The 144,179-nt window shown below is 41.4% G+C and overlaps 1 protein-coding gene across 3 annotated transcripts; it reads left to right on the top strand.

Moving 5' to 3' along the window:
- Positions 1-62,911: 62,911 nt before the first annotated feature.
- On the top strand, positions 62,912-142,598 carry NCOA7 (nuclear receptor coactivator 7). Of its 3 annotated transcripts, none has more exons than XM_068984847.1 (14): positions 62,912-62,967; positions 85,742-85,821; positions 89,901-90,008; positions 94,286-94,399; positions 94,941-95,066; positions 97,010-97,194; positions 101,262-102,268; positions 103,567-103,735; positions 125,846-125,993; positions 133,404-133,529; positions 135,006-135,158; positions 139,549-139,644; positions 140,058-140,131; positions 140,492-142,598. In XM_068984847.1, exons 2-14 carry the CDS (start codon positions 85,783-85,785, stop codon positions 140,625-140,627), a joined length of 2,481 nt encoding a protein of 826 aa, XP_068840948.1. In that variant the 5' UTR covers positions 62,912-62,967; positions 85,742-85,782; the 3' UTR covers positions 140,628-142,598. The 3 variants fall into 3 exon arrangements, with proteins under 3 accessions (XP_068840948.1, XP_068840947.1, XP_068840949.1); XM_068984846.1 differs by having other exon boundaries at positions 101,229-102,268; XM_068984848.1 differs by lacking the exons at positions 62,912-62,967; positions 85,742-85,821; positions 89,901-90,008; ... (4 more) ...; positions 103,567-103,735; positions 125,846-125,993 and adding an exon at positions 132,046-132,120.
- The last annotated feature ends 1,581 nt before the right edge of the window (positions 142,599-144,179 follow it).

Raw genomic sequence — 144,179 nt, 5'->3', positions numbered from 1 at the left:
GAAGAAAAAAGGGACTTTTGCCATTTAAAATCCATAAGGAAATTTTTAAAAAAAATCAAAATTCTGATGCTGTGTGTTTACTAATTTTTAAATTCTGGTGCTGTGTGTTTACTAATTTTAGTGGAGAAATAATTGGCAGACAATTACTTTTCATAACAACAGAAACAAAAAATATGCCAACTGCTGAGGGATATATTTCTGGCGCAGTCAGTTATATCATTACTTCAGTCCTTAATATTTAAGAGGTATTTCACTTAATTTAATGAAGTAAGGGAACATGCATTCCAGTTAGCTTTTTAAAAGCAGTAAATGTTTATTAAATGGGTGAACATGTTTAGTGCAGTGCATTTATTAATGAATAGCAATGACTTACTTGAATGTGGTTCAGAATCAATGTCCTAAAGGACGAATGACAAGAACGCTGGTGTTCACCCTCTTCTTCTTTTTAATGGTGGGTAGAACCAACTGCCAGGAAGAACCAGCCAACTGATGTGAAAATTCTGTGTAGTGTTACTGCCTCGCATTAGAGATCCATTATGAATGGTTCTGAGTTTAGTGTCAGACAAAACTGATCCTTCTGGCTCCAACTCTTATGGCTGTTTGACCTTGAATAACTATTTTAACCTTTCTGAACTTCAGATTCTTTATCTAAAAAGGATTGAGAAAATGAACTCGCATAGAGTCATAAAGATTAAACTGTGTGTATGATAGCACTGAACAAAAAAACCTGGTGCATATGGTTAATGTTCGGTAAATGTTTTGACTGTTGCCGCTTCTCCTAGGCTGCCTGGCTTGAGTTAATTCATGATCTAACATGTCTGTTTAGGGGCAAATTTGAATCTAACTCTGCAGGCGCTGATGAAGATACGTGTAATTTTCATGAACACAGGAACATTTGGGCTTGTTGAAATCTCAGTGGAGGGAATTTTCTGTTCCATGAGATGCTAGACTCGATAAACATCTCTTGGACATGTTTCATTTCTAGACCAACCCTTTCACAGATAAGGAAACTGGAAGCTAGAGAAATCGAGTAGCTTGCTCAAGGCTCTATACCTTGGAAGTGCTGGAGTCTGGATTCCAATGGGGTCTGTCCAGCTTCAAAGGTGCCTGCCTACTAAGTTGCTTTATCGTGTCTGACTCTTCGCTGACCGTAACCTGTCACACTCCTCTTTCATGAGATTTTCTAAGCAAGAATACTAGAGTGGGTTGCCATGCCCTCCTCCAGGGGATCTTCCTGACCTGGAGATCCAACCTGCATCTCTTAGGTCCCCTGCATCAACAGAGGGTTCTTTACCACTCGCGCCGCCTGGGAAGCCCCTTTAAAGGCGCTGTGCTGCCTTAACATGAGTCGGAGGACTTAGTCAGGTAAAGCACAGAGAATCTTGAAAACAGAACTACTCAGATGTGTGAAGTTTGTAAAATTTCAGCTTTGAAGTTATTTTTGACATGAAAAATTTTGGATAAAAAAGTAATTAGAAATATTAGTCTATCTATGTGTTGGCTTCTGCCATACATCAGCATGAATCAGCCATAGATATACATATGCCCCTCCCTCTATTAAATTATTTCTGATCTCATTTCACCTATAGCTAAACTTGTGGTGGTGTAAGCATCTGAGCATTTGTTGTGTCTTCTAATGAACTTCTGCCTGAGAATTTACTTTATGATTATAAATTATTCACTTATGACTTACCTGTTATAAGTTACTTGTCTTTTGGCATTATATTGATTTTTGAAACCTGGGAATTTAGATATTGAACTACCTGTGATCAGTTGCTTTCCTTTAAGGCATTATGTCACCTTCATAAAATTGTGTTAAATGGGTTATATTGTTTATCAGCTTCGTCTCAGCATTATAAAAAGGGCATGTTATAAAATACTTATATACAATTGACCATTGGAAACTGTGAGGGTAGGGGTGCTGACCCTCCGGAGTGGGCCCTTTGTACATGCAGTTCTTTCGTATTTTCAGATCATGTGATACTGTAGTATATTTACTGAAAAAATCTGAATGTAGCTGGATTCATGAAGTTTAAACCCTGTCGTTCAAAGGTCAGCTGTATTTATTAGGTGAGGGGTGTTGATGTTTGGTAGAATTGAAATCTACCAGTCCACAGCCACCCCCCCAAAGTGATCCAGCTTGTGCTGTCTTCTCTGGAGATTAGGAAGCTGCTGTCTCTGGAGACAGCTCTTTGCATCAGGCCCTTATGTTGAGCCAAGACACCTCTCTCTCAATACCCAGTGCCTGGTTCTAGGTTGGTACAAGCCTAAATCCTCTACTAGATAAGATCCTTGAGCTATTTGAAAATAACTGTCCTTTCCTCTGGGGCTTCCCAGGTGGCTCAGTGGTAAAGAACCCACCTGCCAATGCAGGAGATGCAGGAGAATTCTCAGTCTCTGGGTTGGGAAGACCCCCGGAAGAGGAAATGGCAACCTGCTCCAGTATTCTTGCCTGGAAAATTCCTTTCCTGACAACTCCTCTTTCACATCCTTTCCTCTCTACTCTTTCCATGCTAAACCTGACCAGCTCCTTTGACTAATATTCCTAAAATTTGGTGGCTCAGATGGTCAAGAATCTGCCTGCAATGAGGGAGACCTGGGTTCGATCCCTGGGTTGGGAAAATCCCCTGGAGAAGGGCATGGCAAACCACTCCAGTATTCTTGCCTAGAGAATCCCCATGGACAGAGGAGCCTGGCGGGCTACAGTCCATGGGGTCGCAAAGAGTCGGACATAACTGAGCGACTAAGCCCACAGCACAGCTTAAAGTTTAGTTTTAGGTTATTTAATCATTCTATTTGTTCCAGTTTCCTTCTATTTCTCCTGTGTGAGGAGATCCAGAGCTAAACGCAATAGTCATGATATACTATAACCCTCCAAAAGGGTAGGACAGACCATCATAGCCTTTTTTATTCTGGGTTGACTGCATTAGTTTTTTATTTTTTGGCCTAAGTGGGTGGGGGGAGGTGTTGTGAAGCAGCGGAATCACACTGCTGGGTATGTAAATCTTACTGTCACCCCACACATGATATGCTGCTGCTGCTGCTGCTGCTGCTGCTAGGTCACTTCAGTCGTGTCCGACTCTGTGTGACCCCATAGATGGCAGCCCACTAGGCTCTGCCGTCCCCGGGATTCTCCAGGCAAGAACACTGGAGTGGGTTGATATATGCCTGTCCTATTCATTTGTGCTAATGCTAGGTTCTACCTCTCCCAGATGTAGAGCCCTCAGTTGATCTACAGACAGCTGACATCTGTCTGAATTGAAATGCTGTTATCCAAGATGTTATTTATCTATTCAAAAGTCTATTAAGCACATATTTTCATTCAAGTCATTGGTAAATGTATTAATGAGGACAAGGCTTAAGAAAGAACACTGCATTAAGCTGTGAACACCCTCCCTTTAGGTTGAAGTTGGAAGTCTGCTCCCAGCTCCAGATAGAGGCCGGTCAGTTGGTGAGCACATACCGCTTGCTGTAGTGACTCAGTGCTTTCTGTAATCAGTCCAATCCTGGGGGCATTCATTCACGTCTAGGCCACATTCTCAATCTTATTCATAAGCAGATCAAGAGAAACTTACCAAGTGCCTTATAAGTACAGTTACACCACATTTGCCTCATTTCCTTGTTGAACCAGCATAGTAACTGTGTACAAGAGGGAGATTAGGTCAGTACAGTTTGGCTGAGCCCCATTCTTGAACTTCCTTCTCTCTACCAGCCCTACATGCCCACCGTACCAGACCACCAGGCCTCCTTGAGTACCACGCATTCCCTGCTAATGGCTTGCACATCCTCATTCTGCCTAATGAGAGCAATCGCTTCTGCATTCCGCATCAAACTCTTTGTTCCTCCCTCACAGTCTGGCTCTGGCATCATCTATGGAATTTCCCAGACTCCCCTTCCCTTCCTGGCAGAGTAGTTGCTTCCCCTCTGTGCTGTGTGGTTCCTTGTACCACCAATATCACACTGCTTGCCACTTGCCTTACCACCTGATGGACGTCAGTTGCCTGTTTCACCTGAGCTGGCTGGCCTGTGAATGCTGTCCTCTTTGTATCTCCAGGGGAGTACTTGGTCCCTGGGAGATGCTTCAGCAAGGGATCTGCTTGTTTGTTGTTGTTGTCCTGCTGAGTGGTTGATTTTCTGTGAACATCGTGGATTTCAGGGTTCACTGCCTCCTCTTCTAAGTCCTTCCCAAGCTGCCTTTAATTATCGTATCTAATGTTTTGCTGGGGATTTGTATGATGTTCTCCAGTGTGTAATTTGCATACTCCCTTTTCTAACTTTTGTTGAAAATTAATATCTATTTGCATCTTGTTAAGCTTTTGGCCTTTTCCGCATATTCAGCAATTCCTCACCTTGCTAGTGATGCTTTAGAAATCTTATTTGCACATTCTCTTCCTAGAGGGAACTTAAAAAGTGCCTGTCAAGCCCAGAGGTGGATCTTTCTTTAGAGTATCCAGGAGATTTGATGAAATCTCTTTACTCATTTTGGGTAAGACAGCACTGATAACCACACCTGTTTAGTTCTTTTCAGGTCTAATTTCAGTTCCCTTGGCAAAAAACAATGGAATAGGAGTTGATGAGGTCTCCATTTTGCCATCCATTGGCTCTGTCCCATTCAAGTGGTAGCCTTGACCATCACCTTGATTCGAGTATCACTTTGTAGTTCTTTGTTGCTATTAAGTTCTGTTTTGTTTCTATGACACACACTTGTTTATCTGGGAACGTCATCTCCTAGATGTTTCCCTAAAATGTTTGCAGCATGCTTTTGTTCTATTTCTATGTCTTTCTTCCCAGATTTCTTGTTAGAGTATTCAAGTTTCTGACCTTTGTTTAACACCTATATTTCTGAATACCCTTTCTGTGTTTAGATGACAGTAGAGCTTTGAGAAAGACTGAATTCCTGTCATATTTCAGCATAAGTGTAAGTATTTCCTAGGAGGAAATGTTTGCATAGAAAGGTACATTTTAGCCTGTTCCTTATGTGGCCAAGGCTTACAGCGTGTTGTTATTATTTCATTTGTATACTAGGAAACATGTTGTTGGGAAAACAGCTGACGGACATTATGTGTGCTCTGGTGTTTTCCTAGTTTCCACTGGTCATACCTGAATGAGCAAGGAGCTGCACTGTGTTCTATGGGAAGCCAAAAAGCCACCCTGGGCTGTGTGGGTCCACACTGGTTTGGTGGAGTTAGTGAGGGTGTCTGATAGCTCTGTCCTTAAATTCCTTCTAAGTGGCATCACGGGATGCATCAAACATTTGTTGGTGATACAGAAAATGCTTTGTTTTTAACACAGCTCTTACGGGGTAAGGGTTTTGTATATGCCATTAAAAAAAGATAATGAACTAAATTTAAATTGACTATACTGATTTAAGATCACAAAAAGAAAGATTTAGGTAGAAGATACATCTTGTACTCCCTCATAGCATTCTTCCTGGTCTGTAATGCACCCTGAATGCAAGAGACTCTTGTAATTCAGTGTTTGGATGAGTCCAGGGTTTATTGATGCGAGGAGAAAGTCAACATTAAATGGAAGAAGGGCTTTTAAGAAGCCCATTATAGCCACTTATAATGGAGAATGTCGTTCGCATTAAAGATTGATTTACGGAGCTCTGGTTCTTCAGTGAAGCATGAAGGCTGCCAGGTGGTGCTCTGTGCAAATCATTTTTATAGCATCCTTTGCTGATCTCTTCCTGGTTAATCTGTTGGTGTGTCCAGACCTGAAAGGGCTGCATCCATCTGGTTTAAGAAATATATCAGTTCCAAGAAATTTAAAAGAAACCAAAGATTTGGATATTTTTTTAATCTGTTGAATAAAAAATGGAAAAAGAACTCCACTAGTTCTAAACAGACACAGCAGCACCAGATGTCAGTTCTTGGATCATTTAATCTGTTTTTTTTTTTTTCTTGTGTTTATTTTTGTCAATATTTTTCCACTAGAACCAAATATTAGTTTCTGGCTCAGCTTGCAATATAAAAATTTTCCAATTAGGTGGCTATGACTTCATTTTTATTCATGAGGGGAAATCTAATGAATAGAGATCATCACATATGATGGCATGCAGAAGCGAAACTTTAAAATAAACCACCTGGCCCAGGGCAGGGCAGAGAGCCAGGGTTCTAATTCTTTCTGGAGTGTCCCCATTTCCAAATAATAATTACATATATATATTTGGTGTATATATATATCTATATTTGCCAAACCAAGCAGGGATTGAACCCGTGCCCCGTGTAGTGGAGGCGCAGAATCTTAACCACTGGACCACTAGGGAAGTCCCCAAATAACTGTTACTTTGGGAGGAATCCTTGGATTGATATCTGTCTACCATGTCATTAATCTTATCCCCAGGACTGGATTAATTCCTTGCTTAGCTTTTATGTGGTTTTTCTGCCTAGTTCTGTGTTCTGCATTTAGGGAAGTGTAAGCAGAGTATGAAACATGATGGTTTTCAACTTGAGGGAACCTCGGTTGTTTGGGGCTGAGGAGGCTAAGTGAAGCGGCATTGTCACGGGGTGTATGATCGAGTGCCTCACAGTAAGTGGTGAGTGACACGTGAAGTACACTTAACAAGGCAGAGAGAGAAGGGCACGCAAGTGGTCAGGGAAGCACGACTGAATCTTCTGTTGGATCCGGTCAGAGGAGGAAGAAGTTTAGCAAGATTAACTCAAGGTTGGAGAACAGTAAGGATGAAGGCACAGAGCTGGCAAGGAGCCCCGCGGGTTCAGGCCACAGTGAAATGGAGGTGATGCGAGTTGGACACTCGGCTCCTGTCTTTTTCCTCCTCCTTTTGCGCCCCCAGTTTTCTAATGAGGACTGTCCTAGCTCATGAAGGGTGGCTTCCGCCCCCACCACGCCACTTTGCTGTTGCTCACTCTCTTCAGTCGTGTCTGACTCTGCGACCCCATGGCCTGCAGCGCGCCAGGCCTCCCTGTCCACCACCGTCTCCCGGAGTTTGCTCAAACTATGCCCATTGAGTCGGTGGTGCCATCCAACCATCTCATCCTCTGTCACCCCCTTTTCCTCCTGCCATCAATCTCTCCCAGCATCAGGGTCCTTTCCACTGAGGCCGTCCTTCTGGAGGTCTCACTGACCCGCTGCCCCTCCGCTGTGTCGGGTACATTGGTCTTAACCTGAAGGAGCCTACTCCGAGGCATTAGATGCTGCTGATTCCAGACCACTTTCCTTGACTCATCTCCAAAGCTTTCTGGCCTCACAGGTTATCAAGAGGCAGGAAAGGCACACCAATCTGGGTCTAAATCTCTGCTGCACCAAGGCTGGGAGGGTTGAACTAGGGAAATTAGCATCTCTCAGCCTCAGTTTAATGGAAGTAAGGATGCCTAACTCATAATGTGGTCTCGGGATGAAAAGAGAGAGCATGTGGAAAATGTTGAAGTGATGACTTATGAAAAGGAAAGGTGCTTTTCTTTCCCTGCCCAGGCCACTGTGCCCTTTCGTGTCCAGACTTCACGCTCAGCCATTCCCTCTTCCTGAAATCCTTTCTCTTTTCCCTCTTTACCTGTTGAAATCCTCTCCCTCCTAAAAGGGGTACTTTGTTACCCCAGAGTTGAACTTTGTGTCGTCTGGATTCTTGGTGTTATTTTGGACAGCTCTAAGTTACTAGCTGTCCATTTTAGTTATGGGCACACATTTATTTCCTACTGGTTGGCAAATCCCTTAAGGGCAGCCCTGCGTCAGGGATTCAGAGATAAACTAGTCAGAGTGGAGCCCGTGTCCTTCATTAGTTGTCGTATGTGCAGGGTTTATCATCGTGTTGTTTTTTCTTTTCCTCAAGTACAACCATATGCTGTTAATTTCTCAATCTTTTTCTCTAGCCCTCTCTGCACTCTTGTGCTTTATGAAATCTAACATCTGGTGAGTGTCTCCAGCTAACAGTCCCATGGGTACTCAAAGGCAGCATGCCCAAAACTGATCTTTCATCTGTTTCTGCTCCCGCATCCCGCCAAGTGCCTGCCCTTTTCCTGTAGATCGTATCTTATCTGTGGTATCACAGTCTATCCAGCCCCTGAGGCAGAAACTTGGAAGGCATTCATCATTCCTTCCTGTCCCATGTTGTCTTCATGGAGTGCGTCACCAAATTTGGACTCATTGGCCTCCTTAATATGTCTTGAACTCATGCCTCCTCTTTCTGTGTAAATACTATTGGCCTAAGTGTGAGCCCTTTCTCAATGAGTTAGACTGTGATATCTTCTTTTAAAAAATCATGTATTATTATCATCTTTAAAATTTATTTATGGCTGTGCTGGGTCTTCTTTGCTGTGTGTGGGCTTTCTCTAGTTGCAGCGAGCAGGGCCTACTCTTCATGGCTGTGTGTGGGCTTTCTCTAGTTGCAGGGAGCAGGGGCTACTCTTCATGGCTGTGTGTGGGCTTTCTCTAGTTGCAGCGAGCAGGGGCTACTCTTCATGGCTGTGTGTGGGCTTTCTCTAGTTGCAGCAAGCAGGGGCTGCTCTTCATGGCTGTGTGCGGGCTTCTTTCTGCGGTGGCTACTCTTGTTGCAAAGCATAGGTTCTAGGGTGCTCGGGCTTCAGTAGTCATGATGCACGGGCTTAGTTGCCCTATAGCAAGTGGAATCTTCCCAGACCAGGGATCAAACCTGTGTCCCCTGCATTGGCAGGCAGGTTCTTAACCACTGGACCTCTAGGGAAGTCCACCGTGATATCTTCGAGCAGAGTCTGTTCACCCTCTTGTCAGCCCTCTGAGGCCCATTCTCTGTAACCTGTGGGTGTTACACGCCCTCCCTCCCTGCAGCAATGTCTGTCAGGAGGGCAGCTGTGGGGTCAGCCTGAGCCCTTGTTGACAAGGTGCTGGCAGAGGTGCCGGGAAGGGGAGGCAGCGCATAGTGGGCAGCGAGGATAAAGTTCCAGCTCTTCACGTGACATGAAAGGTCTTCATGACCCTAATCCTGTCCATGTCTTCATCCTCAGCTCCCACCCCTCTCCTGCTTCACATTTGGTCCTGGAGCAGCAGAGAGAGACTGTGTCTCCACGTTGCTTTTGTTCAGCCAGACCTGCTTGCCGTGCCCTTTAACTAGGAACCCATGCTCATCCTTCAGATCTTGGTGTGTGTGGACCTGCCGTAGGGTGGGCCTGCGGAAGACTCAGAGTTCTTCCTCTAGGCTCTGTGCTTTCTCCACAGCTGTGTGTATCCCACAGAGCTGAAATCCTAAGTGTCTCCCTTGCAAGACAGTGAACACCGTTAGGGCAAGTCTCATGTCTTATGGGGCTTCCCTGGAGGCTCAGAATCTGCCTGCAGTGCAGGAGACCTGGGTTCGGTTCCTGGGTCAAGAAGACTCCCCTGGAGAAGGAAATGGCAACCCACTCTAGTATTCTTATCTGAAGAATCCCATGGATGGAGGAACCTGGTGGGTTACAGTCCACGGAGTCGCAAAGAACTGGACACAACTGAGCGAGTTTCACTCATTCATTTCACTCATTTATCACAGTACCTTCCCTGTAATAGGGATTGTGAAGTAAATTCTTTATGGAGTTGATATAAATTAGTAAATAATTTTGACTGATGAAATTTTTTTTTTTTTTTTTACTTTGAGACTCATTCAGGGTGAAAAGGCAAGATTTTAGGAAAGGCAAATGCTGTGCAGAAAATTTAGATTAGTGCACCAGGCAGTAAGTAGACTTTGGGAATGTTTGAGCAGGGGCATGGCATGATGAGAGTGGTATTTAAGGAAGACTGATCTGGAGACAACCTCTTATTATAGATTTGAACCAGGTTGCTCCTGGGAAGCAGAGGTGAGAGTTGCACGGGTGAGACAGTGAGGTAGAGGCAAGCATATAAAACCCTTCTGAGGGATAGCTTCCTGAGGCTTTGTGCTTTCATTTGCACATTCACTCTAGTGAGATGTATTGATACTTGCTGGCATGTTTCCAAAATAGAACACTGATGTTATTTTTATTTTTAAAGGAAGAACATTCTTGTAAAACACCCAAGTGATCCATTTTTTTTTTCATCATTGTAGATGAGACATATTCATCATTAATGGCTTGAAAATAGTGATTATGAATCCAAAGATTTTTTAAAAATTAGCTTCTGCATAGCCAGCCTAAAATCTTCCTAAGTCAGCAGTTTTTGCTTTAGCACACTTTGAAATAATTGTTAATTATGAGGAAAATACTTCAACTTATTTTTCCAGCTACTTTTCATTTTGTTAGTTTTAACACCTCCATTCTAATTATAGTTTTCTGCCCCCCACTTCCTGCAGGAGCACTTGTATTTCATATATGACTCATGTGACTGTACTCACTGGTTAAAGTTTAGCTTCCATTTGTTGGGGCCATGTAGCTCTATTTTGCTTCTTTCTTCATATTGGCCATTAATGAACTTCTTAATTTACAGTCACTCTGTTTTTTTTTTTTTAACCAGGGTTATGACTCATTGATTAAAAAGGAATTTTCCAAATATTTTGCACTTTTGATCGCATATTATGGATACCAAGGAAGAGAAGAAGGAACGGAAACAAAGTTATTTTGCTCGGTAAGCATTTGTTTGGCAAATTTATACCAGTATTGAAAAATGTTTGAGGGGACTTTGTCCTTAAGTATTAAGGACATTTGGCTTTTTGTGTGTGTGTGTGACTTTCTGAAGAGAGCACATAACTAGGAGCAATTAGATGGACTTTGTTTCATCTTTTTCTTATTTTTACTGGAGAAATAACATTTGGTTCTTCTCTTTCTATCTTTGACAGTTCTCTCAGGCCAGTGCTGCTCAGAGAGTCTAGCCGTCTGTATGCATCGATCGCACTGCAGACTGCTCAGAATCCTGTGTTTAGCAAGTTACATTGAATTTTAAATCCTGAGTACTCAGTTCCTACTGTTCTTTAGCTTCCTTAGTTGATCTATAACTAAAAACCTATGCCATATTTAAGTTTATTACCTTGTGGGGTGTCTATTACTAAAAAGTATTTCTGTAGGTAAATGGAATGGATGAGATTATGTCGTTGTAGTCCCTGTCATTTTTAAAGCTTGAACTCATCCAACATATACACATATGTTGGTATCTGAATGGAAACAATCTACTGTATGATTGGTTACTATTGATAGGTTGAGACATCTGTATGGCAGCCAGTCACTATTTATAATAACATGAAAGGTACACTAGAACATTCATAAACCATTTTGATGTTTGGACTGTTTTCAAGCTCAGAGTGAGAACATGGGTTTAAAATGATGATTATAATCTCCTAAACTGAAATATTTCTTAAGAAGCAATTCAGCCTCACCACATCCCCAACTCCTAGCATGCTTGTTGAAGATGCATTTCCTGTTTTCCAAACGTCTTGGAAACTGAAAACCAAACTTTTTGTTGATATTTTTATGTCTGGATAGATTGTTAGTGGGAAAAAGAAGAGAATGAGCATTTAAGGAACTGCTCTGTGCCAAGTACTTTATTTACTGTTTTATGTAGCTTCGCAATAGGCTTATGAAATAGGTTTTACCCCCATTTATTAATGAGGTAACTCAGAAAATAAGTATTTTGTCCATTTGATGTAGTGTTAGAGTCAGTCTTCAAATATAGGTTTATATCCAAGGAACATGTTTCAATTAGTAATACTAAACCATGAATAAGAATTTTTGGAAAGCAAGAATTAAACTACCAATTTTAGTGAATTGTTTTCCGCTGTTAGGACCCCAGAGAGTAGCAAGGTTGTTTAGGGAAGGAAGAAATCAGGTATCTAATGGGTGAACCATAGAAAGACAGGACACTTAGAATAAACACAACAATATAGTGATTTTTTAAAATGCTTGAGATAATTTTAGATTTACATGTAGCTCTAAAAAATAACAGAATGATGTCTTACACCCTTCATTCAGTTTCCCACCTTACATGACTATTGTATGATAAGTGTCACAACTAGGAAATTGACCGAAGAAGGCAATGGCAACCCACTCCAATACTCTTGCCTGGAAAATCCCATGGAGGGAGGAGCCTGGTGGGCTGCAGTCCATGGGGTCGCTAAGAGTCAGACACCGACACGACTGAAGCGACTTAGCAGCAGCAGGAAATTGACATTGATACAATCTTCTAACCCTTATTCAGGTTTCACAAAGGTTTACAAGCATTCATTTGTGTATGGGTGCGTGTGCATGTTTTAGTCCTGTTCAGTTTTATTACGTGTAGATTTGTGCGGCCACCATCACAATCAAGAGACAGAACACTTCCATCAAAAAGACTTCGTGTGCTACCCTTTGGAAGCCATATTCACCTTCTTCCTTCTGCCCATTACTCCTGACAACCACTGCTGTTCTCCATCTCTATAATTTGTCATTTCAAAAATATTACATGAATGGAATCGTACAGTATCTAACCTTCTGAGATTGTTTTCTTTTCACGCAGTTCAATCCCCTTGATATCTTAGTCCATCTGTACTGTGTAACAAAACACCACAGACTGAACGGCTTATAAACAACAAAAATTGTTTCTCACAGTTCGGGAGGCTGGAAGTCCAAGATCAGGGAGCCATCATGTCTGTCTTCTCACTGTGATTTCCATGTGATAAAAGGGGCAAGGAGCTTTCTCCGGCTTCTTGTATAAGGGCACCAGTTCATGAGAGTTGTGCCCTCATGACCTGGTCACATCCAGAAGGCCTCTATCTCCTAATAAATACCATCACATTGGGCACTAGGTTTCAACATATGAATTTTGGGGATACACAAACATTCAGATGATAGCACTTGAGATCTGCCCAAGATGTTGCTTGTACTATATAATAATTGTATTATGTAAAAATTATGTAATAATGCTTCCTTTTTATTGCTGAGTAGTATTCCATGATGTATTACAATTTTTTAACCATTCACCCATTGAAGGACATTTGCGTTGTTTCTAGTTTGGAACTATTACAAATAAAGCTAGGATCATTTGTGTAAAAAAAAATTCTTTTTGTGAGTATCAGTTTTAATTTATTTGAAATGAATGCTCAGTGGAGTGGCTGAGTCAAATGATAAGTACATTTAATTTTATAAGAAATTACCATACTCCTTTTTCAGAGTGGCTATACCATTTTCCATTCCTTCCTATCTGCAGTGTGTAAATGATCCAGTTTCTTGGCATCCTCATCAGCATTTGGTATTCTCACTCTTTTTTCATTTGAACCATTCTGAGAGGTATGTAGTGATAGCTCATTGTGATTTTAATTTGCATTTCTTTAATGACTAATGAGATACAATGTCTTTTCATGTGTCTTTTAGCCGTCTGTCCATCTTCTTCAGCACAATGTCTTCTCCTGTCTTTTGTCTATATTCTAACTGGATTGTTTTCTTATTGTTTAATGCTGCGAGTTCTTTATACTTTCCAGATACTAGTCCTTTGATAAATAGTTTGCCAGTATTTTCTTTCAGTGTGTGGCTTTTCCTTTCAGCTTCTTAACAGAGTCTTTTGCAAAGCAAAGTTGTCAGTTTTAACTTTAATGATTCAATTTACTAGGTTTTCCTTTTATGGATTGTGTTTTTGGCATTAAGTCTAACAACTCTTTGCTCAGCCCTGGGTCCTGAAGATTTTCTTTCATTTTTTCCCCAAACATTTTATAGTATTATGTTTCATACTTGAGTTGGCTATCCATCTTGAGTTAATTTTTATGTAAGATGTGACTTTAGGTCAAGATTCTTTTTTTCCTTTTGCCTAGGGATGCTGTAAATAGTGATTCCACAAGCTGTAGCACCTTCTCAGGCTGGATCCAAACTGATATCAACAGTAAAGGTGACTGTGGCTCATGAACAACCTGCTCAGGGTTAACAGTGTTGTGTTCCTAAGATACAGGGGCAGGAGAGCCCCTTAAACTGAGAATTTCTGGAAGAACAGCCTAGTATTTTTCAGCTCAGAAATGCAAAAGTTAATTGTCACACTTGCCTTGACCTCTTGTGAAGAGTATTCTAACAGTGGAAAAGAAAAACCTTTAAAAATGGGGTGTGATCCTAGAGGCATAGAAATAACAGAACAAGGCCAACAGTCAGCGGTACTATTAAATAGTAAATCACTGTGATGAGTTATTAGGAAATGAAAGAGGGAACAGTTTAAACTGTTTCAACCTTCATTTTAGCTATTATGATGCTTTTGTAGCCCCAAATGGTCAAGCTTTAAAGGCAAACAGCAAATAAACAAGCAGAAACCTGAAAACTTTATTATCAGAAAAGAGGAAGCCAGAATCAGAAATCTTTTCAACTGCCTCTGACAAACCGTAGAATTCCGTAAAGTGGAATTACCAACAGGATCTGCTCAAAAGCAAGTTTCTGACCACCTAGGGCAGTTTGCTCCAGCGTATGTATTTACAGGTGCTCCAAGCAAGATCTCTAGGGAAGGTCAGAAAGTCAGGCCAAGGGTATAGCCGCAGTGATGTGGCCACACCACGTTACACAAATGTCTACTAGTGAAAATGAAGTTGCTCAGTCATGTCCAACTCTTTGCGACCCCATGGACTGTAGCCTATCAGGTTCCTCCACCCATGGGATTTTCCAGGCAAGAGTACTAGAGTGGGTAGCCATTGCCTTCTCCACTGCGAGTGTGCTGCTACTGCTGCTGCTAAGTTGCTTCAGTCGCGTCTGACTCTGTGCGACCCCATAGACGGCAGCCCACCAGGCTCCCCCATCCCTGGGATTCTCCAGGCAAGAACACTGGAGTGGGTTGCCATTTCCTTCTCCAATGCATGAAAGTGAAAAGTGAAAGTGAAGTCGCTCAGTCATGACCCCATGGACTGCAGCCCACCAGGCCTCTGTCCATGGGATTTTCCAGGCAAGAGTACTGGAGTGGGGTGCCATTGCAGAGAAGAGCAAAAGCCAGATCTGCCCTGATTTCTGCCTGCTGCCGCAATATGTATCAGAAATCCTGAAACTTGCTTTTGAACTCTCGTCCCCTATCCCTTTACCCTTCTGAGTAGTTAAATAGCCTCTGTTTTTTTGTACACTATTTTACCTTGTGGTTTCATAAACATTATTTGATTGTATTTAGTCAATAATCCTTGACCCACCCCCTTTGTTTATGGTTCTCTTTCTTTCTGAAATTAACATCAAAGCAAAGTTAAATGTAAAAGACCCCATTTTAATAGTTTAGGGTTGAAACTAGTTACTTGATCACACAATCCTTCCTTTCCTTTATCTTGAAATATGCTGCATAGCTCTAAATGGAAGCATGAATCAGCATCAACACTCGATAAATCTGTTCTGGATGAGCCCTAAGGAGCTTTCATGATCTCCTGGCTCTGGCGCACTTGGTTTCTCAGCATCTTCAGTATTTTGTTCTAATTTTTTATTCCTGATCACATGATTCATGAAACATTTTCCCACACTTCTGCAAATAATTTGTATATACACAAGTCATATATTATATATGTGGATATTAATTCTGTGATGCTCCATAAGTCTTGAAATCAAACGAAAAACTGCATTATTAAAGGAAATTATACTTTCTGTACTATCTCCAGGGTGATCATTATTCCTTGTGGTCTCTGCTCCCTCTTTCTTCCTCTCATGGTTAGAAGGCAGGTATTTTGTATTTTTTTTTTTCCTTCCCAATCATGCCACACGGCTCCCTTCTTTCACACTTGTTTTAACATTATCTGGCCCTTGCAGAATTTAGTGACCTTTCAGTGATTTTTGTGTAGGCTCCTTTTGAGCTCTTTGTGTATGTGGTTCATCCCCAGATATGATTTGACTGCTGTGGAAATTTAGACTGAAAGGGTTTGAATAGCTTCAGTGAGATTACATAACAGGCAGGTGAGGCAGCGTTTGAGCCTGGTTTTGTCCTAATGGGGCTGCCCAGGGCTGTGTGGCAGCTTGGTGGCAGAATGGCACCTATAGAACACAAGTGCCTGACCTGCTGCCACTCACATTATGGGCTGCATGGATTTCTGAGGGCAGTCCTGGCAGCTTAACATTAATTTATGCCACTGTAAATTAATACGCAGAAATGCATCATGGATTCTAAAGATCTGTGTTATAAGTGACCTTTTCTAAAAACAACTTGTTTATAACTTGAAGACGTCCCATAATCCATGTCTTATTTACTTGGTGCTGTGTGCTCAGTCACTCAGTCAAGCCCAACTCTGGTGACCCCATGAACTGTAGCCCACTAGGCTCCTCTGTCCATGGGATTAAACCAGGGAAGAATACTGGAGTGGGTTGCCATGCCCTCCTCTAGGGGATCTTCCAAACCCAGGGATTGAACCTGTGTCTCTTTTGTCTCCTGCATTGGCAGGTGGGATCTAGCGCCACCTGGGATCTACTTTATCCATCCATATAATATAGTTAATGTCAGAGTATTAACCAAGCAAGGCAATATGAAACATACAGTCTGTATACCCAACCTGTGAAAGTCAGGTGTGTGCATTACAGTGATCCAGTTTATACCCCAGAATTGCACCTTGTCTAAAAAAAGTAGTTGCCCATAATAGGAATGAATGCAGAGCTACATTTGGACAGACGATCTCAGCTTGCCTTCTTGGTCAAGTTCAGAGTCTAAGATTCAGTGGAAAGCGTCACCTGGGTGGGTCTGGCTGGTTGATCTTCAGCACTGCTGAGGACCCAGGGAGTGCTCCCTGCTCCAGCCCCACGGAAGCACTCTTTGAACCTTAGGAAAGAGCCCTCTCTTTGTGGTACAGCTGGGCTAAGAATGCGTATACCACGTGGGTGGAGTGGTGTGATGTGAACTCTTGCCCTTCCTTTAATTAACAGTGTCTAGGTTGTTTTTTTCCTGCTGGCCAAGGGCCATTAGAGAAGAACCTTAGTATGTCCCAGATTTGAGGGAAAACATTATTATTACCAGGTGTTGGATTCAGATATTATCGTATTCCTGGCTTTACTTGAGCTAGTGTATGAAAAGCGAACAGACCCATTTTAAGTGCTTGGTATGTGTTAACTCTAAACCTTCTGAATATTTGGTTACTATCTTTTCAGTTTTACTGTGCCTACTGATTCTAATAAAAGTTAATCATAGCATTGTGGTGCTTTATAAAGTGCTTTCAGGTGCGTTCCCCCACTTCAGTCTTATCATGATTGTGTGAGTAGATTTAAATGCAGATGGTGAAGCAATAGTTTGAAGGTTAAGTAACTTGCCTTCAGTCACTGAGCCTTTAAATGGATGGTCTGGACCCTGTATCCCACTCTGCTTCATCTGTATCTCTGCTTGGATTTCTTCATTCTGTGTGGTTTCAGTTTAAATTGCATCAAGTGTTCATTTTTACATTGTCTGAGAGGGGATTAGAACATATTTGTAGCATCATACTGTGATAAGTAGGAAAGGTTGTATATAGATTTGGAAGTAGGATATCCTCTTTGACTTCACGGGAAACTGTATCTGATTTCAGCTTCTAAGAAGCATCCTAGAGGGCTGCTGGGGACACATGCCTGTAGTGATCCATAGCCCTACACAAGAACACTCCCGTGTGTGATGTTCTTAGCTCCTATTTGTGTTTATGTGTTTGCAGTCTTTCTCCCCCTAGATGGGCCATCTGGAGGGAAGTGACTCAGCAGTCGTCCATTCTTCCTTCCTTATGCCTTCTTAAATATTGGTTGACATATGTTGTTCAGTTTTGTCCAACTCTGCAACCCCATGGACTGCAGCACTCCAGGCTTCCCTGTCCTTTACCATCTCCCGGAGCTTGCTCAAACTCATGTCCATTGAGTCAGTGACGTGTTAAATATTTTTTGACCAATCAACAGACTGAGAATATTCATTTAAAATAGCTTCTTTAATGTAGGATATAAATGTTTTGTGAGTCTTAATTTTTTATCACCTTACGTTTTTCAGTATTCAGAATTTTACTAACCTTAAAAAATTAAGAATCCTTTCAAATCATTTCCTGTGAAAAAGCTGCATATGCCTTATTTGAAAATATTCCTAATTGCCAGTTAAATTCTTGTGTGAGCTGTAATGTTGTTTAAGGCTCATGTTTCCTACTTTCTTGGTTTGAATTCAGAGCAAGTGGCTCTTAAGGGAATATTTACATATTGCTTGTCATTCATTACTGGGAAAAACAGCCATGGTCAAGTTTGATCTGCTAATGCTTTCAGGAAATCATTAACTTTTTTTTTTTTTTTAAGATTTAAAAAAAGGCATATAAACATTTAGCCAGTAGCAGACTCGTGCTTTTTGCTTCATTTTTAAAGAACAGGCAAAATGACTTGATTTAATTGAAGAATACTGCTTTTCAAGCTGTAGGTTACCAACCTATTGGGCATCGTGAAATCAGGTTAGTGGATAGGAACCAGCATTGTTTTAATGGGATAGAATAGAAAAGATCAGTCAGGACTGAGCTAGACTGAATAGAAAATAATCAGTGTGTGTTGTATGTAGTCAGAATAAATATTATTTCATGAAAATCTTGTTTTAAATATTTATAAGGATGTTTATGTTGAATCTCAATTTAAACATTTTTTTTTTTATTGTGTACCATTTTGAACAATGACTCATTGATTTAGAAAATTCTTCAGCGGTTGGTATACTGGCAGTGAAGTTATTTTTCCTCCCCCCAAAACAAATTTCTTTGATTTAACACACATTAAGCAGTTGTTCAAAGACAGCTGTACATAAAATGCTTGTGATGATATAAATGTGCTTTCCCACAGTGCAGTGTAATGGGTCTAACCAATTTGGGCTTCCCTGGTGGCTCAGCTGGTAGAGAATCTGCCTGCAATGCGGGAGACCTGGGTTCAATCCCTGGGTTGGGAGGATCCCCTGGAGAGGGGAACGGCTGCCCACTCCAGTATTCTGGCCTGGAGAACTCCAGAGACTATTCCATGAGGTCTCGGAGAGTCGGACACGACTGAGCGACTTTCACTTTCACTGTCACTTTCAAAGAGAGCTGTACATAAAGTGCTTGTGATGATATAAACGTGCTTTCCCACAGTGCAGTGTAATGGGTCTAACCAATTTTAAGGATAAGTGACAAGCTTGTCCCTGTTTAACCTGGAATTCCCTTGCTGATCTGGACTGTCCCAGATTCTGGAGTGAGACCCAAGGAAACTGTAATTTAGCAAAACTACCTGATGAAACTAAGCTTATGCAGCTTTTGCTTTGGGGCCTCCTGTGGGTTATTTCTTCTCTGTAAGACTACTAGCTGTGGGGTTGTATAGTTTTCTTTTCTCTTAAATGAGAATAATAATAGTAGTTACCTATTTTTTAAGATTGTTGAGAGGATTGACTGAAGTAAAATACATGAAGTCTTTGGAATAAGCTCAATTGAAAAATAAGCACTAATTAATTTTAATATAAATTTATACTGCCTAAGTAAGGAATACATGAACAAATGAAAGATTGAGAAAGAGCAAGAATAAATATAATACATAGGCATGCATTTTGTGTACATTTCAGGGAGTTTATCCCTTGAAACTTGTCCAGGCTGTAGTCATGGCTCTCAGTGAAAGACCCAAGACAGGACTCAAAGATACAGAAAGACCAAAGCACATGAAAAGTAAATGATTTAAGCCACCCCCCTCCTTGCCTGTTGTTGCTGACAGTCAAGGAAAACTTCAGCGGAACTGACTCCTGAGTTTGGACTTAAACTTGTCACTACTGGCTCCAGAGACTTTTGTCGCATGCATTTGAAACTTTTCCTTGCTGTTGGTCCGGGAACTGGTGAAGGACAGGGAAGCCTGGTGTGCTGCAGTCCATGGGGTCGCAAAGAGTCGGACATGACTGAGTGACTGAACAACAACAAATTGCTGTTGGTACAACAACTCTTCCACAAGAGGAAATTGAGCCCTGAACTAGAAAATACTCTGTGCTCACAGCTCAGGAAGTTCACCACTTAGGCTTATAATCCAGCTGTCATTGATTTCGGTAGAAGTCTTCCTTCCTTTCCCCCTCAAATTCCTATCTGCAAATTTCTACAGGCTTCACCCCCTCTAGCTCCTAAGTCAGATGCTGATTGCATACCCTCCTACACACCCTCCCAGGTTAGTCTCTCCGAGGCCCACTTCAGGTATGTCACTTCCCAATCCTAGTCTTCTCTTGAATTTGAGGTTCTGAACAAAATGGCTCATTCCTGTGTTTTTGTCTGAATCTCTTATTTTGATTTTCTGTATATTTCTTACTCTTTGCCTCCTCAAGCCTCTGCTTTCAATGTGCAAAGAACTACTCTTTACGATCCACTTTTTATTTACAGTGACGTCAAACCCGTCACTCTGGCAACCCCATCTTTAATTATCTCCTTGAGGCCTTTCCTGTTTCATCTAATCCTTCACCACTACCCACACACATAACTAGATGTACCCTCCCTTGCCACTTGACCCAAGGCATTGCTAGGCTTCCTAACCCCTTCTCTTGGGGCCCTGAATACCATTCGTCTTTAGATACACTCTCATCTTCTCTGCCTTATTTGCTTGTGTTATTTATTGTCAGTTCTTTTTCTTTTTCTTTTTTTTTTTCACTTCCCTGGTGGCTCAGATGGTAAAAGTGTCTGTTTACAATGTGGGAGACCCGGGTTCGATCCCTGGGTTGGGAAGATCCCCTGGAGAAGGAAATGGCAGTCCACTCCAGTACTATTGCCTGGAAAATCCCATGGACAGAGGAGCTCGGTAGGCTACAGTCCATGGGGTTGCAAAGAGTCGGACATGACTGAGCGACTTCACTCACTCACTCAGTAGCACTCTCATCTTCTCTGCCTTATTTGCTTGTGTTATTTATTGTCAGTTCTTTTTCATTTTTATGTTCCTCACAGGGTGTAGGTTCATGTCCTACTCCTAACAGTCATTCACTGTGAATGATGACCAATAGGTACTACAGAACAGAGACTGATTCGTGTATTCATCTAGTCTCATAATTGCTCTGTTAGTATCCTGATTACAGGCAAAGATGCTAAACGCTATCACAGATGTTATGTAATTGACCCAGGGTCACGTAATGATGAGATAGTGGATCTGGGACGCAGCCCTGGTATGGCTGACCTCACAGATGATGTTCTTAATTATTATGTTGTATTCTTCATTAAACTATGTTGAATTGAATTTTATCGAACCTTATCAGTTACCCATATAAAGATAAGTAGGACTCACTGATCTAGGTGATACAGTAATTAATTAAAACTGATATTTTCTGCTTTCCACTGTAAAGGAAGTACTAGGAACTTTAGAACAAGCTAGGAAATCTCTGTGCTTTCAAGGAAACTTTGCAAGTCCCTACATACCAATGAAAAAGTCAGCAAGCCTCTGAAATTCCTCTATATTTGGGGTGTATATGAAGGATTCCCCTATGATTTCTTCTCTTGATTCAAAGTTGGCGGCCCTAATAGGTGAAAGTCTTGGTTACTTTTGTTGTAGAGACAGTGACTTGGTGCTTGTGCCACAGGACATGTACATGTTCATACATTTTTTTTTTTCCAAAAACTTTTAAAATTGATTACTTTATTTCTCTTTTGGCTGTGCTGGGACTTCGTTGCTGGGTAGGCTTTCTCTAGTTGTAGTGAGCAGAGGCTTCTCTCCAGTTGCAGTCGCTTCCCTACAGGCTCAGTAGTTGTGGCGCATGGGCCTAGTTGCTTTGCAGTATGTGGGATCTTCCCGGACCAGGGATCAAACCCTTGTCTCCTGCATTAGGTTAGCAGTCAGGTTCTTTACCACTGAGCCAGCAGGGAAGCCCCTGTTCATGCATTTTTACTTCCCTCTTCCTTCATGTACCATTTTAAATAAAGTTTGCATAAACAAAATGGTTAATGTCCCCCCCTTTTTTTTTTTCTGTACCCATTTTTGTGTTATACCAGCAAACATGCACTGGGCCTACCTACTTGTTTTAGCTTTTTGCTTCTCACATGTAGATGAAAACAGTATTGAAAAGAATAATGGGCCAGATTTAAAGAGACTGAGCAAGACGTAGGGTGGCCTATGGTTTGCAGATGTGACTCAGCACCAAATAAAGCAGACAGATGAGTCAACACCACAGAGCCTGAGTCAGAGTGTTCCAGGGATGAGAAAGGAAGATGCTAGTTGAATTGGGGAACCTCCTGGATCTCTTGCCCAAGCAAGACATGGTTTAGCATCTGCTGAGGGAGAAGGTGGTGGCAAGCTGAAGGAGGGCTTTTCTTAATGGTTCTGTTACTAGAACCATGCAGTTGATTTCACTTAAACCATGTAAAGGTGACTTTGAGGTGGGTATATCATGTACTGAAATGAGAAATGGAGCCTTCTAGTTTTGAGACAAGGTTTCTTTAGGTATGAACTGAGAGTGTGATGTGCATATAGAGGAACCAGAAAACAAGGCTATGGATTGCATCAAAATTTAAAAGTAGTATTTACCAATGTACTTATGGAAGACTGGACAAACTAGATAGCCAAAATATGAACCTGGGAACATAGGAAACAGTAATTAGAGGTCAGTTATTCATGCTTAAAATATTCTTTTCTATACTTAGGGAAAAAAACAACCATGAACCCGAATTCTATTTCTAAATCACTCTATGGCATTTAAATACAGTTTATACACACATGTCCAAGAGCACATCTGTTGTATAAAGAGGACTAGTTTCAAAATGGATTGATCCTGCTTTTGAATAGGTGGCATGATTTGAATATAACTCCTGTCGTGGATGCTTTACGTTGTTAATCTTTCCATTAATTTTTCCTGTGCATGTGAGAATGTTGTGGATTATGACAACCTTGGTTCGTGTTCTTTACCATTTGAAGAGGTTTTGGTTTAGAAGTTGTGTAATGTATAATTTAAAGCAGGTGAATTTTGATATTTCAGGTTAATTTTGTTAGCACAGCAGAAAGCTGAACAGTTATTTGGTTATTTGATTTTCAGAAGGTAATTGAAGCAGATGCTGGTGAGGTCATTGGGGAATGAGCCATCTCCATTTCAATGGCTCCATCATTTTTTTTTAAGTGGGAGGTATTTCCTTTTACTTTGCTAATTCAACTGCTTTTACTAGATAGCGAGAGAAATATAATTTCTTTTAACCATAACTCTGAGCTTCTATAATCAGGATTTCAAGATATTTTTCTTTCATAAGAGTAGATGTGGTTTAAATGGAAAAGTGTGCAATATGTACACATTAGGTATATGAAAACATAATTTTTCTAAGAATATATGGATTTTTAAAATTAAGAGAGTTACAAACACACATATTTACCTTTAAGTGCAATTTGCATTGTCTTAACAGGTCATTGAGAACTTAAAATTATAAAGCTGGTTGAGTTATAAACCTAATCTTTACCTTCTTCCTGTTTATTTTTAACACATAGGAAAATCTTTCTCTACTCTGAGTTTGGTTTCCATACTATCTGACTAGTTCTTTCGCCTAATCAAAAGTAGACTTTATTTGTTGTTGCTGTTGTTCGGTCACTCAGTCATGTTCAACTCTTTGCAACCCCATGGACTGCAGCACACCAGGCTTTCCTGTCCTTCACTGTCTCCCAGAGTTTGCTCAAGCTCATGTCCATTGAGTCAGTGATGCCATCCAACCATCTCCTCCTCTGTTGCTCCCTTTTCTTCCTTCCCTCAATCTTTCCCAGCATCAGGGTCTTTTCCAGTGAGTCAGCACTTTGCATCAGGTGGCCTAAGTATTGGAGCTGCAACTTTAGCATCAGTCCTTCCAATGAATATTCAGGGTTGATTTTGTGTAGGATTGACTGGTTTGATCTTACTGTCCAAGGGATTCTCAAGAGTCTTCTCCAGCATCACAGTTCAAAAACATCAGTTTCTTGGTGCTCAGCCTTCCTTACAATCCAACTCTTAACATTCATACATGACTACTGGAAAAACCATAGCTTTGACTAAACAGATCTTTGTTGGCAACGTAATGTCTCTGATTTTTAATACACTGTCTAGATTTGTCATAGTTTTTCTTCCAAGGAGCAAATGTCTTTTAAATTCGTGGCCATCCACAGAGATTTTGGAGTCCAAAAAATAAAATTTGTCACTGTTTCCATTTTGCCCCATCTATTTGTCTTGAAGTGATGGGAACAGATGCCATGATCTTAGTTTTTTGAATGTTAAGTTTAAGCCAGGTTTTTCACTCTCCTCTTTCACCCTCATCAAGAGGCCCGTCAGTTCCTCTTCACTTTCTGCCATAAGGGTGGTGTCATCTGCATATCTGAGGTTATTGATATTTCTCTCTGCAATCTGAATTCCAGCTTGTGCTTCATCCAGCCTGGCATTTCTCATGATGTGCTCTGCATATAAATTAGATAATCAGGGTAATAGTATACAGCCTTGACATACTCCTTTCCCAATTTTGAACCAATTCATTGTTCCATGTCCAGTTCTAACTGTTGCTTCTTATCCTGCATATAGGCTTCTCAGGAGGCAGGTAAGGTGGTCTGATATTCTCATCCCTTTAAGAATTTTCCATTGTTTGTTGTGATCCACACAGTCAAAGGCTTTAGCATAGTCCATGAAGCAGAAGTAGATTATTTTTGGAATCCCCTTGCTTTTTTCTGTGATCCCTCGGATGTTGGCAATTTAATCTCTGATTCCTCTGCCTTTTCTAAACCCAGCTTGTACATCTGGAAGTTCTTGGTTCACGTACTGCTGAGGCCTAACTTGAAGGATTTTGAACATAATCTTGCTAACATGTGAAATGAGTGCAATGAGTTCAACAGTAGTTTGACTATTATTTGGCATTGCCTTTCTTTGAGATTGGAATTAAAACTGACCTTTTCCAATCCTGTGGCCACTGCTGAGTTTTTCAAATTTGCTGGCATATTGAACGCAGCACTTTAACAGCATCATCTTTTAGGATTTGAAATAGGTCAGCTGGATTTCCGTCACGTCCACTAGCTTTGTTGTTAGAAATGTGTATTCTTGCCACTGCTTCTTAATCTCTTCTGCTTCTGTCAGATTCAGGGCATTAGTTCTGGTAGACAAGTACCTGAATAATTGTGGATGGAAGTTCATAACATGGTACACAAGGTGGTGACCAAAATTATCCCCAAGAAAAGGAAATGCAAGAAGGCAAAGTGGTTGTCTGAGACGGACTTACAAATAGGTAAAGAAAAGAAGAGAAGCAAAAGGCAAAAAGAAAGGGAAAGATATACCCAACTGAAGGCAGAGTTCCAGAGAATAGGAAGGAGAGATAAGAAAGGCTTCTTAAGTGAACAATGCAAAGAAATAGAGGAAAACAATAGAATGAGAAAGTAGAGATCTCTTCAAGAAAATTGGAGATACCAAGAGAACATCGCCTGCAAAGATGGGCACAACTTGGATAATAACTGGTAAATTTATTTTTCCTGCATTCAGAAATCTAATGAGTGTCTCCATGGCTTTCTGTTTTTAAAAAATAACTTTATTCATGTATTTAGTTAGTTAATCTCATTCTTCCTTGGTACACAGCTTTTCTCTAGTTTCCACGCACAGGCTTTTAATTGCAGTGGCTTCTCTTGCTGCAGAGCCTGGAGCTCTAGGCAAGCAGGCTTCCATAGTTGGGGTATGGTGGACTCAGTAGTTATGGCTCCCAGGGCCTAGAGCACAGGCTCAACAGTTTTGGCCCAGAGGCTTAGTTCCTCCAGGCATGTGGGATCCTCCTGGGCCAGGAACAGAACCCATGTCTCCTGCATCGCCAGGCAGATTCTTTACCACTGAACCACCAGGGAAGCCCCTCCATGACTTTCTTCTAGTGCAGTTTCATAACAACTGAATTTTATAGGCACATCATATAAGAATCTTCAGTCCCTCTCTGAATAGGTTTGAGATGTAGAAGCACCAGGTTATATAGTTACTTGGTAATGTTCTGGAGACTTGAAAGAAGTGATTGAGAGTTATCTTGATATTTCATTTTCTTCCTCCATTCCTCCTCTTAACACAGGCACCATAACGAACTTAAGAAACATAAAATCTTTTAGTTGAAATACAGAGGTCATCTGGGCTACCACACCATGGCTGGAAACTCCACTTCATCCAACAAATTGGCCTTTTCCAGCCTGGATTTGAGCTTTCCCAGTCAGAGGCATGTTCCAGGGACTCCTAAGGATGTTTCTTGTTTAAAAAGCTCTTGTTAGTCGACAGTTGCTTTTAAATTTTTAGTTAAAATGTATTTCCTTTCAGATCGTAGAGGGAATGCTTTCAGTTTTTCACCACTGAGATGAGTATTTGCTGTGGGTTTGTCATGTGTGTGCGTGTGCTCAGTTGTGTACGACTCTTCATGACCCCATGGATCATAGCCCGTGGGATTTCCTAGGCATGAATACTGGAGTGGCTTGCCATTTTCCTCCTCCAGGGCATCTTTCCGACCCAGGAATCAAACCCGTGTCTCCAGCACTGGTAGGTGGATTCTACCACTGAGCCACCTGGGAAGGCCAGGTACGACTGAGTGCTCACTCAGTTGCTCAGGCATGTCCTCTCTTTGCGACCCCATGGACTGTAGCCCACCAGGCTCCTCCGTCCATGGGATTTCCCAGGCAAGAGTACCGGAGGGGCTTACCATTTCCTTCTCCAGGGGGTCTTCCTGACCTGGGTTGTCATATATGGCCTTTATTATGTTGAGGTAGGTTCCTTCTATGCCTACTTTCTGGAGACTTTTTATCATAATTGGGTGTTGAATTTTGTTGAAATCTTCCTCTGCACCTGTTAGGGTGATCATATGGTTTTTGTCTTTCAGTTTGTTAATATGGTATATCACATTTATTGATTTGTATATATTGAAGAATCCTTGCTTCCCTGGGATAAAGCCCACTTGATCATGGTGTATAATCCTTTTAATGTGTTGCTGGATTATCTGTTTATCAGTGACACTGGCCTGTAATTTTCTTTTTTTGGTGGCATCTTTGTCTGGTTTTGATGCCAGGGTGATGGTGGCCTCATAGAATGAGTTCAAGGGTTTTCTTTTGTCTGCAATTTTCTGGAAGAGTTTGAGCAGGATAGGTGGTAACTCTTCTCTGAACTTTTGGTAGAATTCACCTGTGATGTCATCTAGCCCTGGGCTTTTGTTTGTTGAAATATTTTTTTTTTATCACAGCTTCAATTTCTGTGCCTGTGATCAGTCTGTTCATATCTTCTATCTTTTCCTGGTTCCATTTTGGAAGGATATAGTTTTCTAAGAATTTGTCCATTTCTTCGAGGTTGTCCATTTTATGGCCTATAGTTGCTCATAGGAGTTTCTTATGATCCTTTGTATTTCTGCACTGTCTGTTGTAACTTCTTTTTCATTTTCATTTTATTGATTTGAGTCCTCCTTCTCTCTCTCTCTCTCTTTTTTTTTTTTATGAGTATGGCTAAGGGCTTGTCAATTTTGTTTATCTTCTCAAAGAACCAGCTTTTATTTTATTGACCTTTAGCTATTGTCTCCTTCATTTTTTTTTTTTCATTTATTTCTGCTCTGATTTTTATAATTTCTTTCCTCCTGCTACCTTTAACTTATTTTACTTTTTGCCGGTTACTTAGGATCCACACAAAATAAATCAAATCCCTCTTTCATATATTATTGTATGTATTTGAAGATAACGTCATATTCTCTCTGAACCTTCTCTTTTTCAGGCTGACTATTTTGTTTCTAAGTATCCTCACTTAAAATAGTTTTCAGATTCTTCACTATCTTGGTATGGTTTTGATTAATGTATTTGGAGAAATATTACTTGTTTTACTTTTGTTAATACAGTCGTATACTTCATTAATTTATTGACAGTCATTCACACTAAGGGAAAAGAGTGTTTTCCTTGTGAATTAGAATTTTAATTTTATCTTGTTTTCCATCCATTATTCCAATTTTACTGAAAGTTTGAAACCTGATTTTTAACATCAAACCTATTTGCTGTCCATTCTGCTGCTGCTGCTGCTGCTAAGTCGCTTCAGTCGAGTCTGACTCTGTGCGACCCTGTAGATGGCAGCTCACCAGGCTCCCCTGTCCCTGGGATTCTCCAGGCAAGAACACTGGAGTGGGTTGCCATTTCTAGCTTGGGCCAAATTATACAGGCTGAACAACAGGCTTGCTATGTCCTTATCCACATAGTTGATAAAAATGCTGACTTGGAGAGCTGAATGCATTATGGCATATTTGTACTATTAGTAGTTAAATAATTATCTTTAAGTCTTTCAACTTGCTGTGACTCAATTTTCTCTCAGTTCACTTAACCAAAATCTCTAGCTCAGTTCTTTCCATCCTACTTTCATTAATAAGAAGCTAGCCACAGACATTTTCAAGAGCCTAAGTGAAAACTTGTTATATTGCCTCCTGTGACATGAGCATCAATATGCCGAATCTAGCAGCCTATTAAAGAGAGAATTATTTTAGTTCACATTCATTCATTTTAGCATACCCATGGTGTCTCCCAGTAGCCAATAATTCATCTTTAAGTAATCCCAAATGATTTGTCTAACATCTGTCAGTTTATTTTTCTGGGAGTGGGTATCAAGGTGCTTTTATTCTGTCATTTCTAGAATCTGTTTTGTTCCTTTTTTAAATCAGGATCTTTTTTTTCCCCTAATCTTTCTCCATGATTCTTTGGTGATTACTAGTAGTAGTTTTACTACTCAAGGAGTTACTGCTTATAGGGCTAGAGACTTCATCCTGGGTTTCGTTTTTTCATTAGCCATGGGTGCTCTATGCTTTTTAGTTTTATACATAGTCTGTTTGATAGAGCTGCAGATTAGGATTGAACGAGATCTACTTTCTCTGTCTTACGACTTCATTCAGGGTGCCATAGGCAGTGGGCTTATTACTTCTTGTCTCTTCATCCTCTCAACATCCCTGAAATTTTCGTGTTACTTTCTCCTGTGCATTGTTTACAAACTTCTGTTAACTCTGATCTTCGGCTCTCCATCGTTGGTCTCATGGGTTTCTGTCATTTGCTTCTTGCTTTTGTTTGAGTTTCATTATGTGCCTTTCTGCATCCTTTATTTATGTCCATTGAAAACATGGGTTCATCAGGAAGCATTTGTTTCTGGAGATGCTTTTTGCTTTGCTTCTTCAACAGGCTCATCCGTGGTAGAGTTGGCAGAATTTGTTTTGAAAGAGCATATGCCTCTTGAGCCATTTCCCTTTTAGACTCTGGCCTTGAAGTCACACTCATCTGTCCTTTCCCTCAGCAGACATTTGTAGGAATGCACAATCCAGTGTAATAACAGGATACTTGTAAAGTAGTAACAATGGAATAATACTGGAAGCAACGTGACTGTCAAGTGCTCTGAGTGTGAGGCAAAAGAAGTGACTGCTCAAAAGAGCCAGGGTATCATTATCAAAGAGGTGACATGGGGCTGTCTTCAGACACCAGAAGGAGAGAGTGAGGGTTGGAAACCCTTGCAGATGCATGGTCACGTGAATGTGCCTGGGATTGCGTGTGCCTGGGACACTGGGAGAGATCTGGCATCAGCATCTAACTGTATACTTCAATATCTTCCTTTTGAGTTACAGTCACAATCTTCAGCTGAAAGGTAAGGAGAAAACATTGCTGAAGATCCAAATTCACAAGATTCCTCCCCAGAACTTCCAAGTCACTTGAGAATTGTTTCAGGATTTTTCCCATTGTAGATGAGTCCCTTGACCATGTGTCTGGACAAGTTCCTCCTGACTGATGGTTTTAATAAGTGTTAGGAGGGTCTCTGCCACTTTGTCCTAACTAACCCAGCCTGGTCAGTTTTTGGTTGCTTCCAAGTGCCTTACTCTTTGTCTTTTAACTATTATAGCAATCAGTAAAGCAAGCACTGAATTAATTTATTACTTGCTAGATAAGAAATTGTTCACTAATTCATTAGTAATGCTAATGAAGGGTTGAAGTTTGCCTTCTGAAAAGGAAGAATAAGCCCACAAACCAAAACAAAGTGGTTTTAACAAGTCCCCTTTGTCATTGGTCAGTTAAGAGGTTTCATTTATGGTCTGTGAGGGTCTAGTGTACCAAACCTGCTCACAAGTTGAGTTTTTAATTTTTTTAATATTTAAAACTTTATTGGCGCATAGTTGGTTTACAGTGTGGTGCTAGTTTCTGCTGTACAGCCACGTGACTCAGCTGTACATATATATATTCTTTTTCATAAGTTTTTTCCCTTTGTGGTTTATTACACGATATTGAATATAGCTCTCTGTGCTATACAGTAGGACCTTGTTGCTTATCCATTCTGTATACACTAGCTTGCATCTGCTAATTCCAAACTCCCAATCCTTCCTCCTACCCCATACCCTCTGGGCAACCACAAGTCTGCTCTCTGTGTCCGTGAATCTGTTTCTGTTTCTTAGATATGTTCATCTGTGTTGCATTTTAGATTCCACATGTGGGTACTATCGTATGGTATTTGTTACTCTCTTTCTGACTAGAAGTTGAGTTTTTAAAATCAGCTGTGGCTGATGGACTGCTCAAAATTCACAACCAGTTATAGTGAAACAATGCACTAAGTTTATCTGCTGGGAAAGTGCTGATCCGAGTGGGGAGTTCTTTGGCAGGACTCCTGAAGGACAGCCAGGATCTCAGCAGCTTCTGTTGTTTTCCCGTAGTCAGGCCGGACCGGCTCTCGCACCAGTGTGACGTCATCACCCTGTGTCTCCCACGTGGCACAGCCTCTGAGCCTGCTTCCCCACGCCCCGCCCTGCCGCATGTTCTGCCCACCAAAATTCTCTTACTAGTTTTGCTTCTGTGTGGAGCCACTGAATAACTTTCTTTCTCACATCTCATATAACTGATTTTCCAACTTCTAGAAATTAATGAAGCAAATTAATTTTTTCAAGATAAAATTTTGCTCCCATCTTTGTTACTATAGAGTGAATTGGTTGGTCCTAGAAATTCAGTGACTTGTTAATAATTTGAGGTCGTAAATTTAAGTGAGTCTCATAGTTTGACCTCATTGTGGAGAAAGTGATAAATTAAGCAAAATGCAGAAACCAAGGAAAGACAAGTGTGATCACACGAAGACACATAGAAAATTTTGTTGTGTAGGCAGACAGCTAAAACGTTTGAAAGGAATAAGGGGGGCAGGTCTTTTGTGTGAGGCTGGAGGCAGGAGCTGCTCAGGGGGGGCTTCAGTACCCTCCCCCATGCCGCTGCCATCAGCACGCCCCCGTGCCACCCGAATAAACCTGCAGTCCTGATGGAAGGAGTCTGCCTCCTTAGCAGGTGCAGCTTTAAGGCAACTCCACTTTTGTGCAACTTTCCACAAAAGTGAAAAGTGGAAGTGTTAGTCACTCCATCCTGTCCAGCTCCTTCTGATCCCATGGGCTGTAGCCCACCAGGCTCCTCTGTCCATGAGATTCTCCAGGTAAGAATACTGGAGTGGGTTGCCATTCCCTTCTCCAGGGGATCTTCCCAACCCAGGGATTGAACCTGGGTCTCCTGCATTGCGGGCAGATTCTTTACCATCTGAGCCATCAGAGAAGTCCAAGACAACTCCCCAAGTCTTCCTTAACTCTTTCAAAATTCAGTTCTTCTCCTCAGTCCTTCTTGCAGAGAAATTATGAAGTTATTGCTAGCTTCAATAAGGCCTCTTTCCCTCTCTTCCTTCCTTTTTGGTGAGGTTGCTTCCTCTGAGAAATAATAATAGCTCTTAAAAAAAAAAAAACCTGGCAAGTTAAGCTGTGATGTTTTCATTGTTTTTCAAAAATCATAATCCATACAAATATATTTGGTAAGCAGATTATCGAGAAACCATAGAGAGTCTTTAAAAATAAGACATACTTTGATACGTAGTAAGATAGCATTAAAAGGAACATGTGGGTGGTTTATTTTTGTTTTTTAATAAGCAGAAACTATTTGGCTTTAATTGTGGAAAGCAAGCACTCAGAAAACACATAGCTCTGTGTCTGAAATCACTAGGTGCAACTAAAGTGACTTAAAAATACAAATAATACTTATTAAATATGTGTGGGCATAGGACAGTCCTCTGCAACTGTAAGAAAATTCTAAGAAACTTCAAAATATACATAACGAAGATTTTTTGGTTTTCTGAGTAATCAATCTCCATGTGATTTTTAAAAATTTTTATCCATTTATTTATTTAGACTGTACCAGGTCTTCATTGCTGTGCGTGGGCTTTTCTCTTGTTGCGGTGAGCAGGGGCTACTTGTGGTTTGCAGGCTTCTCGTTGAGGTGGCTTCTCTTGTTGTGGAGCACGGGCTGTAGGCACACAGGCTTCAGTAGTGTGGCACGCGGGCTTAGTTGCTTTGCAACATGTGGAGTCTTTTTGGACCAGGGATTGAACCCATGTCCCCTGCATTGGCAGGGAGATTCTTAACTACTGGACCACGAGGGAAGGCCCTCAATATGATTTAAATTTGTTATTTACCTTGTTCTTAAAAATTTTTATAGGCATTTAGGGCCAAAAAACACCTCAGAAACTACTTAAGCTAATTTCTTGGTAGAGATGAGTTCCTGAGTCTTGAGAGGCTGTTATTTAAACAGGGTCAGTTAGTGACTAGTTAGGAATTTCCATTCATTCATTCCACAAATGTATATTTTGATTCTGTTGTGTATCCTGTCTACTGTGCAAAGAAAGCACTGAATCTACAGTGGTCGTTAAGACAAACATTGTCACTCATCTCACATTCTGTTGGGGGAATCAGCTATTAAACAACTAATTGCAGTAATCATTACTCAGTTATGCTATTGCATTCAGAAAACGAAGATCATGGCATCCGGTCCCATCACTCCATGGGAAATAGATGGGGAAACAGTGGAAACAGTGCCAGACTTTATTTTTTGGGGCTCCAAAATCACTGAAGATGGTGATTGCAGCCATGAAATTAAAAGACGCTTACTCCTTGGAAGAAAAGTTATAACCAACCTAGATAGCATATTCAAAAGCAGAGACATTACTTTGCTGACTAAGGTCCATCTAGTCAAGGCTATGGTTTTTCCTGTGGTCATGTATGGATGTGAGAGTTGGACTGTGAAGAAGGCTGAGCACCGAAGAATTGATGCTTTTGAACTGTGGTGTTGGAGAAGACTCTTGAGAGTCCCTTGGACTGCAAGGAGATCCAACCAGTCCATTCTGAATGAGATCAGTCCTGGGATTTCTTTGGAAAGAATGATGCTAAAGCTGAAACTCCAGTACTTTGGCCACCTCATGCATAGAGTTGACTCATTGGAAAAGACTCTGATGCTGGGAGGGATTGGGGGCGGGAGGAGAAGGGGACGACTGAGCATGAGATGGCTGGATGGCATCACGGACTCGGTGGACGTGAGTCTGAGTGAACTCTGGGAGATGGCGATGAACAGGGAGGCCTGGCGTGCTGCGATTCATGGGGTCGCAAAGAGTCGGACACGACTGAGCGACTGAACTGAACTGAACTGAAGTGCTGCAAAGTAAAAGTAGATGGCAACACATGGTCTGTGGTAGGGAGACCTAACCAAATCTGAGCATTAGGGAAGGCTTTCTTGAGGAAGTGACATTTGGTCTCTTGAGGGGTGATAGAGATGAGGTAGCGAAAGAGTGATGGGATTCGTTCTTGATGGAGGGAGAGCTTGTATAAAGACGGAAGGTACAATGAGTAGGAAATAGCAATAGTGGAATGTGGAGATTGAAATGGAGCAGGATCCAGGGTCCAGTTTTCCATGTAAACAACTTAGTGAATAGTGGAACCTCCAGTAAGATAGGAAACACCTCCAGGAAACCAGGGTCTGGGGAGACAAACTGTCAAGTTCAGTTTTGCTCATTTTGAGTTTGCTGTACTATGAGAAGAGTGCATAGAATTACGGAGTAGGTGATGGGATCCACAGAGAAGAAGCTTGGAGCAGAATTCTGAGCTGGAGGTAGGAAGCTGAGAGTTAGCATTTGGGGGGTAAAAATGGAAGCCATGGGCAGTGGGTCTTTTGAGAAGAGTGTGAGGAGGCAAGTCCCTCAGCTGATTTATTCTTGATCTTCTCTATCACAGTTACTAAGCAAGACCACCCATTCGTTTAAGCCAAAAATCTGGGAGTCCATTTTAACCTTCTTTCTGTGCTCAGCTGGTAAAGAATCTGTCTGCAATGCAGGAGGCCTGGGTTCAACCCCTGGGTTGGGAAGATCCCCTGGAGAAGGGAATGGCTACCCACTCCAGTATTCTTGCCTGAAGAATCCCCATGGACAGAGGAGCCTGGTGGGCTACAGTCCATGGGGTTGCAAACAGTCAGACATGACTGATCAACTAACACTTTCACTGTCTTTCAGCAAAGCTGGTGGACTTCACCTCTAGAACATAATCTGAATCTGTCCACTTCATCTCCTAATTTCCACTACCTGTCTTCTGAGTTGCTGCTGTAGCCTTTGACTAGCCTCCTCACTTCTGCTCTTGCCCTTGACAACCCCTTATTTACATAGGAGCCAGAAAAAACCTGTTAAAACACACATCAGGTCATCTCATTCTCTGTGTTAAATCCTCTGGTAGCTTTTCATAGCCCTTGACATAAACTAAAACTCTAAAGTCCTTACTCTGGTACCAAGCCTGCATGTCTCAGCTTCTGACCTCTCTGATCTCATTTATCAGTGTTCATCTGTTACTGGTGGCCTTCCTCCTGAATACACACACACAGGGGGACAGAGATGAAGAGGCCCCTCCACACCAGGAGGGGAGGTGTCAAGAAGGCTGGAAAACATCTGGTTAGTAGTGTTGGTTACAGCTGAAGGGACAAACGAGACCAGAATTAGAAATTACCTACTGAGGCCTCAGAAACCCTGGCCCCTGCTGGTTGCATCATCAGTGCTGAGCCCTGTGCGGGGCATTTCCTGAAGCCAGCTGCTCTGCGACTCCACTGTCCCTCGGAGAAGTGTGTAATCCTGTGCCACTAAGAAGCTTGGTGTCCTAACTGGTCAAGGTCACTGCACACTGAAGCATTATTCTTGGTGGAACAAAAAATAGGGAATAGAGGAACAAATAAGTGAGAAAAACCTCTGTTTTTACCAATTGCGGAGACTTACCCTTTTTTGATGATTCGAAACAACAGTGATACCAATAAGAAATTCAAATGGTATAAAATAGTGTAGCACATATAATTTTTGAAGTCCTCTGACCTTCTTTTTTCCCCCTCTCCTCTGCAATTTATTCCCCAAAGGTAACTTGGAGAACAGAATTATACCTATCTTTTCAGAAATATCCATGCATATATAATCATGTTTTCTCTTACTTAATACTATGTATAGACATCTTTCCATGATGCTTCCTTTTTTTTTTTTTTTTGCTATTACAGTGTTGCATTGAATTGCATTGTATACATATCTCTGTGTTTTTGTGCAACTATTTCTGTAGAAGCAACTCCTAGCAGTGATCAAAGCCTACATACAGTTAAAATTTTGATAATGACTCCAAATTGCCCTCCAGAAAGTTTGTCTGAGTTTGCACTCCCACAAGCAGTATTTTTCATAGGATATTACCATTCTTCTGTGAAATGCATGCTTTTTAAAAGTGGTTACTTGGAAATGTCTTGGTCTATTACGTTTCTCCCTCTTCCTTCCTTTCCTTTTCCTGTCTTTTTGTTTTTCTTTCTTCTTTCTCTCCTTCCTTTCTCTTTCCCCTGCCTCCTTTTCCATCCATCCAGTCATCAGCATGTGCTAAGAGGCTCTTCCACAGCGGACAGTGTGCTGTGACAGCCCTAAATGGCCTAGTGTCTCCTTGAGGAGATGAAAACGGATTCCATGCCTGCCTGCCCAGGCCCCAGAGGAGATTCTGCAGGCACTCAGCTGTGTTCGAGAGTAATGAGCATAATAGAAACCCATGCATATCTTGTGTGAAGAGAAATGGAAGGGACTGGAGGTATTTAGCTGGAAGAAGAAAAAAAAACTTGGTGTGAGTTTGGGTGTCCTCTCTGTCTCATATTTTGAAAGGCCTGCCACAAGGAGCAGGAATCTCAGTTCTCTGTGGTACAAGGAGAAGTCAAACCAAGGTAGGGGAACTTCAGAGGCAGGTTCTGAAGCTCAGTTTCATGAAGAACTTTGTAAATGCCTTTGATTTACTTACAAGTCCTTGTTCAGTTAGTGTTATTTTTCATGCAAGCGGGAAAAAAAGTCTCCAAGAGTAGTCAGGACACAGAGAATGGGGGACTTCTGGGTTCAGGCACCACCTCTCTCAACTGTTCCCTCTTCACTGTCAGACCCCACAGGGAGCTGCCGGGGCGGCTGTAGACCCTCATTATGTGGTGATGAGCAGACTGCCTCTGCACTAGCCTCACGTCTTCCTGGGTGGGAAAGAGCTTATCTAGTGGTTCAACTCAAGAGTTGCCCTGACTGGACTGTGAAAACTCCCTTCTGAAACAAAATCAAAGTTAAAACCCAAACAACTCGAGTTTGGGAAAGGCGGCTGGGAAGGGGCGCACGGTGGCCAGTGGTCTGCTGTCCTTGGCCCGTCTTGCTGGACAGGAAGAGCAGGTTCTGCTGCTCTGGAAGCGGGTCAGTTCCCTGCACAGCCTGAGGGCAGCCCCAGTTCTGCCCATAGCCGCTTGTCCACTGTTTGGACAACAGGGGGAAAGTGTCTTCTGGGAATCGGACTTCTCAAGCATCCGTCTTCTGATGGCAGAGATTCAGGGACCAAGCACTTCCTTTGGGAGTTGAGCAATTACAAGTCCATTTTGTTTGACAAATCAAAGATTTTTTTTTTTTCCTGGCAATACAATTCCATTAAAACATTTAGCAGGCTTTCATTATGTTTTCATTGGCCAAGTACCAAGGCTGAAAACCAGAACCATAGACTTGGCGGAGCCATGGTCTTTGGATGAAGATAGAATTTGGCTTGGGAGTTTTGGGTTTCTCAGGGGCTTCCCTTGTGGCTCAGCTGATAAAGAATCCACCTGCAGTGCGGGAGACCTGGGTTCAATCCCTGGGTTGGGAAGATGCCCTGGAGAAGGGAAAGGTTACCCACTCCAGTATTCTGGCCTGGAGAATTCCATGGATCATATAGTCCATGGGGTCACAAAAAGTCGGACATGACTGAATGATTTTCACTTCACAGCTGTGAGCTGGTCCTCAGCCCATTTCCTTACCATTGAGGACGGCAGAGGATGAGATGGTTAGATGGCGTCGCTGACTCAATGGACATGAATGTGAGCAAACTCCAGGAGATAGTGGAGGACAAGGAGGCCTGATGTGCTGCAGTCCATGGGGTCGCAAAGAGTTGGACACGACTGAGCAACTGAGCAACAGCAGCAACACCTGAGTCTCTGCTTCAGGGCAGTGAAAGTCAGTGGCCTGAGTTGGAGAGGCACTGTTGATTTCCCTCTTAGGGGCCCTGGACTGTATTTCTGCTGTGTCTGTACAATGGGGCCATCATCATGTGTGTCTAGCAGAGGCAATAAGTTAGAGGTATTTGGGAAGGACTTCTCACAAATACTCATCTGAAAACAGCTGAGCCCCCTACTTTCCTTGTAGCAACTTTAGATTGGGGCAGATACTTTGGCTTTCCCGCCTTTGCAAGACACCAGCTCACCCTACTCTTAGTGGCTTTCCAGGTGGCACTAGTGGTAAAGAACCCACCTGCCAGTGCAGGAGACTAAGAGACACGAATTCGATCCCTGAGTCAGAAATATCCCTTGGAGAAGGGCATAACAACCCACTCCAATATTCTTGCCTGGAGAATCCCATGGACAGAGAACCCTGACAGGCTATGTTCCATAGGGTCACAAAGAGTCAGACACAACTGAAGTGACTGAGCACGCATATACTCTTAGTGACTGAAATCACAAACAAAGATTTTCTCTTAATGGAACGTTATTTTTATCTAGCTCTAATTTTAGCAGATCAGTTACAGCCTAAACTTGTTTCTTTTTGTAAGGCTAAATAAGTGGACAGTTCAGTCCAGAATCCTGAAAATTGTCTCAGGTCCCTTAATGATGCAGTCCTTATAGACACACAATCTAGTTTTAGGATACAGCGAACATCTGTTTTATTGTCACATGACATGGATGACCAACTTCCCAGCTGCTGTCCAACATCAGCTCAGCCAGTACACGTTTTGGGGTCATTCATGTGTATTCACATAATAGTCTGAACTCTCTTTTGGGGGTGGTGATGTCAAGTAAACATAAAACCAGCTTAGGGGAAAAAAAGTAAGGCTTCCTTGGTGGCTCAGATGGTAAAGAATCTGCCTGCAATGCAGGAGACCCGGGTTCCATCCCTGGGTCGGGAAGATCCCCTGGAGAAGGGAATGGCAACTCCATTACTCTTGCCTGGAGAATCCCATGGACACAGGAGACTGGTGGGCTACACAGCCCATGGGTTCTCAAAGAGTTGGACACCACTGAGCAACTAACACGTCCACTTTCATTTTTATAAGTTAAAAAGTCCTGGGATAGATTTTAGATTTGACTTAAGGAATACCTTGATTTGGGACCCAAATAATGTTATCCTGACTCAGTTTCTTTGTAGATAAGCTCTTCCATTGTTTTGACTTCCTTCCCAGCTTTTATGCTTGGTAAACCCTGAGAGTACAGGATCTCCTCTGTGTTAACAATAGGCAGGGTGAGTGTGTTACCAGTGAGTCCTGAGATTCACTCTGATTGGAGCAGCTTAGGTCATGTGCTCTTTCTTGGCTGCTGTGTAGATGGCGCCTCAGTAGTCTGATTGGCCTGGGTGGGATTCAGTTGACCTTTTACCAACATAAGAGTTATGGGCACCAGCCTTCCATGTAGTCAGAAACCCTGCATAACTTAGAGTTGGCTCTCCACATTTGCGGTTCCTCTCTATTCACGGTTCTGCATCCGTGGGTTCACCCCTTCTCACATCATGTAGGACATAGTACTGTCTGTTGAAGACACCCCCATATAAGTGGACCCATACAGTCCAAATTTAAATTCTTCAATTGTATTGAACTGTATTTTTTGTCCTTGGAGCTGGGGTGGAACCTTCCCCAGATATAGTATTAAATGTAAGGGGAGGGTATATTTATTGAAAATTGGTCCTTGATGGCAAAACAAGGAGGAAAAGATTATAGGGGAGGTCAACAGAAGTCTGCTATAAATATCTATAGTGTGTCAAATACTGAACTAGGTGCTGGAGTTGAAGTTTTAAATCAAAGAATAATACATGTTGAATCTTGGTGAATTTCTAAGCACTGGAGTGTATTGAAGGAGTCTGTAAATATAATGATTAATCCCATCATTGGATAATTCAATGAGCTTTCCTACCTGAAGTGTTATGATTTGTGCTTCTTGGAAAACAAAGTAGAAAAGATAATTTTTTTATTGGCTTAGATAATTATTTTATCATTTTAAATGATTACTCTTACCATTTTAGAATTTTTAATATTGTGACAGCTTTCCATAGAATTCTGCAACTCAGTTTAGTGCTTTCTTTAGTATCACAAGTCCCCTAAAACAATATCTGAATATAGAGGAATAATATATATTGATGAAAACACCTTACTTTTTATGTGTAAAATAGTTTCACTAAGGATATAACAATTGATAAATACTGAATTTTAGTTTTTGCCCTTGTTCTTGTAAAATTGTAATCTGTAGTACATGGGTTAAATATTGGGCCTTGCTTTTTGCTGGTTGGGGCTTCTTTGCTCTAATCCATGTAAATAGCAGTGAAACTTTGACTTTCATTTGAACTGTAGCTAGTATACCCCCTGCTGAGAGTCTCAATGAGAGTTAAAAAACATATTTGTCTTCCTTCATCTTATGAAATATTGTTATCATGATATTTTGATTTTGTTCAGAAGCCTTCTTTCAATCTCAGCCAAAATAAAGTCCAGTTGAGTTTTCTTATGGCTTTACACAGGAACGTGCAAATCCACAGGAAATTTGATTGATTATTATTCCAATATTATAAACTTGTAAAAGAGTTCTATAATATGTAAGAAAATTAAGAAGAATTTCTCAGATCAGAATATTTAAAACTACATTAAAAAAGGCAAATATATATGTGAAATTACTTTGCCTTTTATCAACTACTATTAAAAAATCAAAAAGAAAATGTAATAAAATCAAAGTGAAAGTTTCTTGGTAAAGACTGTCCTTGGAGAGAGGATGGTTTGATTACTCAGTTAGTGGCATATAATGAATTTTGTTTCTCCTCCCTGTACCAAGTGACATATTAGGTATGAAGAAGAGTTTATGTTGATAAAGTCCACTTGTCTTTCTCTGGGGAAATGGGCAAAGTGTTCAAGTGATGAGGGAGTTGTTAGGTCTCAGTGTAGTTGTCCCCCACTAAGCGCCTTACAGTCTTTTAAATTAGTACCTTGATGTTGAGTGGAGTTTAATTTCTGTCGTATGAATATCAAGCAACTTCACTTGTGGTATTAATCCCTTTTAGTGTATGTGACATGATGGGACTCAAGGATTTTAACAATTTGTGGGTTTGAGATAGGTAACTTATAATCAACCTGCTGTATTATTGCAGCCCTTAATTCTTATCTATTCATTCATTCATTCACACCCCACCTTGTTCCACGAAAATTTCAGATACCTTATAAAAACTACATTTATGAATCCCATCTATATGGGCAGACTTGTTTTGGCCCAGTCCGAGCATTAAGTCACATTCAAAGAAATAAGTATGACAGTGAAAATAATTAAAAATAATTCAAGTATTTACTTCACCTTTCAGAAAATATCCAAGAGGGGAGTAAATGCATTATATATAATAGAACTTTAAAAAATCCTTTCCCTGTCTCTCTGAACATAGCTATCAGTTATCCTCCGAAACTATCTCTGACTTCTTTAAACACAATGTTCAGTCATCCAGTGATACCTGACTCTTTGCAACCCCACGGACTGCAGCATGCCAGGCCTCCTTGTCTTTATCTTCCGGAGTTTGCCCAAGTTCATGTCCATTGCATAGATGATACCATCTAGCCATCTCGTCCTCTGATACCCTCTTTTCCTTCTGCCCTCAATCTTTCCTGGCAGCAGGGTCTTTTCCAATGAGTCAGTTCTTTGCATCAGGTGGCCAAAGGATTGGAGCTTCAGCTTCAGCATCTGTCCTTCCAAAGAGTATTCAAGGTTGATTTCCTTTAAGATGGACTGGTTTGATCTCCTTGCTGCCCAAGGGACTCTCAGGAGTCTTTTCCAGCACCACAGTTCAAAGGCATCAGTTCTCTGATGCTCAGCCTTCTTTACAATCTAACTCTCAAAACTGTACATAATCAGTGGGAAGACCATAGCCTTGAGTATACGAACCTTTGTTGGCACAGTGATGTCTCTGCTTTTGAACACTGTCTAGGTTTGTCATAGCTTTCCTGACAAGAAATAATCGTCTTCTGAATTCATGGCTGCAGTCACCACGGGCCTCTGCAAATCCAGGCAGTCCTCTCTTTCCCCTTCTTTGTTAGGTGTCTTTTCTTCTGTTTCTTCTCTCACTGTATGTTCTTCTCCATTTCTCTCCTTCTTCTAATTTATTTTCCACACTTCTGTCAATAAACCCAGAGCCAAAGAAAGGGGGAAAAACTGAGACTCAAACCCAGAGTTCCCTTTAGGAGGTACCACAGGCAGTGAGGTTGCAATTATCCACATATTAGTATATTTTTTTCTTTGTCGCCCTTATAAAAAAATTGTAAAATACTAATTAAAAACTGAAAGTTGTAGTTGACTGAGAACTACAGTTGACCTTTGAGCAAACATGCATTTTAATTGCTCTGTCCACTTATATGCAGATTAAAAAAAAATTAAAGGTACGATCAGCTCTCTGAACCTGCATATTCTACACCCCTGGATTCACTCAGCTGTGGATCTAAGAATTAATACAGGATCCAAGGTTGGTTGAATCCACGGATGCACAACTAGCCAATATGGAGGGCCAAATGTGGGATTTGCACATCCATGAATTTTGGTATCTGGCTGCAGATCCTAAACCAGTCCCCCAAGGATACTGATGGAGGAGTACTTGATGTTTGGTGGTATAAAGGGACTCCTTTCCATGTTGTTGTTCAATCGCTAAGTCTTGTCCGACTCTTTGTGACCTCATGGACTGTAGCATGCCTGGTCTCCCTGTCCCTCACTTATCTCCTGGAGTTTGCCAAGTTCATGTCCATTGACTCTGTGAGGCCATCCAACCATCTCATCCTCCCTTCCATACATCAGTGGAGCATATACCAGTTCCCCAGGTGCAAAGCCCTTATTTCTAAAATTATATACGATTTACAACCTAGATAGAAGAAACACTGAAAAACAAAACAAGTAGGGGTAGTGTCTTTAACGTCCATAATAGCAGTTTATTGCAGTGACTGTGAGTGAAAATAGAGGATTTGATGCCAGAGCATGACTCAAAGACATTCTGTAGTAGGCCGACACAACGTAGTCTGAGACTGCAGCTTCCTGATGATCTGAATTGACCTAAGAATAAAACCTTGTGCTTTCCGTAGCAAAACATGCAAACAGTGCCTTTAGGGACCAGAGTGGTGGTGTGAGTGAGTGGGTGCTGAGTGGTAGCTGCCAGCCTTCAGCCTGGGGTCACTGTACAGACGGACGGGACTGGTGGCCACACGGCTCAGCCGCCGTCACAGCGGGTAGCTGCTCGTTCTCTCTGCCACCCTGTTTTGTCATTTGGGGCTCTGGTCCAGTGCCACTGTGTCTTCTAATGCTTCAAAGTGAACCTGAAACCCAATTTACTTTTTGACCTCGGCTTGTGGGATCTTAGTTCCCCGGCCAGAAATTGAACCCACATCTTCTGCATTGGAGGCCCAGAGTGTTAAAACTGCTGGTCTGCCAGGGAAGTCCCCTGAATTCTGGATTTTAATGTGAAATATCCCCATTTTAAATGCTCAGTCATTAAGTCATTTGGGCTTTATTGGTGAGCCATTGGTGGCTCAGTTGGTAAAGAATCTGCCTGCAATGCAGGAGACCTAGGTTTGATCCCTGAGTAGGGAAGATCCCCCAGAGAAGGAAATGGCAATCCACTCCAGGATTCTTGCCTGGAAAATTCCGTGTACAGAGGAGCCTGAAGAACTACAGTCCATGGAGTCTCAGAGTCGGACATGACTTAACAAGTAAACCACCACCTGGGCTAAGCAGAACTTGCCAGCGTGCCTTCAGTCATCCAACTCTCATCATAGGAAAGTGTAGCCTGCCTGTTTTTCATGCAGATCTTTATCAGTCTCAGCACCATTGTCTCTGCTGTGCTCAAAACTGGCTCTCTGGCAAAGTCTAGAATCTGATATTCTCAGATTCTCCAATATCAGCTGGGTGTCCAGCCATTCAGTCCAGTTCTGGTCCTAGCACGTCTCTGAGTCAGTGTCAGACTCCACAAGCTTAAGGGCTCAGTTTCTCATGACTGCCCTCACCCCAGATGCTGCTTGTGAAGTTCCACATCCCTAGTCAACCCATATATAAAAACCAACTTGGCTACGCGTTTGGTTCCCATGATCCTCTGCTCAAGTCTGAATTCACCAGAATGACTCACAGGACTCAGGGAGACATTTTACGTATATTTGCCAGTTTATTATAAAGGATGCCACTTAGAAACAGCCCAGTGGAAGAGAAGTGTCAGGTGGAGTATGCAGGTGGGGGTAAATAGAGCATCCATATGCTCTCTGGGTTCTGTTCTCTCCCAGAACATTGATGTGTTCACCAAGCTCTCTGAACTCCGTCATCTAAGGGCTTTTTATGGAGATTTCACTGGGTAGGCTGCCCTGGTGGCTCAGATTGTAAAAATCTGCCTGCAATGCGGCAGACCTGGGTTCAGTCCCTGAGTTGGGAAGATCCCCGGGAGAAGGAAATGGCAACCCACTCGTGTATTCTTGCCTGGAGAAATCCACAGACAGAGGAGCCTGGTGGGCTACAGTCCATGGGGTCACAAAGAGTCAGACACGACTGAGGGACGAACATACACACACAGGCATGATTAATTGAATTATTGGCCATTGGTGATTGAACTTTCATCTCCTGCCCCTCTCCTCTTTCTCTCTTTTCTCAGGGTCTGGGGGTGGGGCTGAAAGTTCCAAGCTTATCGTTGTGGTGTTTCTGGTGACCAGACCCTATCTTGAAAGCATCTGGCCAGCTCCCCTCCCTATGCCTCCTCCACACGCGTACCAGGAGTCACCTCATTAGCGTACAAAGATACTCCCATCACTCCGGAGACTGCCAGATGTTCCGGGAATTCTGAGCCAGATAGGAAAAAAGATCAAATATTATGTTTTTATTAAACTGCAGGTGTTCTTTTTGGTAAGTTAAGAGCAGGCTAGTATACAGTAAGACCCCTGCACGTGAGCCTTCAGGTTGCAAACTCTCGAAGATGTGAGTCGAGTCTAGCGTAAGTGACACTGCAGCTCGCCCTCCGTGTCTCACTGTTGAAGAGCCTTCAGCTCTGCCGTCTCCCGCTGCCTTCCCCTCCTCCCAGCAGTAACTCTGCTTCCCTGTTCGCTGGATGCCAGCCCCCGAGTGCCAGCTGTTGTACTGTGCTACTGTACTGTTCAAGGTGCTGTACTGTAAGATTAAAAAAGTTTTCTTAGTTTTTTTGTGTTTGTTTTTTGGTGTTATTTGTGTGAAAAGTATTATAAGCCTGTTATAGTACAGTACTATCTAGCTGATTGTGTTTGTTCAGTACCTAGGCTAACTAACATGGTTGGACTTACAAATGCACTCTCGGAACATAACTCATTCATGTGTCGGGGACTTATTATACTTGAGAGATGACCGCTGGTGAGGTTTTTCTTTTTTTATTTTTTGAATACCCAGACGGAGACTGCCATGTGGTTGGAAGATCATCATCCTAGAGGTGGGCCCTCAGATAAATAAAAGGAAGGCCAGGATTTTTCTTCAAAAATCTGTGTTTGGTTTACCCTGACACTCAAATGAATTACCCCAGAGTTCTACACTAATTTTAGAAGGGAACTATTTCAAAGTAGATATTACTAGTCTCCTACTCCCGAAATCCTAGTTTTGAGCAATGTCACTTCCCAAGGACACAGACAGCATATATTCATTGGAAAAAATACACCTACATACTGGATGGTAAGACAACTAAATTGTGGGTATCTGTGAAACTAATTTTTTGTAAATGTATGCCTGATATAATCTTTCTGAAAGAATCCAATCCATAATGGTAGGAGGAGTTGTGATGCCATGTCTAATTTGTGACATTGAACTAACATTATCAGAAAAGGATATGTGTGTGTCTAAAGTTATTTAAAAGCAGTTAAAGGTTATTAGAATATATTTTAAAAGTTGGAAGGAAGAGAGAAGTTGAGTTAGAGCATATTATAATTTCATGCCACTCATAATTGTTTTTTGTCAGCAGACCATTTCTGCTGATCATAAATGTTGTGTTTCACTCACTAGGCCTTTAGGAGAACATTACTCTATATACTGAACTTGACTTTTTTCAGGATTGTATTTTTTCAGCCTTATTTTTCCTCCATTTTTCTCTAGAGACTTAGATCTGAGAATAAGATCCCTGGCATCTTTATATTTCTGCTTGAAAATGTTCAAAGTAGCTATGCTTTAGTTTCTTGTTTTGCTTAAATGGCTTTAATAAATCAAAATTTTCTATTTCTTCAGAAGACCTGTATCTCTGAAATATTTTGTTGTTATGCTGAAATATGTACATCTTTGAAATATATTATCCCAGTGCTTTTTTCTGCAAATGTCACTGGAAAGTCTGAGCATATGATTCATTTTGAGTGAAATATATTTAAAAAAAAATTTAACCGACTTAAAAATAAAAGATTTCTGGGTATGCTACAGGGCTCTCGTAAAAGAAAATATTTGGAGGATTATGTGGCTTTGGTCATAAACAGTGACTGATTTCCGTGACAATTAAAGAAATCAGATATGAAAATGAGATGAACTCTTTAGAAATCCCTCCTGTTAAATTTTTTCCTTACAATACCTACACCTCCGAGAAGCTATTTTGGAGTCATTGAACATAAAATGAGAGCTTATGTCTGTAGTGTTTTCATTGCTCCTGTAGATTTCAGGATAGTTCTGAGTAAAATTTTGAGGTGTTTTCTTGAGAAATACATGCTGTCGGTCACTGGCAGGAGTGAACTTTAACACAGACAATGCAGTGCGTGGACGCAGCAATGATTTAGATATGGGAAACTAAGACACTGCGATATGCTGTTCATTTTACAATTATTTATGACACAAAAGCGAATTTATCCAGTGTGGCAGACTAAATAATGACCCCCCCCAAAGACTGTTGTTCAGTTGCTGGGTCGTGTCCAACTCTTTGCAACCCCATGGACTGCAGCACACCAGGCCTCCATGTCCTTCACTATCTCCTGGAATTTGCTCACACTCATATCCATCAAGTCAGTGATGCCATCCTCCCATTGCTTCCTCTGTAACCCTCTTCTCCTCCTGCCTTCAGTCTTTCCCAGCATCAGGGTATTTTCCAATGAGTCGGCTCTTTGCGTCAGGTGGCCAAAGTATTGGCGCTTCAGCATCAGTCCTTCCAATTAATATTCAGGGTTGATTTCCTGGTGCTCAGACTGGTTTGACCTTCTTGCTGTTCAAAGATGTGTGTTAGTTGCTCAGTCGTGTCCAATTCTTTGCAATTCCATTGACTGTAGCCTTTCAGGCTCCTTTGTCCATAGGATTTTCCAGGCCATAATACCAGAGTGGGTTTCCTTCTCCAGGGGATCTTCCCAACCCAGGGATCAAACCCGTGTCTCCTGTGTTTCCTGCATTGCAGGCAGATTCTTTACCACTGAGCCACTGGGGAAGCCTGTTCATAGATACCCAGGTTCTAATCCATGGACCTGGGAATGTTAACCTTCTCAGGCTTAAAGACCTCGAAGATAAGATTAAGACTCTGGAGATGGGAAGATTATCCTGGATAATCTGGGTGGGCTTCTGAATGCAGTCTCAGTGTTCCCATAAGGAGGAGGAGAGTTAACTGCAGAGGGAGATTTGGCTGCAGAGAAGAATGTGGTGTGACAGTGAAACCATATACTGCTCTGTTGGCTTTGAAGATGGAAGAAAGCAGCTCTTGCCGCTGGAAAAGGCAAGGGAAGAGAGTCTGCAGGGAGTGTGTGACTGATTGTGGACTTCTGACCTCTAGAACTGTAAGAGAATATGTTTGTGTTGTTCTAAGCTACCAAGTTTGTAGTCATTTGTGACAGCAGCCATAGAAAGCTAATACAGCTAATTAGTTGATGGTATTAAGTTAAATAAACTATCAATACATACCAAAAGGGAGTCTACAAGCTACTAAGTACTTAGTCATTTCTTAGCATTTGTATTTGCAGATTTTGGTTAACTTCTGCATTGCTATGTTTATCAGCTTATTCTTAATTGACAAGCAGTAAAACTTCCTAATATGTAAATGTTATATTTATAGGATTTGGCTGATTACTCTTAGCAGAATGCAGTTCACTTATCTCCCAGAGCAAGTTCCTGTTTCTGCTTCCCTTCAGTTTATAGCTGAGGTGTATATTACTATTGTCAGTGCTGTTGATTCCCATGGAACTTTCTCAGGCTGTGACTCAGCATCCTGATTTTTCGAAAAGGGAACCAGACTCCCACATGGGCAATCTATAGATGCAACAAAAGCCTGTCTTGTTTTATAAATACAAGGCACACATTCTACACAGTAGGCATCCATTTTGTGGCAGTACCATTGTCATCCTGGTACTGGGGGGAAGCATGGGAGGTTCTCTGAAACATCCAGTGTGAACCCACCCCAAGGCTCCTCGGAAAGTGTGGCAGTTTTTTTACATCCACTCCTGGCACCTGCACTTTGATCACCAGAGTCCCCTCAGATCTGCTGATTCCACACTGTTATAGAACAAGGAGATCCTAGAAAAGGGAAAATTTTGTGATATGACCCTTATTGGCATTCTGTTTAGCAGTCTTTATTGGAATGCACTGGTTTCTTGAGGCCAAGGGAAATTCTGTTGTGGTGTTCACCTGTGTGGGCATATTGCTGGTTATTAAACCCAAAGCCAAAGGATTTCTTTTTCTAACTGTAGGTTCTTTGGGGCTAGAGTATTTCCATTTGAGCTTGATGAATTCTCTTGGGGGAGAGGGAGATTTCAAGATCAAAATTAAACTAAATGAATAAATGAACGCACATTTCAAAGGTGGCACTTCAATCAGGTACAGCTGTAGATTCCACCCCCCCCCCCAGCTCCCCCAGGGATTACTGGAACTTTTTGGTTTTATTTGATCATAATTCCAAGACAGGATTTTCATTAGGTATTTGTTTTGTTTTTCAGTGATTCCCACACACCCCCCTCCCCCTACACACACACTTGAAGTTTGATTTTATTTGGCATTTATCCCAGTTGGCAATTTGCAGTGGAAACAGGAAGCTGACCTTCCATTTGTGAAATCACAAAGTGAAATGGAATACCAGAAATGATGTTCTCCTAGAAATAATAAATAGTTTTCTAGCTTTGTGCTGTTGTCTAAATTCATAGCACAGTATTAACTAAAATTAATATTTATGTATAGTGAGAAAAATAATGTCTAGACTTAGGTACCTTCTTGGTTGTATTATATTACTTTGTATGTCACCTCATTTTCTGGGATTCTTAGAAATCCTCAAGTAGAGACAACAGCAGTGGCATAACCAAGTACAGGGTTGGCCGAAAAAGTTAATTCGGGTTTTTCCAAATTTGGTCAGTTTGGGTTTTGCATCTGGGAAAAACCCAGATGAACTTTTTGGCCAACCAAATAGTAACATCTGGTTATTGAGCTCTTACTGGGAACCAGACACAGGTTGTGTTTAATAATACAAGTAAGCTTTCCTTGAACTGCTTAGTTTAACCATCAAAAAAACCCTATCTGAGGCCATTATTTCCTTTGCACGAACAAGGAACCTGAGGTTGAGATTCAGTATCTTGCCTAAAAATCCCATGGACAGAGGAGCCTGGCAGACTGCAGTTCACAGGTTGCAAAGAGTTGGACATGACTGAGGGGCTAAACAATAATCACAGCTGAGGGTGTTGTCATTATCCTAATGAAGGATAATGCGTATTCAAACACAGATGTTTCTAACCCACAGACAGAGCTTATTCCATGGCAACGGCCCATTTCTTGAGTCTGGAGATGGCAAGAGTCACGTTTAGGCAGCCAGGGAAAATCAGCCAAGACTCTGAAGGTCAGAACAGTACAAGAACAAAGATCCAGTGGAACAGCCAAGAACAAGAACTAAGAGAAGGTTCCCTGAGGGCCACAGAGCAGCTCTGCCCGGATGAAGAAGGGGATTGGGACTGCAGTGCAGCAGTTCACTGTGATAGCTGGACTCAGGGGAAGGAATGAACCTCTGAATAAGATGTAGCGAAATTTTGTCAGAGTTGCAGATGTTTCATGTTTTTTAAAATTAAAAAAATGGCTCATAATTACAAAGTAATATGTCCTTCCTGTACAAAAAAAAAAAAACAAAAAAAAACCAGCACCAAATTATGTAAGTGTGAAGGGACATGAATTTGAGCAAACTCCGGGAGGTAGTGAAGGACAGGGAAGCCTGGCATGCTGCCATCCATGAGGTCGCAAAGAGTCGGACACAGCTGAGTGACTGAACATCCAAAGTCAGAGTCGCCCCTCTTCTTTCCTTCCTCACTGACCCACCATTTTCCCATATCTATATATCTGAATCTCACATATATATATAACTAAATGGAATAGTTGTTGGTCTTGGCGGGCTTTCTTCTATTTTTTTGGTTTTATTTCACAAAAATAAGGTCATACTATCACTTTGCCAACAAAGGTCCGTCTAGTCAAGGCTATGGTTTTTCCAGTAGCCATGTATGGATGTGAGAGTTGGACTCTAAAGAAAGCTGAGCGCCGAAGAATTGATGCTTTTGAACTGTGGTGTTGGAGAAGACTCTTGAGAGTCCCTTGGACTGCAAGGAGATCCAACCAGTCCATCCTAAAGGAGATCAGTCCTGGGTGTTATTGGAAGGACTGACGCTGAAGCTGAAACTCCAATACTTTGGCCACCTGATGCGAAGAACTGACTCATTGGAAAAGACCCTGATGCTGGGAAAGATTGAAGGTGGTAGGAGAAGGGGACGACAGAGGATGAGATGGTTGGATGGCATCACCGACTCAATGGACATGAGTCTGCGTGAACTCCAGGAGTTCATGATGGACAGACAGGGAGGCCTGGTGTACTGCAGTCCATGGGGTCGCAAACAGTCAGACACGACTGTGTGACTGAACTGAACTGAGCTGAACTGATCATACTGTTCTATGACTTTTTAAAGGAAATAATGACACATCTACGTCTTTTATGTTAGTACTCTTACTTCCCTATGGAAGCAATTTTGAGGAGAAATACTCGTATTAAAGAAGACTGTATCGGGGGATGGGCGAAATGGGTGAAGGTCGTCAAAAAGGTACAAACTTCCAGTTATAAAGTGAGTTATGTGGATATAATGTATAGCCTGGTAACTATAGTTAATAGTACTCTATTGTATATCTGCAAGTTACTAAGAGAGTAGATCTTAAAGTTCTTATCACACTAAAAAATTTGTAGCTATGCACGCTGATAGATGTTAACTAGACATGATAGTTGTCATTTCGCTATATATATATCTACTGAGTCGTTATGCTGTTCACCTGAAACTTATATAATATGTCAATTATATCCCAGTTAAAAACATACACAGGGTTATTCCTTGTGGTTTGGGAGGTCACAACTTGGACCTGTCCTGCTTGAATACTTCCAGTGACAGGGAGTTCCCTTCTTTATGACGCAGCTGGTTCCATTATTAGATTGCTCTGTTAGACAGTTACCTTGAGCGAATGTTTCTTTCTCTGTGACTTTCTATAGCTCATTAATATGTTCTCTGGAGTTCCACAGACCGAATCTTATCCCCTCTTCACCTGTAACTAGATGAAATGAGACACCAAAGGGTTTGCTTAAGAAAATTTAAAAAGCGAAAGAAGTAAAAAGAAGTAAAAGAAAAAAAATTAGATTGCTTCTGTGGCCGGTCGATTTTCTCATTTTCTACTTTTCTTCATGGAGCTATCAGCTCCAAACTGTAGAACAGAGCCTCTTTGCCTTTTAAAATTTTTTAGCTTTATTTTTGTTATTAAACATCCTTTATATACAAAGGTGTTCTTTCTTGACCTCTGGATTTTTCCAGGGCTGAAGGCGCAGTTGTGGAAGGAAGATGTCATCGGATATAAGGGAGCACAAGGAAGTGCAAACTCTTAAGGTGGTTTAGTTTGGATTTAAGAGAAGAATTTTTTTTAACCTCGAAAATAGTGTTAGCACATTTCCTAAATCTCAGCCAACTGTTAGAGCCAGACAGACCTTGAAAATCATGTCAACCTCTTGCTTTTGTTTACCTTAGAAGTCTCAGAGCGTTTATCTTATTTCCAAAGAGGGTCATGACTGATTATGAGACAGCCAAGCCCAGAACCGAACTCTTTCCTTCCCGTGAGCATGTTTTCTCCATTGTAACCTATTAGATCGCCAAACCATTCTTCCCCAAGTAGTTCCTAGAATTTCCAAAGTCCAGTGGATTTTAAAGTCGCAGGATATATACATTAGCCATAGAATACTTTCAGGAGAGATCTTGGAGTTTCCATGGCCTTTGTGAATTCCTGTTCCACAACTTAACGAAGCCCTGTGACCTTGCAGAATGGCCCTAATTTTTCTCAGCTGTCCTTATCTTATCTGTAACGTGGAGATAAGACTGCCTACCTCACTGGACTTTTATGAGGATAGGAAAATATTTGGAAAGTTTGTAGCATAGTGGCTGATTCATTAGTCAACTCAGTAGTAGTTGCTGTTAGGAAAAAAGTTCTTTCAAACTTTTCATGATAATCTTTTTTAAAAAGTAAACTCAGTTTTTAAAATCTGATAATATATATGAGTTAAATTATTATAGGAAGGAGACTTCAAAGACTAAATATTAAAAATTTTTTTGACTATTGTACATGGTTTGAAATATAAAAAAGAGAAATTATTTTTTTTTTACTCTTTCCCCACAACTTTTACCTTTCTTTCGCTAGAAAGTCACCAAATTTTTTGTTGTACCCTTAGACAACAGAGGATGAGATGGTTGGATGGCATCACCGACTCAGTGGACATGGGTTTGGGTGAAGTCTGGGAGTTGGTGATGGACAAGGGAGGCCTGGCATGCTGCAGTCCATGGTGTCGCAAAGAGTCGGACACGACTGAGGAACTGAACTGAACTGTAGATCTTGTATTCTATGTATACACTCAATAAGCTTTAAATATGAAAACATTTCTATCTTCACTCTCTGTCTCTTGCTAATAGGGTTTTTTTTTTTTTTTTTTTTTTTTTGCCGCACCTGTGGCTTGTAGGATCTTAGTTCCTTGACCAGGGATTAAACCTGCACTGAAAGGGCAGGGTCCTCACCACTGGATCGCCAGGGAATTCCTATGTTGACGTTTTAAAATATGGCTCTTATAACTGAAGAACTGAATTTAGATTTTTTAATTTAAAATTTTACTATGTTTTTTCTATGACACTTTTTATAGAAACACGTGGACCTCAAATTGTGGAATTAAGTAAGAGTCATAGAGAACCACTAATTTAAAATTAATGAAAGAAGTCTATTTAATATATTTTTAATTATATATGGCTAATATATTTTCTTTTTAAGTATCTAGGTAAAGAGAGGGGGCTTTCCTGGTAGCTCACAGTAAAGAATCTTCCTGCAATATGGGCAGTCTGGGTTCGATTCCTGGGTCGAGGCTATCCCCTGTAGAAGGGAGTGGCAACCGACTCCAGTATTCTTGCCTGGAGAATTCCATGGACAGAGGACAACTGGACACGATTGAAGCAACTTAGGATAACATAATATCAAATAAACATTTTTGTATTAGATTTAATAAAAAAAAGTTTTCAAATATCAGTGCTGTATGTACAGTAGCCCTCAATTTTTGGAAATAGTAATTTGGTGATAAAAGCCTCTTTCATGGTTTTTCACATTTATTTCTCATATTCCTCTAAGTTGGGCTATATTACAGAGGAAGAAACTGAAAAATTGAACAAGTTAGTAATTTACCAACAGATCAAGAGATGAGAGCTTATTTTTGAGAACACATTACTAATCAAAGCTGTGAAATGGGATATTTGTAGGAGAGCAAATCTCAAACAAATCAGAACATAACCTCATTTTTGACGAGCTAATGTTTAATGCATAGACCCTGGAAATATGGCATTTAATAAAACCTGGACAGAACCCTGCCCTCATGAAGCTTTCCCTCTATTGCAAATGAAAGCCTCCTCTCTCCGTTTGGTGCCTTTTTGTGTTGCATTCCACTGGAAGCCAGCAAACAACAGAGGAGACCTCTTGCAGAGACAAAGAAAGGAACTTGCTCTAGGTCCCTGACTCTGATGGCTGCCACACTGGTTCCAAATAGGAAAAGGAGTCCGTCAAGGCTCTATATTGTCACCCTGCTTATTTAACTTATATGCAGAGTACGTCATGAGAAACGCTGGGCTGGAAGAAGCACAAGCTGGAATCAAGATTGCCGGGAGAAATATCAACAACCTCAGATATGCAGATGGAAACAGTGTCAGACTTTATTTTTCTGGGCTCCAAAATCACTGCAGATGGTGACTGCAGCCATGAAATTAAAATAAAGTCTGACACTGTTTCCACTGTTTCCCCATCTATTTCCCATGAAGTGAAGGGACCAGATGCCATGATCTTCGTTTTCTGAATGTTGAGCTTTAAGCCAACTTTTTCACTCTCCTCTTTCACTTTCATCAAGAGGTTTTTTAGTTCCTCTTCACTTTCTGCCATAAGGGTGGTGTCATCTGCATATCTGAGGTTATTGATATTTCTCCTGGCAATCTTGATTCCAGCTTGTGCTTCTTCCAGTCCAGCGTTTCTTATGATGTACTCTGCATAGAAGTTAAATAAGCAGGGTAACAATATACAGCCTTGATGTATTCCTTTTTCTATTTGGAACCAGTGTGTTGTTCCATGTCCACTTCTAACTGTTGCTTCCTGACCTGCATATAGGTTTCTCAAGAGGCAAGTCAGATGGTCTGGTATTCCCATCTCTTTCAGAATTTTCCACAGTTTATTGTGATCCACACAGTCAAAGGCTTTGGCATAGTGAATAAAGAAGAAATAGATGTTTTTCTGGAATTCTCTTGCTTTTTCAATGATCCAGGGGATGTTGGCAATTTGATCTCTGGTTCCTCTGCCTTTTCTAAAACCAGCTTGAACATCCGGAAGTTCATGGTTCACGTATTGCTGAAGCCTGGCTTGGAGAATTTTGAGCATTACTTTACTAGCGTGTGAGATGAGTGCAATTGTGCGGTAGTTTAAGCATTCTTTGGCATTGCCTTTCTTTGGGATTGAAATGAAAACTGACCTTTTCCAGTCCTGTGGCCACTGCTGAGTTTTCCACATTTGCTGGCATATTGAGTGCAGCACTTTCACTGCATCATCTTTCAGGATTTGAAAGAGCTCAACTGGAATTCCATCACCTCCACTAGCTTTGTTTGTAGTGATGCTTTCTTTTTTTTTTTTTCCTTTTTTATGGTTTAAGTATCTTTTTTTTTTTAAATTTTTATTTTTACTTTATTTTACTTTACAATACTGTATTGGTTTTGCCATACATTAACATGAATCCACCATGGGTGTACATGCGTTCGCAAACATGAACCCCCCTCCCACCTCCCTCCCCATAACATCTCTCTGGGTCATCCCCGTGCACCAGCCCCAAGCATGCTGTATCCTGTGTCGGACATAGACTGGCGATTCAATTCTTACATGATAGTATACATGTTTCAATGCCATTCTCCCAAATCATCCTACCCTCTCCCTCTCCCTCTGAGTCCAAAAGTCCGCTATACACATCTGTGTCTTTTTTGCTGTCTTGCATACAGGGTCATCATTGCCATCTTTCTAAATTCCATATATATGTGTTAGTATACTGTATTGGTGTTTTTCTTTCTGGCTTACTTCACTCTGTATAATCGGCTCCAGTTTCATCCATCTCATCAGAACTGATTCAAATGTATTCTTTTTAATGGCTGAGTAATTCTCCATTGTGTATATGTACCACAGCTTTCTTACCCATTCATCTGCTGATGGACATCTAGGTTGTTTCCATGTCCTGGCTATTATAAACAGTGCTGCGATGAACATTGGGGTACATGTGTCTCTTTCAATTCTGGTTTCCTCGGTGTGTATGCCCAGCAGTGGGATTGCTGGGTCATAAGGCAGTTCTGTTTGCAATTTTTTAAGGAATCTCCACACTGTTCTCCATAGTGATTGTCCTAGTTTGCATTCCCACCAACAGTGTAAGAGGGTTCCCTTTTCTCCACACCCTCTCCAGCATTTATTGCTTGCAGATTTTTGGATTGCAAACATTCTGACTGGTATGAAGTGGTACCTCATTGTGGTTTTGATTTGCATTTCTCTGATAATGAGTGATGTTGAGCATCTTTTCATGTGTTTGTTAGCCATCCATATGTCTTCTTTGGAGAAATATCTATTTAGTTCTTTGGCCCATTTTTTGATTGGGTCGTTTATTTTTCTGGAATTGCGTTGCATAAGTTGCTTGTATATTTTTGAGATTAGTTGTTTGTCAGTTGCTTCATTTGCTATTATTTTCTCCCATTCAGAAGGCTGTCTTTTCACCTTGCTTATATTTTCCTTTGTTGTGCAGAAGCTTTTAATTTTAATTAGATCCCATTTGTTTATTTTTGCTTTTATTTCCAGAATTCTGGGAGGTGGATCATAGAGGATCCTGCTGTGATTTATGTCGGAGAGTGTTTTGCCTATGTTCTCCTCTAGGAATTTTATAGTTTCTGGTCTTACATTTAGATCTTTAATCCATTTTGAGTTTGTTTTTGTGTGCGGTGTTAGAAAGTGATTTGGTTTCATTCTTTTACAAGTGGTTGACCAGTTTTCCCAGCACCACTTGTTAAAGAGATTGTCTTTACTCCATAGTGATGCTTTCTAAGGCCCACTTGACTTCACATTCCAAGATGTCTGGCTCTAGATGAGTGATCACATAATCATGATTATCTAGACTGTGAAGATCTTTTTTGTATAGTTCTTCTGTGTGTTCCTGCCACCTCTTCTTAATATCTTCTGCTTCTGTTATGTCCATACAATTTCTGTCCTTTATCGAGCCCATATTTGCATGAAATGTTCCCTTGGTATCTCTAATTTTCTTGAAGAGATCTAGTCTTTCCCATTCTGTTGTTTTCCTCTATTTCTTTACATTGATCTCTGAGGAAGGCTTTCTTATGTCTCCTTGCTATTCTTTGGAACTCTGCATTCAGATGCTTATATCTTTCCTTTTCTGCTTTGCTTTTTGCATTTTTTCTTTTCACGGCTATTTGTAAGGCCTCCTCAGAGAGCCATTTTGCTTTTTTACTTTTCTTTTCCATGGGGATGATCTTGATCCCTGTCTCCTGTACAATGTCATGAACCTCCATCCATAGTTCATCAGGCACTCTGTCTATTTGATCTAGTCCCTTAAATCTATTTCTCACTTCCACTGTATAGTCATAAAGGATTTGATTTAGGTCATACCTGAATGGTCTAGTGGTTTTAAGTCTGAATTTGGCAATAAGGAGCTCATGATCTGAGCCACAGTCAGCTACTGGTCTTGTTTTTGCTGACTGTGTAGAGCTTCTCCATCTTTGGCTGCAAAGAATATAATCAATCTGATTTCGGTGTTGACCATCTGGTGACGTCCATGTGTAGAGTCTTCTCTTGTGTTGTTGGAAGAGGGTGTTTGCTATGACCAGTGCATTCTCTTGGCAAAACTCTATTAGCCTTTGCCCTGCTTCATTCCGTATTCCAAGGCCAAATTTGCCTGTTACTCCAGGTGTTTCTTGACTTCCTAATTTTGCATTCCAGTCCCCTATAATGAAAAGGACATCTTTTTGGGGGGTGTTAGTTCTAAAAGGTCTTGTAGGTCTTCATAGAACCGTTCAACTTCAGCTTCTTCAGCATTACTGGTTGGGGCATAGACTTGAATTTCTACGATATTGAATGGTTTGCCTTGGAAACGAACAGAGATCATTCTGTCATTTTTGAGATTGCATCCAAGTACTGCATTTCGGACTCTTTTGTTGACCATGATGGCTACTCCATTTCTTCTGAGAGATTCCTGCCCACAGTAGTAGATATAATGGTCATCTGAGTTAAATTCACCCATTCCAGTCCATTTTAGTTCGCTGAGTCCTAGAATGTTGACATTCACTCTTGCAATCTCTTTTTTGACCACTTCCAATTTGCCTTGATTCATGGACCTGACATTCCAGGTTCCTATGCAATATTGCTCTTTACACCATCGGACCTTGCTTCTATCACCAGTCACATTCGCAGCTGGGTATTGTTTTTCTTTGGCTCCATCCCTTCGTTCTTTCTGGAGTTATTTCTCCCCTGTTCTCCAGTAGTGTGTTGGGCACCTACCGACCTGGGGAGTTCCTCTTTCAGTATCCTATCATTTTGCGTTTTCATACTGTTCATTGGGTTCTCAAGGCAAGAATACTGAAGTGGTTTGCCCTTCCGTTCTCCAGTGAAGAAGGGAATGGATTTAGTTATATATACAAATGAATAATTTTTCAGATTCTCCTCCACTTTAGATTATTATAAGATGTTGAATATAGTTCCCTGTGCTATACAGTAGGCCCTTGTTTATCTGTTTTCTATAGAGTCCTTTAATACTCCTTTATGGAAAGGTACATATAAGAAGCTCAGAATCCTGATGGTAAGCCACAGTCCCTCATTCCTCTGCCCTTGGGGAAAGTCTGACTTTGTGTAATTGCCCCTGCTTTCCTTTTCTCCCCCAAGCAATGATTGCTTCTCAGTGTTAGCGTTTCATCTTAGAGTTCTCCCTTTTTACTTTGCTGCTTTTTAAAAATTTACTAGTATGAACATGTATTATTTTCATAATAAAACAGAGAATAAATTATATTGTAAAAACACAGTTCAGTCAGAGAGATAATAATGCAAGCCGAAAATCATTCCGTGGGAGTGGAGACCAAGAGGAGGAGGTCAACTTGAGAAGGAGAGATTCGGGAAACAGAATTGACAGGGCTGGGTCACAGCAGTGACAGGAGATTTAGGAAGGAACACTCGTTTTATGTCATTGTGGCTTTTATTTTTTTAAGACAAATAGAGCATTACAAGAGGTTTTTTGATTTTTAGGTTTTTTTTTTTCCCCCACATTCACAGCCATTATATGTTAAACGTATTTCATTATTTTCAATCACCTATCTGTTTAAGGTAGTTTGCCAGGTAATTTTTTTAGTCCACCATGTAAATGTTTACATTTGAGGTCATTAAAAAAGCTTTGGTGAAATAAAGGGAGTCTATTTTCTTGTAGAACTTTTTGTTTCCAGTTTACCTTAATTTAGTGATAACAGAACCCTTCTGTGGGAATGTCTTGCAGTGATATTGATTTGAAAAACAAAAGGAAAGGCCTCAAAGATAAAAAGTCCTAAAAAGGAATGTTTGAAGAGCATTAACTATACCACATTTATCAGATTGACAATTATGCCCCCTTCAGTTCAGTGCAGTTCAGTGGCTCAGTCGTGTCCGATTCTTTGTGACCCCATGAACTGCAGCTCACCAGGCCTCCCTGTCTGTCACCAACTCCCAGAGGAGAGTCACAGACTCTCCATGTCACAAACTCATGTCCATTGAGTCAGCGATGCCATCCAACCATCTCATCCCCTGTCATCCCCTTCTCCAGCCTTCAGTCTTTCCAAGCAGAAGGGTCTTTTCCAATGAGTCAGTTCTTCGCATCAGGTGGCCAAAGTATTGGAGATTCAGCTTCAGCGTCAGTCCTTCCAATAACACCCAGGACTGATCTCCTTTAGAATGGACTGGTTAGACCTCCTTGCAGTCCAAGGGACTCTCAAGAGTCTTCTCCAACACCATAGTTCAAAAGCATCAATTCTTCAGCGCTCAGCTTTCTTTATAGTCCAGCTCTCACGCCCATACATGGCTACTAGAAAAACCATAGCCTTGAATAGATGGACCTTTGTTGGCAAAGGAACGCCCCTGCTATGTAATGTGCTGTCTAGGTTGGTCATAACTTTTCTTCCAAGGAGCAAGCATTTTTTAATTTCATAGCTGCAGTCACCATCTGCAGTGATTTTGGAGCCCCAAAAACTAAACTCTGACACTGTTTGCCCATTTATTTGCCATGAAGTGATGGGACCGGATGCCATGATCTTTGTTTTCTGAATGTTGAGCTTTAAGCCAACTTTTTCACTCTCCTCTTTCACTTTCATCAAGAGGCTCTTTAGTTCCTCTTCACTTTCTGCCGTAAGTGTGGGGTCATCTGCATATCTGAGGTTATTGATATTTCTCCCAGCAGTCTCGATTCCAGCTTGTGCTTCATCCAGCCCAACGTTTCTCATGATGTACTCTGCATAGAAGTTAAATAAGCAGGGTGACAATATACAGCCTTGATGTATTCCTTTCCTGATTTGGAACCAGTCTTTTGTTCCATGTCCAGTTCTAACTGTTGCTTCCTGACCTACATACAGGTTTCTCAAGAGGCAAGTCAGGTGGTCTGGTATTCCTATCTCTTTCAGAATTTTCCAGAGTTTGTTGCAGTCCACGCAGTCAAAGGCTTTGGCATAGTCAATAAAGCAGAAGTAGATGTTTTTCTGGAACTCTCTTGCTTTTTCAATGATCCAGCGAATGTGAGCAATTCAGTCTCTGGTTCCTCTTCCTTTTCTAAATCCAGCTTGAATATCTGGAATTTCATGGTTCATGTACTGTTGAAGCCTGGCTTGGAGAATTTTGAACACTACTTTACTAGCGTTTGAGATGAGTGCAATTGTGTGGTAGTTTGAGCATTCTTTGGCATTGCCTTTCTTTGAGATTGGAGTGAAACCTGACCTTTTCCAGTCCTGTGGCCACTGCTGAGTTTTCCAAATTTGCTGGCATATTGAGTGCAGCACTTTCACAGCATCATCTTTTAGGATTTGAAAGAGCTCAACTGGAATTCCATCACCTCCACTAGCTTTGTTTGTAGTGATGCTTTCTAAGGCCCTCTTGATTTCGAATTCCAGGATGTCTGGCTCTAGGTGAGTGATCACAGGATCGTGATTATCTGGATTGTGAAGATCTTTTTTGTACAGTTCTTCTGTGTGCTCTTGCCACCTCTTCTTAATATCTTCTGCTTCTGTTAGGTCCATACCATTTCTGTCCTTTATTCTGCCCATCTGTGCATGAAAAGTTCCCTTGGTATCTCTTAATTTTCTTGAAGAGATCTCTAGTCTTTCCCATTCTGTTGTTTTCCTCTATTTCTTTGCATTGATCTCTGAGGAAGGCTTTCTTATCTCTCCTTGCTATTGTTTGGAACTCTACATTCAAATGGGAATATCTTTCCTTTTCTCCTGTGCCTTTTGCTTCTCTTCTTTTCATAGCTATTTTTAAGGCCTTCTCAGACGATTTTGCCCTTCTTATTACCTCTTAGGTAAATGTTAAAAATGTGTTTCCATGCTTTGAAGAAGGATTTTACAGTGGGCTTCCAGAACTCACAGTATGATTTCCAGTTACAAAGTCAAAATGTTCCAGTCATATTTATAACCTCCAGAGAAGCAAATTCCTGTAGTTTTCTAGTCAAAACAAAAGATGTAACTGATTGTAAAATCACGGAAGTGTTAAATTGTACTCTGTCTTCTGTTATGCAAGTTTGGTATTGCTATTATGTAGCTTTTTTTTTTTTTTTTTTGAAATATCAGTATGTTTGTATCTATGGCTTGACAATAAAGGTCTGTGTGGAAAAGGGGGAAAGTGAATGAAACAATGTATCCCATTTTGTTATTTCCACCTGTGAAAAACAGTCTCTAGTGAGATGTCCCCAAACAGTGCCGCTGTTCATCAAAACATGTGCCCTGGATCTGAGTGAGTTTAATTATAATGGGAACAGTGAAATGAGGACATTTAGATCAACTTACAGTGGCAAAATTCAGAAGATTAAGAAGCAGCAACTATCTCCGGCTGCAAAGAACTAATTTTGGAAATCTCTTTTCTCTCCTCCCCGGAAGGAATCATTTTAGGAAGTGGGCAGTAACATTCATCTCAGGCATGTTTTTGCTAAGCCAATACATCAGAACAAGATTAGCATGTCCTTCTGGATACGGAGATCAGCTATCTGTATAGACCTCCCTAAACAAAGAACTGATCTCTGTGTGATACCTAGGTTGTGCATGCGTGCTGAGTCATGTCCAGCTCTTTGTGACCCCTTGGACTGTAACCCACCAGGCTCCTGTGTCCATGGCATTCTCCAGGCAAGAATACTGGAGTGAACTACCATTTCCTTCTCCAGGGGATCTTCCCAATCCAGCGATTGAACCTTCATCTCCTGCACTGGCAGGTCGATTCTGTTACCACTGAACCACCAGGGAAGCCACCACTGCATATTAATTTCAGCCTCATACAGAAATCTTGATTAAGAAATTGTTTTATTAGGAGCATTATCTGACTCACCTTTGCAAAGAGCTACATACTGTTTTACCTGAAAAAAAGCAGTTTAAAATGTGAGGGTACAAAATAAAAATGTGTTTATTGCGTATAATTCCTTTTTTATGAGTTTCCGATTTTGTTTAGATTGTATTCTTGTTTGTTTTGTTTGTTTTTTGACAAGTAAACCTAAAGAGAGAGCTAAACTCAGAGATGGGGAGTATATCCATCTATGATTTTTTTTTCTAGCTGTGCTTTCTCTTATGCCATATACTTATTTATTAGCCAGTGAAACTATAAGAACTTGCCTGCTCAGTGTTGAATGAATGACAGCCTCGTTGAAATATTTGTTGGAACATGAGACTGTTATCTCGAAAGCTAAGTGGGTTGTATACGATGCCATCCTCAGTTCTCATGTCATCCTATGATAGTATTGGGGTACATACTACTGTGTGTGTGTGTTCTATTGTTGACATATTATTTCAATTGATCCTGATAAAATATTGCATTAGATAGCCAAGCCTCGGTGACTTTAACTTTTAAATTGATTTGGCCAACATTACAGAGCAAAGCAACATAAAATCAAACTTTGTCCCTTTCTGATCCTAGTTCTCTCCTTTTCTTCCCCAAACATTTCCTCATCCATTGCCCAGCATCAAATTTTATAGGTGTGCAAGGGAGTAAAGGAAGTAGACATGTGTGTGAAAAAGCTGACTGTGCCTAGAAAGAAGAGGGGAAAAGGATCCCAATTTAAAAAATGTTTAAATGTGACCAGCCTGTCTGACACAGTGGAGGCCAAGGCCATTACTCTTCACATTCTGGGAGGTGAAAACATTCTTACGAAGGACTAGTGAGTACAGAATGACATGTCAGTTAATCAGAATGGTGCATCAACTGGAAAATATTTTGAGTTACTGGATTTCAGTGGATTCTGGTAAACCTTTTACACATCTTTGGGGAGTGAAAAGTTGAAAATGTCAAATAAGTTAATGTTATCAGTCAGCTTTTATATTAGTAATTATACGAAGTTGATATTGTCATTATGGCATTGTCTATCCCAAGAAGTTCAGCTCTTTCTTATTACTATCATAGGTATAAAGGAAAAGAATTACTCAAACCTGAACCAGCTCACACCTTGACACACCTTTATATTCAGTGTGTGAGTCAATGATAAAGGATTTGTTTTTCATAAATATGCTTGCTCATCAGGCTAAAGGTACCCTTGAGACCAGAAACAGTTAAAAAGTAACACACTAAACATGGCATGATAGTAAAGTAGCTGTACATTGTGATAAAAAACATACCCAATGTCTTATAGCCTGCAGAAGAATCTAGTATTTCCTCAGGTCTAAAGCATCTCCCAGTGATGTTTTTGAGATATAAATATTGAGGACATAAAACAGAGGAAAGGCCACAGACCTCCATAAAAGAATTTTTAAGTGATTAAAAAACAAAAAACAAGAGGAAAGTATAGTTAACAATAATATATAAAAATAAACAAAAATGGAAAAAACTCAATAATATAAAATGTTTTCAATATCAGTTAATTAGTTTCCCAAAGCCCAATAGCATGAAATTAATATAATTTCTCTTAGCAAATTATTTTTCTAATGTTTTTCCTATTTTTTCCTTCTCACCCTTAGATTGAAAAAGAAAAAGCAAGCCAAACAGAATGCAGAGACAGCCTCAGCTATGGCTGCAAGGACTCATTCTGGAAAAGAAGATGCTAGTAAAGTCATTTTAGAGCAAGACAAGTGCAACATTGCTGTGGAAGAGGAGTACGTTACTGATGAGAAAAAGAAGAGAAAAAGTAATCAGTTAAAGGAGATCAGGCGCACAGAACTGAAGAGATATTATAGTATTGGTGAGTATTGGTGGCAACTCGGCAGTATTTTCATTTTAAAACTGTAGTAATTTTTTAAAGATGATAATTTGTTACTGGTAATAGTATATCATATTATAGTAGTGTCGTGTTAGTTGTTCAGTCGTGTCTGACTCTTTGCGACCCCATGGACTGTAGCCCTCCAGGCGCCTCTGTCCGTGGCATTCTCCAAGCAAGAACACTGGGGTGGGTTGCTGTTCCCTTCTCCAGGGTGTCTTCTCAACCCAGGGATCGAACCTGGGTCTCCTGCATTGCAGGCAGGTTCTTTACCATCAGATCTACCAGGGAAGCCCATATAATATTATAATATGCTCTGTAATAATAATGAGAGCGAGAGGTGGAACTTGAGGACTTTAATATTTGTTACTCTTGCACATGCGTGCTCAGTCGTGTCTGACTCTTCGTAACCCATGGACTGCAGCCCACCAAGCTCCTCTGTCCGTGGGATTTCCCAGGCAAATATACTGGCGTGAGTTGCCGTTTCCTTCACTAAGGGATCTTCCCAACTCAGGGATCTCACCTACATCTTCTGAGGCTCCTGCATTGAGCCAGGTGGGAAGCCTGATACAATAGTAACAGTTTATTGAGCAGCTTCTATGTGCTGCCAGGCCTTGTTTTATTGGTAAAATCTTATATAAAGAGAAGTACAGTTAAATAAGATTGGTGTGTCTTATTTCATCTTATCTCCTAGCATCTAGCACAGTGTCTAGAACAGTGTCTGCTCATAAATATTTATTAAATAATGGTCACTTACCCTGTATGAGAAGTATTTTTCTTAATGTTTATAGACATATCCATAGAAGTCTTGGTAGAAATGCCTGCACAGTTTGGTATCAGCTAGGCAATAGGAAATGGAGGAGACGTGGCCTGGCATCCTTAGATTAAAAAGAAAACAAAATACCACGCCGATGATGACTTGGACGTCGTAGTTAAGAGGCCTCTGAAGATGAATCCACAGGGTCGTACAGTGTCTGAGGATGATCGTTGCGTCTGTAGTTGTGACTTGTCTAGCGTGATGGAGGTCATGCTCCTATTTTGGTTTGCCATGCTTCTCGTGCCTACTGATCCCGTCACAGGCAGGCCCGAAGTATGTTCAGAGGTCTCCTGCATTGCAGGCAGAGTCTTCACCGTCTGAGCCGTCAGGGAAACCCCCTAAAGAAAGAGAACCAGGAGGTGAAACTTGGTGTGACACAGATTATGGTGTACTGAAGACTGCGAGGCTCAGAAGTCTAAGGAGGTCTCTAAGGATGAACTGCAGTCCAGTATATGAAACCTGGGCTGGTAGCAGGCACTTGGTCCACAGGGCCCCAGACTTGGTTCCAGTTAATGCCAGTTACCAGGAGACAGATCTGGTCTGTGTGTTTAATATAACTTTCTGCTAGTTCTCATCAAAGATATAGGGGGGCTGCCATTGGGAAGGTTATAAGCGAGGTTTTGCTAACATTGCTCCGACAGAGGCAGAGGCCTCCTGCTACAGATAACCTGCCTGCTTTTAATCTGAAGCTATCCAGCATTTTATGAAAAGCTGTAACTGTAAACGTTTTGAAAAAGACTTCTGTGTGATTAATAAACTCCCTCTTAAAATTTTCAGTGTTGAGTATTATCTCAAAAAGAGAAACAGGGGTAAGCAAAATGGCTTCTCACATCTTTTACAGTGTACACACTGGACATTTGAAAATGTGTGGTTTTTACAGTCACACAGTTTAAAACACTCTCTTCTCATCCTGCTTTAAATGCTGGTGGTTACAAAGTATTTTAAAATCGAGACATTTTGCTCCGTAGAGTTTCCCTGAAGGAAGCTGACAGAATCCTTTCCATTGAGATTGCTCTTTGCAGGATGCTCTACTCACTTCAGCTGATGCATTAGGCTAGCTTTTTAGCGTGCTGCACTCTGTTGTGTGCATAGCACTTTGAAGCAATACCGTTCACTCTGTTGTTGTTGTTCAGTTGTTAAGTTGTGTCCAAGTCTGTTACCCCATGAACTGCAGCACACCAGGCTTCCCTGTCCATCACCAGCTCCCGGAGTTTGCTCAAACTCATGTCATTGAGTCGGTGATGCCATCCAACCATCGCATCCTCTATTGCCCCCTTCTCCTCCTGCCCTCAGTCTTTCCCAGCTTCAGGGTCTTTTCCAGTGAGTTGGCTCTTTGCATCAGGTGGCCAAAGTATTGCAGCTTCAGCTTCAGCATCAGTCCTTCTATTGAATATTCAGGGTTGATTTCCTTTAGGATTCACTGGTTTGATCTTGCAGTCAAAGGGCCTCTCAAGAATCTTCTCCAACACCACAGATCGAAAGCATCAATTCTTTTTTGCTCAGCCGTTTTTATATAAGTCCAACTCTCACATCCATACATGACCACTCAAAAAACCATAGCTTTGACTAGATGGACCTTTGTCAGCAAACTAATGTCTCTGCTTTTTAATACTGTCTAGATTTGTCATAGCTTTTTTTCCAAGGAGCAAGCATCTTTAAATTTCAGGGCTGCAGTCACTGTCTGCAGCGATTTTTGGAGCCCAAGAAAATAAAGTCTGTCACTGTTTCCTTATTTATTTGCCATGAAGTGATGGGACCAGATGCCATGATCTTAGTTTTTTGAGTGTTGAGTCTTAAGCCAGCTTTTTCACTTTGACCTTCATTAAGAGACTCTTTAGTACCGTTCGCTCTACTCTTTACTTAATTTTTTAAACATTTATTTATTTTTTAATTGAAGGATAATGGCTTTACAGAATTTTGTTGTTTTCTGTCAAACATAAACATGAATCAGCTATAGGTCTACTTACTTAATTCTTACTAGACTTCACCAGTCACCACAGTCATCATTTCTTCCAGAAACCCCACTCTTTCCCTGGACAGGTTAGATTCCCTTCTGTATTCTCATCATGGATTTATTTACCTTCTTTCCTGTTTGTAGACTGGTGTGGATTAGACCCTGTATTATTAGCTTTGTTAGTATTTGCGTTACAAGTGCTCTTAAAATGTGCACTGAGTGGATGAACTGTACACAAATGGATGAATACTGTGATTGGACTTTCGTGAAAATTCTGGAAGGATATAGGCAACAAAAAAATAGTTGACTCAGAATTATCCTGTGATTTTATTTGGTGACAAGAACTAAAGAGATGCCTTTATAACTTTTCATCTTCTTTCGAGAATGGCACTAATAACTGGTTTGGAGGTTTCAGGCACTTCCTTAGGAGAACCCAGTGCTTACAGAGCACTGCTAGGTTGGCCTCTGAGTCCCAGGGTTCCTTGTCTTTTCCACGTCTTACTCTGCCTGCTGGACGCCTGTGTTGGCAGGTTTGCTTGACCTCAACGGGACCTGGCATATTCCCTGGATTTCCACCCAGAAATGTTGTCTTGTACCACTAGGTGGAGCTTAGACTCAAGTCAAAGGTAATTCCGGTTTAAGTCCTTTTGATGGCACCAGTCTGGGGAGGAGAGATGCTAACCTGGGAGGACCTTGTAAGCCACATTTGTTGTTGTTGTTTAGTCCATGGCACCCCACTCCAGTGCTCTTGCCTGGAAAATCCCAGGGACGGAGGAGCCTGGTGGGCTGCAGTCCATGGGGTCGCTAAGAGTCGGACACGACTGAGTGACTTCACTTTCACTTTTCACTTTCATGCCTTGGAGAAGGAAATGGCAACCCACTCCAGTGTTCTTGCCTGGAGAATCCCAGGAACGGGGGAGCCTGGTGGGCTGCCGTCTCTGGGGTTGCACAGAGTCGGACACGACTGAAGCGACTTAGCAGCAGCAGCAGAGTCCACCTCTCTGCGACCCCATGGACTGTGACCCGCCAAGCTCCTCTGTCTGGGATTTCCCAGGCAAAGAATTCTGGAGGGGGTTGCCATTTCCTTCTCCAGGGGATCTTCCCAACCCGGAGATCGAATCTGAGTCTCCTGCAGAGGCAGGCAGATTCTTTACCGCTGAGCCGCCACGGAAGCCCTAGCCACATTAAGGATTTGGATTTTATCCTGTATCTGTGGAAGCCATTGAGGGAACTCTGTAACTCTCTGTTTTAAGAGGATAAACCAAAGGACAGTGGGTGGAAGTGAGCCTGAAGGCAGGTTGGAGACCGGGGCAGAGGAGAAACAGAACCCTAGGGAGAGAATTTGCTCCTAGAAACAGCATTGTTTGGTACAGTACATGAGGGAGAAAAAGGACAGAGTCAAGAATTGGCAAACTTGAAAACTCAAGAAGGAAAATAGTGAATATGTGTTTGGAGATATTTTAGAGGTACCAAGTAGATTTGTCTAGAGGGGCCTGAATTTCAGGTGAAAGGCCTGGAAATTGCTACTTCAAGGTGTAAGGTGAATGCAAATAAAAGATGCAATCCAGGGAAAACAAAGTCAAAACAAAAAGTTAATGGATGGCAAATGATAATGAGTTTATAGAAAAACAGACTAGAAGGATCTGTAAAGGTAGGCTGATTTTTGTTTTCTCTGAGTACAGAAATTACAAAAGAGTTTTGTTTTCTTCATTTTTTTCACATCACATAGTTTAAAGTTATTTTTAATACCAGTCAGAAAATTATAGTGAACTGAATAATATAACAGAGCAAACCAAAGGGCTTTAGAAAAAGAACATTAAACAAATGTAAAGTTCTATCATCCATATAAAATAATTGCTTCCTGTTGGTGTCTGTTTCCACATCTGTAATATTACTTACTTGATTTAAGGAAGCATATTTTGACAAAATAATATTTTTAGCTCTTTAGATTTATCTGTGCCTCATGTAAGCCTTGGATAGCAATTCCTTACTCCTACCACTTAGAAGAACACAAGAGCTAAGATGCTGATAAAATATGTTATGGAAAGACTGAATCACGAGAATTGCCTGTAACAAGATGATAACCACCTCCAAAAATGCTTTGTTTTTGAGGAGGGGAAATAGGAGTAATTTCCTGAGGCAGATGGCATCAGATAAATGGAGACCTAGCACCTACTGTAGCACCAGGCACATGGCAAGCATCCCAACAAAAGCTTCTGACATAAGTGAGCTCAATTCTTCTGTGCCTGCCCTGGTATTTACTGAACATAGAGCTCCTTACTCAGTTATTCTGTTCATTTACATAAACCCTTAAGGAATTGTTTGATCACAGTATATTTTTACAGTTTTATATTTTAATAATATGTTAGTATATTTTTCAAAATTTGCTGTTACAGTTAAGTTTGACACAAGTAGTAGTAATATTTACATATGTTTCAAAAGATGTTTGGTCCATATCACAGTATCAAAATATATTGAGTGGCATGAATTAAATATATCTCAAAATTCTCTTATGTAAAGGAATACATTATTCCTTCCCATTTGAAGAGTATACATCTTTGCTTCTATGGAAGTGAAGATAGGAATGGGAATTTTATAAATATGGATACTGTCTCAGTGGGAAGTTCTTCAAACTGAAACATAGATATACAGATGTAAGACCTGAAAGAGAAAAGTTGTATAAATATGGGAGGCAAGACTAAATTGGAATAAAATAAACCACTATGTTTTTGTAGTGTGTTTATGTAAAAGATTAGTAAGAATCCTGAATGGTAAAGTAGATATTTTAAGAGAATTAGGAGGGGATTTTGACAAATAGAAAGCACTTAGGTTTGAGTATGGTTAGTTTTGTGGTTACAGCAATAAAGATTTATTTAGAGAAAACCTCTGCAGTATAAAGAATGAATTTAGCTTTTCAACAATAAATCTGTAAAGTGTAAAGCATTTCAAATTGTAACTTTCTCTGCTGAGTTCAAAAGAAACTTAACAAGAGTAAAAGAAATGAAATTCTCCACTTTTCCTTTGTTAAACATTTTTGGGGTTTGCCACACAATAAAAGTAAGCAACTACTGAATTATTTCTCATGATGGCAACCCTAAGACTTTTCCTCATACAGATTATTTTTCCTTGGGGTATTTTTTAACCATACATGTGGAGATTTCCCATCTGTCATTTATAGTTGCTTCACTTTCAAGTTCAGAAAGCCAAAGCTGTGCTGTTTTAATCAGTTAATTCCTATACATAAAAGTAGGTCAAACCACAGACATACAGTAGCATTACTCTTCTGTTCAAAATCAATGTTCATTCTCCTACTCCAGAGTTCAAATTAAAGGGTTAAAATGGACTTTGATGTGGAACGATATCAAGACCCTAATTCATAATTTTTTAAAATCAAGCAGGATACTTGAGGGACTAGGGTATAACATAAATTGAAATGATTAAGTTGGAAATCATTGGGTTTGTGCTTCTTGGGGCCATCAAGGAAATCAGACTAATGTTTAAAGTGAAGTCTTCTCATGAAAGCCTAGGTGGTGAACAGGTCCAATCTGACGAATGCCCCAGGAGAGTGCTTTCATGAGCTGAAACTTACAGTTTAGTTCAGTCCAGTCGCTCAGTGGTGTCCAACTCTTTGCGACCCCATGAACCACACCAACTCCCGGAGTTTACCCGAACTCATGTCCATCGAGTCAGTGATGCCATCCAGCCATCTCATCTGTCGTCCCCTTCTCCTCCTGCCCCCAATCCCACCCCTCATCAGAGTCTTTTCCAATGAGTCAGCTCTTCGCATCAGGTGGCCAAAGTATTGGAGTTTCAGCTTCAACATCAGTCCTTCCAGTGAACACCCTGGACTGATCTCCTTTAGGATTGACTGGTTGGATCTCCTTGCAGTCCAAGGGACTCTCAAGAGTCTTCTCCAACACCACAGTTCAAAAGCATCAATTCTTCAGTGCTCAGCTTTCTTCACAGTCCAACTCTCACATCCATACATGACTACTGGAAAAACCATAGCATAACCAATGACTAGACGGACCTTTGTTAGCAAAGTAATGTCTCTGCTTTTTAATATGCTGTCTAGGTTGGTCATAACTTTCCTTCCAAGGAGTAAGTGTCTCTTAATTTCATGGCTGCAGTCACCATCTGCAGTGATTTTAGAGCCCCCCAAAATAAAGTCAGCCACTATTTCCACTGTTTCCCCATCTATTTACCACGAAGTGATGGGACCGGATGCCATGATCTTTGTTTTCTGAATGTTGAGCTTTAAGCCCACTTTTTCACTCTCCTCTTTCACTTTCATCAAGAGGCTCTTTAATTCTTCTTCACTTTCTGCCATAAGGGTGAAAGTGACCTGCATATCTGAGGTTATTGATATGTCTCCCGTCAGTCTTGATTCCAGCTTGTGCTTCCTCCAGCCCAGCGTTTCTCATGATGTACTCTGCATATAAGTTAAATAAGCAGGGAGACAATATACAGCCTTGACATGCTCCTTTTCCTATTTGGAACCAGTCTGTTGTTCCATGTCCAGTTCTAACTGTTGCTTCCTGACCTGCATACAGATTTCTCAAGAGGCAGGTCAGGTGGTCTGGTATTCCTGTCTCTTTCAGAATTTTCCACAGTTTATTGTGATCCACACAGTCAAAGGCTTTGGCATAGTCAATAAAGCAGAAGTAGATGTTTTTCTAGAACTCTCTTGCTTTTTCGATGCTCCAGCAGATGTTGGCAATTTGCTCTCTGGTTCTTCTTCCTTTTCTAAAACCATCTTGAACTTCTGAAAGTTCATGGTTCATGTACTGTTGAAGCCTGGCTTGGAGCATTTTGAGCACTACTTTAGTAGTGTGAGAGATGAGTGCAATCGTGCGGTAGTTTGAGCATTCTTTGGCATTGCCTTTCTTTGGGATTGGAATGAAAACTGACCTTTTCCAGTCCTGTGGCCACTGCTGAGTTTTCCAAATTTGCTGGCATATTGAGTGCAGCACTTTCCCAGCATCATCTTTCAGGATTTGAAATAGCTCAACTGGAATTCTGTCTCCTCCACTAGCTTTGTTCGTAATGATACTTCGTAAGACTCAGTTGACTTCACATTCCAAGATGTCTGGCTCTAGGTGAGTGATCACATGATCGTGATTATCTGCGTCATGAAGATCTTTTTTGTACAGTTCTTCTGTGTATTCTTGCCACCTCTTCTTAATATCTTCTGCGTCTGTTAGGTCCGTAGCATTTCTGTCCTTTATTGGGCCCATCTTTGCATGAAGTGTTCCCTTGGTATCTCTAATTTTCTTGAAGAGATCTCTAGTCTTTGCTGTTCTATTGTTTTCCTCTATTTCTTTGCAGGACAGCTTGTTATATTTAAGCAGAAATACTGGGAAAACTGCACTTAAACTGTGGCAAATATTTGAAGGTTATGGATTAATGGTAAAAATAAATAGGCGAAAAAATAAAAACCTTAACAAAATGTTCCCTGCAAAGGAGCAAAGAGGAAAGGCACAGACTTCTCCACAGCAGCGAACAGCAGAGGAATTAAACTTCTTCAGAATCGTGAAGTGAAAGATGTTTTCCAGGTTCAAAGATAACAGGACATCCTCAGACATACTAAGGTCTCAAGAAACAGACCTTTTGTGTCATACCTTTCTTAAAATAAAGTTACTGTGCAGGAGTGATGTTCTTTTCTGAGACGCATGTTGAAATGTAGTCCTCAAGAATGAAAAAGTCATTGTATAAGAGAATTGTTGGTGGTCAGTATTGTAACTAATTAAACATAAAATTTAAAAATACAGAATAATGATTGTAAATGTGGCTTTAAATATGACTATAAAAAGGCAGCACCATTCTTTTTTCCAGCTTTTTTGAGATATAATTGACATTTAATTGTGTAGGTTAATGTATATAATATGTTGATATATGGATATATTGCAAAATGATTACTGCCCTGGCATTAGCTAATGCCGTCATTTGGTCACATAATTACCATCTCTTTTGTGTGGTGGGAACATCTAAGATCCACTCTCTCAGCAACTTTTAAGTATAGCGTACAGTATTATTAACTGTGATCGCCACGCTGTTCACTAGATCCTCAGAACCTATTTGTCTTATCATATCCCTGGAAGTTTGTACCCTGATCAGCGTCTCCCTGTTTTCCCCCGCCCTACCAGTTCCTGGTAATCTGGCTGAGTTTTGCTCAAGGGAAACTCCTTCCTTTTCCTCTCACAACTCCAGCCCTCCCACTAACACAGTGTATTGAAATCCGTTCTAGTCCCTGAGCAGAGCAGCTGTGTCTGACGGAAGCTGCCGTGCTCTGAGTTCAAGCTGAGAGTCCAGTCCTTTCAGGATCATGGCGCTCTGCAGCATGCAAATCTTGTTTCCTGCTCAGTCCTTGTGTGACATCCACTTTGTATTATGAGAAATCTCACTGTCGGTCAAACACTCCAATGTGGTTTGGGCTGAGAGAAGGACAGCAGTTCAGACTCAACAGGGTTAGTGGTTTTTCAGTTGGAGTGATTTTGAAAAATCAAGTTAGAACTGAACTAAGGAGTTTGCAAAGGAAAAACACTGATGGGAGGAAAGTGATTGAGTCTTTTTTGGAAGGCAGTGTGGTCACTTTTATCCGTTTTACTTTTGCACACTCTTTGACCCAACAGTTCTTTTTGCAGAAGCTTACCCTAAGGAAATGATCATGCGCATCGATAGATTTGACCACAGAGACTATCACAGCATTGTTTAAAATAGTGGGAAAATTAAGATAACATCAATAACTTACCATGGAATGCTATGTGTCATTTTTTAATGATGAAGAAAAACAGTTGACGACGTGGGAGATTTTCACAAAATACTGTTACAGTGGAAAGGCAGGTTGGCAATAGAAATAGACTGTGATTCCATTTTTGTTTAAAAGAAGGAAAGCTGCTGAAAGTACATTTACCAGAAATCAGATGTTTCTCTCTGAACCAGGGTAAAATGGTGCTGCTGCCAAGTCGCTTCAGTCGTATCCGACTCTGTGCGACCCCATAGACGGCAGCCCACCAGGCTCCCCCTTCCCTGGAATTCTCTAGGCAAGAACACTGGAGTGGGTTGCCACTTCCTTCTCCAATGCATAAAAGTGAAAAGTGAAAGTGAAGTCGCTCAGTCGTGTCCGAGTCTTAGTGACCCCATGGACTACAGCCTACCAGGCTCCTCCATCCATGGGATTTTCCAGGCAAGAGTACTGGAGTGGGGTGCCATTGCCTTCTCCAGGGTAAAATGGGTGATTGGTATTTTCTTCTTTAGTTCCACTGTATTTTCAAATGACCCCAGATAGTTTTGATTCATATAGAATTGTTTTTCACATTTCCTAAAATTTGTCCTAAGGCTGAAATTTACTCGGTTAAGGCCTTGATCTATTTATACAAAAGAAAGAAAAGACATTTTGAGAAATTTTTTTCAGAGGGTGGGAAAGAAGGTGGGAAGGTGAGGAGATGCAGCATGAGACATGAGGGAGAGCAGAAAGAATGTTTTGGGTGAGTGTCTCCTGTGGGCTAGATGCTCCATTTCGTTCTTTAATGTTCTAATCATCACGACCTACTGCAGGCAGCAGTGGCCTGTTTCGTGAGTGAGAAAATCGAGAAGCTGAGAACCTTTCAGACGGTCCCACTGCGGCTCTGCATGAAGCCGGGTTCAAGCCCAGCTCTGTGGTACTGAAGCCCGAGTGGAGCCTCCCTCATCTTTCTTGCTTCCCCCTCAATCTACTGTGAGAGACGAATGAGGCAAGAGTTAAATAACATTTTCATGTCTTCTCCCCTGCCCCAAGAACACTGTTATATCTTAGTGGGGAATAAAAAGGGGACTATGCGTGGAATTTCCTTTTCCCCTGAGCTGTAATGAATATGATGATAAGGTTGAAAGTTCTCACTTAATTACCTCACCCAGTCACATATGTAGTTACATTCAGAACACTCACTGATTTTACAACTAAATCAAATGCTGAGGGAAATAACTGGTTCCTCGGAGTCAGGATGAGACTAGTTCGTTTATTCCACAGCATTGTGTTGGTGGTATAGTGGTGAGTCTTCGTTCATGCTGCAGACAGGTGAGGGCGTGATCAGAGTGGAGGGTGGTACTGGGCTCTGAAGTAGAATGTTCTGTGAGAAGACAGCTCCTCCTCTGCCCTTCTTCCAGCCTAGGTTTTACTTCAGCGTGACTCATTTTAGTCAAGGACTGTAGTGCTTGTGATGTGCTTGAAGGAAGGTAAATAACACCTACTGAAGGCATTTCCCTTTGTGTCAACAGAGGATGAAACATGGTGTTCACACTGAGTACAGAGTTCTTCCTCACGTTCCCACCCTCTCCAGGCTCTTTATGGCATGGCTATCTAAAACTTTATTAATGGTTTATGATCAGGTATTCCAGAAATTGCCCTTAGAATGCTAAACAACAATATTGAATATTTTAATTGCACTCTTGACTGAGGCAGGCTAGTGATACGGAAAGTGTGTATCACCAATAGAGAAAATGTGACATCTTTAAGCAAAGACAAGTCCTGTGTTTTCTTCAAGAATATTTATGACTTGACATTTCACTATTAAATCTTTGATCCATCATCTGTTTTGACCTCAGAGTGATATGGTTTTATCTCCAAACATTAGCTAGTGCTCACCATTATCATTTAATAATAGTCCCTAAGGTTTCCTGAGCCCTTTCTCTGCACTTCGTGGAGTGCTTTACCTGATTGAATTGCCTTATCTAATCCTTACAGTAACTCTCTGGGAGAGTCCAATTGGCATTCCCATTTTACACCCTGAGAAGCCGCCTTAAGTCACTTGTCCAAGGTCACGCAGTGAGTCAGGGACAGACAAGGATTCATTCTGTGTGCCTGATGCCAGAGCTTCCACTATAACATGAAGGTAGAAATTTTTGTGAAAACTGAGCCTTTTCTTACTGGTTTTAAAGGTACCTTTATCTTACATGAAATTCTTTCAATACCAGGCTTCCCTGGTGGCTCAGATGGTAAAGAATGTGCCTGCAGTACAGGAGACCCAGGTTCAATCCCTGGGTTGGGAAGATCCCCTGGAGAAGGAAATGGCACCCCACTCCAGTATCCTTGCCTGGGAAATCCCATGGACCAAGGAGCCAGGTGGGGCTGAGGTCCATGGGGTCTCAAAGAGTCGGACACGACTAAGCGACTTAACACACACCCTTTCAATACAGCTCTGGTTTTTGGTTGTTTCCCCACAGTGTTTTAATTGCTATGACTTTATAATCATGTGTTTTAACAAGATACAGTATTGTTGTTGTTTAGTCTCTCCGTTGTGTCAGACTCTTCTTAACCCCATGAACTGCAGCACACCAGGCTTCCCGGTCCTTCACTATCTTCTGGAGTTTCCTCAGACTCATGTCCACTGAGTCGACGATGCCATCCAACCATCTCATCCTCTGTCGTTCCCTTCTCCTCCTCCTCCTGCCCTCAATTCCCAGCATCAGGGTCTTTTCTAATGAGTCAGCTCTTCGCATCAGGTGGCCAAAGTATTGGAGCTTCAGCATCAGTCTTTCCAATGAATATTCAGGGTTGATTTCCGTTAGGATTTCCTTTTGGATGATATAGTATACCCACCCTCATTTCTCTTTCAAAAGTAATTTTGGATAATCTTCTGTATTTTGCTTCTAGTCTTATATATTTATGCCTAGTTATCAATTTGACTTATTTCCTTTCTCAGAAATTTTGTTTTAAATTTTTACCTAAATTGCATATAATTTAAAAGTTAATTTGAAGAGAAAGATATTTATAAGAATGATGTTTCCTATTAGAAACATTATATGTACTGCCCTTTATTCAAGCTTCTGTTTATATACTTCGGAGAACCTTTAAAACTTCTTTCTACGTCTCTTGTCATTGTCTGGCTGTATTTATTCCTAGATATTTTCTAGTGTGGTATCATTATGTCTGGGACTTTTCCAAGTAGTTGCTATTACAAGTGTAAAACACTGTTACATCTAGTCACCTTACTGAACAATTTTACAATTCCTGAATTTTTAAAAAATTTCATTTATTTAGGCCATGCCGGGTCTTAGTTGCTGCTGCTGCTGCTAAGTCTCTTCAGTCGTGTCTGACTCTGTGCGACCCCATAGACGGCAGCCCACCAGTCTCCCCCATCCCTGGGATTCTCCAGGCAAGAACGCTGGAAGTTGCCATTTGCTTCTCCAATGCATGAAAGTGAAAAGTGAAAATGAAGTCACTCAGTCGTGTCCGACTCCTAGCGACCCCATGGACTGCAGCCCACCAGGCTCCTCCGTCCCTGGGGTTTTCCAGGCAAGAGTACTGGAGTGGGGTGCCATTGCCTTCTCTGTCTTAGCTGCTACTCGGGCTTTTCTCTAGTTACAGCGAGTGGGAGCTACTCTCTAGTTGCAATGCGTGCGCTTCTCATTGCAGTGACTTCTGGTTGCAGGGTGAGGGCTCGGTAGTTGCGGTTCCCAGGCTCCAGAGCGCAGTAGTTGTGGCGCACGGGCCTAGTTGCTCCGCAGCCTGTGGGATCTTCCTGGATCAGGGATCGAGCCCACGTCCTCTGCATTGGCAGGTGGATTGTTTACCACTGAGCCACCAGGGGATGTTTTTATGATGTTGGCTCTATAGGTAGAAAACTTATCTGCTAATAATCAAATTTTCATCTCTTTCTCTTCAGTATTTAAACTTTTTTATGTGTTGCTTTTGAATGGAGATTCCAGGAAAAAAAAAAAGTTGAGTATAAACTGATAGTAGGAGTTTCTGTATGTATTTTGGTTAGTGTTTTACTATTTATATTTGCTTTCAATTTCTGCTACAAGAATGCTTCTCAGTTTACTCAGGTATGACTCAGGAGGGTTTAGATATTGGTGCTTAATTTCTAGAGACCATAGGGGAACCAGCGGGTGCCTGGTGTTCATTCTGCACAGGTGTTGCCTTTCAGGGTTATGAAAGGGGACCTCCAGTAAAGGGCAGGGATTCCCTCTTCTCGGATTTCCAGGCTGTCTCCTTATATTTGAAGTGTTTCTGTTTTCATCTCCACTACAAAGTTTATTCTATGACCATGGATACTTGCGGTTTAGCCTTGCATCACATTATGTTAGCCTCTTTGTTGTAATTTAGTGGGCTGGAAGATACTCTGCCCAGAAGCATTAAAAGCTATGCTAGAAGTGCTCTCAGGCACTTATCTTCTCAGAACAACAGGAAAAAGAAGAATGGATGGAGTTTGTACAGTGCCAATGGGTGTCTCTCCCACTGCAGGCCCTGGAACCCTCTGTAAGGCTGGGGTGGGGGCCTCACTCGTGTGTTAGTTCAGGCTGCATTTAGGTAATTAACAAGCCACGCAGTCCTGAATGATGTCGTGAAGTCCTTCTGTTTCCATTCTTATGGGGAAATTGCTTTTGGTGTATATAACCTTTAGGGTTTCACTGCTTTTTCAGAAGCCTATTTCTAATGAATGTCACAGAGTAAACATTCTTCATCATGTTAAGGAAAGTCACTGCTATTCTAAATTTTCTAACAGTTGGATTTTTTTTAATGTTATATTTTTTAAAATATATAATAATGACTATTTAATTTCATCAGATGCTTTTTTTGGTCATATACCAAAGTGATCAGATAAGGCTTTTCTCCTTTAAACAATTTATAATCATCTATCGCATTAATGCTATATCATTCTAATATTTCTGTATTTAAACTTTAACATTATTAATGTTACTGTTGTTCAGTCACCAAGTCGTGTTTGACTCTTCAAGACCCCATGGACTGCAGCACACCAGGGTTCCCTGTCTTGCACTATCTGCTAGAGTTTGCCTAAGTTCATGCTCATCGAGTCAGTGATGCCATCCAACCATCTCATCCTCTGTCGTCGTCTTCTCCTTCTGTCTTCAGTTTTTCCCAGCATCAGGGTCTTTTTCAATGAGTCAGCTCTTTGCATCATGTGGCCAAAGTATGGGAGCTTCAGCTTCAGTGTCAGTTCTTCCAATGAGTATTAAGGTTGATTTCCTTTAAGATTGACTGGTTTAGTCTCCTTGCTGTTCAAGGTAGCATTTGTTAAACACTCTGTGCCAGGCTCTGAGATAAACTGTGCCCATTATCTCATTTAATCTTTTGAGCAACATTGTGAGACGTCCATTTTACAGATTAGGAAATGGAGGTACAAAGATTTTAAGTGACATGTTCAATATTGCACAGCTGTGAGGGTTGATTGGTGAAGCCTGTGAGGGTTGATTGACTGCAAAACCAAACTGTAATCAGAAAAAATGTGGGGTAACATAAGGGAAATGGTACATGACCTGACTGATTAATATCAAATTGTGCCATCTCTTTCCAGTCTGGGGCTGTGTCTGTCATTGGAAACAGCTTTTCCTGTTTATGTATCCGGATGCCCTTTTCTTAGAAAGCTCTAGAGAGACACTGGAGAAGGAAATGGCAACCCACTCCAGTATTGTTGGCCTGGAGAATCTCATGGACAGAGGAGCCTGGCAGGTTGCAAGAGTCAGACACAGCTGCGCGACTCAGCTACCATGAGACAGGTGTAGACAGTTACTGCTGCACTGATGCCTCTCTTTAGGATGTCATGGAAGCCATCCTTCCTCTTTGGACAGGTGTGTAGTGAGTCCTGCCGTCAGCCTCATGCCCCCCATTCAGATGGTCTTGTGATAAGGATGCAAGGAAGGAAGAGAACTGACCAAGAGGAGCACGGGAAGAAGGGACACACACAGTAAGTGGAAGGCCAGAGCAAATTTGATCCCGGTAAAATCTGAAAACTTGGTAATTTTCAACACTCTATTTGTGCTTGTTCAGATAGTAAGAGGAAAGCTACATACTGTCTTTTCTGTCCTTCTTCTATCTATGTATGAAATGGCAACCCACTCCAGTACTCTTGCCTGGAAAATTCCATGGACAGAGGAGCCTTGTAGGCTACAGTCCATGGGGTCGCAAGGAGTCGGACACGACTAAGCGACTTCACCTCACTTCTGTCTATGTGGAGCTTATGGAACCAAGAGCCAGGGAATCCACCAGTGTCTCTTGTTTTTGCTTTCAAGGACAGTAATGGATAATGTCCACTGTCCTGACTCCACTTTCTCCAGTGGTCTGTGCCTGGAGCCGCATGCCCAGGTTTCAAGGTCATGGATAGTATCTCATTTTTGCTGGATTTTTTTCAGAACCAAAACACATAACCAGAGCTGCATTCCTTAAGCCCCTCTACACTTTCTCCCTCCCCTGACCCCAGCACACTCATATAACCTGGGTTACTACTTGAATCATCAAAGATGCCCTTTTGGGATCTGAACTTCTTTTGTCTTTTCCCGTAAGCCTGTTCTCCATCTCTGGTAGGCAGAATAATGTCCCCTACCCCTTCACAGAAGGTGTCCGTGTCCTAATTCCTGAAACCTGTTAGGTTACATGCAGAGGTGAATTCGAGTTGTGGATGGAATTAAGGTTGCTAATCAGCTGACCTGAAGGAGGAGAGCATCCTGGATTATCTAGGTGTGCCCAGGGTGGACACCAGAGTGCTGAAGAGTGAGAGGAGGGTGGCAGAGAAACTGGAGAAATGGCAGTGCGAGAGGACTCGGCTGGATGTTGCTGGCTCTGCCGACTGAGGGAGGGACCTTGAAGAAGCCGGAATGTGGGCTTGTTCCGAGATGAACAGACAAGGAAGCCAGTCTTCCCCTCAAACCTCCAGAAGAGAGCTGCCTGCTGACACCCTGAATTTTGCCCAGCGAGAACCCATGTCAGGCTTGAAATGTATAGAGCTATAAGATCATAAGTTGGTGTTTGTTTAAAATTCGGAACCACTCGATTTGGTGATGTCTTACAGCAGCGGCAGATACATCGTGCTGTTCTCCTAGCACGGGTGGCCGTGACGGAGGGGGCCTGTTTATTCCTCCCGTGGTCTGCCACCTTGGTGTTGAGACCCAGCCCTCAGGGAAACCCTTACTGCTTCTTCCTGTTGCTTCTTTCAGTATTTATATCTTTTAAACCTCATCTTTGCCTCAATAACTCTTCCAAATTTCACAGCCCCTTAAGCCCCCAGTCCTGTCTTCAAACGCCTTACGTTTCAGCAGATGACCTTATCCCTACTTGACTGAAAGGGTCAGCACATCTGTCCTGAGATCCCTTCCTTTTTCACCGCAGGACCTCTGTGACCTCCCAGTTACTTGTTTCCAAGTTTCGATCTCCCATCCTAGGGGTAACATTTGACAATGTCAGTACAACCCTCCTTTAACTTGGTTTCTGTGCGTTTGTGACATAACGCTTATTTTCCTTTCTTCTGAATCTTTCACCCCCTCGATCAGCCACATTTCTTTTTACCTCCCTACCCGCCCTTCCAAATCTCAGACTTCTGTAGGTGCTGTTCTCAAGCCTCAGGTGTTCTCTTAAAATGTATCTCCTTGGCCATGATAAGTTTCCTTTACATCCAGCCTTCTTGCCTTTCCAGGCCCTGGACTTTCTCCTGAACATCAACTTCTGTTAGCCCCAACGCACGGAGAGAGAAAGGAGTCTTTCAACAAATGTTGTCTAGGATGTCCTCAGATGCTGGAGCCAGTAGCGGTGTGTTCCAGACACCCCTGGCCCTCCTGTGGGCAGGGAAGGGATGAGGAGGCAGGACCTGTGGGCAGGGCGCCAGGTCAACGCTGATTCCCCCCATTGCCCATTTCAACCCTTCTAGGATTTATGAGGAAACAAGACAGTTTAGGCAAAAGGGCCTGTGCTTCATTCCTCCAGGGTTTTGTTAATACACTTATTGGACTGGGAAAAGCTGTCTCTGAAAACTTTTCAGAGCCCTGTTTGTGGGGCAAACAGGAGGTACAGTTGCTTTCCTGTGAATGGCTTCTGAGGACCACTTGGCCAGTGTTCTCTGGCAGTAGATACTTCTAAATCATTTGCTTTTGTAAGCAGGGGGAGGATTTGAATTTGGGCAGGTGTAACAGATCTGAGGCAGAAGGAGAAGGGAGCCGCAGAGGATGAGATGCTTGGATGGCATCACCGACTCAATGGACATGGATCTGAGCAAACTGTGGGAGATGGTGAAGGATAGGGTAGCCTGGCGTGCTGTAGGCCATGGGGTCGCAAAAAGTCAGGCATGACTTAGCAACTGAACGACAGAAAGGTCTAAGGAGGCCTGAAGCTCGAAATAGAGATGTCAGGTATCATTGGGAGATAACGGCATCCTTGCAGATGGCCCTGAGTCCTCACCTGAAATGCTGGCAGCAGAGCCCCTCCTGAAACCCGGCAGAGAAGTTCTCTCCCCAGGCATTCCGGGGCTCTGCCCCGCTCTCCCCAGCGCTTCGTGGACCATGTGCTGCAGAACTTGTGGAAGTAATGTATCCAAGACTTCACTTACTGAGAGGAACAGCTGGCCGTCTTGAAAACTTACTGCCAAAAAATATTTCAGAAGCAGTATGACCGTGTGGATCACAACAAACTGTGGCAAATTCTGAAAGAGATGGGAGTACCAGACCACCTGACCTGCCTCTTGAGAAACCTATATGCAGGTCAGGAAGCAACAGTTAGAACTGGACATGGAACAACAGACTGGTTCCAAATAGGAAAAGGAGTACGTCAAGGCTGTATATTGTCACCCTGCTTATTTAACTTCTATGCAGAGTACATCATGAAAAACGCTGGGCTGGATGAACCACAAGCTGGAATCAAGATTGCTGGGAGAAATATCAATAACCTCAGATATGCAGATGACACCACGCTTATGGCAAAAAACGAAGAAGAACTGAAGAGCCTCTTGATGAAAGTGAAAGAGGAGAGTGAAAAAGTTGGCTTAAAACTCAACATTCAGAAAACAAAGATCATGGCATCTGATCCCATCACTTCATGGAAAATAGATAGGGAAACAGTGGCTGACTTTATTTTTTTGGGTTCCAAAATCATTGCAGATGATGACTGCAGCCATGAAATTAAAAGACATTTGTTCCTTAGAAGAAAAGTTATGACCAACCTAGACAGCATATTAAAAAGCAGAGCCATTATTTTGCCAACAAAAGTCTGTGTAGTCAAAGCTACAGTTTTTCCAGTGGTCATGTATGGCTGTGAGAGTTGGACTATAAAGAAAGCTGAGTGCTGAAGAATTGATGCTTTTGAACCATGGGGCTGGAGAAGACTCTTTAGAGTCCCCTGGACTGCAAAGAGACACAACTAGTCTGTCCTAAAGGAGATCAGTCCTGAATATTCATTGGAAGGGCTGATGCTGAAGCTGAAACTCTAATACTTAGGCCACCTGATGCGAAGAACTGACTCATTTGAAAAGACCCTGATGCTGGGAAAGATTGAAGGTGGGAGAAAGGGACGACAGAGGATGAGATGGTTGGATGGCATCACCGACTCAATGGACATGAGTTTGAATAAACTCCTGTAGTTGGTGATGGGCAGGGAGGCCAGGCGTACTGCAGTCCATGAGATCACAAAGAATCGGACACGAATGAGGGACTGAACTGAACTGATGAATCCTTACCTTGGGCTATAATCATATGAAGACAGATTGGGTCCTTAGAATGTGTCAGTTACTTCTCAGCTTTCTGTATTCAGTCAACTGTAAAACCTAATGTTTGGTTTGTGGCTTTGGTTCCAATGATGTTCCTGGTGTGATGTTCTATCGGTGAAAACATTGCCCATATTCAAACTCATCAGGCCCATTGATTTGTATTGGTAAATTTCATGCAAGCATGTGTAATGGGTATCACACTAGGGCACACGACATTCAAAGAGGGATACATCATGGTCCTCGCCTCAAATATTTCAAAATCCTAGGCTCTGGAGGAAAGGTTGTTATTTTTTTTCCTTCTAAACATATTATTACCATGTTTGCAGTTTTTCTGGCCTATCCACCTGTGCAGAAGCAAAGTAATTTTTGTACTAAATCAGTTGTACATAGTCAAGTTTATCCTGAAAAGCTCAGCCAGCACCTGGTTTTCTTTGGCAGCTGAATAATATGAAAACTCTCATGATTTGCTGGCATACAACAGGACCCCCATTGGGACCAGAGATGACTATGTACAGCCTGTGGAAGGGCATGAGCTGAAGCTGCCACGGATGGAAAGAAGCAGCAAATTAGGCTCTAGAAATAGGAAGCACCTACAGAAGGATATGAAGAGACTGTGCTGAAACCAGGAGGACCTAAAGGGATAGCTGTTTATGGTGTCAAAGAAAAGGGCAGGAATGTGGGGCAGAGAGTGGAGCTAAGATATTAAAAGGAATGAACACCATGCAGATGATGAGAGTTTTAAAATACTATCCTTGATTTTTCACTAGACTGCATGGAACCTCCAGATTCTCCTCCTACAGAATCTGGAGATCTGAAGACCACAGTCAGTAGAGTCTCATCTTCCTGAAATAATTTAGATGTGATCGATCACCTAAAGGAAGAGAAATCATTTTTTTAAATATACATAATCTAGAAGATTTTGGGGCTTCCTTGGTGGCTCAGACAGTAAAGAATATGCCTGCAGTGCTAGGAGTCGGGCACAACTGAGCAACTTCACTTCCACTTTTCACTTTCATGCATTGGAGAAGGAAATGGCAACCCACTCCAGTGTTCTTGCCTGGAGAATCCCAGGGACGGGGGAGCCTGGTGGGCTGCCGTCTATGGGGTCGTACAGAGTCGGACACGACTGAAGTGACTTCGCGGCAGCAGCAGCGGGAGACCTACATTTGATCGCTGGGTTGGGAAGATCCCCTGGAGGAGGGCATGGCAACCCACTGCAGTATTCTTGCCTGGAGAATTCCATGGACAGAGGAGCCTGGCGGCCTACAGTCCATGAGGTCACAAAGAGTCGGACACAACTGAGTGAATAAGCTTATAATAGATGTTCAGAGTGTCTCTGGTTCTACAAAGGACTAGAAAAGGACTCTAATAGCAATCTATTTTTTTTTTATCTTGGTTCTTAATTTTAAATAATATAAAGGAATTTCTTAAAAGGCAGAGAAATCCCATGTACGTTAACTATCTTCACATTCCCGTGTTCCCTTCCATCCTCATCCAGCTCATCCGTGTTTGTTAGGTAGCTGAAATGATACTGTTGGTTTGCGTGCGGGTGTGGGGGGCTATCGGGTCTCAGATGGAGAGGTCCTCGTCTCCCCCTCCTGTTTCTCTCCCCCTCCACTCCATTCTATTGTGTTCAGTCTGTGTGGGCTTCTGTTTGGGTGTAGCCTTAAAAAAATGTGTCTAGCTGTCAGAAGCCTCTTTGAAGAGATCAGAGCTGTAATTCGTGGAGTCCCTCAGTCATCCCAGCAGCAGTCAGAAATAGAAATGGAATTTCTCGGAAAGATCTGTAAGTGAGCCTTTTGTCTAATGACCCTCCAAGTTCTTGAATGTTATACCAGCAGGAACATTGCCACCTTGGACTGAGGGGAACGGAAAGAAGATAAAATGAAATGAGACTGATCGACCCCTCAAATGCTGCAAACAGAGAACTGAAAGAAGATGAAATAAGACCGATCAACTCCCCAAATTCTATAGGCAAGGAACAGGCTGATAAAACTGTTCAACCACAGGGACTGCCCTGAGGTCCAGTGGCTAAGACTCCACGCTCCCAATGCTGGGGACCCAGGTCAGGGACCTAGATCCCACATGTCACAAACAAGACCAGGTGCAGCCAAATAAGTAAATAAAAGTATATTTTTAAAAAATGTGTGTGGTTTTCTGTGCAGCTGTTTTTAGGATACATAATGGTACTACTCTGTACATAGCATTCTGTTTCTCTCTAAACAGGTTTCGGTGTATGCTTCTGGTGTGTTATGCTCTGGGATTCTAGGCAGTAATTAGGTATATTTTGCTTACCCTCCTGCTCCTCACTGCCACAGATAACTCTGTTCTATGCTCCCTCCAGCAGGTCACTCACTTTCTGATATCTCCTGGGAGAGGATATGTATCTGTGGGTCAATTTGCTGAGTCGCACTGGTGGCTCAGTGATAATGAATCCACCTGCCAGCGCTGGAGATGTAGATTTGAATCTGGGTCAGGAAGATCCCCTGGAGAAGGGAATGGCAACCCACTCCAGTATTCTCGCCTGGACAATCCCATGGACAGAGGAACCTGACGGGCTCCAGTCCGTGGGGTAACGAAGAGTCAGACATGACTTAACAACTAAACAACAGCAGCAGGCTGTATATAATTAATTTGCTGGAATGGCTGTACCAGTTTACATTCCTTGTAGCAGCTTGCATCTTTGCCAACCCTAGAATTATCCAGCTTTCTGATTTTTACCATGCTAATAGCTGTAAAATGATAGCTCGTCTTAATTTGCATTTTTCTGATCTCATACAAGTTAGAGCAGCTTTTCATAGTTAGTTCAATCTTGTACTTTTTGTCACTTAAATGTATATCCATTGATATATGTCTCTCTGGTTTTCAGTGTCCAGGTTGGTTATATTAAGAGGTATTTCGTCATAGCAACTAGGTTGAATCATTCGTAGCTGCCAAACTAGTAGGTTGACTGGTTTTGACCTTTAAAAGCAGCTCGATCTGTGTTCCAGATTAATGTGTCGTTGAACACAGAGGTCTTTCCAGGTTTTCACTGTTATAAATGATACTGCAGTAACCATTTGCTGTGCATAGCATTTTCCTTGTGTTGAATTTTTCCTTAGGATAACTAAGGGAAAAATTACTGAGTTATGGACGTTTTTATGGCTGTTGTTACATATTGGCAAATCACTTTCTAAAAGGGCTGTACTGATTTACATTGTATATCACTTATATCACCATGCTAGTTAACTTCATCATTATACATTATCACGTAAACAAATCCTTGGATAACTATAAGGCACAACCTCATTGTTATTTGTACTATTTAATTGCAGTTAGCGTTAATCATTTATTCAAGTATACATTGATGACCAATATGTTTTTATGTGTTTGGTCTATTTGTGCCTTCAGCCCATTTTTCTTTTCGTGTTTTTTTTATTTTTTTCAAAATCATTTTGAGAATGGGTTTTTAATATACTGTAAATAACCCTATCCTCAATTCCTGAAAATGAAATCATTCGCTTATATCATTTTATTCCTCAGATGACAATCCAAACAAAACACATGATAAAAAAGAGAAGAAGATGGTGGTTCAGAAGCCCCATGGTACTATGGAATACACTGTAAGTATAAACAGGTGGTACAAACACTTGTTAATACTGCTAGATGTACATAATGTTTCTCCCTGACACATCCTGCCCCTTAGCTGCCTTCCTCTTATGTAGCCATTAAATAGCAAAGCTTCTTAAGACCTCAGTCGTTTCTCCTTTCTGTAACTTTTCCCCGAATAAACCTATTACTTGAATTACCTTTGATATGCCAATGATGAGTAATTTTAGGTCTCCTTCTTAGACATGCTTTCTGACTTCCCAAACCATACATTCAGTTGTCTACTCCACACAGCCACTTAGACCTTCAGGCTTGGTCTGTTTTCAAGGAGCAGTGACTCCATCATCCATACATTTCTACAGACCAGAACCTCAGCCTGAACACCATCTTCCTATCCCTCTCCACGTTCATTCTTCCTTTCTGTGACCATCCTGCAAGTCTAGGGCAGATCCCTTCATTTTACTGTCTCATAGAGTTGTGTTCTTTTCGATCAGTTTACCAGTGTTGATCCACTAGCGTAATTATTATCTTTCAATGTCTGTCTTGTGCCTTAATTCACGTGCCCATGGGGAGAGACCAGATCCCATTTTGGTTGCCATTCTAGCTCTGATGCTTGCAAGGCATTAGACCTCCATGTGGTTGGATCAGCAGACGGATGATGCAGTGTGTGTGTCTGTGACTGCACCTCCCCATTTTGTACTCATCTCTCCCATCACACCTTGAGTTTCTGGAGGGCAGCAGCTGTGCATGCTTCTCCCAGGCCTGGCACGAAGTGGGCACTCAGTTATAGATCTGTTTTCATTACTTTGAACTGGCATTGCTGAGGAGTGATCTCTGATTTCTAGAAAGAAATTAAGTACTGTTGCCCCTGCCCCCGTGTTTTCCTCATGTGTATTTATTTTCTGCTCATTATTTGTGTACAATGCCTGGCTCTCTATATAAGGCAAGCAGCAAGGCCTGTCCCTCCCTGGCATTTCTTCTAGAATGGTGAATCTTCTCCAAGCTTCTGTATCATCACATTTGAAAGGTTGCTGAACCATGGAAAGATGCCAGGATTCTTGGCCTCCGGAGAAGAAGAATTCAATCCGGGGCCAGAGACAAGGTTTAATAAAACTTTAAGTTTTACTAAAGTATAAAGGAGCTAGAGAAAGCTTCTGACATAGACATCAGGAGGCAGAAGGAATGCCCCCCTGCTAGTCTTTAGCTGGATGTTATACAGCTGCTGCTGCTGCTACTGCTGCTAAGTCGCTTCAGTCGTGTCAGACTCTGTGCGACCCCATAGATGGCAGCCCATAGCTACTAGCAGTCTGCTAATTAAAGGAAGGAAATGTCTCAAAACTCAGAGAATGGCACCAGGCCCCTCACCCACAAAATGCATTTTGAGATAATCTTGGCACCAGGTGAGTCATCCTGAGCCATAAAACGATTGACATGAATCTTGAAGAAAGGCAGATTCCCATACAAATATAGAGTTTCATCAACCTAGATGAAGAGACCAGTGTATGTGTATAACATACTAGGTTGTCAGGTCAGTTCTGAGCCTTTAGGTGAACTGACTTGAAGACAGTCTGGGGTAAATGCATCGTACATTAACATAGCTTAAGACAAACATTTCTATAAGAAAAATGCATGGGTTAACTCAAGGTTTGAGAAAAGTTAAGTTCAGGTGGAACCAGTTGTCATTATGGCGGATCTCTCCACCTGATTGATTTATGTTATGCAGATTAGTTGGCCAGTTACTTTGTGTACTTCTCATTATTAAAAGGTTATCCATAACTTTGTGTTTAGAGAACCATGACCAGAGCCACTTACACAATTGCTTGCATTGTTCCAGTGCTGTGGATGTTCAAGCGTTCTGTTTAGTTTCAAACGTTTAATGATATAAGCATCCCTCCCAGGTTCTGTAAGTTGGCTCTGTATATACGTTTTATCCTTGTGTAATACCTGCAAATTGTTAAAATTTTCCTCCTTCCCGGAAGCCCCTATACATAGTATCCTCAAGTTTTTGTGTAAAAATGTGAAGCCGGTTCATTGATCACTTGTCATATGTATCTCCATTTGGATGAAGAAGCTGAGGAACAGAGAAGTTAAGCAAGTGACTCAAGGTCACACAGCTGGCAAGTGGCAGATTTGGAATTCAGGTCCAACAGTCTGACTCAGTCTTGTCTGTATTATCAATCTGTGTCTTCTACTGACTCTAAACCTTGAGAAACCAGGGGTTTGAATATATTATGTAAATATGTACTACTTGAAAAAAATTTTTTTAAACTTTTTTGTTAACCTTTAGTACTGATGGTTTTGCTCAGGGTAAGGTAGAGGCATCTGTTACGTTTTCAGTAACTTTAAAAGAAATGTATGTATTTCTATCTTGTTCTAGAAATGTTTGAGGTAGTTTTAGTTTAATCTGTAACTATGAACTTGGTTATAGTTCTGGGACAGGTATAGAACTGGGGCAAGTCCATCTAGTCGGTGGGCTTTTGATACCTGAGGGCAGTGAGTGGTAAGTGGTAAGTCTCATTTCACCTGCTTACAGATTCCTTCAGCCACCTCAAATCTCCGCCTGTCTTTCAAGGCTCGCCTGGTGGAGCCCATTGTGCTTACAGAGTAACCCCCAGGGCTGACCCAGGGCGGTAGTTGGGAGCATCTCAGTGATAGTTGCCAGAGGGGCCTCCTGCTAACAAGTTCCATCCGGTGACCCTGGACAGGGAGTCTGTCCTCGGATACTGACCTGACCAGAGGAGGCAGACTTCTTTTTGGGTGGAGCTTTTCCTCTGAGCTTTCACGCCTTTTCTTTTAAATAGTTTTATTTATTCATGCCTGTGCTGGGTCTTCGTTGTCAAGGGGGCTTTCTCTAGTTGCGGCAGGCGGAGGGCTATTCTCTAGTTGGCGGTGCCTGGGGCTTCTCCCCGCAGCGGCTCCTCTTGTTGTGAAACACGGGCTCTGGGGCGCCTGGCTTCCAGTAATTGCAGCGCGCGGGTTCCGTAGTTGCGACTCCCAAACTCTAGGTCACTGGCTCCACTGTGGCACGAGGGCTGAGTTGCTCCACAGAATGAGGGGTCTTCCCAGATCAGGGATCAAACCTGTGTCTCCTACATTGGCAGGTGGGTTCTTTACCATTGAGCCACCAGGGAAGTCCAGTTTCACATCTTGTTACAGCCCTTTTTATTCCTGCTGCTGCAGCTGCTAAGTCACTTCAGTCGTGTCCGACTCTGTGCGACCCCATAGACGGCAGCCCACCAGGCTCCCCCGTCCCTGGGATTCTCCAGGCAAGAACGCTGGAGTGGGTTGCCAGTTCCTTCTCCAATGCATGAAAGTGAAAAGTGAAAGTGAAGTCGCTCAGTCGTGTCCGACTCTTAGCGACCCCATGGACTGCAGCCCACCAGGCTCCTCCATCCATGGGATTTTCCAGGCGAGAGTACTGGAGTGGGTTGCCATTGCCTTTTTATTCCTATTCCCCTCTATTGGAGAAGGACAGAGACATGAACAGCTGAGACATATCACAAATTTTATAGATTTAAAGAACAGCACTGGTTGATTGTGAGGAACTGTCATGTTAATGTCAGTGAACAATTTTTGGTAGCTAATCTGCATCCTTTTAGATTTCCATGCCTTTCACTGTATTCATTCATCAAATATTTAAATGCCTTATATGTGTCAGGCACTGTGGGGAAATGGTCTTTAACAGGCCATAATCCAGGAGCCTAAAGTACAGTAAAGAGACAGGCAAACAGACAGAAAATGCAGAGAGAGAAACTAGCTCCATTTCCCCTATGAGTAGTGTTATGTGTAATATTTCTTTGCTTCTTAGCTTTATATCATACCTCATAGACTCTCTACTCTACACACCTAAGTTGTGCCAGAGTAAGTTTAGAAATCTATTAGCGGACAGTGAAATTTGCAAATAAGGGAGCAAGACTTTTTTAAGACTTTTTTGTTAAGAATTGAGAATGTATTTGCTTTTTTCATAATACATTTGGATGTATGTGTTACTTTTTTATGGACTCATATCAAACAGATTAATGTGACTATCAGGAGAAAGATTTTGTCTGTCTTTTGCTTTGTGTATTGAATCTTGTTTCTTTGATTATTCTAGGCTGGAAGCCAGGACACCCTAAACTCCATAGCACTGAAATTTAACATCACTCCCAATAAATTAGTGGAACTGAATAAGCTTTTCACGCATACTATTGTTCCAGGCCAGGTAATGATTTTCTTATTGAATTTTCCTTTAGAAACATTTTCCTTTTAGAAATGTATTTTCGCTGCCATTTTTAATGACTTGTTCTTAGTGTCTCAGGACTGTCATTGCCGTTATTGTGTCTTGGTTCAGTCTCTTAGATCCAAGACTTCTGAAAGCATCCTGATGCTTATGAACTGTTCAGAGATAAATGCTTTGCAAATGATTATCACAGTTGATTTAACTATCCTTTGTGTTAATAGATGTTTCCATCAAGAAAAGTTAAATTAATGTAACTTTTTTCCCTGTAGAATTATACAGATATTCTTCAAATGTTTAATTTAGAATTGTAAGTTTCAGTTTAGTCCACTTATGGGGTATATTATGGCCATCGTTTTATTTTAAATTAGGCAAAATTTTTGTCATTTTGTCCTTCATGTGATTCCATGACAGAAGTAATCAATCTGGCCCAAGGTGGAGACATTCAGCAGGATCTTTAAGAAAGGGCCACAGACACATGAAAAGACGCTCATCATTGCTAATTGGTAAAGAAATGCAAATAAAACTACAATGATGTATTACTTCACACTGGTCAGAATGGTAGCCATCAAAAAGTTTACGAATAAATAAATTCTAGTGACATTGAGTTCTTTCACGGTGGATGCTGCTACTTCTAAGAATAACTTCACTCAGGCAATGGTAGTATTCTTTGCATTTATTTCAAGGGCAGCAAATGAAGCCACCAGGCTATAAATTGGCCAGTTTGTACTATCATGCTTTTGGTATTTATGTCCTTGTCATAAATGAGAGAAATTAGTATACTGCCAGTATCAGGTAGTTGAGGGAAAATATGAATTAAAATTTTAAAAATTAATACATTTTTATCTCTGTGAAATTAATAGATTATAGTCATTTTTATTGGGTTTCGTATAGTCTGGGATATTGCTGAATAATCTGTTAACTGACCCATGGCAGAGAACCTAGGCATATCTTTACTGATTCAAGCTGTAGCCACTGGAACTTACTAAGATAATTTAGGGTGATTCTTTATTCTTTTACTAAGTCCATGAACAAAATAGTTTATTGGTACTGGATTCAGGTCCAGTACTAACAGGAGATATAGGAACTGTCTTAATATGCCCTGTTGTTGTTATTCAGTTGCTCAATCATGTCCAGCTCTGTGACCCCATGGACTGTAGCACACTAGGCTCCTCTGTCCTCCACTATCTCCTGGAGTTTGCTCAAATTCATGTCCATTGAGTTGGTGATTCTATCTAACCATCTCATCTAACCATTTTAATATGCCTCCTTAAGGATAATAATACAAAAATAGGTGCCCCAAAGCTTCATTTCCTTTGATCCTTTAATAACTATTAAACTTGGGCAAGTCACTTCCTTTTTGACCTTGGTTTCATCTCTGAAATGAGGGGTTGGGCTACATTTACTCAGATGGTCCTTCTTGCCTTTACTGTGCTGTGTAGCCCTCATATAGCTAAACAGTTATGTCCCAAGATCTGGCTGTGCTCATGATTTTTCTGGCAAAGATGAGGAATTAAGAAGAATGATCCAGACTCACTTCCACGTTGAAGGAAGATGTGTAGTGACTGGGCTTCTCCATGTTAACACTCACTTCTATTTACACAGTACAATGGGCTATTTAAGCATAGGAATTATCTCTTTGATTTGACATTTAGAATGTCAGGCAATAGAATCTCAACCTATGTTGCCTAACACTTGTCAAGAGTTCAGGTGCAAAAAGAAAATATTAATGGAGAATTGACATCTGTTTGGAAGAAATCTGTTTCGGTCCTAGCCCAGAAACATACAATACATAAGAGCTGTATACTAAGACCATTTTAGCCTTCTTAAAATTAATTACTTTCATGAAACTCTAACCTTTTGACATTTGCCACTGACCCATTTTGACCTTGTTACAAAGAACAGTCCTTCAAAACTGGTTATTTCATTTACTGTCATGTGTCATTAGGACAAAGAGTTCACTGTGAGACACTGCTTTTTTCAAATGAGGCTTTGTGGGAGACTACTTGTACTAGTAAGAAACTGGTTTGTTTTTATTTTATGGACAGTGAATTCTGTTGATTCATGATGTCTATATCTTTCCATTGGTTATTTGGAAACTTAGACCAAATCTAATGGCCCACTTCTTAATGAACGTTTGGTAATTTGGGAGCTCATATTTTCAGTATTATCAGTCCTCATCTTATTTCTCCTTGACGATGATTTTTCCACCTTATCTTAAGGTGTGTTTTGTTCTTGGCTCACTTTTTTTCTGGACTGAAGAGAGATTTAAAAGAACTAAAGTTAAAATTTGTCTATGACAAACCTAGACCGTGTGTTGAAAAGCAGAGACATTACTCTGCCAACAAAGATTCGTATAGTCAAAGCTATGGTCTTCCCTGTGGTCACATATGGTTGTAAGAGCTGGACCATAAAGAAGGCAGAAGCCAAAGAGTTGATGCCTTTAAGTTGTGATGCTGATGAAGACTCCTGAGAGTCCTTTGGGCAGCAAAGAGATCAAACCAGTCAACCTTAAGGGAAATCAACTCTGAATACTTGTTGGAAGGACTGATGCTGAAGCTCCAGTCTGATGTGAACAGCCAACTCATTGGAAAAGTCCCTGATGCTGAAAAAGATTGAGTGCAGAAGGAGAAGAGGGCGTCAGAGGTGAGATGGCTGGATGGCATCACTGATGCAGTGGACATGAACTTGGACAAGCTTCAGAAGATCGTGAGGGGACAGGGAGTTCTGGCGTGCTGCAGTCCATGGGGTTCCAAAGAGTTGGACACGACTGGGCTACTGAACGACAATGTTAAAATAGAGATATGCAAAAGAATGATTTGAATGAGCCCAGACTCTTGCATCTTCCCAAACAAGAAAAGTGCTAAATTCCTTAATTTGGGACATCTGGTTTTCTTTAGCAATAATCTATTGATGTTCAAACTACCTGCCCTTTGTTGTAAAACCCCTGTATAACCTGGCTCCTCCCCTTGCCTCCTCAGAGCAGTTCTCTCAGGGTTACTTGAGATGCTGTCTCCTGCGTTTAAGTCCTAAAAATTCCCACTGAATAAAACATAACTGAAAAATAAATAAGTAAATAAAATAGAGATACAACTAGAAGACGGGGCAAAGTGTTCAGTAACAATATTGAACAGTTGTTACATGATTAGCTGTGAATTATGGTGGCTCAGATGGTAAAGAATCTGCCTGCAATGCGGGAGACCCCGATTCAATCCCTGGGTTAGGAAAATCCCCTGGAGAAGGGAATGGCAACCCACTCCAGTATTCTTGCCTGGAGAATCCCATGGACAGACCATGGGGTTGCAAACAGCTGGACATGACTGAGTGACTAACACTTTCACTTTCACATATTTTATAACATTAGAGGTCATTTTAAAATAGTATTTGATATAATACCAGAATGTAGCTTGTATTGTTAAAAGAGTGTTGAATAACAGAATCATAATAGCATTTCGGGAACCAGAATATCTTGCAGAAGAAAGCAGTTTAGTGCAGTATGGGCTCATTCACTCAGTTGTGTCTGATTCTTTGTGGCTCCATCGACTGTGGCCTGCCAGGCTCCTCTGTCCATGGAATTCTCCAGGCAGGAATACCGGAGTGGGATGCCATTTCCTCCTCCAGGGGATCTTCCTGACCCAAGGATCGAACCTGTGTCTTTTGTGTCTCCTGCATTGACAGGTGGATTCTTTACCACGAGCACCACCAAGTTAGGGGATTTTAAGATATCCCAAACAGTGATGGAAGAGCAGGTGCTGAGATGATTGATGCTGCCGTGTACAGCTTTTTCATATAAGGACCTTAATGCATTAGCACTCAGGGCCTGCTTGGAGTCAGGAAGCCTGGATGCGTCCTGTTTCTTCGTGACGCGGGTGCTGCGTATAGAAGTACGCCATGCTACTCTCGCCTCTATCCCCTTGTACTATCGTACCCTGCCCTGGAAGGCTCTTCCCTCCCTGTCCAAATCCTGCTGCCCACGGCTTCACTTGGACCCACCTGCTTCACATAGCCTATGCAGAGTATTCCTCCACCTTTCTCTCTCCTCTGAGCGCCTGCAGTATATTCAACACCCTTTGCACTGCACACATTCCTCTCTCTGAATACTATTGCATAGATTAGTCTGGGAGACCCCGAGTAAGTCAGAAGTTCAGCGCAAGCCAATGAGGTCTTCGTCCCACACCCAGCGTGATACTGTGTGGAGAGAAACTGCTCTGAACGCTGCCCTGGTTCTTGGGACTCACCTAGCCTTTCTTTCCCATTCTCAGGTTCTTTTTGTGCCCGATGCCAACTTTCCCTCGAGTACCTTAAGGTTATCATCATCCAGCCCTGGTGCTACTGTCTCTCCTTCATCATCAGATGCAGAATACGATAAACTGCCTGTATGTATTTCACTCTTGCACTGAAGCACATATTTATCGGCACTGGTTTTTGAGTAATTATAGAAAATAACTCATGTTATTTTTCTCAAGAGTTCATCTGAAACTCTCCTCCCTCACTGAAGAGGTGGGGTTAAAATAATTTGTCATCAGTTGAGAGAAGAAACTGGTTCACATTTAAGGTCTCAAAGGCAGAAATGCATGTCTTGTTTATGTAGAAGTTAAACTCTCAGTGAGGCCAGTAGTTTATTTGTACCACTTTTACTCCTTTTACTACAGAATTTGAATGAGTTCAATATGAATTCTTTCATTTAAGGTATTTTCTAAAGCCGTGATGGGGCATTTTTATAGGTTCATACATATATGCCTTAAAAATCTTAGTTTGACTTGGGTGATTATTTTTGAAGGATGGAAGACATTTGCCTTTTATAAATAGTCACGTTTAATAAAAACAGGTTACTTATAGGAAACTTAGATAACTAAATTCATACAAATAATATTTTTTTAAGTGTTTTCTATTTGTGGAAATTTTTGCTTTCTGAAGGATGCTGACTTAGCAAGAAAGGCCTTAAAACCCATCGAGAGAGTCTTATCATCCACTTCGGAAGAGGATGAGCCAGGAGTGGTAAAATTTTTGAAAATGAATTGCCGGTACTTCACTGATGGAAAGGTATATGACTATGCAGTTTGATTTTTTTTTCCCCTTAGAATCTGTGGAAAACGAAACCAGTTCCAAATTACCAAAGGCAGACTACTTAAAAATATCTTACCCGAAGTTTCAGCTGCAAGATTTCAAAACTGTGCATTTGTTTTTTCCTCTTGGATGCCTGGCATTTTACTTATTAAGGGAATAGTAACCATTGATGGATGTGAGTCTGAGTGAACTCCGGGAGTTGGTGATGGACAGGGAGGCCTGGTGTGCTGCGATTCATGGGGTTGCAAAGAGTCGGACATGACTGAGTGACTGAACCGAACTGAACTGAACTGAACCATTGAGTGAGCATGTGATTCTCTGTGATCTTGGGTTTATCACTTATATTTCAGTTCTTAGCCCATAAAGTTTTAGGGAGACAGTATAGAATGTGTTTTAACAGCAAATGCCAGAGTCAGAGTCACTGAACTTAAATTACAGCTCTTCGCCACGAGCTCTGAGACCATGGCAAAATATTTACATTTCCTAAGCTTCCATTTTCCTCATATGAAGTAAGAATAATAATACAATTTAATTAATAGGGTGTGCTAACTAAAAGCTAATTCATGATAACCGACAGGGACATACTGTGTAGCACATGAAACTCTAGAGTTCAATGTTATGTGGCAGCCTGGATGGGAGGTTTGGGGGAGAATGAATACACGCATGTGTATGGCTGAGTCCCTTTGCTGTTCACCTGAAACTATCACAACATTGTTTGTTGATTGGTTATACCCCAGTGCAAAATGAAACATTTTTAAAAATAATTAAAAACAAAAAAATATGATTCATTTAAGGAGCTTAGCACTTAACTTGGAAAATGCTAAGTTATCAACTTGTTTGCCACTAAGAGATGCTGGTATGAAAATGTCTGTTATATAATTTTTTTAGTTTTTTGCTTGTTGGTGTTCTGTATAAAAAACAAACCTGACTTTTAGTGAGCCTCTGAAGAAGGGGTAATGTTGATATAAAGCGAATTCCTGTGCTCATAGGAATGCTAGGTTCTAATGGTAGGAAAAACTTTAGCAACCAAGAATAAGTAATGTCTGAAAGGCAAAACTTTTTGCTAAGGTGATCACTAAACTCATTAAGAGTATCAAAATAAATAATTTACCTAAAGGGAGTTGTTTGTATCCTACTGTGCCTGGTAGACAATATCCCCATGGTCAACATGGTCTATCATGTAAACCGACAAAGTTTCAGACAAGTTCCTACCATGGTACTGTTTTTTTGCTTTCTTTTTTTTTCTTTTAGGCCACACCACATAGCTTGTGGGATCTTAGTTCCCCAAGCATGAGTTGAACCCAGGCCCTCAGCAGTGAAAGTACTAGGTCCTAACCACTGGAACGCCAGGGAATTCCCAACTGTTCTTTGCTTTCAGTTTCCATAGTTTGAATATATTCACTTCTGTTTGTAAAAATTTCATATTCCTATTTGCTGAATGGGGGCTTTCTGAGCATCTTAGATCAAAATGCTAGGGGTGTTCTTTGACACCGAGACTGAGACAGCTCCCTCCAGAGCACAGTACCATGCACTTGCTTGGCATGTGAATACCTGCTGAGTGAATTGTAAAGTCCGCAGTTCTCAATCAGGAAACCACCTGGGACAGCCCTTCTCATTTTACCAACAGGGAACTGGGGATCTGAGACATACATGTGAAACCCAAGATCCCTGTACTGTTGAGCAGCCATGCTCAAACCAGGCTCAGCTGATGGCCACAGCGAGGCGTGTCTGTTTCTCTGACTCAGCACTCCGCACCCAATGATACAATTTCTTCAGCCTGTTTTTCCAGTAGAAGGGCTGCAATTGTCCTGTAAGATACCAGGGTTCACGAAATCGGTGGGATGGCAACATGAGTTCACTAAAGCTACTATGCTGGCTGCATCTCGCCTGTAGCGACTCTGTTCTGTCTTTCTCCTCAGGGTGTAGTCGGAGGCGTCATGATTGTCACTCCTAACAACATCATGTTTGACCCTCACAAGTCCGATCCCTTGGTCATTGAAAATGGGTGTGAGGAATACGGCCTCATCTGCCCCATGGAAGAGGTCGTTTCCATCGCCCTCTACAATGATATCTCCCACATGAAGATCAAAGATGCCTTGCCATCGTAAGACACCTTTCTTTGTTTACCAGCCAAGGGAGTATTGGGAGAATTAAATGCAGTTAAAAACTGAGGGCATTGGTGGGAGTGAGAGACTGTGTAGAGGTGAGTTTGAAGGTAGAATATTTGTGTACTAAATTTTTAAAAAAGAGAAAATGGAAATGATAAAGTCAATAATAAGGAAGAGTAGAACATTCACAGATGAGAAAATTAAAAAAAAAAAAAAAAAAACCCAGCATGTAAAAATGCTGTTTTTTGGCTTAGTTTCCTGAATGCATGTTCTTAATTTATGAAAGAATAAGTGAAGTTTCTCTGAAAGAATTTGTCTGATTATGAAGAGTGAATCAGGATTTTCTATTCGGTTTCATTGTGAGCAGAGTTTTATTCTTCTTCAGCTTGCGTCTTTCCTTAGTCCTTTGTGGAGAGAGATTTGAGTGGACGGTGCAGAGGCAATGCCTTGTAGCCAGACTGCCTTAAGTGGTGTGAAAGAGAGTAATAGCAGTTTATTTTGTCTCTGAAGTGTAGGTGGATATTGCTTTAGTTCTGATTACTTTTGTCTTCTAAAACTGAGTTTTTTGATTGGAAAAAAAGAAGGTCCCCCTGAAGGAACAGCTTAAGAAAACTCAGAGAATCGATTCTCGTGTAGAGCTAATCTGATTCTTTGTCATTTTGTCAGTGTGCCTAATTCTGTGTACTGTGTATGTGCTAGCAGTATAAACACCTTTAGAAGCTCTCAGTGATAGGCAGCAAGAGACAGAGCAGTGGGTCCAACAGCAGAAAGGGAAACCAGCCCCTTGCACTCATAAAAAGCATGAAAGGAAACTAGGGAACTAACCCAGAAACAGAGTCCCTAGGGGTTTCTGCCAGCTGGCTCCGCTGGACTTGTGCGGTCCTTAGCATCGGATCCGCTAGACCCTGCAGTGGCCTAGCCGCTGCAGGGACCGTGGAAGCATGGCCACTGGGGTCTCACTGAGTCCTGGTGGAAGTGTCCAAGTGGGAGGCTTTAGGAGGCAGTACAGCACCCCAGGCAGTTTTGCATGACAGTGCCTGGGTTTTCTGCCACTCTGTGGCTCCACGACCTTCCTGAGTAACTCAATCTTGAGCCTCAGTTTTCTCATCTGTAAAATGGAATTAATAGTATTTTTTAGCCTGAAGAGCTGTTACAAGAACTAAAAGGGCTGATATACCAAAACTCTTAGACAATAGCCTGGTGCCTAATATGTATAGGCTGTTTATTTGAACCTTCTGTGCATATCTGAAACTCCTCATTATTCTGTGGGAATCTTCTATTTGTGCAGATTGAGGGTTCTAATACATCTTAGTGTATGCCTCTTGTGTGGCTGGGATTTGTTGACGAGTGGGTCACAGCCACTGTCTCGCCATCTGCTGGGTACAGCAGGCAGACAAGAGTGGTCCCTGAACAGCACTGTAGACATAGATGTGAACACAGCGTTCCATGAGAACCCTGTGAGGGAGTGTCCAGCCATCTCGGAATCTTTAGATGAGGAAGAGCAAAGGAAGTGAAGAGTTAGTTTTGAAAAGAAAGAATGAACATGGTGATGAGGGGAAAGAAGACAAGAACAGGTAAAGAAACAGTTAAGTTTGGAAGTGGATGGCCAGGCAGTTAGGGGCATTTCCTACCCAGGGATGGCTTCTAATGGAGCAATTCTATTGCATATCTTCAGAGTAGGATGTTAAGTGTTCTTTTAGTAATAGGGAAGATACACCCTTTCAGAAAGATTTCTCTCAATGTGAGATTGTGTTTCATGGTCCAAGGCTAATGCTGTAGCTGCGGGGAGAGGGAGGAGTTGGGAATTGGCTCCTAGTGTGCTGAAATTATTTCAGAGTTGTACAGTGATTGTTCCTGTGGATGCAGGGATCTAAAGACATTTTTAGTCTAATGAAGAGTATATGCACCAATGAGCAAAATAAAATGTGGAAGTAGAGTCAGTGTCAAATGAATTTGGTACTGACCTCAGAATTCCATCAACTGTTGAAAAGTTTAAAGTAGTTTAAATTTCATTATTTAAAGTTGTATGTTAAAACAAGAAGTGCAGATTATCTGGTTGCCACATGAAAATAGTTGTTATTTATTTTTATTATTACAATTTTTTTTATTGGAAGATAATAAAAGTGTGTGTGTGTAAAACCTCTCGATCTTCACCTTCAGGCCTTATATACTTTGTGCAAGACATTTTGTAGCTCCAGCTGCCATGGAGACTAGGAAGGGAACAACTGAAGGGATTATTGGTCATCATTAGGTCCCTGGTTGAGTCTAGAAAACATTAATTAACAGCAGAGCCAGTTGACACCACTGTGTATGTTGCCACAGTAGAGCTTGGCAGCTGTGATATTAAAAAAAAAAAAAGCAAAACAAACAAAACAGATGGCTAAATTAATCCTGACTTGGATTAGGTAGAACAAGAAGGGAGGGGTGGATGAGAAGGTAATACAGAAGGCTGATTAGAGTGCAGTCATATGCTTTCTTTGTGGAGGTCAAGCTAGCTAGGGAAGTAAGAGATGAGGAAGGGGCTTAGGTGTTCACTGGAAGACGAGTTTGCTTATCAATTTGCTCATTAAGTATGTGAAAAGCTGGGCTTCTTTGTTATAGGACTGACTTTGGTCTTTAATATGCCAGGTTAAATTTGGGGTCTGAAAATGGAAATTATGCTACATTATACTTGAGTCTAGGATTGAAGCATCTGTAACATCTCTTGAGATGCTCATGGTGAGCAGAACATTTTTGTGTCTGCAGACTTCTTCCAAACAGAGATACCATCACAATTGTCTTCTAGCATATATGGTGTGTAGGGGCTCAGTAAATGATTATTGAATTGAAGTGAATTATGAATTAGAGGCCTCTTAAAGCATTTATCAGAGCCTAACAGTTACATAGGCTTTTATTTTATATTGGAAAAAACCTGGATGCTCTATGCAGATGATTTATTCAGTAACTTTGGGGAGACTGTCTTGTATCTTGAACTTCCTAGGACTTTGCTGAGTATTGTCATAATTATTTCAAAGCCAGAATAATAAAGTATTACCTGAATATGATTTAGCCTTTTTAGAAAATTTATTTCTGAAATCCAAACATGTTATTTTAGAAAAGGGTTTTATATCTGTGTTTTAATCCATATCAACAGTAAGGTAAGTAAACTATGGAGAACTTTGGAGAACATGTTTAATCAATATTTTTTGTATAATTTAAATCTGAGTAATAAAGCATCTGTCACTAAGGAAAAATAATTGGCCAAGTGCCAGGAAACTATGTTTCAGCTGATAAAACAGCTGCTTATTGCCATAAAGTAAAATGATAATGTAATAAAAAATGAAAGAGATAAGAAATGTAAATCAATCGTTGTAAGAGCTCATTTGACTTATTTTCATAAATTTTTAAACTGTAAAATGGAGCTGGTGCTATATACCTGCAGTAATAGGGGAAATAATCCTCTTCTATCTCCTTTAGGAGTAGAAGGATGTCTGTTTTTGAAAGCGTTGGATCTTAAACCATGAAACCAAAATTATGGTTCCATGTCAGTTACTTTACAAAGCAGTTAAATGAGTAGCTACTTGGTCAGTGAGCCATTCAGAAGTAATATAGTTGGTTTATGTACTTTTTTATGAAAAAAGGAAAAGCCTTGAATATCTAAGGAATTTTAGACATAGTACTAAAACATTCAGTCTCCTTTGTCTTTCATGAAAATCAGAAACTTTATTTCATCATTAAAAATCTGGTGGGTGACATCTCCATGTTCATAAATGACCTCAAATACCATTCATTTGCTTCTAATAGGATATGCAAGCAACTCTCATGGTTCTTTATTTTGCCACTTTTTATGGTTGATTTTATTTTTCTGTTTGAAGTCAATCTCTTGATTTTATTTCCTTGCTTTAAAGTCCTTTAAACATGAATTTAAGTTGTGGTATGTTTATGTTTTGTTTCTTTTGTTGGATTTTTAGGGTTTTTTTTGCCTTTCATCCTTTTGCGTTTGGTTTTGTTTTTAACATTCCATGTGCACCCACCATTTTTCCCCCTGCAGTGACCTACCTCAGGATCTTTGTCCTCTGTACAGGCCTGGAGAATGGGAAGACCTGGCTTCAGAAAAGGATATCAACCCATTCAGTAAGTTCAAATCTCTCAACAAAGAAAGACGGCAACAGAACGGAGAGAGGACAGTCACTTCAGATTCCACATCAGTAGGGCCTTCAGAGAAGTCAACAGAATACATAGAAACGAAGCCCTCGGACAGCTCTGTATCAGTCAAGGTAAAGAAACTGGACTCCTCTGCAGAGGCAACCCAGCAATCTACCCCAGTAGCTAACGTCAGCAAGGAACCTTCTGACACTCAGGCTGCGTTTGAATCTATAGCCAAAGAAAATTCTCTTTTAGGGGAAGATGATGACTTCGTTGACTTGGAAGAACTTTCTTCTCAAACTAAAGGTGTAACGGACAAAAGGGACACCACAAAGGAGTGCCTTTCTCTTGACCCAGAGGAACGAAGGAAGACTAAAGCACAGCTAATCAGTTCTACTACAGAAGTTCAGTCCGCCCTGAACTTTTCGGGAACAGAGTGTGATGCTGAACTGAAGGGAGCCCTAGACTTAGAAACCTGTGAGAAACAAGATATAATGCCCGAAGTGGACAAGCAGTCTGGGTCCCCAGAAAGCCAGGTGGAAAACACACTGAACATACATGAAGATCTAGATAAAGTCAAACTCATTGAATATCACCTTAATAAGAACAAAGAAGGGCCCCAGTTACCTGATAACATGCAGAAGGCAGAATTAAGCGATGGCAAAAGTACTGAGCCAGTGGGCATAGACATCACCCTTAGTAGTTCTCTTCCCCAGCCAGGTGATCCCCCGACTGAGGGCAAGGAAGAGCCAGATAAACCCTGGGCGAGAGAGAGAGCAGCCCTTCCGTTGCAGCTGAGCTCCTCTGCAGAAGAAAGTATGAATAAAGAGTATCCAGACTCCTCTTTGGAATCTACCCTGGACAACAGCTGCCAAGGTGCACAAATGGATAATAAATCTGAAATTCAGTTATGGCTATTAAAGAGAATTCAGGTACCCATTGAAGGTAAGCCATTTTTCATTTCTTTCTATTCTGTTCTATAGGCATATCTTGTTTTATTGTGCTTCACAGAAACTCCTTTTTTTTTTTTTTTAACAAATTGAAGATCTGTGGCAACCCCGCATCAAACAAGACCATTGGCGCCCTATTTCCAACAGTATTTGTCTACTTTATGTCTCTGTTTCACATTTTGGTAATTCTTGCAATATTTCAGACTTTTTCATTCTTATATTTGTGGGGATCTGTGATCAGTGATCTTAGATATTACCCCTGAAGGTTCAGATGGTGGTTAACAGTTTTTTAGCAATAAAGGATTCTCTAATTACATTGTACTCTTTTTTTTAGATATAATGCTATTGCACACTTAATAGACTACAATATAATATAAACAACTTTTATAGGCACTGGGAAACCAAAAAAAAAATTGTGTTACTCACTTGATTGTGATATTTGCTTTATCTTGATAGTCTGGGACGAAACCCACAATATCTCCAAGATATGCCTGTATAGTTGCCTTTCTAAAATTTGCACATGCAATAGCAAAAGAAGTACAGTTATTTGAGAACAATGTTTCCTCAATAGAGCATATCTTTATTGAGACACAGAAGGGTTTGAACTGCACAGGTCCACTTGTATACAGATTTTTTTTTCCAATAAATTTGAAATACAATATTGCACCATCAATAGTTGGTTGAATCTATGGAGGAGGGATGTGGAGAGACAGCTCTAAAGTTATACGTGTATTTTTAACTGCAAAACTGTCAGCATCTCTAAACCCTGTGTTATTCAAGGGTCAATAGTGATTGGGAAGAATCAGCAATATATGGTATCTATTTTGAACATTGAACTATGATGCAGAATTCTATAATGAAAGTAGTGTGCTTTTTTTTTTTAATCTTTCAAGGAACTTTTCCTTTTTCACTTTGGTTTTTGAAGGTATTTCAGTTTTAAATCGAATGGCATTGTGGTATGATGTGGTCCTCAGTACCATTCATTAATATGTATTCTTGTGGGTTGTCATAAATCTCTACTCTTTGCTGTGGTGTTGGTTTTTATCCTTATTCCTAGTTTGTAGCATTTCATGTGATGCAGACCAAAGTGAAACATCCAGAACTTTCACCTTTTGTGCTTGAGAAGGTCTGATTTAGTTAGTCCTAATCTAACATGATCATGTTATATGATATTTATGCTATATGTTTTGACTTTCCACCACTAAGAGGGGACTGGAAATTCTTTGTAAGTTGAAATATTTCAGTATCACCAATATTATTAATAATGGAGTTTTTTTTTCATGTGTGATTCAGATATACTTCCTTCAAAAGAAGAGAAAAGCAAAACTCCACCCATGTTTCTGTGCATTAAAGTGGGAAAACCAATGAGGAAATCCTTTGCCACTCACACGACAGCTGTGGTCCAGCAGTATGGCAAACGAAGAAAGCAGCCGGAGTACTGGTTTGCTGTTCCTCGGGAGAGGTGAGTGTGGGCTGGAATAGGAAATCTGTTGGTCAAGTAGACTCTAATTGCATCTCAGTTTTTAATTTAGTCTTGAAATTCTTGGTTTTATTCTTGAATAAGAGATTTCTCTTCACAGTACATCTTAGAATTTCTAAAAGGATGTTATTTCAGTAGCTTTCGGCTAAAGGGTGATTTCAATATAGCAAATTTGAAGTCATCCTCGGTCCTGTGTGCAGAACCACTTTCAAAACTTTCTACTCAGTTGAATTTTAAATGAAGGAAGATTGAGGTATTTTCAGGTGCCAGTAAGTGGAAGTGCATTCTGTTGGGAATAAAGGAATATGATGGAGCAGAGCTCAACCCCAAGTGCTGCAGAAAGGCATGATTTTAATTTTAAAGTGCCTGTTATTCTTGGGCCGGGGGGTGGGGGGTGGGGGACTAAAGATTGCTTTCCCCTTATGGAGAAGGTGTCTGTGAGTCAGCAGCATGAGAAATGTAGCTAAGACCATCTGGGTGCACTTTGGGGGCTACATAGACCTCTAAAGAGATTTGTATTTTTAAATTGCCTACGAAGTTTTATTGGTGATGTGACAGTCTAGGAGAGCAGGGACAGTGGCGTGGCATTCTTCAGCAGTGCGTCACTGGGCAGTACATCTTTATAATAGAAATATTTAGGAAATGTTATTTTTTAGAAAAGAAATTTTCTTTTGTATGTGATAGAATAAAAATTTCTTCTCAGAAGCCTTGAAGCTAGTCTTCAAAATTGTTAAACACATGCATTTTTCCTTTTCCTAACTAGTCATCAAGGCATGCTTTTTGGTTAACATACCTGCCAAGAATAAATACTCAGTGAGCTTCCTTAAGCATGAAATGCTTATTTATTTAACTGAACTTTTTCCCAAATATTTCAATATTGAAGAGGTAATTTCATTTTACTTTATTTTTTTGGCCATGCCACTCAGCTTGTGGAAACTTAGTTCGCGACCAGGGATTGAACCCAGTCCATGGCTGTGAAAGAGCCAAGTCTTAACCACTGGACCTCCAGGGAATTCCCAAGCATGATTTCTTAATAAAGCAAAATGAAATTCCAAACACAAGCACAACTTCTGGCTGATCAGTGCCCAGAATGGTAATTCTCATGAAGAGTTGCCTGATCTTAATAAATCATAGTTTAATGTGAAGCTAATTAATAGAATTTTAATTAAGGAATTTGCTAATATTTTTTCTGTTTGGAATACAAACTCATGTTAACATAGATGTTAAACATAATTTGTTTTGTGTTTACAAGTTGTACTCCTCTCCCTGTGCTTAGAACCCCAACACTGACTCCTTCAAAGTTTACAGATACTGAGGAGGTACAAAGAAAATGTGTGTCTTTTACATTTCTTCTTCTTGAAATATTTACAAATAATTTCTGAAGCCCTGTGAAAATCGGAGTTCTGGAATCTTATGTCATAGATGTATAATATCTTAGAGGTTTAGGCCAATTCCTGATTTTATTGGTGGAGAATACAAAGTACTGACTCTTTCAGCTATATTTAAGTTACGTGGATTCCTGGTCTGTTGGGAAACCTATCTAGATCATTTTCTCTCTGGAAAAATGTATTGTTTATAATATAATGAATTTAGGTTTTTTCAGTTGTATTATCTTTGAGATGTATGTGTACCAAGCGAATCTTATAGAGTGATTTATTTACAGTCTCACACATGTAGTTTTTTTATTGTCATTCTTTAAGCCAGAATAAGTCTGTAATGCTGAAATGGCACTTCTCTTTGACCTCGCACACAAGTAGTTATTGTGAGCTTTTTTAAAGTCGGTCACTTGTTGAATTCTATTACATTGCATTTTATAGTGTCCCTGGTTTTTTTTTTTTTTTCGTCTTTGGCTAGCAAATAACCTGACATACTTGTCTTTCTTAAACTAATCATTAATTGACCAAATATTTTTTCTGGGAAATACTATATATCTCACTATGTTAATGATGTTTTCTGTGCAGATGTTGGGAAATTTTTTTCCGTTCTTTACATATTTCCGTCTCTACCTACCCTAAGGGAAGCCACATTTTAGTTTAAGATTGGGAAATGGAATAGAATGGGGAGCCCCAAAATAAACCCACACTTTTATGGTCAGTTAATCTACAACAAAGGAGGCGAGAATATAGGGCAAAGACAGTCTCTTTAATAAATGGTGATGGGAAAACTGAATCACTTTCTTACACCACATAGAAAAGTAAAATAGGTTAAAGGTGTAAATGCAAGACTTGAAACTCCTTCAAGAAAACATAGGCAGTAAGCTCTTTGACATCAGTCTCAGCAATATTTTTTTGGATACGTCTTCTTAGGTGAGAGCAACAGGAGCAAAAATAGACAAAAAGGACTGCATCAAGCTTAAAAGTTGTCTGTACAGTGAAGGAAGCCATAGAAAAATGAAACAGCAGCCTACTGAAAGGGAGAAGATATTTGCAGGTTATATGCCTGATAAGGAGTTAATGTCCAAAATACGTAAAGAACTCAAATATGTAAAGAACTCATACAACTTAGTATCAAAAAATTCAATTAAAAAGCAGGTGGAGGATCTGAGTAGACCTCTTTCCAAAGAAGACATACAGGTGGCCAACAGGCATGTGAAAAGATGCTCAAATCGCTAATCATCAGGGAAATGCAAATCAAAATCTTGATACCTCACACCTGTCAGAATGGTTGTCATCAAAAAGACAACACGAGTTGGCGAGGATGTAGAAAAAGGGAAACCTCATGCACTATTGGTGGGAGTGCACACTGGTGCAAACACTATGGTAAACAGTGTGGAGGTTCTGCAAAACATTTAAAATGAACTACCACACAGTTTAGCAATTTCACCTCTGGGTATTTATTTGAAGAAAACAAAAGTCAAAAAGAAATATGCACTCCTGTGTTGTTGTGTTGCTCTTCAGTCGCTCAGTCACATCCAGCTCTTTGTGACCTCATGGACTGCAGCACACCAGGCTTCCCTGGCCATCACCAGCTCCCAGAACTTGCTCAAACTCATGTCCATTGAGTTGATAATGCCATCCAACCATCTCATTTTCTGTCGCCCCCTGCTCTTCCTGCCTTCTATCTTTCCCAGCATCATGGTCTTTTCCCATGAGTAGGCTCTTCATATCAGATGGCCAGAGCATTGGAGCTTCAGCTTCAGCATCAGTCCTTCCAATGAATATTCAGGGTTGATTTCCTATAGGATGGACTGGTTGGATCTCCTTGCAGTCCAAGGGACTCTCCAACACCACAGTTCAGAAGCATCAATTCTTCAGCACTCAGCCTTCTTTATGGTCCAGTTCTTACATCCATACATGACTACTGGAAAAACCATAGCTTTGACTAGACAGACTTTTGTTGCCAAGGTAATGTCTCTGCTTTTTAATGTGCTGTCTAGATTTGTCATAGCTTTTCTTCCAAGGAGCAAGCGTCTTTTTATTTCATGGCTGCAGTCACCATTTGCAGTGATTTTGGAGCCCAAGAAAATAACGTCTGTCACTGTTTCCTGAATGGGGAGAGAGTGGCCATTCCTGGTTCTCATGGACCCAGCAGATGGAGAGTAGTCTGGAGCACTGACTGGATTGCTAGGACCGCCCAACCCATTCCAGTGCTGCTCTCATCTGGGCAAAGGTGCCAATGCTGGGAATAGGGAGAGCATACACTTAGAGGAACTGAGCCAGCTCATACCTGCTCCAGCACCTTGTGACCGACACTGCACCCAATGAGACAGCATCAGCCACTAGGCACAGGGGAAACTCCAGCTCACACCTGGTTCTGGCTGTGTCTCCTCCATCACCAGCTCCACCTCCCACCAAAGCGAGAGCTGCCTGGACACCTGGGGAAAAACATGACCTGTGGTAACTTCATATCCTGCTCTCCCACCAGAGCCACAGGCAGACTGTATCAGAATGCTCCTACACACGGGCAGCCCTTCAAGACCTGGATAGGCAACCATTTAACCCTAATTTCACAGAAAGTGAAAGTGAAGTCGCTCAGTTGTGTCCGACTCTTTGCGACCCCATCGACTGTAGCCTACCAGGTTTCTCCGTCTGTGGGATTTTCCAGGAAAGAGTACTGGAGTGGGTTGCCATTGCCTTCTCCAGGAGATCTTTCTGACCCAGGGATTGAACCCGGGTCTCCCGCATTGTAGGCAGACGCTTTACCATCTGAGCTACCAGGGAAGCTGAGAGACAATTGTTTCAAACAAAAGAACAAGAACACTCTCTGAAAAAACAACTTAATGAAACAAAGATAAAATAATTTACCAGATAAAGAGTTCAAAACATTAATAATAAGAATGCTAACTGAACTAGGGAGGAGAATAGATGAACAGAATGAGAATTTTAATAAGGAACTTGAAAACAAAAGCCAGTCAGAACTGAAGATAGTAACTGAAATAGAAATCACACTAGAAGGAATTAACGGCACACAGAGTGATACAGAACACATGAGCAATCTGGAAAATTAAATTAATGAAAATCACCCAATCAGAACAGCAAAAAGAAAAAAACGAACAATTTAAGGGACCTCTGGGACAACATCAGGCATACTAACATCCTCTTTATATGGGTCCCAGAAGGAGAAGACAGAGGAAAGGGTTAAAAATGTATTTGATAAAATTATGACTGAAAACTTTCCAGACCTGAAGGAGAGAAACATATATCCAGGTATAGGAAGCAGAAGAGTCTCAAAGGAGTCTCAGATTAACCCAAGGAGATCCACCCCAACACACCATAATTAAAATGGCAAAACTTAGAGAATTCTACAGGCAACAAGAGGAAAAGTCATGTACAAGGGAATCCCCATAAGGCTATCAAATGAATTCTCTGCAGAAAACTTTGCAAGCCAGAAGAGAGTATCAGGTTAAATTTGAAGTGCTATAAGAGAAAAACCTAGGCAACCAAGAGTGTTCTACCTGACAGGACTGTCATTCAGAATAGGAGAGAGAAAGAACTTCTCAGAGAAGCAAAAACTAAAAGAGTTCATAAACACTATACCAACTCTTTAAAAGCAATGTCGAAGGGTCTTCTCTAAGTGGAAGAGAGTAGGCTGCAAACTCCAATAAGAATTTATCGGAAAGGAAAAAGCCCACTAGTAAAGGCAAGTATATAGTAAAGGCTGTGGATCAACCACTTACATAAGCCAGTATGCAGATTAAAAGAGAAGAAAAATGGAAAAATCTTAACTGTAACTGTAGCTAACAGTTAAGGGAAAAACAAGAGAAGATGTAAGATGTCAAATATGGCATCACAACACAAAATGCCGGGGAGGTGGTGGTAAAGATGCAGATCTTTTAGTATGCGTTGAAACTTAATGACTATCTAGAGGCTTAATATAGATTGTATTCCAAACATTTGGATACTCTTCTATATAAAAAATACATTTGTCTTTTTTCCTCTACTGAGATTATTTCCTTTCTTTGAAAGAACCAATAATTCCTATCTAAATTTAAAATGTTATCTTTTTTCAATTATTTATGGCCTCTTAACCTCTGAAATATTTCATATTTAATTTTTTATTTCATATTTAATAATAATTGATTTCATATTATTTAGCTGTTAAAATCAGTAAGATGGAAACAGCAGGAATTATGTAGAGTTGGCCAAATCATGTATAAATGTTTAATTCATCAATCCAGGATGAAGTAACTGGTAAGTGTGATTTGTGTAATAAGTAGGCTAATAAGAGAAGGAAAAGGAGAAAGGGAGAGCCCATGAGTATTTTTCAGTCAGTTCAGTCACTCAGTCATGTCCGACTCTTTGTGACCCTGTGGACCACAGCACACCAGGCTTCCCTGTCCATCACCAACTCCCGGAGTTTTCTCAAACTCATGTGCGTTGAGTTGGTGATGCAATTCAACCATCTCATCCTCTGTCATCCCCTTCTCCTCCCGCCTTCAATCTTTCCCAGCATCAGAGTCTTTTCAGATGAGTCAGTTCTTCACATCAGGTGGCCAAGGTACTGGACATCAGTCCACTACCAACGTATTGGACATTGGAGGTGGCATCAGTCCACTATACTTATTTTATCCACACTACCACTGTGTACAATTGAGTGTGCGACCTTCTTTGTTTTCCCTGCCTCTATGACAGGAGACGCAGGAGACTCGGGTTCGATCCCTGAGTCAGGAAGATTGCCTGAAGGAGGGCGTGACAACCCACTCCAGTATTATTGCTGGGAAAATTCCATGGACAGGGGAGCCTGGTGGGCTATGGTTCATGGGGTCACAAAGAATTGGACATGACTGAAGCGACCAAGCACACATGCATACTTTATATAGTATTTAGAAGAATATAAAAAAGCAAAGGGAAAATAAAAAGCTCATAATTTTGTTACACAAAGCTGACTACAGTTTATCTTTGTTTTTGTAGCCTTTCAGCCTTTTTTCTATGTGTGCATTAATGTAGTAAGTCTATATATACACAAATATACAATATACACATACACACTATTTTGTAAACTGCTTTTACTTCTCTGCCATTAAACATCCTATCTGTATTTAGTAAGCATGCATTACTTTTGTTAATGAGATATAAAATTTAAAAAATTGATTTTTCTATTAAACTCACTTTACAGTGGGAAGATAATCCAAGTCCTAAGGACCCTCATGAAAACTAAGAAAAATGCTCCTTATTTCTCATTTTCCTTAGAGAAAACAGAGTGATTTAAAGGAATCACAGACTGACCTAGGTTTACACCATGAAATCTTGAACCATAGTTAATGCTGCATTTTCTGATCAAAAGTCATCTTTTGCTTGCTTTTAAGGGTATCAGAGCTAAACTGAAATCTTTAATAATGGTCAGTGCCCAAAACACCATAGTTCTCAATAGTCTTTACTATACTTTTTAGAACAATCTAGGTTCTACTTAGCCAAACCAGGTATATTTCAGAATACAAACCTGGTGATTTTTATGTCATATTGTAGTCCTATAATAATGTTTTAAGATAAGCATATCACTAATAAAGAAAAAATTCAAAAAGAGCTCCAAAATAATTCCTAAAGGAATTATCTTTCTCTCTTTGTATTAACACAAGTTCTAATTTTGGGGAACCTACTGAAAAAAAGTAAGCTATAGGATAATAAGGTTGCTTATGTAAATATTCTCACTTTATTTTTTTTAATACTTCCAAACATTTTGAAGTGGTCTTACTTCCTCTCATTCTATTCCTGGTCATTTTACTTTTTGTTTCACCCACTTAAAGTTCTAGCAATTCATCATTTTCCAGAAGCACCTTGGTAGGCAGCCACCCTTCAGTAACTTCACTAACCAGCTTTGGCAAGTGCCTTAAGTTAATCAGTGACTCTACAGTGGAGCCTAAGCATGTGAAAAAAGAACGCCCCTTTTAGAGTGAGCGCTCTACTCCGGTGGCTGTGTTTTGTGGTGGAAGAGTGGGAGCCAGCACTTTGGAGAGTAGTTTGTTGCCTGTTTCCACTGCAGGATAATTAATCCCAGCCAATGGGTGCCACACATAGTGTTTGGGAGTAAGTATGCAGAAACAGTAATTTCTGCAACTACATGTTTGCAGGGGCCAGATGGAGGGATGTGGGGAGGGACGCTCAGGGGCCCGTGTTAATTATCTGCTCTGGGAATCAGCTGCTGAGTAACTTGGTCCCTCCAACCCAATGCTGCTATGTGGGAATGTGAGCGTGGTGTTGCTAAATTTTCTCATCTCTTTCAGAAGAAATTGAATTATGGATGATGTGTGGCAAATCCCCCCAATTTTGCAGTATTAGCCACTGTTTATGGGGAATATAAAGTAGTGAGCAGTGCAAAAAGTGCTTCCCTACTGCTGAGTCCAAGTGACAGGCTGCCGACTGAAGGCCTCCAGCATTGATATTAATATAAACCTTCAATTTTTACTTATTTGTGCGTGATCTGTATTGTAACTATTTTGTTTTGATGAATGATTCTCAAAAGGATTTCCTATTATTTCTGGTGAACAAAGAAGCTTGTTTAGTTGGTGCTTTGTAAATAAAGTTTTCTTTTATAGATACACAAAGACCCTTTAAGAATGGGCATTACATCAGGGCATTACTAACCATTGATTTCATTTGAAGTTGTAGAATGTTGAATCCAGAAGGGACCTTACCAGCAAGTAAAATGACCCCTTTCATATAAGGGCTGAGAGGGTAACAGGCAGAAAGGCCAGGGGTCTCCAAATGGAGGAAATAGGCTGCAAGAGTCTCTTAAAATTCTTTGTTGCCATGACAACACCTGGTTCCACCTGAACTTAAACTTTTCTCAAACTTTGAGCTAGCCAATGCGTTTTTCTTATGGAAATGTTTTTCTTAAGCTATGTTAATGAAACTATGTATTTGCTTTGGAATTTGCCTTTCTTCAAAATGGTTCCACCTAAGACTAACTTTTTTTTCCTCTTCTCAAACTTTGGGCTGGTAATAGCTCAACAGACCAGTATTCATATCAATTGTTTTATGACTGGGGGATGACACACTTCATGCCATCAGATCTCAAAAATGCATATTGTGGGAGAGGGGCCTAGTAAAACTCTTCAGCCTTGAGGTGTCTCTCTTATCTGATTAATAGCTTTCTAGCAGACATAAAACACCCAGCTAAAGACTAGCAGAGGGGCACTCTCCGTCCCCCTTCTGATGTCTGTGTCAGAAGCTTTCTCTGTCTTTTTCATACTTTAATTAAACTGCTACACAAAAGCTCTTGAGTGATCAAGTCTGGTTCCTGGTCCTGAAGAGAAATCTTTGGAGATCAAGAATCTGACACTGTTCACCCTAAGCTATCAGGACCTTAGGTCAGGCCATTGAGGATGAGCTTTAAAATTAAGTGAGTTTTCTAGTAATGGCTTCTGTGGTCAAGAGTGCTTTGCCTTAAAAACAAATGAAAGCATTCTGTTTTTTAATGACCAGTCTACTGTAGAGCTCACACAGCTATTCTATTAATAAATAGCAAAAAAAAAAAAAAAAAAAAATGTTGTGATTGTATTTAAGTCAGGAAAAGTTAAACATTTCTTTAATGATTTAAATAAAATGCTTGTGTAAGAAGAGAGCAAGATATTAAAAACAAACAGGAAAAGAGTGCTTTGCCTTATTGGGTTTCTGAGTGGAAAAGTCTGGGAATGGTTTAGGCTGAAGTGCATGCTGCTGCTGCTGCTGAGTCACTTCAGTCGTGTCCGACTCTGTGCAGCCCCATAGACGGCAGCCCACCAGGCTCCCCCGTCCCTGGGATTCTCTAGGCAAGAACACTGGAGTGGGTTGCCATTTCCTTCTCCAATGCATGGAAGTGAAAAGTGGAAGTGAAGTCGCTCAGTCGCGACTGCAGCCTACCAGGCTCCTCCACCCATGGGATTTTCCAGGCAAGAGTACTGGAGTGGGGTGCCATTGCCTTCTCCGAGGCTGAAGTGCATAGAATGTCTTTAATGTACCATTCATACAGCTGAACAGTGGGACTACATATGTACTCCTTACTGTCTGGGTCATATTCTTTCTTCTTCCCTTTCTTGTAGTATTATTTCCTATTCTCTGTACCATAATGTACTCTAAAGTATATCTTTAATGTAATAACCATTAAATTGTTTAATGGTTCCTGCTTAGTTTTTTAAAAAAAATTAAGTGCATGGTTTGCGGGTTATATCTTGCTGTGTGTTGCCCCAATTTCTTTTCGTACCAGTCAAGTGACCTGTGATAAGACGAGAGTGCCTAACTGCTTCTGGGTCATTTTGGTCAGGTTTGTTGGTCTATGTGGTAGCACGATTTTAGAGAATCACGTATAGGGGACTTTCTGAAAGATCTGTTTAACAGTAGATTGAACTTATGCATTTAGCACTCCATATACTGGAATGAGGAGCTAGGTTTTCTTACCTTCATTTTAAGAGCTCAGAGAGGGATTTCCCTGGTGGTCCAGTGGCTAAAACTCCTCACTCCCAATGCAGGGGGCCCAGGTTCGATCCCTAGTCATGGAACTAGATCCTGTGTGCTGCCACTAAGACCCAGTACAGCCAAATAAATATATAGATTAATAATAATAAAATAAAAGCACGGAGAGATTAAGGAACTTTCCCAAAGCCTCCAGCTGATAACAAGTGGAACTAACTTGGGAGGTCAGGTCTTTAACTTAGAAATGGTGCTTTTGTCCTTTACCTCACAATTATGTTAAAAAAAAAAAAAAGCAACAGTAAATAAAATCCCACCATAACTAGTAGTCTTGTTTGATAGCATAAATGATAGTCATACCTAAAACCTTTACACCTAAACTATGAACAGCTGGGATAATGTTTTGTTCCAAGCATCACCTCCGATTTGTCCTCATGTTTTGTGTCCCTCAACCCTACAGCTTGGTCAGTGGTGGGCTTTTGTGAAATAGTAAAACCAGAACAGCAAGACTGACATAAAGGAAACAGTGCAACATGTGGGTTGAGACCATGAACTGACCTGAGGTTAATGCCAGGTCCACCCCTAGCATACTGTGTGGCTGTGGGCAAGTTAGTTAACCAGTGTAAGCATCTGTTTCTTCCAGCACTAACTAGGAGCGCTAATTACAGTGGCTGCCCCCTGAAGTTCCCATGAGAAATAACTGCGCTCGTCTGTCCTCTAAACGAAAGTCGGTTGCTGCTCTGCGGCTTCCTTTCCTATAGTTGGCAGGACTTTTTGCCTCTAAGGTAAGCCTGCTGCCTTCTAAGAACCTTTATCATTTCCCTTCTTTGAATTTCTTTCTCAGAGATGACAACTCTATCTGCTACATGCAGATTTGTAACTTGAATATGGTGTCTTCTTTGGGGTGAATCTCTAAAGGAGCCTTGAGGCTTATGACAAAATCTCCTTTCAGTTCAGTCACTCAGTCGTGTCCGACTCTTTGCGACCCCATGGACTGCAGCACACCAGGCCTCCCTATCCATCACCACCTCCTAGAGCCTACTCAAACTCATGTCCATTGAGTTGGTGATGCCATTCAACCATCTCATCCTCTGTCGTCCCCTTCTCCCGCCTTCAATCCTTCACGGCATCAGGGTCTTTTCAAATGAGTCAGTTCTTCATATCAGGTGGCTAAAGTATTAGAGTTTCAGCCTCAGCATCAGTCCTTCCAATGAATATTCAGGACTGATTTCCTTTAGGATGGACTGACTGGTCCTAGCTGTCCAAGGGACTCTAAAGAGTCTTCTCCAGCACCACAATTCAAAAGCATCAATTCTATGGCATTCAGCTTTCTTCACAGTCCAACTCTCACATCCATACATGACTACTGGAAAAACCATGGCCTTGACTAGACGGACCTTTGTTGGCAAAGTAATGTCTCTGCTTTTGAATATGCTGTCTAGGTTGGTCATAACTTTTCTCCCAAGGAGTAGGCGTCTTTTCATTTCATGGCTGCAGTCACCATCTGCATCCAGAATCACTGCAGATGATGAAATATGATTAAGCCCAAAGTAGGAGTTAGACGGGAAACCTGAACAAATCTTGAGTGCCGGGTTTTGGTATCACCAGTGGCTGGATGGGTGGGAACTATTCTTGTGCCTGGAGGAGTGTGAATGGCAAGCTCCTCGCTACGTCCACCACTTTGCCTGGACCCTGGCCTTGATCGCCTCCTGGCTGGATTGCCATTGCCGCCTTCTCCACAAAGTCTCTGTTTCCAGTTAGTCATATCTCTTCCTGACCTTCCCTCCTTGGCTCCACAGCAGTCTGTCTAAACTGCAGATCTGGCTGGGCCACTTCCCTGCCGGAGCCCTGAATATTGCTAGTGGTGCTTCTCAAACTTCGGTCATTCCCTTCCTTTCCAAATACCCCCATATCTGCAAACCATCTGTACTACTATTTCCTTAAGAGTTGTCTTCAAAGGATTTAGATCAACTCTTTTTTTTTTTAACTTAGGCTTTTCCTGAGCAGTAATATCTGTGAAATTTAGGAGCTAATAATATGCTAATTGTGTTGACTCCCAATACACTTTAAATAAATACATAACTATGGAAATAGGGTCCTCTGGGCGTCCTCTGAAGTCACTGGAGCTGCCCCTGATACACTTTGGAGAATGGTAGCCTTGGAATAAGGTCAGAGCATATTATCTTGTGCCCAGGATTTGCTGTGACCCAGTGACCCAGCTCCTCTGGCTTTTTCTTTGCTCCCTCCTGCCAGTCCATTAACAAAAGATAAAACTCTATCTTTTTTCCCACCTGTCAGGAGTTCTTCCCCCTCCCTGATGAGTTCTTGTCCTACGTGGACATCCCAGTGCTGATGCCCACTGGCTTCTGCCATTGGAACTGTGTTAGGCACTTTTGTTCTCAACCTGATCACTTGAGGCCAGGGGCTGGATCACCCTGGGCAGGCACTGTGTCTCAGTAGCCTGTCCCGATTACAGAATCTGCGTCAAGAAGTCACCAGGGACGTGATTGCATTGTCCCTCCTTCCCTCTGCCATGTCCAGTTTGACCTCCTTCCAGCATTAGGGTCTTTTTGCACATGACCCTGCGGTGGAATACTGCTTCCCTTCCTCCTGTAACTGACTGTTCCTTCAGAACTCAGCTGGACCTGGACCCCTCGGAGGCCTTCCCTGACCCCAGCGTGAAATGATTCTCCACCAGGCTTACCTTTGTTATCACTCTTCTTAAAATAATAATAACAAGAAAGAAAGAGGCTCAACCGATGGAGCATGGAGGCCAGAGTGGGATGATGGAGCAGAGAGATACAAGAGCATGTGGCTGCAGCAAAGAGCCCATTAGGGAGACTGACACAAAACAAAGCTCTCAGGAGCCCTAAGGAGTTTGAAATTATCCGAAAACCTCCAGGGAGAGAGCGGAAGGGTTTTGCACAGCTGGGTCAAGTGCTCAGATTTGTATTTTATCACCTTGCTTCTACTTCTCTGCCTCTTCCTCTTGGCTTCGTTCCAGGACTTCTCCTACTGCTTTTTCCTTACATACCAGGTTTTTCCAGGACCCAGTACCTGTCCTGTGAGTTCCCTGCTCACAGGTGTTACCACCCTTATTGCTTCATGACCACATGGTAGCCAGCAGGGTGGTAATTACTGGTAATGCAGTAATTGTGTTGGCTTGGCCAGAGGCCGTAGATGGTGTTCTGAGGTAACTGAGGCTGAAGCTCGGTGACTCATGGAGACCACAGGGTGAGTCAATGTGCTTCAAAAATAAAATAAAAGCCATCAGCGGGCTGTCAGAGGTCAAGACAAATGATGAATGAGATACCGTTGAGTTTCTTCACGGTAGGTCAAGTTTGAGGAAGTCAGCTTCACTAAAGTAGTGAGGGAGGGAACAGGATGCAAAACCCTGCCTCCATCCACACAGTTTCTGAGGCAGGTTTCTTCTGTGCTGTGCTAAGTCGCTGTAGCCGTGTCTGACTCCTTGCCACCCTGTGGACTGCAGCCCGCCAGGCTCCTCTGTCCATGGGATTCTCCAGGCAAGAATACTGGAGTGGGTTGCCATGCTCTCCTCCAGGGGATCTTGACCCAGGAATCGAACTCTTGTCTCTTATGTCTCCTTCATCGGCAGGCAGGTTCTTTACCACTAGCGCCACCTGGGACAAAGGGCATATACTAGAAGGTTGATAGAGTCAGGAACAAAAAGGAGTTGCGAAAAAAATGTTTAACCCAAATGTTAACAATATAGCCTGAAGGGAAGATGAGGTATGGGAAGGAAGCCTTAGGGAGAAACAAAATCTCGAGGCTTATGTTTTTTGTTTGTTTGGGGTTTTTTGACCACAAAGCAATGCATGTGGGATCCGAGTTCCCTGACTAGGGATCGAACTCATACCCTTTGCGCTGGGAGCTCGGAGCCTTAACCACTGGACCACCAGGGAGGTCCCAGAGGCTTATATATGTATTTTTAAGAGTGGGGAAGTGCAAGTAAATTTGTGGATTAAGATGAAGGAGATAAAGTGGTGGAGAAGTGAGATGGGAATAATGTAGGGAGACCACTCAAGGGTGGGACTGTTTGAATTTCTGAGAGGAGGGTTAAAACAGGAGAGCAGTTACTTCTTCTGAAGAGAGTGCTTACTAAGGGGGGGGCACCCTATTAGAGAGTCCTCTGTTCTGAGAGGCAGGGTGGGTAGAAGAGAGACTGAATGTGGGCTGAGGGCTGAGTCTGGAATAGCTGCTGAGTGGAGGAGCCGCGGAGGAGGGGCACTGGAGGTGAGTAGAGATCCCCAGGAGGGCGGGTTTCTTCTGGCACACGTTGGGCGCCCTTGACTTGTAGTGGACCCATTAAGCTCCAATAAGCAAATGCAGCAACATCCATCGTCTCACTAGAGGAGTTAGAAAGGTGCTTGTTTCTGTGAATAGGCGTTTGGAAGGGCAGGTGCAACAGGAGGGAGAAAGCTGTGTGCCTTTAGGAGGCCCTGGTGGGGGTGGGGTGCAGAGACTGGCCTGGAAGTGTGTGAATTCCCGAGGGGCTGATGCTGGGGAAAGGCGAGGGCTGAGGGTCAAGGTGAGAGCGGAACTGACGGGGTTGTGCTCGTGAGGAGGGCGAGGGGAGGGCAGAGGGGTAAGGAGGGGGTTTTCAGAACTTCAGGCCTGTTTCCAGAGGGCAGGATTCGGTTCTGGGAACTAACCACCAGGAAAATCCAGTTAAGCTAGCCAAAAAGAACTGTTCCAGGAATTAGGTTAGAGAAACTTAAATAAACTCAGGGCCGCTCTAATCTAGAAGGAGAAAAAAAATGAAGTCACATCCTCTTCTTTTTGGTCTCCAAGGACCAAGAAAGGAAGCAATCAAACCAGCTCTAGATGAGCTTGAATTTTCTCTTGTAGAACGGGCCTTTCTAACTGTTCACCCCTGCTTTCCCCTCAGAGGCATAGTGTGAAAACCCCTCCTTGTAAGACAATGTGGAGGTTTTACGTGTGGGAGGCTATGGTTGAGGGATGCTGGGGTGCGCCAGGGTCCTGGGCATCTGAGAAAAGAGACATGGGCTCTCCCCAGCAGGTTGCCCTGTTGCACAACCTACTTTGGAGGTTTCCTGTATCCCCGGAGGCTTCTCGAGGCTGGGGAGACTGTCGGCTGCAGGCAGAGAGCCTGCCACCTGAGAGAGGCAGGAGGCTGTCCAGGGCTGTTGCACACCCGTCGCAGCCAGTGGAGAGCCGTTCCCAGCGGTGTGGCTGAGCAGAGTAGGCTGCCCTGATGTTCCCCAGGCCTGGAGCTGAGTGCTGTGTGCAGTGCGTGGAAGTGTGGAGAAGGAGGTATGGGGGAGGGTGCCCCCATGTGACCTAAGGGCCACTCAGGGCATCTCACACCTACTTAAGCTTCGTTCATAAAACCCCAAACCAAGGAAGTAGCCAACTCATTCTATGAGACCCTTAACAGTTGCAAAAGTGCACCATCCCCCTTGGGGCTCAGCGTTCATAAAAGAGAAGGCAGTCTGCTTAGACTGGCTGGAGCATTTCCGGTGATGGGGTATTCGGGCACATCATTCAGTCTTCGCAGCCCCAGTTTTCTGATCTTTAAACTGGGCCTAATAACACTTGACTCTTAGAGCTGTTGTGTAATATGAGGTCCTCAAGGCAGGGAATCCAATCTTTTCTTTTTGGTAGCTGATATATTTCATCAGCATTGCTTAAAACATAAGGTCGCTTCTGTGTTTAACAGTAAAATTTTTCTGACACTGACCTTCTTTTCTGTGGTATTTTGAGAATGCATGTCCTCTCCGTTCTAGATACTTCCTTTTGTGGTAAGTTCAGCAAGCCCAGGGATTGTCCAGTTTAAAGGGATGGCCCTGGCTGCTCTTGACCTGGCTACAAAATAGGCTACTCTGTCAACCAATGATCCCAGAGGCTTGATTCACCTCTCAGGAAATCCAGTCATCCCTAGAGAAGAGATTGGAATAAACCTCTCTTACTTGGTCACTGCAGATTCTTACAGGTTGGTGTAGTTCTTCTAGAGAGAAAAGTGCATGGTGGCAAGAACACCTTGTGCCCACACTCACCTTTCCCTCCCCAGCCCTTCACTTGTTATAGCTCCTAGGGATCTCATAGTAAAGGAGAGGTAAGCCTGGCGTGCTGCAGTTCATGGGGTTTCAGTCAGTGCTGACTGAGTGAACAACGACAAAGGGAACTCACGCATATATGTATGACAAGTGTAGCCATTTCTTCCATCGTATGCCCACTGTGGCAAGCGGTTGACCTAAGTTTTTCCATCGGCAACACAACATGCCCAAATTAATCTGCTCCTGAAATAACCATGGCGTTCATATGGATCCCAGGTCATAGGTCTAGATCAGACTGTTCCCCCCACCACCTTATTATCCTTTTCTGAGAGCTTACCTCTATTAGGACCAGCTTAATTCAACAGAGATGCTCTGATAATGTTGAACTTTGAAAAAGAAGGTATTAGACTTGAGATTTCCTCCTCCTTAGGAAATCCTTTGGCCCGCATACAGATCTGCCATCCCACCCACCTGCCCAGTGGGTTATAGGAACAAGCTATGGTCATCAAACAGGAACTGTTCAACTCTACCCTCCTCTAAAATAATACGTCCTACACACCTTGAATCTGCATAATAAAAAGAATTGCTCAAATGGTTTCCCAAGCAATTTATTGTCTTGGTCACCAAAAGGGGAAGTGACTGGCAATTGCTGAGATAGGAACTCACCTTAAAATCTTCATGGACCTGCAGTTGTCACAATTTATATTTTCTTATAAGAAAATTATAATTTATAAAATTATACATTTTCTTGTAAGAGAAATAAAATTTTATTAAATTTTCTTATAATAGAAATAAAATCTTCAGTTCGACTCTCTGCCTCATCCCTCATTCCCTTGCAGTCTTACACAGGGACATATGCCAGCTTGAGACCCTAGCATTTCTTAGGAGGCTTCTGCAGTGTTTATATTTGTACAATGCCTTCTCCCTTGAGAGTAACCTGTTAGGGGAGAAATAAATGAGCAGTCCTTCATGGATAGTTGGTTCAAAAAGTGATGAAGAAATGTGTCTCGTGTCATAACCAGGACGTTACCTGGGAACCAATGCAGAAATCAGTGTAGGGTGCATATGGGGAAGGCTTTGCAATGCGATTCAAAGAACCTTGATTGTCACCTCAGGAGATCTGGTCCTGGCTGTGATGCTGATAGTAGACTTCAACGCCCTCATTCTCTCATATCAAGAAGAGTCAGCTGGATTAAATGATACCTTATATCTCCAACCCTAATATTCCAGAAGGTAGCTCCTCCAGGGCTGGGTCACTGGCGCATAGTGGGTGCACAGGGAGGAATATTTAAGGAAGCAGTGCCCTGCAGCCAGGGACCACCAGGAACACCCCTGAAGTTGAATGAGCTTGCTTGATTTATTGTATTGAAGTAGAATGCATGGGACTTAGGGCCATCTTAGGGCCCTTTCTAGTTAGAGAGTGCTAGAAAAGGGTCACAGGATGTATGTTAGGTGATTCGAGGGAGAACTTTAAGTCAGACTGGATTAGACGCAGAAATCCCACGTTGAGGGAGGGAAAACGAGAGAGGCTAATGCCCTAATTGGTGAAGTAGCACAGTCATTTATATTAGCCAGATTAGAGGGATGTTTGGTCATTTTTGTGGTTGCACACTGTTTGTGTTCAGATATAAGACCTCAGCAGACTCATCTCTGTCATGATTCATCGTGGTCATAGAGTATCTTTGCCTGATGTTCATGTTCTGTGTGGACTTCCCTGGTGGCTCAGACGGTAAATTGTCTGCCTACAATGCGAGAGACCTGGGTTCGATCCCTGGGTTGGGGAGATTCCCTGGAGAAGGAAATAGCAACCCACTCCAGTACTCTTGCCTTGAAAATCCCATGGACGGAGGAGCTTGGTGCAGGCTTCTGTCCATGGGGTCGCAAAGAGTCGGGCACGACTGAGCGACTTCACTTTCACTTTCACTTTCATGTTCTGTGGAATTGTTTATGTTCAGCAGGAGATTACCAGAGCCGAGCTGGGAGTGCTAGGCCAGCTCCTCTACCAGTGGGACCTGGCCAATAGGAGCAGACCAGCTCCCATGTATCAGGAACTGCTTTCTTCTTTCTCACAGATGAGCTAACCCACATATATTTAGGAAGCCATTTTATCTGAGGTGGGTAAGCATGTAATAAGTGTGTCCTTTTACAAAAGTTAGAGTGAAGCATATTTGCTTCTCAACTTTTTTCTAAAATACACTTAAGATGGACTAAATTTTAAGTGTTAGAAAACTCAAAAAGAGTTAGAATTGTATACTTACCAACCTTTCTGGAGTCATATGATTTATTTTACTGTTAAGTTAACTTTTAATAGGAAGTGTCATATTACATGATAAAAATAGTTTGGAGATTCAAAACAGCAAACATATTGCTGGTGGGAGGGCAAAAAATGATGCCATAAGTGAATTGCTCCTTCGATAACGCAGTCTCACTTCTGAGAATACATCCTATAGCTCTGTCTGTAAGACTTGCAAAAATGACGTTCCAAGTTACTCATAACACAGTTTATGACAGCACTGTCTTGAAAACAAGCCAGGTGACCAGGCTAGAGAGCATGGTTACGTAAACCAGGGTAAATCCACACAGGAAAGTACTGTGTAGTTATAAAGGAAAGAACGAGGAAGCCATCTCTCTACTGCTGTGCAAAGATATCTAGGCTCTACTGTTAAGCAAAAAAAGCTAGAGAATAGTACTATTTCTCATAGAAACAAAAGAGGAAAAGAATTTATATTCATGTTTATTTCTAGCTATAAAAATAGATATAAATATCAAACCCAGTCAGTCCTAAAGGAAATTAACCCTGAATAGTCATTGGAAGGATTGATGCTGAAGCTCCAATACTTTGGCCACCTGATGTGAAGAACTGACTCATTGGAAAAGATCCCGATGCTGGGAAAGATTGAAGGCAGGAAAAGAAGAGGGTGACAGAGGATGAGATAGTTAGGTGGCATCACCAGCTCAATGGACATGAGTTTGAGCAAATTCTAGGAGATAGTGAAGGACAGGAAGGTCTGGTGTGCTGCAGTCCATGGAGTCTCAAAGAGTCGGACACGACTTGGCGACTGAACAACAATGAACAACATACAAACAGCACCGCAGGAACACACGAGATAATGAAGTGGTCACCTACAGCGGGGAGAGGTGGACCCAGAATGTGATGGACAGGGATATGACTAAGATGGAAAGTTCTCATTATTTGCTTTTTTTTAACGTAATTTTAATTTTAAAATTATAAAAATGTACTATCAAGTCCAGAAAATTAAGGAAAGATATATATAATGTATTTTTCTTCTACCTCATTCCATTCCCCAGAGATAACCATTCACCTCAGTTTCTCACATAGCTTTTCAGAGTTGTCCACTGTCTTAGTCAAGGATCTCAAGAGAAACAGAACTGAGAAGATGTGTGTGTGTGTAGGTATATATATGTCTGTATGCAGACACACACATATACAGAGAAAGATTCCCTTTAAAGAATTGGCTTACATGGCTATGGGGGCTGCCACGTTCAAAATGTGCCAGGTAGGCCAGCAGGCTAGAGGAACAGGGAGGGGTTGATATTGTAGTCACAAACCTGAAGGACATCTAGAGACAATTCCTTCTCACTCTGGGGACTTTAGTCTTTTCCTCTTAAGGCCTTTGACTGATTGGATGAGGCCTACCCACGTTATGGAGAATAATCTGCTTTATTGAAAGGGTGCTTACTTGTTAATCACATCTTTAAAAAGAAATATCTTCACAGCAACATCTAGACTCGTGTTTGACCAAAGACTGGCCACGGCCTAGCCAAGTTGACATATAAAATTAACTATCACAGCCATGCACAGTTATAACATAGATCTATATATATATATTTTTTTTTTAGAAAAAAATAGAAATGGTTAGCATATCATAGCACACTGATACACACCTTGTGTTGGGTGCCAACTTCCCTTGTTTTGAAGGAGTAGAAGTCTCAAAGGAACTATACCTTTAAAATATATGAAAATAAGAATTTTATATTATGAAAGAAAAGACATAATTATTATAAAAGGGAAAAAACAGCTTAGAAAAACATTTGGTAGTGGTTAATGTTTACATTCTATAAAGGCTCCCATACATTGAAAAGAAAAACAATGACTCCGCAATCACAGAGCCAGTTCATAGAAGGCAGCCAGGAAGCAAACATTTGAAAAATGTTCAACCTACTACCGCTCAAAGAAATACAGAATCAGTGGGGTAAAACTTAAAATATATATGAAATTCATTTAGAAAAAAAGAAAAGATAAGAAAGATTGTTACCTTAGATGCAAACTGTAATGCTCTTGTCAGAGTAAATTAGTCAGGCTTTCAAGAGCAGTTTGTTAAGATGGATCACGAGCTATAAAACCATGCCCTTTGGCCTAATAATCCCTCTTCTGGGAACTAATCTTGAGGAGATAATTCAAAAGATGACAAAAGGCATGGATCATGAGGATATTCATTGCAATGTTATTTGTACAACCAAAGCAAAAGAATTGGAAACAAGCTAAACATCCCAAGGACATAGGGATTTGGGTAATTATGGTTTATTACTTCTGTGAAATGCAGCCATTACAAGTTAGTACAAAGATTAGCAACAATGGCAAATATGCACTATTTAATGTTACATATAACAATTATGTCTTAGCCCTGATAACAGTGGAAAGAAAACCTTGTACATATGATCAAGAACAGGTTAGGACCATAGAAACCTAAAGGTGGTTGGATCCACTGGAATGTTAGAATTATGGTGACATTTCTGTTGTGTGTTTTAATCCTGTTAATATTTCTCAGTTTGTTGTCGTTGTTTAGTTGCTCAGTTGTGTCTGACTCTTTTGTGTGGGACTGAGCTCACTAGGCTCCTCTATCCATGAGATTGTCCAGGCAAGAATATTGGAACGGGTTGCAATTTTCTTCTCCAGGGGATCTTCCTGACCCAGGGATCAAACCTGAGTCTCTCTCAGTGGCCAGGGCATTCTTACCACTGAGCCATCAGGGAACCCTTCAGTTTGTTGCTATAACAGAATGTGACAGACTCGGTGGCTTTTAAAGAAGAGGTCTATTTGCGACAGTTCCAGAGTCTCGGAAGTCCACGATCAAGGTGCTGGCAGATGGAATGTCTGGTGAGGGCTTGCTCTGGTTCCATAGATGGCTGTCTTTGCACTGCGTTCTCACGTGGCACAGGGGGCCAGCCAGCACTGTGGGGTGTTTTAATCCCAGTCATGAGGGCTCTGCCTCATAACCTAAGCACCTCTGAAAGGTCCTACATCCAAATACCATCACTTTGGGGATTAGATATCAACATACGAATTTTAGGGGGACACAAATATTCAGTCTACAGCAAGAGTGTTACAATATGTTTACAGTTAAGAACTTTTATAAACTTAGGAATGAGTTAGCACTGTGCCAAACAGGAGACTCAAATTGAAATTATCATTTTGTAATTATTAAAGACTTTAAGAATCATTTGATCCTATCTGTTTTTTACACCTCCACTGTGATGGTTGCAGGTCAGAGAGCTTTTGACTCTTTCACATGGGTGAAGGGTGGGAGGTATTTTAGGTGCTAAGACTGAGAGCTCCCAGTCTTTTCTTGGGAACTAGCCACCTGTCTTGTTGGTTAAGTCTGGAGAGATGCTTCAGATGTTAAATATGTATAAGAGAACAGAGATATTGAAGGCAAGACTGCATTCCTAGTATTGGTTAAATTAAGTCTGTTTCTAATGTTAAAATGATAGCTAGTATTATCCCTGCTATTTTCTAGTTATTAAAGATATTTTATTAAAATTAAGGTATAATAATGTTTCAGTCTACATAAAGACCCACTGGAATATTAAAGTTTCAGGTCAATATTAAAGTTTCAGGACCCATCTAAAGTTTCAGGTCAATTTTTCCCCTGTGAATAGAGATACCCAATAAATGAGGATCCAGTGAAGAAAAAAAAATTTGGTGTAAATATTTCATTGTGTTTTCTACCTTTAACTTCCATCTCTTGATCTTTTCCTCAGATTGAAGGACATTTGCTCAGTGTCTGTGGACTTTTGCTTGCATTTATTGACTTATTTTCCAAATTTGGAATGCACAAGTAGAGACTGTCTTCAACATGAGAGATTTCCCAAGTAGCAACATGGACTTGCTAAGCAGGAAAAGGAGAGTTGTATGTGCCCAAGTTCCTACTCGTGCCTTCCAGGAAAGTAGATTTGGTGTTAACCCCTATGGCAAACGTGTTTTTCAGGGTGGATCACTTGTACACGTTCTTTGTCCAATGGTCTCCTGACGTCTATGGGAAAGACGCCAAAGAGCAAGGCTTTGTGGTGGTGGAGAAAGAAGAACTGACTATGATCGACAACTTCTTCAGTGAGCCAACCACCAAGAGCTGGGAGGTGAGGCTCAAGAGGGTTAGACTGTCGTCCTTAAAGTACAAGGCACAAACAAAATATTCTCGTGTCCAAAATCCAAGCACTTTTTGGCTGGCAGGAAGTTAAGATTTCTTGTGCGCCTTGGAAATCCTATGAGGGAAAACCTTATGCTTCTGTTTGAAACTAGTTTTGTGTATCAGAAAGACACTATCACCACACCTACCAGCCAGTTATTTCACTTCCTTTTTTTGAAACTGCTGCAGGGTCCCCATTATGTACATGATGAAAGTCAAGCTTCTTAATTTGGCCTGAAAAGCCATTCATAATTTTTTTTTTTTTTTTGGGCACTTAGCAAGCCCTTCTCATGTTAGGAGCACAATGGATGGGCTAAGTAGAATTTACCATCAAGGAGTATGGATACATCATTACAATAGTGAAATGAAGCGAAAGTTGCTTAGTTGTGTCCGACTCTTTGCGACCCCATGGACTGTATAGTCCATGGAATTCTCCAGGCCAGAATACTGGAGGGGGTAGCCTTTCCCTTCTCCAGGGGATCTTCCCGACCCAGGGATTGAACCCAGGTCTCCCACATTGCAGGCAGATTCTTTACCAACTGAGCTATGAGGGAAGCCCTGATAGCTCAGTTGGTAAAGAATCATTACAATATAGTGAGGTAACTGCCATTATAGGTGAGGTGCCACAGGCTATGGAAGCATGTATCCAGGCACCTGAATGGAGCTAGGGGATCCAAGGAAGTGACCCAGGAGGAGTAATCTGAGCTGAGATCAGAAGTTGGGGGACAGGCAGCTGGGGTGGAAGTGGGACACAGAACATGTTCTGGCCAGAGAGAAAAGTCTGCTGTGCAGAGGAATGACCCAAGGGAGAAACAGAGAGTGTGCAGCTTTTGATGAACTAATAAAGAGTCCAGTGTGGCTGGTTCATAGGGTGCAAAGCTGAGGGAGTGGCAAGAAATGAAGCTGGAGATAATGAAATGGCAGGTCACAGAGGACCTATGAAGTGCTTGAAGAGTTTGGTTATTTTCCTAAGGGCAGTAGAAAGGCACTGAGCTGTTTTGAGCCTGGAGAAGTAAACAGAGACACGCATTTTGGAGAGCCTGCTCTTGCAGGCAGATGTTCAGTTGATTGGAATTGGACAACACTTGAAGACATTCTAGGAAGCTCTTGCAGTAGTCACTGTTGAGTGTGTGCAGTGCCTGAAAGAATGACAGTGATGACCGAGGAAACTGAGTGCTTTTGAAAGATAGGAGGAGAAAGAGGATTTTGTGAGTAATTACATGTGGAAAGTAAGAAAGATGTCAAGATTGATCTCTTTAGATTTTTAGGTTTTTAGAATGGAAACTGGAAGGATCGAGGTACCAGCCCTTCATTGTGATAAGGAGCATAGCAAGAAGATTCGGTTTAGTAAAAAAAAAATGCTCTGTGTTCTGATCCCAGGGATCAGAACTAAGGTTTGTCTTTTAGATCTGAAACCAAGGAGGTAGTAGTCGGTGACTTCAGCAAAAAAGCAGATTCATTAAAGTGGCAGCTTCAAAATGTAGCTTCTAACATTCAGGGAATGTATCCAGGGTGAGTGAATGGAGCTAGTGGATGTGGGCCAACCACTCAAATTTGGTTTTGGAGAATAAAAATGAGATGGAAAGCTGGGAGAGAATGTGAGGGTGGGAGGTTTTCCTTCTCGTGAGAGAGACTTTAACCTTTCAGAAGAGATCAGCAGGAACGGTAGAGGGTTCAGAAGATAAAATAAGAGAGGGCATAAGCCAGGGACTGGATCCCTGAGAGTTGGCGGGAATGTAGGGGTGGGGATAGGCTTGGTCTTAGGTGTTCAGGCAGCAGAAAAGAATAGGACGTGTGAGAACAGAATGCAGATTCAGTGGCAATATTATGTAAGTCGTGGTATTGCTCATTTCATGATTTCTTGGTAACAGCAGAAGGGGGCATCTCCTAGAAGTGAAGAAGGGAAGACTTGGAGGAATACAGAGAAGGTCTGAGTAGGAGCTATAGAAACCAGGAATAATGCCAGCTGACGAACTGCAGGAGGATGGCTGCCTGCTACTGAAGGCCCGGGTGGGGTCTGGCATCAGCCTGCAGTGGGGGGTGGCGGGCGATGCGGTTTCTCCAGCAACACTCCCAACCTGGGTGCAGGTTCATCAAGCGGCTGTCAGATCTTCCAAGACTGGCGCTCTGTGAGACGGGGACGGTGCGGGGTGGAGAGGCCGGCCCCTTGGCTCTGACTCCTCTGACACGCCGGGTCCTTCCGTGTGTGTGTTTGCCTCACCGTCCCTTTCTCATTTACTCACTCCCAGCCCCGCTGTGCACGCACACACACAGCAAGCTCCTGTCACCCTTCACAGGCCCAGCTCAGCGGTCAGTGCTGCGAGGCTTTCAGTCGAGTACTCCTTCTCTGCTCCCTCAGCCCACGGTTCCCAGCACTGCGGTCTGTGGCCCCACACTTGGCTTGTTTGCATGTTTGCCTTCACATTGCTCCTTCTTGTTTGAAACCATTGATTAAAAATAGGGTTTCCCAGGTGGCACTAGTGGTAAAGAACCCGCCTGCCAGTGCAGGAGATGCGAGAAACTCAAGTTCGATTCCTTGGCGGGGAAGATGCCCTGGAGGAGGGCACGGCAACCCACTCCAGTATTCTTGCCTGGAGAATCCCAGGGATAGAGGAGCCTGGCGGGCTACAGTTCATGCGGTCACAAAGAGTCAGACATGACTTGAAGCAACTTTAGCACAGCACAAGCCTGTTAGACTCTCCTTCTCTTTGGCTTTTCTTATCATCTCTGGTTTGTTTTGTTTTATTTCTATCCCTGGCCAGTCTTTCTGAGTACATTTTAAAAAATATATTAATTTGTATTTAGCTGCATCAGGTCTTAGCTGTGGCACGCGAGCTCAGTAGTTGTGGCTCGTGGGCTTAGTTGCCCTGGGATAAGTGGGATCCTAGCTCCCCAACCAGGGATCAAACCCACGTTCCCTGGATTGGAAGGCAGATTCTTAACCACTAGGCCACCAGGGAAGTCCCCCAAATATACTTTGCTTGTTCCTTTTCTCATGGTGTTCCCCAAGGGTTTATCTCTGACTCTTTTTCTCTTCTCATCTATTACATCTTCCTTGGATGAGCTCATCTGCTTTTGAGATTTATGCTGTGGATTCCCACATGTCTGCTTCACACGCTTCTTTCTTTCCAAGCTGCCGCTGTCAAGCACATACAGGCCCCACAGGTACCCCTGGGTCTCCACGAGGCAGAGATGGTGTGACACTGGCATTCTGGCTAAGGTATCAGGGAATATCAGTTCCTGTCCTCCTCACCTAACCATCTGTGCCCAAGAGGCCCCCATGAGATATGTGCCGAGAAGAAGCAGAACTAGGAAAGGTATATTTTCTTGTAGAAGCTGTGTATGGTCTCTTGCCCCAGTATGGAGGCCTGGAGAGAGGGTTTCAATTGTTTTGGGAATTCAATCCTTTCCTGACTAGGTCTGGATATCTTGAACTGAAGCAGCCCTCGTTTAGGCCTATTCTGCCTCTTTCCACTAATCCCAACCTTGAATCTCAGCTCCTGACAAGTCCAGTGGGAGAAGTGGCCGTGCCCTCCAGCCCACAGAGGAAAAGGCGCTAAGGAGGCATGCAGAGAGAGAGAGAAGTCTACTTCCCGGGCTAGAGTCGAGTGGGCTTGAGTGAGCCTCTCAGGCTGAGCCACTGAGCAGGATAAAAGAGAGCGCTCATCCCTCTGGAAGGTGTGTCTCTAGACCTGTGGTGGAAGAGGAAGAAAAGAAGGGATGGAGAAGGAGGAAGAAACGGGGTGGCCTCTTCCAAGACCCTAGTGCTCTTGTTAACACTTGGGGCACATGGAAAGAACAGATACCTGGAGACAGAGGTGACTGGACTGTTAACCCAGTTTCTTGCCACATGGACAAGAAAGTCCAAAAGTACAATGAAGAGAAAAATTGAACTGTCCTGGCTCCCTCCCGTGCAGGAGCAGACTCGGCTTACTAGCATCACCTTAAAGCCGGGCCCCTGGCGTCCCATTCCTTCCCCTCTGTGGGTGGGAAGAGGAAGCTTCACTCCCCAACGGGCGTCTGATCCTCAGCATGTCCATAAAGTCCCGTCATCCTTCCCCCAAACATGCTTGTCCTCATGCCTTCTCATCTTAATTAGTGGTGCCCCAAGTCAGAAACCTAAATATCATCCCAGATTCTTCTCTTTCATCCTCAGTCATCTCCAGTTAGAGTTTGTTGATTCTGATCTTATGTGGGGTGGGGCCCACCGCCCTAGTCAGCTGTCTGCACCCTTTCAAGGGCACCTCCAGCCAACCCAACCATTAGTCCACCCTCCATACCAAGCTCTTTAAGTAAGCATTATTCCCTAATTTTATAAAATACCTGCTTATTATATTAAATTTGAAAGCTATAGAAAAGTACAATGCTGCACATTCTAAAAATAATATCTAACCACACACACACAACACTTTTGTACATTTTTTAAACTCTTTCTATCATAGAGTGTTTTCTAGGGGGTAAGGGTAGGGAGAGTGAGTCTTTTTATTTTTGCAAAATGAGGTCATTTTTATGTGTAGTTTGGTATCTGGCTTTTCTTACCTGACATCTTGTGAGAATTGTATTTTATTTAAAGATTTTGAAGCCTTGTTTTAATGGTTACATATTTTAAACCTCAATCAAAATTTAACAATTCCGCCACTTGTAGAAATCGTATTCATTCGAGTTTTTCACAAGGCTGAGATGATGTGTAACTCTGACTCTTTTCCTAATTTCCTGAAAGTGAAATTACTTAGCATAAGGGCATTACTTTTTTAAGTCTCCTAATTTTGTATATAATGACAGTTTGCCAGAAATGTGAGGAATACCCTTCTCACTGTGCTTCTGCTAACAGAAAGCTTTATTAACTGTTATTCCTTTCTCAAAACTTCTGCTAATTTGAAAAGCGAACAAATGATATATTGTAATTGCTTGTGTCACGCCTTGCAAGGCAGCTGGCACTTGGGGTCATATAGAAAGCACTCAGCAAATGTTAGCTGTCACAAAGCGCCAGGCACTGAAGGGTATGCCAGCTCACTGGCGCAGAGTCCAAGCGCTTCTGCCCTAGATTGTGTCCAGACTCTTGCACTGAGAATAAGTTCTGGCCAACCTGAGACTGGTCACCAAATATCCTCCACAGCCTCATGGCCCCTGGGATGATCTATGTAGCGGCACTCAATCCCCCAGGGGTACCAAAAGGCCATTTTTGACCTGGAAAACTCACAGAAAGATCCTTGAAAATTGATCCAATACTGATCTGCATTTCTCTCCAACCCCTAGAAATCTGCTCTGGGCAGTAGAGGAAGACTCATCATGCTTATTTGTCATTAAGATTAATATTTTGAAAGGTTAAAAGGTAAATATTACTTGGCCAACTCTTTTGAAAAACTGAATCTAAAGTAATGTTTTTCTCAGCTTCATGTAAACCAGATCTTCTTCCTTTCTCTGACGTCTCTCATACTCAACAGACAGGGTCTTGACGTGAAACGCCATTGTTCTAAATGTAATGAACCTACCTCCGGTAAAGCCTCCTTTTCATCTTTCCTTTGAGATTCAAACTGATGTCAGCGAGCACACTCAAAGTTTTAAAATGGAGATTTCCCTTCAGAGAAGATGCAGGAAAAAAAAAAATCTGAGAAGGCAGGGCTAGAAAAAGCTAGCTCAGGCAGCCGGAGGACAGTTGGGAAGAAAAGTGCAAGATGAAGAAGGGGGGGAAAAAAACGCGCAACAATGAAGTTTTGTTGTGCTGTTAGGAAACCACCAGCGTTTCAAAGGTGAAAGTGTCATTTTACAGCCTCACAGCTATGCCTAACAGGAAGTGTGTGTTTGCTCGAAATCCTAATTTGGGTGTGTTCCTGGAGAAATATTGAACGCTCTCCTAAGGGAAACAGAAACTCAATCATGCAGGAAACTAGATACTACATAAGCAGTTGTAGCTCCGCGTGGCTCTAACAGTGCTGTGGAGGCAGACAGGCAAAAAACCTGTTCCCTTCAGAGAGCAAGCAGGCAGTTCCCACCCCTTCACAATGCGAGTCCGAAGACTGCCTCCAGACATTCAGATTTTCTATTGTGCCAGACCGGACCAAGAGCCTTTTGTGAAGGTATGTTGGAGTCCTGATAGCTTATCAGGTGCCCGCGGACCCTCTGCGCTCTGCCACTCAGATGTTTTGAAACGCTTTCTAATTAGAAAGGATCAGGCTGCTCTCTCCGCCAGAGCAGGTCTTTATTCACTTTGGAGAGAGACACCGGTGTGGTTTGCCCCTTCCCTTTGGAGTCAAAATTCCACACTTTATTTTTTCATTCTGCAGCCCCATTTTGTACTTGTGTTAAATGCAGAGGTCCCCCCCCCAAACATGTGCTTTACTTAACACATTTAAAATGCTGAATTTGTGATTCTTTGACAGTGTGTTCTTTAAGTAAATGCCCCTTAGAAAACGGTAAAAATTTAAGGGCCAATTTCCTTACCTGTAAATCAGGCTCAGGTGACAGCATTCTGGAAACTAAGTAGTCACTATCGGGCAACTTTTCACTAAGGTAACGTAAGTGCTTTTTCTCTATAATGCAAAAATCATTCCATTGTACTCAGGTATTTTAGTATATTAGTTACTTTCTCTCTATACCCTTCAATTTCAAAATAATTTGGTGACTTATCCAGATTTTCAGAGAAGAAGAAGGTGAAAAGATTTGAACCTGGTACTTGACAAGTGTATTTACGATGAAATAAATGGTGTGTATCAACATCGTGCTTCTGTTTTCAGCTTTGAAGGAAATACTACTTTGATGGCTTCTGAACTGTCCATAAAGAATCATAACAGAATTATAATCTAGACTAAAGCTTGATGCCTCTTTGTTTTGTTATTTTCCATAGATGTTATCATTCGGTGTTGCTATGATTGCTTGTTGGTTGCTATGTGCCTGGCCTTGAGAGGAAACGTTAGGAGCCTTGATTAAAAAGCTATTCTTAATCTTCCCAATTTCCCTATTTATAGAAGACTTACTCATAGTATGATCTCTAATTACTCCCTTAATAATTCAAATTTAGATGCAGGCTAATGGAGAATCATTCAGGGCATTTCAAAGGTATGAATCACTTGTGAAATTATACATAATTCTTACCTGATGGCCGAGAGTAACAAGACTGGAAAACTTGTGACTTAATTTGTACATATTAAGTGTTGCAGCCACTCTGTGTTAAATTCTGCATTTTCTCTGAAATCGAGATTATAATTAGCCATTCCCCCCAAGAGCCTTGGCTCAGTTTATGTCCCGCTGCTAAACCTACTGGTTAGAGGCAATCGTGTACCTGAGGTCCTTTTTGTTAATAGCAGGTGAAGGAAAAGCCAGAATATCATTTTTCTTGGTTTACCTGGCTTCTCTGTTTCAGATCATCACGGTCGAGGAGGCAAAACGCAGGAAGAGCACGTGCAGCTACTACGAAGATGAGGACGAGGCCGCCCTGCCGACCCTGCAGCCCCACAGCGCGCTTCTGGAGAACATGCACATCGAGCAGGTGTGTGCTCCCTGGGGATGACGGTGGGGGCCTTCCAAACCTCGAGACCATTTGCTCTTCTCACTTGGGGTGGAGAGTGAGTCCAGTTTCAAAGGAAAACCCCAGCAGCCTGACCAAGGCCCCCTGTTTCAGAAAGACAGTGTCCCTGCCACCCTCTTGGGAGGAGGACTTGGGCAACACCTACATCCATTTCCTGAGACCTGAGCAAAAAACCATTTCTTGTCTTCAGAATAACGTTTAAAGTGTCCTGTTATAGTCCTAACATATTTTAAAAGGATCATTTATCTCAGAGTTCCGATGGTTTTAATTGATCAGGCTCAGTAAATGTCACATAGCAAGTACACTTAACTTGCTTTATGAAAACCATGTATTACTACTAGGAAAAACTTTCCTTTCTCTTAGTTTTGTTTTGTTTTGTTTAGTTTCTGTTTCCTGAGCATCTCTTAATTATGTTTTCATGAAATACTATGTGCTTGAGTTTGAACTTTAGGAAGGGAACCTCTTGTACTTCCCCCATCAATCAGCTTAGAAACTGAAATTCAGAGACCTTAAGGAATCACCAAGTTCAAGTCCCTCAATTTATAAAAGCATCTGTGATGGCCCGTAAAGCTAAGTGACTTGACCAAGCAGTTACGGAGTTCATGCTGATTCTAGAACTACGCCAAGCATTCTGAGGACCTCAACATCTTTCATAGCCTCCGTTGTTTGTATTTTTTAAAAGATATGCATTATTGATATTTATGACAGCTACTGTGCTAAGTCACTTCAGTTGTGTGCGATCCTATGGACTGTAACCCTCCAGGCTTCTCTGTCCATGGGATTCTCTAGGCAAGAATACTGGAGTGGGTTGCCATGCCCTCCTCCAGGGGATCTTCCCGACCCAGGGATCAAACCTGCATCTCTTCCATCTTCTGCACTGCCAAGTGGGTTCTTTACCACTAGCACCACCTGGGAAGCCCTATGACAGCCAAAATCAAGTTAAATATTAAAGTTAGTGAAAAATACAAGTGCAAGGTGGCATAAAATACCCATGCTTTCTTGTGCTCAGTTTGATGAGACTCTTCAGTTGTCAGGAACAGCTCTGAGCCTTGGCATGTTTAGAAAGATCAGCTGGTAAAATACTCAGTGAAAGAAAGGTTGAAGTGTACAGAAGACAGCATGAGTCTAACTCATACCTCTTAATCAAGCTCGGTGCTCTATCTGCAAATGTATAGTGGCACAGTAACCCTTCAGCATCATCCCTGAGAGGGAGGACATGCTCTGGGGAGCATTCCTGCCAAGGTAAACAATGTCAAGCAATGATGGTTTTGCCTTCTCAGTTTATAGTGGCAAGTATTTGCTAGAGTAAAGGGGAACAATGTGGAAAGTCATGTCATTTTTGAGTTTGAGCCACAGGCATCTGTTTGGTGCTACAAGTTCATGCGTGATGATTTTCAGGCAGCCTGTATATTTACATCTCCATCCTTGGATTCACAGCTGGCCCGACGCCTTCCAGCAAGGGTGCAGGGCTATCCATGGAGACTCGCATACAGCACGCTAGAGCATGGGACCAGCTTGAAAACTCTCTACCGGAAGTCAGCAGCACTAGACAGTCCTGTCCTATTGGTCATCAAAGATATGGATAATCAGGTGAGGCTTGTTCCTCTTTTAGAGAAACATTTTTTCAATGAAGTTTCTCAAACCTATGCGACAGGAGAGAGATGGATACAGTGAACTCCCATCAGCCAGACTGCACAGTTAGCAGGATTTTGCCACAGACACTTGGTTCTTTTCTTTCCTGAAGAATTGAAGTAAATCCCCAATTATTATGTTGTTTTACCCCTACTTACTTCAGAATGCATCTCTAAAAAAGAAAATGGAGCATGTCTCCAAGTACAGTCACATCATTTTCCCCTGTTCTCATCATAGAGTAGGAAGCTACAGGGATATCCTGCAAGCTGAAACTGGAGAAGTTGGAAGAATTCAAGTCGAGATTTGGAGATAGTTGCAGAAAGAAGTTTCAGTGCCATCCCAGAATTCTTTTCAGGTGGCTGAGGTAGTGCCCACCAACCTTGTCCACGTAGCTCCTGAGATGGAGAGCCGGTTAGGCACGTGATGTGTTGTACCTTATGGGCCCAGTTGTTATGAAACAGGAGAAAATACTCTGGGCCGTTGCTCATTACACTTTCATCTCTCTCATTTTCATCTCTGTTTCATTCCTCTTGGTCTTGGAGGCCCTGATGAAATCTATTAATAGATATTACTCCCATCTACCCTACACTAATAATTCTTGGCTCACTCAGCTGGGAGTTTGGGTGGAATCTGTCCGGGTTTCTTTTCTACACCATCCAGGCCAACTTCTGCATTACAAAAGGAAGAAATCTTTCAAGTCTGCTTTTTCATCTTTCAAGAGCATTTCAATTTGGTCTGTATTATAGCAAGAAGAAATTTCTTTGCTCTTCTAAGATGTAGATATCATTATTCTCTATTTCTGGCATTTGGAAGCAGGGTTTACTTGACAACCATTTATTTATGCATCCATTCAGAAAATGCATGAGTGTCTGTTAGGTGTGGGGCACTATTAAACATTGAGGAGCTTGCTGAGAAGCCATATAATTAGGATCAGTTTAGGGGAAATAGATATTTGCTGTCATAATTTGTCTTGGGAAAAATGAGTGGTTGCGGTACTAAAGGCACCGTCTGTCTCGACTGTGATCTTTCCTGTGAGTAGGTTACAGTATAATTATAGATTAAGAGTTGTGGGGAATGGTTCAGCTATTATCACTGTTACTACTGTTATTTACAGATTGAGAACACTTTATTTAATCATAGTCCAAGCTGAATAGTAGAGAGAGGCAAGGTAAAAAAATTTAAATAATAACAACAAAGATTTAAAATGGAATTTACTTGGAGATTTAGTGAAATGTTTGCAAAGTTAGGTGCTATGTTTTAGATGAGATAGAGCTAGATGGTGTTAGACCATACACAAACCTGCACTGTTCTCCTGTTAAGTTACGAATAGATAGCAAACTTGTTGGGAAATCTGTTGGCCTCACAGAGCAGGTTTTGATGGTGCATGGTTTTACTCAGCTTCCTATCAGAAGGTATGTAATGGATGTCTGCCTATTCCTGAAGATTACACTATTTGTCTCTGAGGTGTTATCTTACTGAAAGCATTTGTGTTATTTGAAGGCAGCTGGACACTACCTCTGCTTTCCCCATCCCATCTGCCCCCAAGGCAAGGAAGGATGCAGCTCCACTGTTTGGGAACATGATAGCACAACATCTGTGCATTTATCTGGAAATGAACCATATACAGTTCTAATATAAAAGCATTACATATGCAGACTGGCAGGCATGAGGAGTTCTACAGAACCAATCCCTGGTGAAACAGCCATTACTGATGGGAATTATAAAAGCAATAATCACTTAGTCTCTGGATATTGTCCTAAGGGCATATGGCAAGTGAAAATTCATTTAAAGAATATCTGATAAATCTCGGTAATAACAGTGGGATTCTGTGGCACTTGTTCCCAGCCCCCCGCCCCCCGACCCCAGTCCCTGTTCAGACACAGGCTTCGTTCTGGGCGTGCATGGACAAGAAGACGAGGATCCATCAACCCCAGCTCCCAGGCAGGTCCTCAGCATTTCTTATCCCCTACCCACCATTCAGCTTCAGAGGCTGAACTGCAGCCAAGGGTGGCCTGGAGGTAGGCGGCGCTCTTCCCCTTAGGGGACAGTTGGTCTACCTTCAGCACAGCAGGCTGAGAATACAGGGGTCTCTACTGCCCTTGCTTGAGCACAGAGCAGAAGTTACAGGTAGGAGAGGGGAGCCAAGACTAGTTGCTACTGCCCCTGCCCAGCACTGTGCTCATAAAGCAGGACTGTACCTTTGAGAAAAGCGAACCACTATCCACCTCTCCCAGCTCCAAAGCTGAGTCTATAGCTCCCAGCTCCAGGTGAATGGGCAGACCATAAAACATACAGCTCAGAAGCTCTCCCCAAAAGACCTGACATAATTTAGAAGAACGTGGGGGAAGTTCAAGCTAAAGGGAAGTCTGCTGCTGCTGCTGCTGCTGCTGCTGCTAAGTCTCTTCAGTCGACCTCATAGACGGCAGCCCACCAGGCTCTGCCGTCCCTGGGATTCTCCAGGCAAGAACACTGGAGTGGGTTGTCATTTCCTTCTCCAACGCATGAAAGTGAAGTCGCTCAGTCGTGTCCGACTCTTAGCGACCCCATGGACTGCAGCCCACCAGGCTCCTCTAGAAAACAATAAAAATGTGGTGGTAAACAATTAAGAGGAGGCTAGTAGCTCCCTGAAGGCAGCAGACTAAGCTATAGACCTTCCAGGGAGAACCAGGACGAGAGACAGCTGAGGAGAGCCTTCCTGGAGTCAGGATAAATTACAGACTGGCCAAGGAAAACTACTGTGGCAAAGGGGCCTAAATGTAATTGAGAGAGAATTACCATGCAGTAATTTATGCCACAAGGCACTATGGAAAATAATAGAGCAGTCATCAGGTGACAGAGCCTGATTTAGACTAACTTAATTCCAGTGAGGTATAGAAATGTTACTCCTATATTCTATTACGTCTTTCCACTTTTTATAGTAATTTTATGGTATAACATTGATATATATTACAAAGTCAACAAATAAACTGTTATTTATATAGTTGTGCAATTTTTATCTACTAAGAAAACTGAGAGAAGAAAGAGAGCAATTATGCATTTATAGGTTTTGTCGTATTAACCTTCCTTTTACCACTTCTGGCTATCTTCCTTCCCCTCCATGGATTCCTTTGTTCTATTATTTCAAATATATTAAATTTTTAGATGCTATAGATCCAACAATACAATTATGTACATATTATATAACTTCTTTCTAAATAAATTAATATAAAAAATAAAATGAATGTTTTCTTACATAACCATAATGCTGTATATCCAAAAAATTAACAGTCATTTCTTAGTATCATCCTATCTCCAGTGCTTAAACAAATATCTATGATTGCTAAGAAGATTTGTTACTGTTTTTTCTTTGTTCTTAGCAGCTCTAAGGAGAGATTTCGGTATGAGGAACATGGGTTAGAAAGAGTTTTGAGACTTCTACTCTGCCTAATTTTTAGTATTTCAAGGAGCTAGGAACTGAAGAGAGATTCCATGATGATAATAATCAGATGTAAATTATTTTGAAGAATTATAAGACATTTTCCAGATAGACTTCATTTGAAGCTTTGTTTCTCAAGTGGAATTTGGAGAAGATATATCAGAATCACCTAGGGACATTTCCAGAATATGTATGCTCATTTTTATCAGTCTTCACCCCTGCAGGTACTGGTTGGGACCTGAGGAGGACAAGAGGCTGAACCAGTGGGATGGTCATTCTGAAAACACTGCTTCTTCCAACCCCAAAAAGAAAAAATAGACAAAATCATTGATTCAGATACATCTAAAGCACCTTGAAAGCCCATAGTATTATGGAATTGTTACTTTTTTCTTAAAAGTCATTTTGAACGAAGTATTGGATCAGTCACGTCAAGGATACAGTTCTATTAAGCATATTGAAAACTCATTTCTACGAATCAAGGGGGAGGGAAATTTATTTTCTCTGGGGAAATATCTGACCATGATTCTACTTATAAAACACATCAGAGACAGGCCCTCACTGTGTCAACCACTCATTTCTGTGAGCAAGGTGTATGTTGTAGTTGTTTAATGTTTCAGTGTGCCACCTGTATTCACTGGAAGACTTTTGTCTCTACAGTGGACTTTGGAAGTCTTTTTAAATTGAAGCAATTGCTGACCTTTGACCTATAAGTTCTCTGAGCCCCTTGGGTACTGATAAGAACCAGGGACATTCTATTTATTGGTTGGTGGTCTTTTTTACTTAGAAACTGACTTAGTAATGCTCTTCGTAATTATCTTGCTGAAAGAGATATAATGAGACCTCAGAAAAGGATTATGCTAAAATATTTCAGAAGGGCTTTCTTTGAGAGGTTTATATTTGAAAGCTGCTAACATTTCTGTTTTCTTTTGACAGATCTTTGGAGCATATGCGACTCATCCTTTCAAGTTCAGTGATCACTATTATGGCACAGGCGAAACTTTTCTCTACACATTTAGCCCCCATTTCAAGGTACCTGGATGGAAGGAATACTGACGGCCTAGTGTCGTGGTGTCAGGAGGGTGGGTGGGGCTGGAGGTAGGGGGCTGTGGTCGGAGTGGTAGATGTCCCATCCCATAACCTCACTTGGCCTCACTCTAGCCTGCTCAGCACTTCATGACCGCAGCATAGAAACCACTTGGTTCCCTTCCTGGGCCTTGGGAACTTTTGCATGAACTTCTGAGATCCAGGGTGGAATTGCAGGTCAGAGCCAACATGTGTGCGAGCGATCTTTCCTGCCTCATAACCACTTCGGAGAGCTCATCCTGGTGTGGGAAAGGTCTAGAAGTCAGAAGCTTCCTCAGCCTATGGGTGGTCCCCTCCCTCTTTACTAATTCTCCGGATTGAAATGTCTGATCTCTCTTTGTCTTCTGTTTCTACCTAAGGTCTTCAAGTGGAGTGGAGAAAACTCATACTTTATCAATGGAGACATAAGTTCTTTGGAACTTGGTGGTGGAGGGTAAGGTTTTTGTTGTTGTTATTAATTTACTACTTGACCAGAGTGGGTCTGTTTTAATCCAGGTAACTGAAACTTTGGTGTCAGCTGCTTGTAGTTAGTCCATGTGTAGTTAGTCGATTATTTAGGACAGTGTGGTCTAACACATGACACTAAGAATTGAAGATAAAATGACTTATTTATGTGTCCAAATGAGGGACCACCTGAAAGACAGGTCATTTAAATGAAATAAAGGAAATGTTTTATAAGCAGTTTCGGGTTTTGACTATAGCATTACAGAAGGAAGTTGGGACAAGGGAGGACAGAAAGCGTGTACGTAAAGTTGAGATGTTTTCACCATTTTGCTTTTTTAACCTTTTTTAGGGGACGATTTGGCTTATGGTTAGATGCCGACTTATACCATGGACGAAGCAACTCCTGCAGCACTTTTAATAATGATATTCTTTCCAAAAAGGAAGACTTCATAGTTCAAGACCTCGAGGTATGGACATTCGAGTGAAATTTAGGCTGCCTTAAAATAGAACATTTAAAAAGACTGGGTTCAGTCAGCCCTGCTAAAGCTAGCTGGAAGACGAAGCCCCAGCCCAGACTGCCTCATCCCATCACAGTGCTTTCTTTCTGCCATCATCTCAGAGCGCAATTACATTGCAGAGAGATTCTGAAGGGTACATGTGGAAGGCAGACGATGAAGAAAGAATTTGAAGTTCAGATCGTTGAAAGACTTTATACTCTCACTTTCTTCAAACCCATAGAGTGAGAAGTCAGAATATTTATAGATGTGAGTTGAATGCAATTTTTATTTTTGGTAACTGTGAAAAAGAAAATACTGTAGAAGTATATACATTCCTTGTATATTTATCAACATAATTTTCATTACCAAAATGTACAGCATACTATTGTTTGCCATTGAAAAGTTTAGTCTCATTTAGAAAAATTGAAAGTGCATAGCACTTAAAGGGAATATATGATTTTTAAAAACTGTTTTATTTATTATTTCTAGTATATTGTTTGAAATGTGTTGGCAATTTTTTTCTTTTAATGTGTCAAATCTTGAAGTAAAGAAATGTATACATTTTGTGCTGTTTTGGCAACAAATCCATTTGATTTATATAGTTTTATATTAAATTTTTTTTGCCCTGATTGTTTAGGGTGATCTGTATATGTATGTGCTGCTTAATGTCCATATATACACACACACATATATACACACACACATATATACACACACACAATTCTGAATTTTTAAAAACTCATTATCAATGTTTATTGATTTGACTGTTGTAGGCCATCTTTCCATTTTTGTCATTGAAAAGATACATTTTTAGTTATTCACTCTGAACATAATTGTGTAAAGAAGAATAAGCCATTTCTCACAGTCATAAATTGATATTTACAGTAATGCATACTTTTATGACCCTGGATTTAGAACCCTGCTTTTGAAAAGAAATGTTTTGCTCCTTATAAAATCTCATGTGTTAATAACAGAACTTGTATTTTTATTAGATTTTTTTTGCATAATTTTCCCCAAGTTTTTACATTAACAGGCCTCTGTTTTAAATGAGACTGAATGTTTTAATTTCTGTATATTTTATATCAAATGAAAAGGGTCCATTATCCCAATTGTCTTGGTTTCTACACTCTTTTATTTGAAAAAAATTCAATGCCAAGAAATGCATTTATACCACAATCGGAAAAAAAAGTAAAAAGCAGTTTTTAAATATCAACTCACTTTCATATCATTAAACACTCTTTTATGAAAGTTAATAATAAAACCTTATTAAAATTTTAACAAATATTATTGATTGTCAAACTTTTACAAAAGCCAAAGACTGCTAATGGAAAAAAATGTCAAGTAATAGCCAAAGCTGAGAAAGTTGTCTGTCATAAATTACATTTCCAGTGATCTTTGAAAGGAAAAATTAATAGAAAGTAGTAGTTTATAGACCTGCATTTTAAAAATGTAAACAATGCTTAGAATGTTGGCTTTAAGCTGGCGGAATACTCCCTCTAGCTTATTCTCTTACTTAAGACTATTTATAAAAGAGAACAAACAAATTACCATGTGGCCTCCTGTCAGATCAACAATTATTTCACTCCACTCACATTCCATACAAGTTTCTTTGAATGCTATAAAATCTTAAACCTGTAGCCTGGGTGTACTTTCACCCAAGTTCTGTTGTAAACTCTTTATTAACAACTTATTGGCAGTTGAACCTTATTAATCTGCTTGTTACATAATGTGCCTGTGAGATTCCAGGAATGTCTCAGTATGATCACGTTTACCATTTATGCCATTTGCAACCATATGCTATTAACAAAATGGTCATTTTGCATATAGTTCACTCTTACCTAGTTTAGTCCATGATATTATACTTGTGAGAGCATATTCAGATGCTGTGTTCTCTATTTAAAACAGTATTGTCCAATCAGACATGTGTGGCCCTTCATTTATGGATACTGAGTGTATGTAATGCAGTGCTAGCCCAATATTTTCAATAAAGGAATTCATGCATTCAATGTGATTTTCTTTCCTGAGGATTCATTCAGCAAGTATTTATTGCATGCTGGAGCTTTTACTTGCGTGAGACGATGGTGAAATAACCAAGACTAAATAAGTAAGGTCCAGTGCTCATGTTTTTATTGCTACCTTGGAAATTCCCTCTTTGTTCCCCGTACCCACACTCCTATTCAGTTCCCGAAAACTGCTCCTTGTTACAGTTACTAGAGACAACTCCTGGCTCTGTTGCTAGTTTCTCTGTTCTTAATCCTAGTTGTTCTTTGAATAGTGACTTTCTTTTTAGTATCTCTCTCTTGACCTACTTCCTAACTTCCACGAGAGACACTTTACCCTCCGATCAATTTTCTTTAACATCCTGTCTCCTAGCCCCTGAAGATGAAGACCTCAGACAGTGTTCTTTCCTTCCCAGTTCCTCAGTTCATGAGGCAGCCTCAAAAGATGTAGATGGGAGAGGGTAGCCAAATGTCTCACCACTGTCGAAAGTGACTTAGATACTCCCTCATGTGACAAGCCACCAGGGAAATCCTGAACTCTTGTGAGAGGTATTATCAGCCTTCATTTGATTTCCCTTTCCTTAAATCCTTTTAAAGTTTTAGAGGCATATGAAACAGGACTAATAAGGGAAATACTTTCCTTTTGAGGAAGGCATTAAGAATCTCTTAAACCAGAAAAGAAAGCTGAGGTTCACTTTCTTAAGATGCCTAACCTATTTTATATAGTCAGATAAAGAAAGGTAAGGAGGTCAGAAACCAAAGGAAGTTCCAGAAACTAAATAGCCATGCTCGCCCTTTGTGCAACTATCAAAAGTACCTGTGCGCCCTGCCTCCTGCCCAGTCAGGTCATACACTCTTCATTCAGGATAAGCCCTAACCTTTCAACATCCTCCTACCTACTCGCCTATGACCCATGTCCACAGTGATCTGCCAACAGAAGGCTATCTTTACTGAAAAAATTGGGCTTTACAGTCCACCCCAAATCTAAAATCATACTGCCTCCACCCTTCTATCAATCCTTCAGATAACTAGTGGTTCAGAATAAAAACTAGATAGAATCTCCCTGGTGTGGCCAATCAAGCATCCAAATGGTGATTTTTGGTAGACTCTCTTTTGAGACCTACTTATTTTCTAGATCAGTGCTGTTCAACAGAACATTCTACTCCAATCGAACTGTTCCCTGAATTTGCATTGTCCTTTATGGTAGCCACTACCATTCTACTGTTGAACACTTGAAATGTGACTTGGATGACTGAGGAGTTGAATTTTTTAAATTTAATTTTTATTAATTTCATTTAATTAATCTTAAAGTATTTAAATCTACCCACATATGGTTAGTGGCTGCCATGTTGAACAACACAGCTTGGGATCAAGATTTGGCAAAACCAAATCATATGTTATCAGCAATGAACTCAGCCTGTTACTCCATCACCAGAAGGGAACCTTTAGTTCTAAGTACTTTGATTTGTCCCTGCCATTATGGATCTTCACAAAGCTAGGTACCACCTAAAGTAACAGTATGTCTCATTGTTTAGGTGGT

Source organism: Capricornis sumatraensis, chromosome 13, assembly GCF_032405125.1.
Source record: "Capricornis sumatraensis isolate serow.1 chromosome 13, serow.2, whole genome shotgun sequence".
NCBI classification, from domain to species: Eukaryota; Metazoa; Chordata; class Mammalia; order Artiodactyla; family Bovidae; genus Capricornis; species Capricornis sumatraensis.
Note: the sequence above shows the minus strand (reverse complement) of the source record. Positions and strands in the feature narration are given on the sequence as shown.

Coding starts and splice junctions, on each gene's coding strand:
- NCOA7 (XM_068984846.1), top strand. CDS start 85,783: ATGGTGGTTCAGAAGCCCCATGGTACTATGGAATACACT. Junction 90,009..94,285: donor ATACTATTGTTCCAGGCCAG/GTAATGATTTTC, acceptor TCCCATTCTCAG/GTTCTTTTTGTGCCCGATGC. Junction 97,195..101,228: donor ATCAAAGATGCCTTGCCATC/GTAAGACACCTT, acceptor TTCCCCCTGCAG/TGACCTACCTCAGGATCTTT.